At 46.0% G+C, this 144,179-nt stretch overlaps 3 protein-coding genes across 4 annotated transcripts in view; 1 reads left to right on the top strand and 2 right to left on the bottom strand.

Annotated features, from left to right (window-relative positions):
- Nucleotides 1-4,359, bottom strand: part of ASPG (asparaginase) — a 23,957-nt gene extending 19,598 nt beyond the window's left edge. The window contains exon 1 of one of the 2 annotated variants that reach the window (XM_082619781.1): nucleotides 4,247-4,359. In XM_082619781.1, the coding sequence (XP_082475907.1) occupies nucleotides 4,247-4,328 (82 nt within the window). In that variant the 5' untranslated portion in view covers nucleotides 4,329-4,359. Of the gene's footprint in view, nucleotides 1-25; nucleotides 3,188-4,246 lie in introns of those variants that run through there. The other variant, XM_082619782.1, reaches the window with a different exon arrangement.
- Nucleotides 4,360-33,987: 29,628 nt separating this feature from the next.
- On the bottom strand, nucleotides 33,988-143,963 carry TDRD9 (tudor domain containing 9; the record flags this gene model as incomplete). The annotated part of the gene is made up of 36 exons (XM_082619783.1): nucleotides 33,988-34,418; nucleotides 35,698-35,770; nucleotides 43,101-43,219; nucleotides 48,140-48,278; nucleotides 49,397-49,493; nucleotides 50,046-50,155; nucleotides 51,873-51,943; nucleotides 53,734-53,889; nucleotides 54,793-55,053; nucleotides 55,549-55,638; nucleotides 55,922-56,134; nucleotides 57,206-57,317; nucleotides 58,742-58,915; nucleotides 62,842-62,942; nucleotides 64,910-65,017; nucleotides 66,513-66,629; nucleotides 68,822-68,875; nucleotides 69,559-69,603; nucleotides 70,009-70,072; nucleotides 70,383-70,446; nucleotides 70,535-70,700; nucleotides 71,654-71,785; nucleotides 72,328-72,425; nucleotides 77,909-78,013; nucleotides 81,163-81,220; nucleotides 82,583-82,667; nucleotides 82,818-82,872; nucleotides 84,631-84,695; nucleotides 98,872-98,975; nucleotides 105,187-105,351; nucleotides 108,385-108,465; nucleotides 112,710-112,832; nucleotides 113,746-113,967; nucleotides 115,466-115,563; nucleotides 122,860-122,966; nucleotides 143,782-143,963. 36 exons carry the CDS (start codon nucleotides 143,961-143,963, stop codon nucleotides 34,317-34,319), a joined length of 4,116 nt encoding a protein of 1,371 aa, XP_082475909.1. The 3' UTR covers nucleotides 33,988-34,316.
- RD3L (RD3 like) lies at nucleotides 132,593-133,560 on the top strand (the record flags this gene model as incomplete). The annotated part of the gene is made up of 2 exons (XM_082619790.1): nucleotides 132,593-132,891; nucleotides 133,263-133,560. The coding sequence occupies 2 exons, from the start codon at nucleotides 132,593-132,595 to the stop codon at nucleotides 133,558-133,560; spliced, it is 597 nt and encodes a 198-aa protein (XP_082475916.1).
- Nucleotides 143,964-144,179: the final 216 nt, after the last annotated feature.

Here is a 144,179-nt window from a genome sequence, read left to right as displayed (position 1 = left end):
GCTCCCCGTTACCCTTTCTCCCTACCTGGACTGTGTGTGACACCTTCAGGGTCCAGCCCAGGCCCTCTGCCTGCAGCCTCCATGTCCAGAAACATGCATCTAAGGAGGCACTGGGCAGAAATGGTGTGTGTTCTAAGAAAACCCTGAGAAGTCACAAGTGTTTCCTGGAAACAAACAACTCCTCAGCAAAGGTTCCCAGAAGAATCTCTGCACTGGGGCCCTGGCTTTTTGTCCCACCCTGCTCCCTGCAAGCTCCGTGACCTTGGGCAAGTCGGCTAAACTTCTCTGGGCATATGCACCCCTCACTGAGGTTCTGTTGGGCGTCTCCCACGTGCCTGGCTACGTCGAACACCTGGACACAGAGGCGAGAACAGCAGGGTCCCCCCTCGAGAAGCACCCTTGGCTGAAACATGTAAGACCTTCAGGACCAGGGTCAGTGGTCACCCTGGGCGACGATATTGCTCCCAGCCTTCACCTTTTGCCCGGTGTATCAGTCTCCTGCTGCTGCTGCGTAATAAACTGCCCCAAGTAAATCCCAGGCCCAGCTCTTGCCAACCCCCAGTAAACACAGTTGTGTTGGCCCAAGGATGTTCGTGGTGCCGTCTCCCCAGCCATAGAAGGAGACCCAAGGGGGAGCACCTTGAACAGCCCTCCAACCCAGGAAGCGCCCTTTAGGGGCTCCATATGCTTTGCTGCAGGAGTGACGGGGCTCAGTAGACAGAGGGGACATCCGTATGTGACTGCCAGCCCAGCCACCCTCCCGAGATGCCTGAAGTGTGACCAGGGCACACACCTGCCTCCACAAAGGTCTGGACTCACCAGCCCTGACAGCAAGGAGGCCTGAATTCCAGACCCTGGGCGTTGAGGGAGGCTCAGAGCCGCCCACCCTTCTGCGTCAGGCCCCCAAAGGTGTCCCCTCCTGACCCCCAGGACCTGAAGTGCAAAGTCTTTGAGGCCGTGATTGAGTGAGGATCCTGGGGTGATGAGATGATGCTGGCTTAGGCAGGTGGGTGCTGAATGCCACCGCTTGCATCCTTGTAAGACAGAGGCGGAAGAGAGCTGACACCCAGAGAAAGCCGTGTAAGGACAGAGCAGAGACACGAACACACCGGCCTGCAGTGATGGGGCATCTCCCGAGAGAGGCTTCTGCTGCTCTAGGCCCCCGTTTGTGGTCACGGGTCAGGGCAGCCACAGGAAGCCCGCATGCCACTCTTCACTCCAGCTGCCCTTCCAGTGGGTGGCACTGGGGTGTGCATGTAAACCTGGGGATCCACCGACAGGGGAGGTGATGTGCACGGTCACCTCCACCCAGAGCGAGGCTGTTGCCAGTGGACAGTGGGACACTGGCTTCCGGGGACACCCCATGCCTCGGGGTGGCAGGAAGGCGCAGGGTCAGCGAGCCCCACACGGCCCAGACCCTGGTGTCCCCGCCTGGGGAGCCCGTGGGTGGACAGGCAACACCAGCTGAAGAGAAGGCTGAACTCTCCTTCTGTTCTATTCGCTCTGTGCAAAATTCTGCCGACACATCATTACACGAAGCAGCCAAAAGTGTGGGGAAAACAGCCTTGGGGAGGGTCAGGAAGTCAACGAACACAAAATATTTTTCTGGGATTGTTGTGATTTCCTTCGTCATTCTAAATAAACACCTGTCCCCCCAAGAAAAACAAAAATAAGGGGACTTCCCTGGCAATCCAGTGGTTAAGATGTCCACCGCAGGGGACATGGGTTCGAGCCCGGGTCAGAGAACTAAGATCCCACGTGCTGCGCGGTGCAGCCGAAAAAACTAACAACAACGAAACAAACAAACTAATAAATAAACATCTGCTTTCTCATCTAATTCTGATTTTGTAAATTGTAGTCTCTTTCTTAGCACGGGCCCCCAAGCTTCAGGCCCTACAAAAGCAGAAGCCGCCCTGCCCAGGCCTTGTCCCTGGGCCGTGCAGGCAGGGAGCTGAGTCACTGGCAGAGGCTCCACCAGACACACTCATCTGTAAGGGCCGTCCCAGGACAGCTCAGGCTCTAAAACAGTGAACTTGTGAGCGTGTGGCAACTTGCTCAGGAAGGGGGTCTAGGCCAAGGGCACAAGAAGCCACGGACATCACCCCTCCGGATGAGGCTTGGCTGCCAGGCCCTCCGGTGGCCTCCTGGGGTGTCCTGGCACCTTCAGCTGCCCGGCTCCGAGGCTCCACTCACCTTGCTCCCCCCGCCAGGAGCCAGGCCCACGAGGGACGCTCAGGGCATCAGGGCTCCTCAGCCGTGATGCTGCTCGGCCTTGGGCTTGGGGTTATGGGCTGATTTCGGATTCACGATGTCCCTTGACCAGCAACATCTTCCCCGAACTCCGAGGGGATGGGTGAGGGGCGTCCCTAGCTGCCACGGCCTCTGCCCTCCCCTCACCATCCTGACCTTTGGCAGCGCTCACGTGTGGGGCGCCGAGTGCCCTGCTGGCTACTGTTTACCAGCAGGCGCAGAAAGCCTCCCAACAGCGACAATCCAAACAGCTTTGCTGTGGCCGCCCCTCACGGCCCCGGAGCCCACATCAGCAGTGCCAGGCGAGTTAATCATTGATGCCCTCCGCCCTCCGGATCAGAATTCCCGGGCAGGAAGGGCCTGGAGTGTCTGCCTCCCCCCAGCCCCCAGCTGGGCTCAGAGAGGGCAGAGGCCAGCAGAGCACGGCGGCCCACAAGGCCCAGGCCTGGGTCCTCCATCCATCCGGCTCCGTCCCCAGCCTGGGGTGCTGTCCTGAGGTCTCTTGGATGACCCCTGCCTGTCTGGAAGGTGCTCCCACCACACCCCATCTTTCTAGAGTCGGTCTCCAGGCCACCTTCCAGACGTGGGAGTTTACATCCTCTCTGGAAAATGCAGCGCCTGGAAGAGTGAGCCTGAGGGGCCCCGGGGAGGTGGGGGGCTGTGAGGGGACACGACGCAGTGCAGGTGGGATCCAGGTCAGAGCCCACCTTGTCCCTGCAGCCTGGACGCCGGAGAACAATGAGTCGAGCTCCATGGAATCTCAGCAATCACAGTTGGCCAGGTGCCAAGCCTGGAGGGGCAGGGGTGGGCCAGGGCCCCAGACAGTCCAGGGATGCAGACAGGGCCGGCCACTCTCCTCTCTGCCCCAGTCCTGGGGCAGCACGGGGCAGACTCCCCAGCAGCCCGGGAGGAGCAACTGGGGGGAAGGGTGTGAGGGGGTGTGGAAACCATGCTCCCCATCCCTGAGCCCCTCCGGGACAGGGCTCTTTGGGGGTCTGAGTCCTGGGGCCCAGCACAGAGTGGGCCTCAAGAGACGTCTGCGAATTGGCAGCCGGCATCGGGGGGTGGCACGAACAGGTCCAGAGGACCCAGAAGCAGTTGTTGGAGCGAGAAAGTGCTCGTGGCATCTGGGTAGCTGCTTCAGTGGAAACGGTGGCCAGGAGGGGGGTGCTGGGGAAGTGGCCCCAGGATCAAGGGCAAAGGCGACCGTCTTGTTAGCACGGGGCAGCTCTGGCAAGTCCCCCACTATGGGGCTGGCAGACGATCCGAGTAGGGGGACACTCCAGGGCCAGGTGTGGGGCTGCCCCGGGTGTGAGGACAGCCCGGACAGGCACCTGGGGCCAGGGAGGGAGCCCGGGGGGGCCTGTGTGGAGGGCACAGACAGTGTCCGCTCTCCCGGGAGCGCTGGAACATTCTGCAGGTGTGTGCAGTCCTCTTCCCGCCCCTGCAGGGCCCCAGGCTCCCCAAACCCGGCCCCTGCCCGAAGGGGCTCTGCCCGGCCTGGGGGCACCCCTGCCCCAGGGGCCCGCAGAGCTCAGCGCCCGGCCCAGCAGTCACTGCCTCGCGGACCGACTCAGGCCAACGTCACAGGGGCAGAGAAACGAAACGCCCAACCTGCCCGGACTGCTCGGGCACGTGAACACTTCCCAAAGGTGTCTGGTGCCCGCTGCCCGGCCGAGCCCGGGCCGGGAACAGCGGGGAAGCTGGGGTCGCCTTGCAGCCGCTTGGTGGTCCCGAGTGAGGGGTCTCGGCAGATTCTGAACACCTGCCCACCGGCTTGTCTGTGCGGGGAAGGGCGCTCAGACAGACGCCACGGTGGTCGAGGCTCGGCCCCGGGTGGAGCCGGCGACAGCGCGGGGGAGAGGTTGTGCCCCCGGGCGGGCTGACCGCCCACCGGGAGCGGCGGGGTCACGTGCGCGGCACCGCGGGGCCTGGCGACCCCCGACAGGCCAGAGGGCGCGCGGACGACCCCCACCCCACCCCGGCGCCCACTCACCGCCGCGCTCGCTCCGCATGCCGATGGTGCCTCCGGTGTAGATGACCAGGAGCCGCCGCTCGGGCCCCGCCGCGCGCGCCATGCCCGTGAGCCAGGGGACCAGGGACTGACGGCAGGCGGCGGGGCGCGCAGAGGGCTGCCGGGGGGGAGGGGCGGAGCCTGCCGGGGGCGAGGCGGGGGAGGGCGGGACCTGCGGGGGGTGTGGAGGGACCTGCCTGGGGGCGGATACTCGCTGGAGGGTCGGGGCCTGTCCCGGGATGGGGGGAGGGGGAGGGGGCGGGGCGGGGCGGGGCGGGTCCGGTCCGGTCCCGGGTGGGGGGATAGGGGACAGGTCTCGAGCGATCCCAGGCGATCCGAGTTCAGTGCAGCGGGCCGGGGCGTTTTGAGTAGCTGTGGCTTGTGGCTCAAAGGCCAGGTGCCTCACGGACGGTGGTGCCAGAGGACCCCCAATGCGGAGCGGGGTCGTTCTCCCCTCCCAGGCAGTCCCCCCAGGCCCTGGCGCTCCAGCAGATCCAGCACTGTTGACCATGCCCTCGGTGTCCAGTGCCTGGGATGGCGGGGGCAGGCAGAGACCCCAGCCGGCCCACTCACACCGTCCAGAAGGGCCCGAGGCGACCCCCTCCAGGGCTAGACAGAGCCCACCACCTTCAGTCCCAGGAGAGCCTACGGAGGGAGGGGAAGGGGGATGCAGGGTACCGGAGGAACAAGCTGCAGCCTTCATCTCCGATGCACTGAGTCCGTGTTTCCCTCCCTCGGTGCCAGCACACCAAGGCCCTGTACCCTGACTGGCGGCGGTGGCGGGCTGGGGGGACGACAGGGACCACGACGTGGTTTGCTGGAAAACTGATTCCTCTCCAGAGAGAGCCCTTCCCGTACTTGATTTTGATTCCATGGAAGTGATGAAATAAAATTCCTATTTTCAGGCAAGACAAGAGTAAAAATAATTCTGGCCTTAAGGGGACAAAATCTTCCTAGGTAGGAGGAACTTGCTTTTCTCCTTTGCCTTTCGGATGTAAATGTTCTAGCTGGTCCTCTCTGGGAACTCTTATCCAGGCCGTCTTTTAAAAATGCAAATTTCAGGACGGTAACTCTTAACCTAAGAAAAAACAAGAGGGAGAGGAAGGATAGGTGATTTGGAACTTGACTTGTCAAGGACAGATACAAATGTCTTCTCCCTGTATATGAGTACAAAGGGTTTAGCCATCTAAACAGGTGACCTTGATTTGTTCCGTCTTCCAGAAACCCAATTTTGTAACTGATGAGATTTTTTGCGGGGGTAACTTTACCTTTTATTATTATTTTTTTTATTGCAGTTTAGTTGATGTAGATATTATATGTTATAGGTGTACCATATAGCGATTCACAATTTCTAAAAGTTATGCTCTATTTATAGTTATGTGAAACAAAATTCATATTTTATGGCAAGACAAGAAAAATTTGAACATAAAAACTCTTCTCTGCCCTTTGGCCTCCTCACTTCCCGCACCGTACACTGTGTGTCTGCATTAGGCCTCGACCAGACCTCCCCCTCCCCCATCGGCAGGAACACCTGCTCAACCGTGAAGAGGAACTTTCTGCGCATCCACAAGACAACTCCTTAATCGGTAACATTCCTTCTTGATCTTGTAAGGGGTCACATGACTCACCAGGATGACGCTTAGATCTGGATTATGTAAACTGTCAATAATACATCATTTGACGTACAGCCTTCTGTCTGAAAAAATTTATGTAACTGTGCCTTGACTTCTAATGGGCAGAACAGTTCTCAGAGCTTTCTGAGATGCTCTTCCTGGGTTAGAGTCCTCAAATTTGGCTCAAGTAAAATTTTCCATTTCTTTCTTAGATCGACTGATTGCTTTTTCATTGACAGTTATTATAAAATATTGGCTATATTCCCTGTGATGTATGTAACTGATGGATTTTGTACTATTGTACCTGATTCATGGCTGAAATTTTCGAATGGGAACTATGGGGTCTCTGTGTGTTGTATCTATGTATATGTGTGTGTTGTAGATGTGTGGTGTTGCCAAATTTAACTAGTAAAAGAGCTCTATTTAACTGGCTTAAAGGGAATTAAGCGGTTCTATAAACAAAGACCCAACGCAGCCAAAAATGATTTTTTTTAATTTAGTTCCTTTAAAAACAAAAATTTTATTCCCGTTGCAAAATTTGTCAGCAAGAAAAATAAAATGATTTGATGAAACTTTTTTTTTTTTTTTTTTCGGTACGCGGGCCTCTCACTGTTGTGGTCTCTCCCGTTGCAGAGCACAGGCTCCGGACACGCAGGCTCAGCGGCCATAGCTCATGGGCACAGCCGCTCCGCGGCATGTGGGATCTTCCCGGACCGGGGCATGAACCCGTGTCCCCTGCATCGGCAGGCGGACTCTCAACCACTGCACCGCCAGGGAAGCCCTATGATGAAACTTTTAAGTAAATTAAATGTAAATAAGAGTTTCTAGGTGAATTCTTTAGGAATAAGTATGTTTTAGGACTGTCTACTTAAAAATAGTTTCGCCAGATTTTTGGTAACTTGAAACTGCTAAATTAAGTTAAATGATGGGAATTCATTGAATATCCATATCATTTCCAAATAAGATACTGAAACATTCATTGCTAAACAAGTCTAAGTTTACCTACTCTTGTCTTTTTTCTTTTAATTTATTTATTTTATTTTGGGCTGCATTAAGTCTTCATTGCTGCATGCGGGCTTTCTCTAGTTGTGGCGAGCAGGGGCTACTCTTCATTGCGGTGGGTGGGCTTCTCACTGCAGTGGCTTCTCTTGTTGCGGAGCACGGGCTCTAGGCACACGGGCTTCAGTAGTTGTGGCTCATGGGCTCTAGAGCGCAGGCTCAGTAGTTGTGGCGCACGGGCTTAGTTGCTCCATAGCATGTGGGATCTTTCCAGACCAGGGTGCAAACCCATGTCCCCTGCATTGGCAGGTGGATTCTTTACACTTGTGCCACCAGGGAAGCCCTTACTTTTGTCTTCTTATTAGAGAAAAATTAAAGATGTTTTGTTCGTTGGACAGGTCTTGTATCCCACTGAGGAAAGAAATTAGTTTCTAGACTATGTTCTTAAATTTGCCAATCAGGAAATGCTGGTATGATAAATAGTTCATAATTAACTTCTTCTTGGTTTTCACTAAGGTTTTTTAAGGTTTTAAAACTAAGGTTAAAAATTGTAATTAAAATATATAATTAAAAATTAATAAGGAAAACACTACTGTATGCAAGGAAAAAGAAAGTAAAAGAAATGGAAATGTGTTTTTGTAAGTGAAAAGAAAGTAATTTTGTCCTAAAGCTGGTTATTTCTAAATAGTAAAGAAAATAAAGCACAAATTAATATGGATATAAAAAGTTGTAGAAGGTTTGCAGGGGGAAAAAAAAGGTCTTTAGAAGGGAATTCTAGGGACTTCCTCGGTGGTCCAGTGGCTCAGAATCCACCTTCCAATGCAGGGGATGCAGGTTCGATCCCTGGTCGGGGAAATAAGATCCCACATGCCGCAGAGCAACTAAGTCCGTGCGCTCTGGAGTCCCCGTGCCACGACTAGAGAGGAGCCTACGCACTACAACAAAAGATCCTGCATGCCACAATAAAGATCCTGTGTGCTGCAACTAAGACCAGATGCAGCCAAATAATTAATTAATTAATTAATCTTTTAAATAAAAAAATAAGGAATTCTACGGTGGTCAGGACTAAGATTTAGATTGAATTTGAGTAAATGAATTTTGTTATTAAAAATGAGCTGGTGGGAATTCCCTGGCAGTTCAGTGGTTAGGACTCGGCACTCTCACTGCTGGGGCCGCGGGTTCAATCCCCGGTTGGGGAACTAAGACCCCACAAGCTGTGCAGCGAGAAAAAGAAAAAAAAAAAGGCTGGCGCAAAAATGGAGTATGATTTTCTCTTTGTTAAGAGAACAAAGTTTTCTTAGAATATCAATCTGCTTTTGATAACAGATTGTAAGGTTCCTTTACCTTTTAATTAATCTATTGTAACTTTATGTATGTGCCTTTGAAATCTTTTGTTGTCACTTGGTTAAGTGAATAAGTATTGTTTCACAGAGACCTATGATCCTATTTGACCAAGGGTTTTTAAAGCCTTTTTGATATTTTTGACAAAGATCAAATTCTAACTGAAGTTTGTCTGACCTCTGACTTTGATGTTTCCCAAGGGCCCCCAGAACACCTCAAGAGAATTGTTTGCTCTTCTTATCAAAGAAGTGTATTAAACTAATTAGGCTTATTTGGTATGTTAAATTACAAGGGAAGCATCATCAAAAGAGTGATAAACCTTCTTAGGTTATATTGTATGGGTAAATTTTATTAAAATAGATAGTCTAGAAATTATACAGGGACGTCCCTGGTGGCGCAGGGGTTAAGAATCTGCCTGCCAATGCAGGGGACACAGGTTCGAGCCCTGGTCCAGGAAGATCCCACATGCCGCAGAGGAACTAAGCCCATGTGCCACAACTACTGAGCCTGTGCTCTAGAGCCCACGAGTCACAGTTACTGAAGCCCACACACCTAGACCCTGTGCTCCTAAACAAAGACAAGCCAACCCAATGAGAAGCCCGCACACCACAACGAAGAGTAGCCCCCACTAGCCACAACTAGAGAAAGCCCAAGTGCAGCAACGAAGACCCAACACAGCCAAAACATAAATAAATAATAACTAAATTTATTTTAAAAAAATAAATTAGGGCCTCCCTGGTGGCGCGGTGGTTGAGAGTCCGCCTGCCGATGCAGGGGATACGGGTTCGTGCCCCGGTCTGGGAGGATCCCATATGCCGCGGGGCGGCTGGGCCCGTGAGCCATGGCCGCTGGGCCTGCGCGTCTGGAGCCTGTGCTCCGCAACGGGAGAGACCACAGCGGTGAGAGGCCCGCGTACCGCAAAAAGAAAAAAAAAAAAAAAAGAAAAAAAAAGAAAAAAAAAAAATAAATTATATGGAACTCCTAAAAATTGGGTATATCCTGATAAAATGTTATCAATTATAATTCTAGTTAACATCTTAAAATGTTGTATGTCACAACAGTAACCAAGTTTGTCAATTGCATTGTAATCAGATCTTTAACCATGCCTTTTAAAGTCTTTTGTCATTTATAGATAGTTTTTGTTTTACTCAGATGCTTTTGCAAAAACGCTCCATCTTCAAGAAGATTCATATAAAGGACTTTTGGACAAGTACAGGTTTCTGATCACTTTCAGGTCATACTGCTGAGCTGGGTAAGAAATTAAAGAATTATTTAACCTGGTGACTTCATAAAGCTGTTAAAAGAAGATTAAGGATTAGTCACATAGACTGAGCAACCTGATGAGTATGGTTAAAATTTTTTGGGTTTTTGTCTGGAATATTACTGGTTTTTAATCTGTTTTCCAGATATCAGGAAACTCTTCCCCTTAAGCTACTTATGACTTAAATTTGGTAAATTATACCTTTGTAATTAGAACTGAAGCATTTATCTTTTCTCTCTACCTGATCCCTCCAGAAACTGGAAACTCTTAAGTTCCCAGCAGCCTTTGCAGGTGAACAAGGAAGGCCACCTCCTGACAGGTGCAAGAATCTCAAGATATTTGAGGGACCTCTAGAAGAAAGGAACCCACCCAAATCTATAGATATTACAGGCAGAATCTGATGACAAGACCTTGGCATGGCTTTCCTGGCCTTGAGAGGTCTTTTAAAAGTTCAATTTGAGATTCTTTATAAAAAGTTCCAGCACAGCCATATTGTAAGAACCCGTATGATCAATTACACTTATGGAAATAATCAGGCCAAGTTTATTGAAACCAGACTTATTTTGCAAATTAATTAGTCTTAATTTGGCTATATCATTGGTAGAAATGAGGGTAACTTTAGAGAGAAAAACATTACATTTCAGTGAACATTAAGTTCTAGTGTTGTTGTCTTTAAGGGTGTTTTTGTTTTTGTTTTGTATTTACTACCTAAGAATCACTTCCCAGATGGCTCCTTGTTGCTATGTTACATTACCGTAAAGTTTAACTGAATTATATTAAAAGGACATTCTAAGTTTGTTTCTGAATCTTATCACAATCATCTGTCTTTGGATGAAGATGGATGCCCCATGAACTTCGATCAGGAGATTATGCATACTGGAAAAGGCATCAGATAAAGGATTCTTTACAGCCAGGTTGGAAGGGACCTAACAGTCCTCCTCTCTTGAATGGACTGCAACTCCTGTTTCTGACACCCTACTTCAACTAAGACCAGCACTACCAGACCAGGATGAGAAGACAGCAAACATCTGAAGTAGACGCCTGACCCAAGATGGTATGCAAGACCAGGCTTGTATACCAATTACTTTGATAATTGTTCACACTTTTGCTTATGAACCAAATGTATTTCTCCCTTTGGCTCAAGGTCACCTATGGGTAGTTTTGGAGACAGTCCCTGCCAATCTGCTTGTAATGTGAGCACACTGGCTTTGATCAATTTTCCAATGGTATGACCCTTTGGTGGCAATATTTGTTCCTTCACTTGGAATAGAATATACCATTAACCACAGAGGCTTTAACAAAATTTACTCAGCAAACTTTGAATGGTAGTAATCAAGCCATTAGCTTGCTTGATTCAGAATTCTTCATGATGAGAAAATCAGTCCTGCAGAATCGTATGGCCCTAAATATTCTCTAACTGCTTTCCAAGGGGGAACTTGTGTTATGACACATACTGAATATTGGGTTTTTATACCTGATGAGTCTTCTAACATAATTTATCTTAAGATACATATGAAGAATCAAGTTTCAGCTCTGAAGAATCCTCTTCCCAGTTTAGGGGAGATACTAGGGAAATGGTATATGGTTTAGCAGGATCTTTCCTTAAACCTTTACTAATGACATTGTTACTGCTATTGTCAATTTTGATTACAGTTTGTATAACATAGAAAGTGATAGTTTCTTGGGACTTCCCTGGTGGTCCAGTAGCTAAGACTCAGGGCTCCCAATGCAAGGGGCCCGGGTTTCATCCCTGGTCAGGGAACTAGATCCTGCTTGCATGCCGCAACTGAGAATTTGCATGCTGCAACTAAGAAGTCTGCATGCCACAACTAAGACCCAGAGCAGGCTAAATAAATAAATAAATATTTTAAAAAAATAAAGTGATAGTTTCTTGCCTTTCGGTCTGTGTATCACCTACTTCTATTAAGATGATATCTAAACAACTTGAAACTATTGCTCACACCTATAGTTCTCTATAAATTAATGAACATGCACAATGCACATGCAAGGTAAAATTGGCATAAGTCCTATTGGACAAATTGGAATTCACCATTCGTCCTTGCCAAATATCTTACTAATGCAACCGCTAAAGGGAAAGAAAGAACTGGGTTTACTAAGAGCCAACATTGAGGGACATGATGGACTCAGGGCAGGTAAGCAGCCACCCTGATACTGAGGGACCAAATATTTGACCACCTAATGCTTTCTATCAGAAGATTAATGATCAAAAGGGGGAAATTGATGAAATAAAATTCATATTTTATGGCAAGTCAAGAAAAATTTAAACATAAAAATTTTCTCTGCCTGTTTGGGTTTCCTCCCTCCCCCATAGCGTGCATTGTGCATTTGCATTAACCAGACCTCCTTAGTAGACAACATTCCTTCTTACTCTTGTAAAGGTCGAAATGACCCACCACATTCTTAACTTCTTAGGAGATACGCCTCCTTCTTAACCCTGTAAGGGGTCACGATGACCCACTACTCACTTTGAACATGCAGATCTGAATTGTGTAAATTGTCAATATGTCCTTTGACATACAACCCTTTTTCTCAAAAAAACTTACATAAGTGTGCTTTGACCTCTAAGAGACAGAACAGTCCTCAGAGCTTTATGAAAGACTGTCTCCCAGGTTATAATCCTCAGGTTGGTTCAAATAAAATTTTCCATCTGTTTCTTAGGTTGACTGTTGATTTTTTTCATTGACAGAAGTTATTTTGATAACTGACAACAATGCAAAAGTAATTCTTGTCTACACACAAGCAAATGAACCTGTCCAGTGAGTGTTTGTGTTAATCTGCTCAGGCTGTCACAACAAAGTACCACAGACTGGGTGGTTTAAACAACAGAAGTTTATTTTCTCACAGCTCTGGAGGCTGGAAGTTCCAGGTCAAGCTGAGCAGGGTGGGTTTCTTCTGAGGCCTCTACTTGGTAAGTGGATGGCTCTCTGCACACACATCTCTTTGTCTCTTTGAGTAAACAAATTTCCTCTTCTTAAAAGAACACCAGTCTGATTGGATTAGGACCCACCCTAATGGCCACATTGCTTTTTAGTTTTAACCTAATCATCTCTTTCAAGGTCCTGTCTCCAGATACAGCCAGTCACATTCTGAGGTGCTGAGGAGTCAGGGCTTTGCCATGTTAATATAGGGGGAGACACAGTTCAGCCCCTCCACCCAGAAAGCCCAGTTTTGCATCTGTTTGCACATTCACATCACCGTTCCTGCTCTACATGTGTGTCTGTCATTGGACTTCTCCCCGGAGTGGGTCCTAACACCTGCCCGGGCCCCTGCCTGTGGGGTAAGTAGACTCTTTCATACGTGCTCCTCTGTCTATATGAGCCACAATTCACCTTGGGAAGCTGTTCCTTTACAACCCACTGGTTAACCATAAGTCCCAGGAAACCAAGTTTGTATGTCGGGCAGGGCTTTTCTGGTGATCCTAACAGTGGCTTCTCCTCCAGGGTGTGTGACTGAATGTCACTTGCAGACGCCGTCTCTAGGCAGCTCAGCTCCTCTGCCGGCCTTCTTCACTATTCTGCTTTGATTGTATTTTTGCTTATGGTTACCTACGTCTAAATGTTCTCTTACTTACCTGTTTATGTGACACGTGTGTAGGTGCCTGCTGTGTGCCAGGCGCTTCTCTGGGCCCTGGGGCCTCAGCCCCTGTCCTCCTGGAGCACACCGTCTGGGGGGAGGGGCAGCAGCAGACGACCCTCCCCCAGTGTCAGGCGATGACAAGCGTTGTGAGGAACAACAGGCAGCAGACTGATAGATGGTCCTGCTTCCAACAGGGCGGCAGGGACAGTCTCTCTGAGCGCTGATGTCTGAGCAGAGCCTGAGCAGAGAGCAGGCATGCCAGGCAGAAAGAGGCAGGTGCCAGGGCCCCAGACGGGCACAAGCCTGAGAGTCTGAACAATGCCCAGGAGGTCAGATGCTGGCTGAGGGGCTGTGGAGCCAGGTAAGGACCCTGGGTTTAACCCTAAATGTGACTGTCAGCCCCCAGAAGGCTGGCTGGTTCGACTTAAGCTCTGCTGTGTGGAGAGAGGCAGACAGGAGGGGTCATGAGAGCCGCTGAGGGCTGTGCGGTCAGGGTCCCGCAGAAGGGTGACAGTGGCTGGGGAGGAAGTGAGAGGTGGTCATCCCGGGAGCATGTTTTGAAGCTTGGGGTGTGAGGCAAAGACAAGACTCAGGGATGACTCGTGCTCGCTCTGGCAGCACATATATGAAAACTGAGACAATACAGAGAAGATTAGAGTGGCCTCTGCACAAAGATGACACGCAAATTCCCAAAGTGTTCCATATATTTGGGGGAATATAGCCAATATTTTGTAATAACTGTAAATGGAAAGTAACCTTTAAAATTGTATAAAAGGGACTTCCCTGGTGGTGCAATGGTTGGGAGTCCACCTGCCGATGCAGGGGACACGGGTTCGTGCCCTGGTCCGGGAAGATCCCACATGCCCTGGAGTGGCTGGGCCCGTGAGCCATGGCCGCTGAGCCTGCATGTCCAGAGCCTGTGCTCCGCAACGGGAGAGGCCACAGCAGTGAGAGGCCCGCGTACCGCAAAAAAAAAAAGAAAAATAAATAAATAATAAAGAAAGAAAAATCACTATAATTTTTTTTTAAAAAACACACCACTGGACTGTGGATTAATGCAAAAGTGGAAAACAGTGACCCATGGACCAAATCTGACCCATCACCTGGGCCAGTTCCAATAAAGTTTTTTTTTTTACTAAATTTATTTATTTATTTATTTATTTATTTATTTATATTTGGCTGCATTGGGTCTTTGTTGCTGCACGTGGGCTTTCTCTAGTTGTGGTGAGTGGGGACTACTCACTGCGGTGCTCGGGCTTCTCATTGCAATGGCTTCTCTTGTTGCGGAGCACGGGCTCTAGGCGCGTGGGCTTCAGTAGTTGTGGCTCACGGGCTCTGTAGTTGTGGCTCATGGGCTCTAGAGCACAGGCTCAGTAGTTGTGGCGCACGGGCTTAGTTGCTCCGCGGCACATAGGATCTTCCCGGACCAGGGCCCGAACCTGTGTCCCCTATGTTGGCAGGCGGATTCTCAACCCGTGCGCCACCAGGGGAGTCCCCCAATAAAGTTTTTTGGTTTTTTTTAACATTTTTATTGGAGTATAATTGCTTTATAATGGTGTGTTAGTTTCTGCTTTACAACAAAGTGAATCAGTTATACATATACATATATCCCCATCCCCAATAAAGTTTTATTGGAACACTAAAAATAAAAACAGGGACGACTCAGGTTTGGACCAGAGGAGATGTTCTTTCCCAAGTCCAGAAAGCCTGGGGCAGGAATTGGGGCCATACTGGGTGCCTTATGTTTGAGATGCCACCTGGAAAGCCCAGAGGAAACAACAGCTGTATGCTCTAGAGTCAAGAGCACAGGGATGACATTTAAAGTCATGGCAACAAGGTGTCTCGGAGTGGAAGCAAGGAGACCATGGCCCAGCCTGAGCTTCGCATTGCAGCTGTGAAGCCAGGAAAAGGGGAGAAGCCAGGCGAGTCAGGGGTGAAGGTGGGGTCCACATGCCAACACCAGGGCTTGTGTGTGGGGGGGTGGGGAGTGCCCAGACCCTGAGCAAGATGAAGGCCCTGGGCAACCTGACCCCCAGTCGTGGAGCAAAGGGGACGAACGACCCCTGGAGGGCTGCTTCAGTGCCCATCGTGCCCCTGCCGGAGGATCTGGCTCCTCCCACAGGGATTGGGCCCCCCGACTCTGTGGTTGGGGGGGATGACACATGCAGCCCTCTCCCTGGGGCAGGAGCTGTCCCCAATCCTCTCTCGCCCCCTGGGGGCAGGGAGCTGTCCCAGACCCTCTCCCTGGAGTGAAGAGCTCTTCCAGGATCCCCCAAGGCTCCTCCGCTGGTCAAGCCTTGCCAGTGGTGCCCAGACTGGGAGGTGGGTTTGGCGGACGTGGGCAGGGCCATCAGTTCTCATCAAGGTCACCCCAACCCCTGCCTTTATCTGTTTTACTTCTCAAGTTGTTCAGAGGAACTTGTTTCTTGACCCCCAGGGATCCTTCGTACCCTCTTTTCTCTCTCTTTTCCCATCCACACCCTTGCTAGAGCCATTCCCTGCACCCAGCGCAGGGGTGCTCGTGGTCAGAACCCCTCCCGGGGCATTTATAAAATATGAGGCCCAGCCCCAACCCAGACAGCGGGATCACGGTGGGGGAGGCGTGTCTGGGACTTGGAAGCTCCTGGCTGGTCCCAATGCACCCACAGCCCCATCTACTTGCTCCCTGCCCACCCGGCACTTGGAGCAGGGCTCTCAAAGCCAGCCCTGGTCTAGAGCCTCACCTGGAACTTGGAAATGCACACTTGCCAGATGGCCTGACTCAGAAACCCGGGGGTGGACCCTGACAATCTATGCTCCGATGCCCCCGCGGGGGTAAAATGACGCAAGCACAAGTTTGAGAACCACGGGCCTAGACCAGGGGCCGGCAAACCATGACTCAAGGGCCAAATGTGGCCCAGCTGTCCCCGCAAATGAAACGTTATGGGGACAGTCACGTCCACACACTTATGTGCGGTGTGGGGAGCGGCCGGCGGAGAACCGGTGGCCACGTGGTGGCTGGCCTTCCGGTGGCAGATGGGGAACCCCTCCACTCAGCCCACCCACTGGGGCAGGCTTTCGTCCCTGGCCATCGCCTCCGCCCTCACCGGTCTCGAGCAGCGGTCCGAGGGCCCGGCCTCTGCAGACAGACACGTGGGGACTCCATGGGGACAGAGCAGCCGCGGGTGCTGAAGGTACGGTGGGCGCCGGGGAGGCAGCCCCCCACCAGTCCTCTGGGAGAAGCGCGCCCCCTCTCGCCTGAGGCCCTGGCAGACACGGGGGGCCACAGGCTCCCTCAGCTTCTCCCCCTTTAACAAAGCCATCCGAGGGGCCAGGCCCTGCGGGACACCCTCACGAACACGATTCCTTCGGCCTGGGACGCCCCTGTGTGTCACGCGAGACCCCTGAGGCTCCGAGAGGCCCCATGGCCAGTGAGCAGGGCGGGCCTGTGGACAGCACGTGGGGGCAGCGGCAGGCACCGGCTCAAATGGCTGCAGTGGAGACTGAGGGCCATCAGGTGGGAATGACGACATAAGGTGAGTTTTAAGGCAAGAAAAGAAAAATTTAACATAAAACTTTCTCTGCCGTTGGCCCCCTTCAGCGCACCCTGTGCGTCTGTCTGCATCACACGCTAACTAGACACCCCCCGCCGCGAGACACAGGAATGCCCGCTCACCCAAAAGGCCGCTTCCCCTGGCGCCAGCAAGGTCACTCCTTAGGAGATAACATTCCTTTCGCAATCCCGTAAGAGGTCACGATGACCCACCACTCCCCTTGCTGGACTCTGTAAAGTGTCCACATGTTACCTTGACGTATAACCCTTTGTCTCAAAAACATATACAACTGTGCTTTGACCTCTAAGGGGAGGAACAGTCCTCAGAGCTTCTGAAAGACTGTCCCCCGCGTTAGAATCCTCAGGTTGGCTCGAATAAAATTTTCCATTTTTTCTTAGATTGACTATGGATTAACGTTTTTGTCAACAGGAGGCTCGAGAACAGAGCAGGGAGGAGAGCTGCACCTGGGACACGGGGGGAGGCGGTGGCAGGGGAGAGGCACCAAAGAAGCCCTCCCGATGGGGGATGGGAACCGGGGAGAAGAGTGGGGGGCATCCTCAGCTAAGCCCAAATGGCCCCCCGAGCTCCGAGCCCCAGCTCGGGCCTTCCTCCCGAATGCTGCGGCTCCACGCACCCACCGCCGACACGCTCCTGCCTGAGCCCGGTCACTGGGGGCAGCAGCTGTCCCCACCCCGGGCATGTGGCAGCAGGCGCCCTGGCGTGCCCGCCCGGGCCGCTGGTAACGGCACACCGGACTCGGGCCTTGCCTCTCACCGCCTCGGGGCACTCTGAGCTGTCACCGGGCAGGCCACTGCTCCGGGGACAATGGGCGGTGTGGAGGACGAGGGACGGGCTAGAAGGGACCCAGGGTGACCCGGGCACCAGGCTGAGCCTTTACTGAGCCGTGCAGAGGGTGGTGTCGGGCTGCACGGCAGGCCCCTGCAGGGATGCGGGGTGTCGCTTGCAGAGAGATGCGACTCTTCCTTTCACTTGAACACTTAGGGGCCTTTGTAGGGGGATTAATTGGCCTGATTTTGTGCTGTCATGCCGCAGGGGATGGGGAGGCCTTGGGGGAAGAAGCGGGGGAAGGGGGGGACAGCCGGTAGCAGTCAGAACACAGGCACGTCCATCCATTAAGGTTGCCGGCTGACGGTGCAGTTCAAGGCGCCCCAAAACAATGACAACGTAACTTCAAAGGTCACCCGTCACCATAACAAATACGTTAATAACAATAAAGTTTGTGATACTGAGAGAATTACCAAAACGTGACAAGGGAGCAAATGCTGCCGGGAAAACTGTGCCAACAGACGTGCCGACGCAAGGTCACCACAAAGCTTCAGTTTGTAAAAACACGGTATCTGCAAAGGGCAACAAAGCAGCATCGGCCTACAGTGTCTGCCCACCAGGAGCTGCACTGATGTGAGTGGTCCGTGATGAGGGCGCCCCCTCTGGCCTCCCGACCCCATTTTAGTGAGGTTTCCCTCCATTAATCTTCACACCCCTTTTGGACTAATCTGGTAATCTAGTAAGCACCATGTTTCCCTGAGTTCTGCGAGCCGCTTTAGCAAGTTAATTGAACCTGAGGAGGGGGTCACGGACACTCTGATCTACAGACGGTCAGTCAGAAGCCCAGGTGACAACTGAGCCTTGTGACTGGGGTCTGACGTGTGTGTGTGAGGTGGGGGGACCATCCTGCAGGGCTGATCCCTGGACGTGAGAGCTGACGGGACGTCCCAGGCACCTGCTGGGGCCCAGGGATTGCTTGCTGGAGGTGAAGGGGAAAACACCCCGCCTGGAAACTGGGACGAGGAGCCGAAAGGGACCAAGTGGATGACTTGCACGCGAAGACCGTGCCACACGTGTGACCAGAGGCTCTGGGAAGAGTAGGCTGCTGTTGCCCTCCCTCTCCCCGGAGGGTCCGGGCACCCTGCAGGAGCCCCACCCCTGCCCCCAGTCGAGGAGGTATGAGACGTGGCTGGGCCCTGGGGGAGGCTGACTGGGGGGGCTCTTGGGACGCAGCCCTGCAGGGGAGGGAGGTCCAGCCCCAGGGAGACCCTGGCCAGACCAGGGCCTCGAGGCCGGCCTGCACAGCTGTCTGGAGTCAGAGGGAAGGTGCTTTCAAGCCCTGTATGGATCGGTCACTGGACGCACACTTCCTCTGGAGGGAAGTGTGATTGGGGAAGCAGGGGAGGGCAGGGCTTCTTCAGCAAAACACGTCCCCAGAGAGAACTGACAGCCGAGGGGCCCTGCCAGCTGGAGGAGAACGTCTGTCACCTTGAGGGGGAGCCAGTGGAGCATCGCAGCATCCTCTGCAGCATCCAACAGGACGGGGAGGTCTGCTGCAGTAGACCCTCCAAGGGAAAAATATCCTCCGCCCCGATTTCACCTAACACAGGAGTGAATCTGACATGGGTCACAAGCCCAAATACAAATGCTAAAACTATAACATTTCTAGAAGAAAACACAGAAGAATTTCTCTGTGACAAAGATTTCTTAGGAAGCTCAAAGGAACTAACCATAAAATAAAAATTTTAAATTAATAAACATCCAAATCCCAAACTACTGTTCATCTCAAGACACTGTTAAAAAATGAATAGACCACATATAATAAATAACTCAGAACAGCTAAAAGACCTAAACGTAAGACCTAAAACTATAAAACTCCTAGAAGAAAACATGGGGGAAAGCTTCATGACACTGGACTTGGCAATAATGTCTTGGATGTGACACCAAAAGCACAGGCAACAAAAGACAGACAAATGGGACTAGATTAAACTTTAAAACTTTTGTGCATCAAAGGGCACAATAGAAAAAGTGAAAAGCAACCTACAGCATCAAAGAAAATATTTGCAAATCATGTACCTGATAAGGGGTTAATAGAATATATAAAGGATTCCTACAAATCAACAAAAATCAAATAACTCACTTTAAAAATGAACAAAGGGGCTTCCCTGGTGGCGCAGTGGTTGAGAGTCCGCCTGCCGATGCAGGGGACACAGGTTCGTGCCCCGGTCCGGGAAGATCCCACGTGCCGCAGAGCGGCTGGGCCCGTGAGCCATGGCCGCTGAGCCTGCGCGTCCGGAGTCTGTGCTCCGCAACGGGAGAGGCCACAACAGTGAGAGGCCCGCGTACGGCAAAAAAAATTTTTTTAATTAAAAATAAATTAAAAAAATAAAAATGACTTGGATTGGACAAAGGACAAAGGACTTGGATGGACATTTCTCTAGATTATATACAAATGACCAATAAGCACCTGAAAAGATGCTCAACGTGACTAATCATCAGAGAAATGCAAATAAAACCACAATGAGACGTCACCTTATACCCAATAGTGTGGCTGCTATAAAAACAACAACAGAAAACAACAGACAGTGGTGAGAAGGTAGAGAAATTGGAAGCTTCTTCCACTGCTGGCATGATTTTAAAATGCTGCAGGCACTATGGAAAACAGTGTGGAGGGTTCTCAAAAACTTAGAACTAGAACCATATGACCCATCAATCCCACTTCTGGGCATTCATCCAAAAGAATTAAAAGCAGTGTCTTGAGGACATCTTTGCACACCCATGCTCACAGCAGCACTATTCACAATAGCCAAGAGGTGCGAGCCACCCAAGCGTCCACGGATGGGTGAACGGAAAAGCCACACAGTGGACTATTACTCAGCCTTAAAAAGGAAGTAGCTTCTGGCTCAGGCTGCAGCACAGGTGAGTCTTGAGAACGTTACACTAAGTGGAATAAGCCGGTCACAACAAGACAGATGCTGCATAAACCTACTTACGTAAGACAGGAGAGTGGCGGGTGTCGGGAGTTGAAGCGGGGGTGGTGCTCTTCAGGGGGGACAGAGTTTCAGATCCACAAGATGAAAAAGTCCTGGAGACAGGTTTCACAGCAATGTAAATGTACTTAACATTCTGTAACGGTAATTGTTTTGTGTTTTTACTACAATAAAATGAATAGGCAAGGATAGACCAGGATAAAATTTTCTCAAAACATATCCCTGACACAGCACTTATATCCTGAATAAAGAACCCTACAACTCAGTAATAAAAACACCAACCCCCAAGACGAGGCATAAGACTTGAGCAAATACTTCATTGAGGAAGATACAGGTAAAATTTAAGGGCTTCCCTGGTGGCGCAGTGGTTGAGAGTCCACCTGCCGATGCAGGGGACGTGGGTTCGAGCCCCGGTCCGGGAAGATCCCACATGCCGCGGAGCGGCTGGGCCCGTGAGCCATGGCTGCTGGGCCTGCACGTCCAGATCCTGTGCTCCGCAACGGGAGAGGCCACAACAGTGAGAGGCCCGCGTATGGCAAAAAAAAAAAAAACATTTAATACAAAGAACAATTAATAAGAGGGGATTAACTACTTTAGTTTAGTGGGGTAGACAGAATTCTAAAGACTACAGGAAGAGAAGGCTCAAAGCAGCCACCACTTCAGAAAGTCTGGTCACTCCTTATAAAGTCAAACCACCTGCTCTAAGACCCAGTAATCCCACCACTCCTAGGTATTTGTCCAAGAGACATGAAAACATGTATCTATAAGGACTTGTTCACAGCAGCTTTATTCATAATAGGCCCAAAGTGAAAACAATCCACATGCCCATCAGTAGGAGAATGGATAAATAAACTGGTGTTTTCGTACAATGGATAATAAAAGAACAAATTATTGATTTATACAACAACGTGAATGAACCTCAAAAATATTATGTTGAGCAAAAAGCAGCCTGACCAAGAGTACATTCCGCTGTAGGATTCCACTTATACGAACTTCTGCAACAGTGAAAACTCCTCTACAGTGAAGGAGGTCAGGACGGTGCTTGCTGTGCATGTGGAAGCTTCAGTGCTGATGGAGACACTCTGTTCTCTTAGTAGAGGTGTGGCTGCGTGAATTCAGCAGCATTCGCTGAACTATGACTCAGATCCATACACTCCCTGTGTGTAAACTATGTCTCAATTTTTAGAAAAGGCAAAAATAACTGCTGATTTAGAGCTATATGAAAAAAGAAGAGAACATAATAAGACCGGGCAATATCTTTTTGTTTTATGCTCTCCCAAATCAAGTTATTTTGTAATAAGCCTAAGCAACCAATAATATACAAACAATAAAACTTATATAACGCTCCATATTGTTTATAAAAATGCTTCCACAAAGTTGGAAGAAGTTCTGCTTTCTGGTCATAATTTCCCATCAGTACTTCCAATTTTTTTTTTCATTTATGAGGCGGTCCCTGCCATTACCAGTTTGCAAGCTAACATTCAGAAAAGCTCCAAAAGCATTGCCTATGAAGACTGACAGCTGCTGAGGCAAAACCTGTAGTTCTAGGAGAGAGAGGCCAGAGGGCAGTGCTGCCTTTCTGATGTTTCTCGACTTGCGAGGAAAAAAACGTTCCCCCCACACTGGAATTGGTTTCCTGAAACCCAAGTATAAGTAGCTCATTATGAAATGTAATTTAAGCAAGGAAATATTATGTAAGAGATAACACGCCTCTCTCCAATTGCAGGTCTTCAAAAGCACAGTCTAATTTAAGATTCCTCTGAAGTCTTTGCCTATCATCTTTCAACATTATACTACTTCTCTGAGGTTATAAAGCCATTTTTCTCTTTTGCTTGAAAAAAAAATCTTTTCCAGTTAATGTTCTAAAACTATCGTTCCAATTCAAAAGCAAATCCAGGGAATAATCCAGAAAGCAGGGCACTATATCCTGCAGCACTTCCTCACGTGGTATTTAATTGCACTCTCTCAACCACTGTTCTCTAGTTTCTAGGGAGTCTTAACTTGCCGTCAGGGACTGGATCAGATCCATCTTTTGCATTCCTTAATGTACAGAGTAACTTCATGGTAGAGAGAGAAGATGCTTAGTAGAAGATGCTTTACTCACTTGGATTCTGGCAATTTGGATAATGTCTATGCTTCTAAAAGGAAGCCTGGACTTTTCAGAGTGGGAAGCAGGTGGTCAAGAGTTACTTTGAATTCAGCCAAGTCAGAATGTATAGCCTGGAAGCAAATATCCATGACTGCACTGAATCTAGATGATATCCATCTGCCTTGGTCTCTTCTTGCGATTTTTAATACTCCTCCTGTAACTGAGCACTTTGTTGATGGAACGTGTATTCTTTTACTTTTTAAGGTCTTTTTTTTAAGTATATATTGTGTCAAACAGGAACTGTGTTCAGCTGCTTGTAACACAGACCAAAAATAACAGAGTTTAAAAAGTTAATTTCCCTCTCACATAAAAGAAGTCTAAAGGTAGGCAGTCCAGGGCTAGTGGGATGGCTGTGGTTGACAGTAACCCAGATTCTGCCATTGTATGTGGGTGGTTTCCACTATCAAGGTCATCTCAAGGTTGAAGATGGCTGCTGAAGCACCAGCCATCAGGTCTGTGTTCCAGGAGAGCAGCAGGAAGACATCTAAAAGGGCCCATCCCATTCCAGATGACAGAGGTCATTAGCTAGAATGTATCCTTCCACATTTTTCTCTGTGCTCTTAGTCCCTTCCAGACAAGCATAAGCACAAATACACACACGTGTACATGTAACGTGGTTACTTATTTTTAGAATGAGATAATATGCATATTTCCACACCTCTCTGTTCCCACTCACCCTTCCTTGTGGAATCCCTTCAGGGAGCAGCTCTAAGTCCCAGCTCACTCTTCATACAGCTGCAACTATTCCCTAACGGCGGCGGCCGGATCTTTTTAAAAGAGCTGTATCATTTTAAAAGTTGCTGATGTGGAGGTGGAAGGGAAAAATATATATATTGCTGGTAAAATATGAAGTGTTTTAGCTTCTTTGGAAATCAATCTGGCAACATCTGTGAAAAGTGAAAACAGGCCTCTCCTTTAACTTTGATATGTCAGGACAGCTGTACAGTGTAAGGCAGAAGAGAAGTGGTGACATCAATGTCAGGGAATAGTTGCAGCTGTGTGACACAGCACTTTAAAAACCCTTGTCCACCAGTCTGTGGGTATACAGCTCGCTGGTTTCTATTTCCCTTACTCCTAAGGAATTTGAGCATCTTCATGTTTCTGGCCATTAAGATTTGCTCTTCTCTAGACCTTCTATTCACATAATTGTTTTTCTGTTTGATTGTTGCTCTTTCCTGACGGGTTTTTTTTTAAGGTTCTAGCATAGTACATATTAGCCCTTTGTCATCCACATCACAAATATTTTCCATTCTACCCATTGATTGGTTATGGTGTCTTTTGCCATACAACGTTTTTCAGCGTTCATCAAATATGTTTGTATCTCCTTGTATAGCTTCTGATTTTCCCATCTAGGTTAATAAGGGGCTCCCCATACCTCAAGCAGGATTCTATCCTTGAGCATTTATTCATCCAAATACAATTTTAAGATATTTTCATCCAAATCCAAAAAGATACCTCATTGAGATTCTTACTGGAATTGTACGATATTTGCATATTAATGACATCTTTCATGATGTAAAATCTTCCCAAGTATGCTTTTTCATCTGTTCAGATTTTGTTTCTGTCTTTCAATAATATGATCTCAGTTTTCTTCATGAGGGTATAGATCCTCCACCTTTATTCTGAAGCATATTTTTTCAGGATGTCCATGGAAGGCCTTCTAGGCTCTCATCGCCACGGAAGCTAATGACTTTTGTATCCCTAGCGTGCATCCAGAAGCCTTACCAAAGGGTCTTGTTGTTGCAGAGCTCACACAGCAGGCACGATACTGGACTCCTGGAAAGGCCTGCTCGCAGGGCTGGCCTTTGCCTGGCATCTGAGAGCTTAGATTTCAGGAGGGTTCCCGCCGTTCTCTAACTGATAAGGGTGACTCACTGAGCCTAAACCCTTTGCATAAACGCTGAGGTTTATGCAGAACTGGGAGACTGGCATCGCGGCGCGTGCGGGGCAGAGGGAGCCTAAGTGGCCAGCCTCCAAGACGACCGACCCCTGGGCACTGAGACTCCGAGGAGATTTCTGGTGGACAGCACTTCACACAGGCTGTCATAGCTCATTGCCGGACAAATTAACGGTGTGTGACGTCCCTGGGAGAGGACTCTCGGAAGTTTGCACCCGCTGTTTTCATGGACTTTGCCCACGTGCCTACTTCCTTTGCTGATTTTACTTCGTGTCCTTTTGCTGTCATAACTCTTAGCTGTGAGTCCTGCTAGTGAATCACCAAAACTGGAGGAGGTCTTAGGGACCCCAGCACACAGATTATGCATCATACCGGCAAAAAAGAGCTTTATCTATGTCTAATGTTGTATCAGTTATCCCATCTTTCTAGGTTTATTGCATTTGCTAGAACCTTCAAGTCGTTTTATTTTTTTTTAATTTTGAATAAATTTATTTATTTGTTTTTATTTTTGGCTGTGTTGGGTCTTTGTTGCTGCACGTGGGCTTTCTCTACTTGGGGCGAGCGGGGGCTTCTCTTGTTGCAGAGCACGGGCTGTAGGCCCACTGGCTTCAGTAGTTGTGGTGCACGGGCTTAGTTGCTCCGAAGCATGTGGGATCTGCCTGGACCAGGGCACGAACCCATGTCTCTTGCATTGGCAGGCGGATTCTTAACCACTGCGCCATCAAGGAAGCCCCTTCAAGTCGTTTTAAACAATAGGGACAGGACACATCCCCGTCCAGTTCCTAATTTTAACTGAATGGTCTGAATGCTTTGACACTGAAGAGAACACTTACTGTGGATTTTGGGCTTTCATTCCTTTTCAGGAGCACCAGCCTCCCAACGACTCGGTTTAGACCCCAGTCCCCACAGCTTGGTGACCGTGAGCAACTGCGCCCAGGACGAGCCGGGTGCGTGCTGAGCTCCTCCGTCCACAGGCATGCAAGGAACAGGTGCGCAGCGCGAGCGGGGACCACTCACTGCGTTTCTCCCGAAGTCCGTCGGTCCCTGATCACCGAGTGTGTTCTTTCACTCACACACAAACTGCAAAGTCTGTGGTGCCGTCGTCTCCTTGCCTCACCAGGGACAAACTCACATGATGACTTACAAAAACGGACCCTTGGGGCTTCCCTGGTGGCGCAGTGGTTGAGAGACCGCCTGCCGATGCAGGGGACGCGGGTTCGTGCCCTGGTCCGGGAGGATCCCACATGCCGCGGAGCGGCTGGGCCCGTGAGCCATGGCTGCTGAGCCTGCGCGTCCGGAGCCTGTGCTCCGCAACGGGAGAGGACACAACAGTGAGAGGCCCGCCTACCGCAAAAAAAAAAAAAAAAACCCAGAAACCAAAAAAATGGACACTTGAAAGAGGAAATCGGCCAATAAAGGTGAAAGTGCAGCAAAGATATGAAAAGCGCTGATAACACTGGCAGTGAAATTGGAGTGGACCTTAACGCCCCTAGAAGAGAGGCTGGGGGCTTCCCTGGTGGCGCCGTGGTTGAGAGTCCGCCTGCCGATGCAGGGTACACGGGTTCGTGCCCCGGGCCGGGAAGATCCCACATGCCACGGAGTGGCTGGGCCCGTGAGCCATGGCCGCTGAGCCTGCACATCCGGAGCCTGTGCTCTGCAACGGGAGAGGCCACAGCAGTGAGAGGCCTGTGTACCGCAAAAAAAAAAAAAAAAGAGAGAGAGAGAGGCTGCCGGGGACGCAGGCCCTGAGGCTGCTCTGGGGCTGGAGGTGCGCGGCCCGGGACCCGGGGCAACGGGGAGGAGGCCGCCGAGGGAGCGGGGCCGGCTCTCCGGCAAGAAGGCGGCGCTGGAGGCTCGTCCCGACCTAGGAAGGGCTGTGACAGTTCACCACGGCGAGAAGAGGTTCCGCGCCAAGGTACACGGTGAAAAGAGGGAAGCGCTGTTCAAACCACTGTTGTTTCACTTTAATTCTCAGTGTTTCTAATCTTTTAAATTACAGTGTACGACATGCACTAGATGGACTATTCTTTTCATCATTCTCTGTATTTGAAGTGGACGGTGTTCTACGGTTCTGACCAAGCATCTCACAGGACAGCTTCGCAGACTCAGTCTGCATTTTCGCCGCCCCGCCTGTTGTGCAAGCAAGAACTGCCTGCAGCTCTCTGCTGTTTCTACTTTACTTCATTTTTTTTCTTTTGACTTAGCAATGGATGCTAAATTTCATGAAATGCCTTTTCAGCATCCATTGAATAGAACCACACACTTTTCCTCCTGTATTTATGTGGGACTTGACTGATGGTTCTTGACATGAAACTGCTCTTACGTTCCTGGAATAGGCCCTGCTTTGTCAGTTATTTATTTTTTTAACATCACTGGATTCCGTTTGGTGATAATTTAGTTTTTTCTGTCTGTACTCCTAAGCGGGCTCTGTGTGTGGTGACATTAAAGTCACGCGCCAGCTTCTTCAGGTGAACTGAAGGTGGTTTGAGAGAGATTAGTCAGCATTTGGGTCATCTGTTCTCTGCAGGCTGCGAGCCAAGCTGATGCCAGACCCTTTTTTAGTGGTGGCATTTTACTCCATTTAGCCTGTTTTGCTCCCGTTCTTATTTTTTCTCTTAGTCAGACTTGTGAAGGGCTTATCTATTTTTATGAAACCAGCTTTTGGACTTATTTATCCTGATTAATTTCTATTTCCTGATTTTATGTCTTTACCATATTTCTCTTCCGAGCAATTAAAAAAATTTTTTTAATATTTTATTTATTTTGGCTGCGACAGGTCTTCATTGTGGCATGCAGGATCTTTAGTTGTGGCATGCGAACTCTTAGGTGCGGCATGTGGGATCTAGTTCCCCGATCAGGGATCAAACCTAGGCCCCCTGCACTGGGAGCACAGAGTCTTACCCACTGGACCACCAGGGAAGTCCCAGCAATTGCTTTTCTTTGTCTAATTTCTTAAGAATACTTAGTTCCTTTTTCTTTTAGCCTGAGAATTGTACACATTTCAGTATAGAGCACCTTTTCATTGCATTCTTGGCAGTTTGTAATTTTTCTTTTAATTTCTTCTTTTGATCCAAGAGTTATATATGGGCATCTTCTTTTTCTAATTTCCAAGCAGTTAAAATTTGGAAAGGAGGGGGACACTTTTTTATTATTTATGTCCAACTTTAATGGATTATAACCAAAAAAATGTGGCCTTTAAATTCTCTGATTTAAAAAAAAGTGTTTCTTTGTGGTCACGTACATGATCTATTTTTGTAAACATTTCACAAACCTAAGGGAAAGGATACTTTAAATGTGAGGGACGCTGGATTCTACATACATATTATATCAGCTTTATTGACTGTATGATTTAATTTCTGTATCCTAATTGGTCAATTAGAATGCTCAGGAGTGAACCCAGGTGTGCCAAGATCACCCATTAGCACTGTATTTGCATGAAATTCTCCCAGCATTTCCAGAAACTTTCTGTTCACACTATTCATCACTATGCTGCCTGGTGCACACGTGTTCCTAACGCACCATTCACTGTGCCTCTGACATTACATAACATTCCTCTTAATTCAACACACTTGACCTTAAACATCTCCTGGTCTGACGTTAACTGCACATTCTGCTTTTTGTTCTCATTTATCTGGTATCTTTGCCCTCGTCTTTATTTTCAGCTTTCACCACTTTAAGTGTGTTCTCTTAAAACACTTAAAGCTGTGTTAGCTGTGTAGTGTAGAGCTGGGTTTTATTTCTCAGCTCTATTTAGGCGCCTGTCCTTTGGTGGGAAAATTCAGTCCACGTAATAACTAACATACTGGATTCTGTTCCCTTCACCTTCATGTTTATTACTCATCACGAAGGGACCGCCTCTGACCACTCCCTCCCCAGTTTCCTGGTCTGCCCAGGTTGCAGCCACTGCATCTCTCCCCTTGCTTGTTTGGAAGTCCCCATTCAGGGCTCCCTCCCTTCCACGGCCCTTGTGACCACGGCCATCACGTGAAGACTAGTGTCCAAGTACTTCCCACGCCAAGATGTTTTCTTCCCCCATCTCCCCAATGCACTAACCATGGCCCAGGAGGCCTGTGGAACACTGACTTTTATGATCGGATCCCTCCTTCTAAAAGGAAGAATGGGCAGAAAAGGAGGAAAAACAGAAGCCACGGAGAGACTGGGTCAGGAAGTTACTGGATCAGAGATGCTGGTGGCCACCAAGATGGTGACACATGATAGAATTGCAGACGTTTTGGAAATTAAATTCTAAAAGAAAAAATAAAAGAGTTCAGTGACCACCTGTAAATTGCTCCATCCAAGACCCTTCCCTCCACCCAGATGCCTCTCCTGACCTCCAGACACCTCACGGCTTCTTATACATCTTTGCTCAACTACCCATGGGTGATTCAAGCTCAAGTCCATAGTCTTCCCCATTCCACCAAACCTGTTCTTTATTTTCCTGGCAAAAGATGTCACCACTGACCCAATTATCTAAATTAAAAACTAAAGGTCACCCCAGAAGACTGTTCATCACTCAGTTATACATCAAGCCTACCTCCTTCAGGGGTCTGAAAATCCATTCTTCTCTCTCTCCCCAGCTCCACTGTTGGCCTCGGTCCCGGCAGGTCCCCTCCTCCTGCCCGAGCAGCTGTTCTCCTGGTCTTTGGTCTCATCATTTTCTGCTCCTATTCATTCCATCTATTCATCCCCCTGAAGCCGGAATTGTCTAAAGTTCACACGTTATCATGCCACTGCTCTGCTTAACACCCCTCGCTGGCAGGCGCTGCCTTCGTTATAAAACCCCACACTCCACTGTCTGCTGGCATTCTCTCAGACAAAACCCCAACCTGAACCAGCCTACCTGTCAAGCAGAGTTTATTATTAGACTTCTGGACGGTGTCATGGACCCCAGGGGCAGGACTGAGGCCAGAACAAAGGACTCAAATGTCCTTCAAGCTCCCCTGCCCCTCCCATCCCTGCTTCTCTGGACATGATGGCTTCAGCCATCACTCAGGCAGCAGGCTGGCCTTCTCCCCACAGAAGAGAACTACAGAGCTTCAGGCCTTCTCGTTTCAGCCACTCCAGAGTGGCCTGACGCCCTGATCTCCAATTTAAAAACCTGACGGGCACAGTGGTCCAGTGAAGGCAGGTGCCCACTTCTGGATCAATACGGGGCCCGCCACACAGATGGCCTGGGAGGAGAAGCAATACTCAGAAGGGGGTGTCCAGTGTCAGTTCTCAGGACAGGGTCGGGGAGGTACTGCAGGGCAGACAGAACAACAGCTGCTCCCCACCCCTTCAGTCTCCCCTCGGGCTACTTTCCCTGCCTTCGATCCTATACTTGAGCCTTCCGGAACCTTCCAGAACCGCTCAGCCTCCCAGAACCGCTCAGTCTCCCAACCGTGCAGGCGTTCCAGCATCTTCACACAGCTGCCCCTCCGGGCCCCAACCGGCTTCCTCATCACTCTCCACCTGCCCTCAAAGCTCAGCAGAAATGCCGAGTTCGGGGAGCCTCCCCCCACGCCCACCTGCACTAGGCTAAGGCCCGCCCTCGACAAGAGCCCCCTGCGGCCCCGGCCGCCCCGTGACAACACAGACCGCGCTCCTCCTGAACGCTGTCTCCTCACTGAACCGTGAGCTCCTGCGGGCAGGAAGCCTCCTTCACTTCTATCTCTAGCGCCCTGTGCCTGGCGCCAGCAGGTATCCACCTGCTCAGAAAGCTGCCTCTTCCTAAAACTATTTACGTTGATAATCTCCTCCTGCACTTCTAAGTCAGAACTGCTGTGATTCACTAATCCACTTCACATTTAGCAAGTCACTCTTACATCTGAACACAGCACTTTGACATCTCCATGGGAATAAGCCCCATGACAGGAGGTGGCTTTGCCAGCTGCCTCGAGGCACATGCACTGGCCAGCGCCATCGGGTTTCCCTGCTGGAGAAGCCTGGACAGGCAGGAGCACCGTCTTGGTGTGTGCCCATGGCTTTCACCCCCGCCCGTGGTCCTCCTGCTCCTCTAAACACAGGGCCACCCCTCAGCCCCTCCCCTCCTGACAGTATGCCGATGCCTCCCTCCCTCCCCAGACTGTGGTGGGTTCTATTCAAACCGTATTTGAATACCAAGTAGGTGTCAGGTATTTCAGATTCAGAAATTAATACAGACTCTACCCTTAAGAGACATATAATGTGAAACCCCTCTCTTAGCATTTACTAAGGGGTGGGGTCACTTAACCCTAACCCCTCAAAAGGCAATCCAAAAATGCTTGTGGAATAAATGAACTACTTAATTCTGGTAGCATAAGCAGATGCTTGGACCACCCAGGAAACGGGATACTTAATTCTGTCCAGAGACTTACGGACAGCTTTGCAGTACAAGGGGCACCGCTGGGGGTGTACAGAGGCAGAGGAGGAATTCACCAGGGGCAAGCAGGGGCAGCAGTCAGTCCAAGCGGAAGGAACACTGTGTGCACAGACAGAATATCCAAGTACATGCAATGCTCAGGAAATGATGAGAAATAGCCCCGTGGCACTGGGACCCAGGCTGCAAGGTTGTGTGGTGACACGACAGCCAAAGGCACGTCCAGGCTGGACCAGAGGCATCTGAGCACTGAGGTGACGTGCATGCCACAGGGCAGAGGATGGGAGGAGGGGCGGCAACTAGACATCAGGCAGGAAGCTTCAGCTACAAGGCATTCGCCTGCCATTCTGACACCATTCTGACAAAGTGTTTGTGAATCTAAAACACATTAATTAGCATATCAACAATGAAAATTGTCACTGAAAAAAGTATTTTCTGGAATGAATTTCACTAAATCTGTATAATTCCCTGCGCAATTTTCTAAACAGAGAATGTTTGGGGAGGTGTGTTCTATCTACAGTTGTATTAGTCAGAGCTTCTGTCGCTGTGGGATTTCTTTGGAGCCATTTTTTCCCGTGTTAGATCTTATAAAGATGACGGTTGTGTCCATTTTTTAGCTTTCTGTGGCTGCTTTAACACACTGGGGGGCTTGACATGACAGAAGTGGATTCTCTACAGCTCTGGAGGCCAGGAGTCTGAGAGCAAGGGGCCATCAGGGCTCCACTCTTCCCACAGCTCTAGGGGAGATTTCCCCTGCCTCTTCCAGCCTCTGGTGGCTCTGGGTGGTCCCTGCCTCATGACCACATTGCTCCAATCTCCGCCTCCATCTTCACATGGCCTCTTCCCTCTGGGTCCTCTATGTGTCTTTTATAAGGATGCTGGTTATCTGCTTTAGGGCCTGCCTTAAATCCAGGGTGATCTTCTCATCTCAAGATCCTTAACTTACCTAATCAGATCCTTTCTCCAAGTAAGATCACATTTACAGAGAGTCCCAGGGGTTAAGATGTGGACACAGCTTTGAGGGGAAGTTCAGCCCCCTACACTGGTGTCCCGAGAATGTTCTTCCTCTCTGATTTTTCAAATCCAACCCTCTTCCCTCGTGTCCCTTCCCCTCTGGAACACACCCCAGTCCAGCCACCTGCTCTCAGCACCAGTGTCTCACCCTGTGCCCCACGCAGCAGCCAGGATGGTCTTTCTCAGAAACTCAGCTGAGGCATGATACTACTGCTCAAGCCCCTCTGTGAGCCCCGCCACCCCACTCAGAATACAAGCTGGACTCTGCCCCATGGTCCCAGACCTGGCTTCTGTCTAATGTCCCCTCCTAACCATCCTTGCCTCCAGCCTCCTGGCTGGCTCTCCAAATACACCAAGCATGTGCTCCTTCCACAGGGCCTGGGCACATTTTCCTCTGCCCAGAACACCTTTTTCCCCAATATCCCCAGATGGGATCTCTACTTGCTGTCCCCCCATCACAAAGGCTCTCCCTGACCGCTGTCTACAGGACAGTGTCACTGCCCTGCACCTGCCCCCGCCCTCTACTGCAGGGTCAGCAAACCACAACCATGGTCTGACACTTGTTTTTATGAATAAAGTTTTTCTGGAATGCAGCCTCACTCATTTGTTTAAGTATCACCTACGACAACTTCTGAACTACGCCTGCAGAGCTGACGGGCAGCACAGACACCACGTGGCCCGCAGAGCCTAGGACATTTACCACCGGGGCTTTTAGAGACAGCAGGCACCTCCTGCCCCATCCCTTCAGTTCCTTCAACTGACTTCACAGCTCTTCCCACTGCCTGCCTGGCTGCCCGTCCTGTGCCTATACACACTCTGAGGTCAGCTCCGTGAGGGTATCAGTGTCCGTAAGCACCTGCCCCGGTGCCTGGGGCACAGTATGTGCTCAATAAACACCCGCTGAAGGACTGTGCAAATGAAGAAACCACAGCCGCCTCAGAGGAGACCCCGGTGCTGGTGGGATGGGAAGACAGACTTTTCCTACCTTCCCTTTAAAACCTTTTCATTTCACATCATGGATATGCATTACTTACTAAGTAACTTGTTTTTTTTTTGTGGTACGCGGGCCTCTCACTGCCGCAGCCTCTCCCGCTGTGGAGCACAGGCTCCGGACGCGCAGGCCCAGCGGCCATGGCTCGCAGGCCCAGCGGCCATCGCTCACAGGCCCAGCCGCTCTGCGACACATGGAACCCTCCCGGACCGGGGCACAAACCCGTGTCCCCTGCATCGGCGGGCGGACTCTCAACCACTGCGCCACCAGGGAAGCCCGGCAGGTGAAATCTTAACCTTAAAGTTGAACAAAGGATGGTGTGTTGCTAGCTTGGTAGCACCACCCCCTGCGTAAGGTGGGAAGCGCGTTCCCCAGAAACCCCCCCACTGGAATGCTTCCGCTCTGAGCTGCCTCAGAAGCAGCTGAGCAAGACTGGGGCACAGGTGAAGTGGGGGCCATGTGCTCAGATGGTCATGTCGGGCGCAGTCACTGCTGCTGGCACACTCAGCATCCAGCGGGCTTCCTGGCTGCCGGCCCAGCACAGCACTTGGCCGGGCCCCCAGTTTACAGAGGCTCCCCTAGACGGGGTGGTTTTCGAGTTCTCTACTTGAGCTCCTGGTCATGACCCCACGTTGCTGACCAAATACGTGTGCCCTCACAAGCCTCAAACTGTCCGCCTGTAAGCAGCTGGCTCAGGTGGACCATTTCTCCGATCCGCCCACTGGCCCTTCCAGACCTTCACTCCAGCTTCTGTCGCGCTCATGTAAGAGCTAACTCAGATCTCATTTACTGCTGCATTTACAGTGGCTCTGCTTTTCTGGTGAAACCCTGTCTGACAAAAGTTGACTTTTAAAAAGAAGTCTATATTCCTTTATCAGTTTTAGAAATTTGGATTTTTTTCAGAATGAAATACCTTTTAATCTCCTCTAATAACTGTCAGAAACAAACTTAGTCTAATGCTTTGTTTTAACATAGATATACTAGTGACCAGGTAAGCTCTCTAATTTCCAAAACGTGGACTAAGATTTAACTTAAGTAGAAACCTAAAATATACAAAACGGAAGTAGTTTTACCAAAATTAGGTATTTTCCTTCATGGAAAAAAAATTAGAAAATGCCACATGGTTTTGAAAAAAACACACAGCTTTCCCCTTGTGGTAAACTGGGAGCCCTGGTTTCTCCTGTGCCCCATGTTTAAATCACTGTAACAAAATAGAACATACAAGTGTGTTCTGGAACCTTAATGAAAGATTAGCCACTTATATTTACCTTAGTAAATTGAAAGCAAAATACAGCTCTTTTTCCAAATGAAGTCTTCTTTCAGAATGATTTGTCCCAAAACGTTTATTAATACAGTGATCTTCTGTTTCTAGAAAAGACTAGACTTTTCCCAATCTTTCACTCTCCAGCCACCACCCGAAGGGGAAAGGAACCAGGACTGAGAAGGCCTTTCAGACAGGGTGGACAGAGGGAGGCAGCCTGCGGGTGGAGCCTTTAACAGGCCTCCGTGGCCCCCAGGAGGGCTGGGGACAGCCTGCGTCCCGTCTAGGAACTGAGGACAATCAGTTTGTGCAGCTGGTACAGAAAGGTGTTCTTCCCTCTGCTGCTCTCCCAGTCCGCCTGCTCCATCACCAGCGTCAGATCAACCTATCAGGGCAAAAGGACCAGTCAGGCTCTGCAATGGGACTTTTCTAGACATAAAGTAAAACAAATAAAATTATACACACACATACACATAGACACATAAGATGGCAGAAACTACTCTTTTAATTTTCCAAAAATATTTACAGAAAGCTTCTCTATTCTCACAACAATAAATACTATATATCTGCTATTTCATCTTTAAATTCATCCTAATAATATGGCAATCTTTACCCAGAAATCTCCCATACATTCCTTCCTATGTAATTTTGAACAGGAAACGTGAACAGAGGCATTAAAGCATGTAAGTTTTCTAAACCACATCAACCTCAGAATGAAATTCTGCTTTCAAATTAAGCCCTGCTATTAGCTTCAAACACCGCCATGGAGGCTGTAGGAGAGGTGGCTGGGGCACAGCTCTGTGCACATGACGGAGCTGGCTCCAGGGACTGGTCCTCAGGGCTCTAACGGGGGGAAACAGTCATGGAGCACATGGAGAGAAGGAACATTCTGCAGCAGAAGTAACTTCCAGACTCAGAGTGGGAAAACACCATCTCCAGGGGTGGTAGCCTACTTCCATTGCCAAAGGGATGAGGGACTAGTGGCCCAGCTGGTTTATTTATAAAGACATCCTTGGCTCTAGGATTAAAGCTTCAAATTCCTCCCTGAGCTCCTTTCCTGAAATCACATTTTACTCTAAATCTTACAGACAGGAAATGTCAAGGTGCCCAATAGGGGCCGTTTGCCCTACTTCACAACTGCTATGGACTGAACTGTGTCTTCCAAACCCCCAATGTGATGGTATTTGGAGATGAGGCCTTTGTGAGGTTATTCAGGTCAGATGAGGTCATGATGGTGGGGCTCCCATGACGGGATGAGGATGGGATTAATGCCCTTATAAGCAGAGACACCAGAGAGACACCACTCTCTCTGCCATGTGAGGGCACAGTGAGAGGGTGGATGTCTCCAAGCCACTCCAAAAACAACCACTGTACCCTAAAAGCTAATCCAGACATTCATACCTGTTTTATCCAAAATTAAAGGATAATTAGCCTGAGGTCTAGTTTTTCACCAAGACATTACATAGAGTATACTATCCAGAAACAGCCTGTGTGGCCTGTGACCCTGCCCCGTTAACCAAAGAACCACGCACTTTGCCACCAGGCTCCCCCTGCTCCCCGGGCATCCTCCACCAACCCTGCTGGAGCCCCTGAATCCATCAAGAGTTCTGTTCCCATCAATCCTGGTGGTAGGCTGCTCACATGGCCACCTATTTCTCACTCACCTGATTCCACTCATATGGCTTTTCATGCCACTTAGGAACAATCTTCTCTCTTGGTTTCAATGGACAGAACAAACTAAAATTTAAAAAAAGAGAGCTTAAGTCACCTTAATTATACATTAGTAATTGAAAACACTACTGTGATTTTTAAAACGAGATTTAAATCCTATGTACTTTCCCTCAGAATTGTAACTCCAATAAGTTTCTTAAAGGTCAAAATTTATGTAATTATGATCAGAGAATATTTTAACCCCCTATACATTCAAAAACAAAAAAAAAATGGAGCAACGTGGGTCTATAAGACTGACCCTTGTTTTCTGTGTTCCCCTAGTAACCAGTGGAGGCTGCTCCGTTACCACACATCGCCTGGGTTACTGAGTCAAGTTCTAGGAAACGTAAGAGGATCTTTTATACCATTTATTTTTAAGCAGCCATGACAAGTTGGAAATGTCATCAGCTTAAAAAGGCATAGATAGAGAATTCTAGCAATAAGAATGTAAAGAAGTCTGCAAATCTTCTTGCACCATCACCCCCAAACAACTATAAAACTAGACAAAATCGTCCAAAAAAACATGCCTGAAGACTCTGGATATTAATCAAAAGCAAATTCAGAAGCATTCATTCACAAAAAACTGCTGAACTCCAGGTAACAACAGTGGAGTCTGTGGAATTCATGCCTGGGTGGGGCTACTCCCACCCACCACTCACGCCAACCCCACCAGCTCAACCTGGCACTCTAGTGTTCCCAGGGTGAAAACAGGCATCTTCACTGCCAGACTGAATTTACTTGATTTGGAGCAGAGGGTAAAAACCCTCATGCCTGGCAGCACTGTCAGTAAAAATGGCAAACTCAGTAGGAAATAGATGGAGAAAGCCCACAGGTCTGGGAGCCTTCGGCCCTGGTCCTGCTTGGGGCCAGCAGCAGACCAGCTGACAATCCGGAAATGCAAGAGGGAGATCCTGAAAACGAGTGCCACAGAGGCTACTCGGGCTCACCACACATTCCCCAGCTGATGGAGAAGCTGCACACACACATGCAGCGGAGACCTGCGAAGGCCCCTGGCCTGCCACACAGCCCTGGCCGGCGGGAAGGTGGCGTGCACACACAGGAAAGCCCTGGCAAGAAATAAAAGCCAGATTTCAAAACTGCCGGAACTTTGGATGTGCTACCTGACCCACACAGACCCACCAGCAGAGGGCAGCAGCCTTAACGACAGGTACTGAAGCACAACGTCTCACTAATCATTGGCTGAGCACTAAGCAATGCAGACACAAGGGTGACCCCTAACAAGCCAGGCTGAAAAATAAAAAGGAGAATTAAAAAACAGGCATTAGTGGCCTCACAACATGGTGGGGAAACTGATTCTGCAGAATTCTTCAGGGAGTAATCAAAACCCTACATTAATACACTACATTATCTAAAATGCCCAATTTTCAGCAAAAATTATGAGATATTTTGTGAAGAAACAGGAATGTGTGACCCATACTCAGGAATAAAAAAAAAGAACAGCCAACAGAAGCTGACTGAGTCGACTCAGATGTGGTTTTAGCAAGTAAGACTTTAAAGAAGTCACTGCAAGTATATACAAAGAATTAAAGCAAACTATGTTTAAAGAAATAAAGGAAAATATGATGGTAATGACTCAAAGATAATCTCAATAAAAATTTAAAACTATACACAGAACCAAAGAGAAATTTTAGAGTTGAAAGGTACAATAACTAAAATGGAAAATTCCTTACATAGGAGACCAAAATCTGTAGGTGTGAGATGGACGAATAAAGAATCAGTAAACTTAAGGATAGATCAATAGAAGTTAACTAATCTGAACAACAGAGAGAAAAAGGACTGAAGAAAAATGACCAGAGCCTCAGAGACCAGTGAGACAACATCAATTGTATACAAAAACATGTAAAATGGGAGTCCCAAAGGAGAGGAGAGCAGGAATAGGGCAGAAAAATCATTTTTAAAAATTCAAAGATGCAAATAGGTTATAAGTAAAAGGATAGGAAAAGATATGCCATGCAAACAGTAACAAAACCAAGCCAGAGTAGCTATATTAATATCAGACAAAATTGACTTTAAAACAAGAAGTATTACTAGAATAAAAAGAGAGGGGCTTCCCTGGTGGCGCAGTGGTTGAGAGTCCACCTGCCAGTGCAGGGGACACGGGTTCGTGCCCCGGTCCGGGAAGATCCCACATGCTGTGGAGCGGCTGGGCCCATGAGCCATGGCCGCTGAGCCTGCGCGTCCGGAGCCTGTGCTCCGCAACAGGAGAGGCCACAACAGTGAGAGGCCCGCGTACCACAAAAAAAAAAAAGAGATTTCATAATGACAAAAGGGCTAATACGTCAGAAAGATACAAAAATTATAAACATAAACGTGTCTAACAGAGCCCCAAAAGACATAAAAGAAAAGCTGACAGACTTGAAAAAAGAAATAACTCAATAATTAGTTAGAAATTTTAATATCACAGTTTCAACATTCACAGAACTAGAGGGAAAACCAGCAAAGACAGTGAGTCCTAGAACACCAACTCAATCCACCCAACATCTACAAAACACCCCACCCAACAACAGACATGCATTCTTCTCAAGTGAACATGGACCATTTTCCAGGAAAGACTGTATATCAGGCCATAAGATAAGTCTCAATAAGTTTTAAAAGAAATTCTGAAAGACTGAAATCATTCAAAGTATGTATAATACCTACACAGAAATAAATTATATATCAACAACATTTTAAAAAGTTGAAAAATCCCAAAATACTTGAAAATTAAACAATATACTTCTAAATAACCCATCAAAGAAGAAATCACAAGGGAAACTAGAGAATATTTTAAAAAGAATAAAAATCAAAATACAACAAATCAAGAAGTATGGGATGCAGCAAAAACAGTAATGGAAAGAAATGTATAGCTTTAAATGTAACAGAAAAGAAGGTCTCAATACAATAATTAAGCTTCTAAGTTATGAAACTAGAAAAAGAGCATGCTAAACCCAAAGCAATCAGAAGTAAGGGAATAATCATTATGAGAGTGAACATCAATGAAACAGAAAAAAGATAAACACTAGGGGGAAAAAATCAACAAAACCAAAAGTTAGTTCTTTAAAGAGGTCAACAGAATTAATAAACTTTAGCTAAGCTAAACTGACTTAAGAAGAAAGAGAAAATCTGAATAGACCTATAACACAAGAAATCTAATTAGTAATTTAAAATCTCCCCACAAAGAGAAGTCCAAGCTCAAATGATTCATTACCAATTTCTATCAAATATTTAAAGAAATAATATCAATCTTACATAAACTCTTTCAGAAAATAGCAGGAAACACCTCCTAACTCATTCTATGAAGCCAGTACTACTCTGCTACCAAATCAGACAAAGATATCACAAGAAAACTACAATCAATAACCCTCATGAACACAGATGAAAAAGCTTTAGCAAAAACCTATTAAAAACCTTTAACTTGTTTGCTATAAAACAAGTTTATAGGGACTTCCCTCATGGCGCAGTGGTTAAGAATCTGCCTGCCAATGCAGGGGACACGGGTTTGAGCCCTGGTCCGGGAAGATCCCATATGCCGCAGAGCAACTAGGCCTGTGCGCCACAACTACTGAGCCTGCGAGCCACAGCTACTGAGCCTGCACGCCTAGAGCTCCGCAACAAGAGAAGCCACCGCAGTGAGAAGCCCGCGCACTGCAACCAAGAGTAGCCCCTGCCTGCTGCAACTAGAGAAAGCCCATGCACAACAATGAAGACTCAACACAGCCAAAAATAAAAATAAATTTAAAAAATAAATAAATAAAAATAAAACAAGTTTATAAAAAGAATTACACACTATGTGGAATTCATCCCAGGAATGCAGGCTAGTTTTAACAACCAAAAAGCAATTAATGTAATATACCATACAAATCAAATAAAAGAAAAAAAACCATGATTATCTCACAGACACGGAAAAGGCATTTGGCAAAATGTGACATCCTTTCCTGATGAAAGCTCTCAGCAAACTAGGAATAGAAAGGAACTCCTTCAACCTGATAAAGAACCTCTACAAAAACCCTGCAGCTAACCTGCAGCTAACATACTTAGTAGTGAAAAACGATGCTTTCTCCCCAAAACTGGGAACAAGGCAAAGATGTATGTTCGCACCACTTCTATTCAGCTCAATACAGAGGGTTCTAGCCAGTATAATAAAACAGGAAAAAGAAATTAAGAGCGTACAGATTGGAAAGGAAGAAGTAAAACTGTCTTTATTCATAGATATGATCCTGTATGTAGGAAATCCTAAAGAATCTACAAAAACTACTGGCACTAACAAACAGGTTTAACAAGGTCACAGGATAAAAGATCAATATATAAAAAACAATTGTTCATTTCTAGCAATGAACAATGCAAAAATAAAGAAAACAATTTAAACTCACAATAGCATCAAAAAGACTAAAATAGAAATAATTTAACAAAATTCTGCACACTTGAAAACCATAAAAAGTGTTAAGAGAAATTAAAGGATATCTAACAAATATTCCGGCTCGGTGCATTGGACAACTCAATACTGTTAAGATGGCAATTCTCCTCAAACTGATCTACAGATTCAATACAATCCCCATCACAACCCCTGCCAAGGTTTGTTGTAGAAATGACAAGCCGATCTTAAATTTTATATGGAAAGGAAAAGGATCTAAAATAGTAAAAAAAAAAAAAAAAAAAAAACAACTTTGAAAAAGAAGAACAAAATATGAGGACTAACACTACCCAATTTCAAGAATTACTATTAAAGAGAGACATAAATCAATAGAACAAAATAGGAAGTTCAAAAATAAACCTTTACATTTATGGCCAATTGATTTTTGACAGGTGCCAAGGCAATTCAGAGGGGGGTTCTTCAGCAAATGATGTTATAACAACTGGATGTTCATATGTGAAAAAATGAACTTAAGACTCTTACACGTCACACCATATACAACTATCATCTCAAAATGGATCAAAGACCTCAGTACCATAAGTAAATATAAGAATTAGAGGAAAACAGAGGAGAAAACTCTTCTGTGACCTTGGGTTTAGCAAAGGTTTTTCAGATATAACACCAAAAGCATAAACCATAAAAAAAATTTAAAAAAAGCTAAAGTGGACACCATCAAAATTAAAAACATGTATTCTTTAGGATATGCCATTAAGAAAATGAAAAGACAAGCTATGCGATGGGGAAAATATCTGCAAATTGCATACTCGGAAGAGACTTTTAGCTAGCATTTAGAAAGAATTTCTACAACTCAATAAGATGACAATCAAACCAATTAAAAAACAGGGAAGGGCTTCCCTGGTGGCGCAGTGGTTGGGAGTCCGCCTGCCGACGCGGGGGACGCGTGTTCGTGCCCCGGTCCGGGAGGATCCCACATGCCGCAGAGCGGATGGGCCCGTGGGCCATGGCTGCTGAGTCTGTGCGTCCGGAGCCTGTGCTCCACGGCGGGAGGGGCCACGGCAGTGAGGGGCCCGCGAAGCGCAAAAAAAAAAAAAAACAGAAAATATCTGAAGATACTTCACCAGAAAAGGTGTATGATTGGCTAATAAAGATATAAAAAGATCTTTTATATCATTAGTTATTAAGGAAATGCAAATTAAAACCATAATAAGATACTACCATAACTCCACTAGATTAAGTACAATAAAAAATACACTGACAATGCCAAGTGCAGGCAAGGATGTGAAGAGACTGGAACTGTCATATGTTGCTGGTGGGAATGTAATATGTGAGTCACTTTGGAAAACAGTTTGTCCACTTCTTAAAAAATTAACATAAACTTACTATACAACCTACCAATTCTACTCCTAGATATCTACCGAAAAGAGAAGAAAATATATGTTCACTCAAAGACTTTACATGACTTTCCAGAATAGCATTATTCATAACAGCCAAATACCGGCAACAATCCAAACATTTCATCAACTGGTGAATGGATAAAGGAAATGTGGCATGCACAAACAGTGGAGCATTATTCAGTTGTTAAAAAGAACAAACATGTTAAAACACGGATGAACCTCAAACATATTATGCTCAACGAAAGAAGCCAGATTAAAAAAAAATTATGCCATTTATATAAAATTTTCAGAGAAGGCAAACCTATGGAGACCAAGAGCAGCTCAGTGGTAGCCCGGAGTCGGGGTAGGAACAGGAGTTGCTGACAAACGTAAGAACTTGTGTTTCTAAAAACAGCTTTATTGAGGTACGTACCATGAACTAATTAGTTTTAAGTACACAATTTAACAATTTTAGTAAATTTATAGATCTGTGTGACTATCCCCACCACTGTTCTAAGGTATTTGTAAGCGAACTTTGGGGATGACAGACCTGTTGTAAAGCTGAGTTGTGGTGATGGTCAGCACAAGTCCGCAAACTTACTAAAACCACTGAACTGCTACCCAGAGCACAGCAAGTCGGGACACGGCCACCCTCGGCGGGGGTGGAGACAGAGATGGGGTGAGGAGAGGCAAAGGAGCACCAGGTGACTGGCCCTTCCTGACGAGGAGGCGTCCTGTGCTGTTGAGAGCAGCGCTGTGTAAGAACAGGGAGCATCTGCCGACTCGGTGACCTGCCGCGCCTTCCCATATGCATTTGGGGTGATTTCTTTTAGCTTTATGAGCACTTCTAATGTTTTGTAACATGGTTTCCCTCAGCTGCTGGTCACGTGGCACATTCACTGTGCGCAAACACACTGAGATGACCTGTGCACTGCATGTATGTTAAACTTCAACACAAAGTCCACGTAAAAATATTTTCAGCCTTTATCACCATGGCTAAGGCAGCTCTGTTTATCTAACACCTTTCTGAAAGGTGTCCACTGCTCCCTGTTCTCATGCAGGACTGGATGTGCTGGGAGCCTTCTGTTTGCTCCTCCCCCATGTCTGTCCTCCCTTCTCAGCCTCCTCTGAGCTGTCCAGGCTGACCTGGGCTTATGGGCTGCGCCAACGAGAGCCCCTGTCCTAGGGGTTTGGGTTGGGTTTGGCCAACGGGGAGCCCAGCAAGTGTTGGAGGGGGAGGGGGAGGCCAGGATGCTTATCCTGGGGGAAGCGCGACAGCGTGGCCCACTCCTGTTAAGTTGATGCTCTCCACACAGCCTCTCAGCCTCCACAGCCCAGGCCCCCTCCCTCCCTTTGCCTCTGAGGTGCCCACTGTGGTTTCCCTCCGACCTGCCTGTGCTATTTGAAAGGGTCTCTTTATCACATATTCTCAAGCCGCCCCTACTTGCTGCCTGGCTCCTGGCTGACGATCAGGACACAGGTGGCTGGTGCCTCCGTCTGGCACCTCTAGATGCCGCCCCGCGTCAGAGGATCAATCTATCACGTCTCATAAACAATTCGAGGCGTTCAAAATCTAGATAGCTAAGAAAGAAAGCTTGTCATCACAACTCACCCTAAAAGTTTCTGCCGAGCATTATCCTGCAACTGTGCGATTCTTTCTGGCCCAAGACACATCGATCCATGTGGTCCATCACACACCAGCTTGTTAATAGCGGCTCTGAGAATATTAACCTGTAAATAAATGGCAGCGTATTCATGTGGTTCTTCTGTAACTGAATTCCACTCCACATTTAAATACTTCATAAGCATTGAGATTTCATAATTTCATGATTATCATCAGTATGGTTTCTGGAAGAAGTTATCAAAACGACACAAATAACGCCAATAACCGCTATCAATAATTTAAGCCGCAGTAAAACAAGAAGAAGAGCAGCAAGGAGGGTTCAGACCTTTCAGTGCAGGCACACGTTTTAAACTTCTGTTCTAAAAGTCAGTAGTGTAACCCATGGGGTTACACTGTTCAAAAGCTACTTGTATCACATACACAGTAAGTCCTCTCTATCTGTGGATTCAACCAACCTTGGATCAAAACATTCAGGAAAAAAAAAACATCCATGAAGTTCCAAAAATCAAAACCTGAACTTGCCATACATTGGCAATTATTTACATAGGGTTTACATTGTATTAGGTATTATAAGTGATCCAGAGATCCTCTGAAGTATATGGGTGGTGTGCACAGGTTATATGCCAATACGACACCATTTTATATAAGAGACTTGAGCTTCTGCAGATTTTGGTACCTGAGGGGGGTCTTGGAACCAAACTCCCACAGATACCGAGGGAGGGCCATATGTTCCTCTCACTTTGTGTGTGTCTTTTCTTCCTTTTTTTTTTAGTATTTATTTATTTGGCTGCATCAGGTCTTAGTTGAGGCACGTGGGGTCTTTCGCTGCGGCACGGGCTTCTCTCTAGTTGTGGCACACGGGCTCCAGGGCACGTGGGCTCAGTAGTTGTGGTGCGCAGGCTCTAGAGCCCATGGGCTTAGTTGCCCCGTGGCATGTGGGATCTTAGTTCCCCGACCAGGGATTGAACCCACATCCCCTGCATTGGAAGGAGGATTCTTAACCACTGGACCACCAGGGAAGTCCCTTGTGTGCGTTTTTTCAATTGAGGTACAATTGGTACATGACAGTATGTTAGTTGCAGGGGTACAACAGAATAATTCGGCGCTTGTATACACTCTGCACAGTAAGTCCACTTACCATCAGTCACCATGTATCTGACGCATTCACCCTTTCCGCCCCTCAGTCCCTGCTGTCGCCCTGTTTGCAACGTTCCCACAGAAGCCTGAGGAGTGCCCCCACAGCAACAATGTGCCGTATTTTGTTTCAGCCTGTGCCATAGTGTTTAATGAACTTTCTGCTTTGAGTAATCTGAAATTTAGGAAGAGCAGCAAAGACAGAACAGACGTTCCGTGCACCCCTCCCCGACGTGAGCGCCTTCCACCCACAGTCCATCTGTCACTACTGAGAGGCTGACCTGGGCACGTCACTATTAACTAGAGTCCAGGCTCCATGTGGATTTGACCACCTTTTCCACTCACGTCCTCTTTCTATCCCTGGACCCAATCCAGGGCACCACACTGCACCTGTTGTCACGTCTCCCCGGTCTCCTTTGGTCCAGGGCAGTTTCTTAGCCTTTTCCTGTTTTTTGAGACCTTGACAGTTCTGATTTCTGGTCAGGTATTTTGTGAGATGCCCCCTAGTCTGGGCTTATGTGACGTCTTTCTCATGATTAGGTTGGGGTGGTGAGTTCTGGGGAGAACCCCACAGAGGTGGGGGCCCTTCTCATCCCATCCCGTAAGGATGTGTGTGCCATCGCCAAGACGGATCACTGGTGATGCTGGCCTTGGCCACTTAGCTGAGGCAGCGTCTGCCAGGCTCAGTGGAAGCCAGTCACTGAGTCTAGTCCACTCTCAAAGCAGGGAGGAGGGAACAGGGGAGGTTTAAGCTCCACTTCCTGGGTACTGTTGGGAATTCTCCTGAGTGGAAGATTTGCCTCCTCTTCCCCATTTGTTTATCCAATCACTTGTTTACACCCTTCGGACACTGTGAGTTATAACCCAACACACCGTGATTTATTTGGTTGCTCTGTTCCAACCTTGGCCACTGGCCTCCCACGTCCCTGTGACAGGCTGCATACTTTTGTTTCTTGAGTGCTTCTTTTCTTCCTGGCTCTACAAGAAGCTCCAGGCTCATCCTGTGTTTCCTCTGCCCATTTCTCCAAGGAGCCCTGGTTCCTTTTACTGGAAAATCCTATCAGAAACCGCAATCTGGGCCCTGGGTTTGTTCATGGCTACTGGGGTGTCATCGTTTTTTGCGCTGAGAGAGCTAGGTTATCGGTGCATGCGTACGAAATCATGTATACACACGTAACTTACTTGCATGCAGTAAGTTAAACATGAATTCCTACTGAACCATGTCTCTCAGTCACCCTGCCCCACAGGGTGTGTTCTGGCCTTCCTTTCTAAGTGCATCTCTAAGTCTAGTAATAAGAAACCTGGCTCCTGCGTCCGTTTACTCTGTTGCTCAACCCCAGTAACACGCAGTTTCAGAATTAACTTGCACTCCATGAGAAACAACTTTACCAAGTAGAAGACAGTAGCCTTACCATTTCCAGTCAAAAATGTTTTCCAAAGCTCCTTTTCCCCTCACCCCCTTCAATGCAATTATCCCCCAAATCCTAGTCGGTGTTGGGGTGTGGGTGTGTGTGTGTGTGTGTGTGTGTGTGTGTGTGTGTGGACTGCATATATCAGAGTTCCACTCTTTCACGGGGCATGGACTATGTTTTTTTTTTAATATTTATTTTTTTACTTATTTGGTTGCATCAGGTCTTAGCTGCAGCAGGTGGACTCCTTAGTTGCGGCAGGCGAACTCTTAGCTGCGCATGCACGTGGGATCTAGTTCCCTGACCAGGGATCTAACCCGGGCCCCCTGCACTGGGAGCGTGGAGTCTTAACCACTACACCAACAGGGAAGCCCCAGACTATAGGATTTTTTGTATTTTTTTTAACATCTTTATTGGAGTACAATTGCTTTACAATGTTGTGTTAGTTTCTGCTGTATAACAAAGTGAATCAGCTATATAGATACATACAACCCTATATCCCCCCCTCTTGCATCTCCCTCCCACCCTCCCTATCCCACCCCTCTAGGTGGTCACAAGTCCCCGAGCTGATCTCCCTGTGCTATGCGGCTGCTTCCCACTAGCTAGCTATTTTACATTTGGTGGTGAGACTACGGGTTTGGACAAGCACGCAGAGCCATGCATCTGCCCCCGCAGCGCACACGGGGCAGCTCCTTCACTCTCCAGTCCCTGTGGTACCCTTTGTGGTCCATCACTCCTCCGCCCCCAGGAGCCACGAATCTGTTTTCCATCCCTATAGTCTGGCCTTTTCCAGAATGTCATATGAATAGAATCATACCATCCGTAGCCCCCGAGTCCTGGCTTCTCTCACTTAATAACATGCATTTAAGACTCACTCACGTTGTTGCATGAATCAACTGCTCACTCCTTTCTATTGCTGAAGAGTACTCCATCGTACGGCTCTGCCACAGTTTGTCCATTCCCCTGATGAAGGACATCTTGACTGCTTCGTTTTTAGCTATTATGAATGCTGCAATCCGTATTCACAAACAGGTCTTATGTGGATGTAAGTTTTCAAATCTCTTTGATAAATACTTAGAAGTAGGACTCTGGGGTCTTATGGTCGGTGTATGTTTCACTTTGAAGAACCTTATCCTCCACAAAACACTAGCCCACTCTGAGCTCCCACCAGCAGCAAGTGTTCCCGTTGCTCCACACCCTTGCCAGCACTGGGTATTTTCAGTTTTTTGGATTTTAGCCATTCTAATAGGTCTGCAGAGGTATGTCACTGAGATCTTAACTTGCATTTTCCTAATGACATATGATGTTGAACACCTTTTCACTGGTTTATTGCCATCCATATTTAATTTAGTTGCTTATTTTATTGAGTTTAAGAGTTCATTACACATTATGAATGAAAGTCCTTCCTTAGATACATATTTGCAAATATTTCCTCCTCGTGTGTAGCTTGTCTTTTCATCCTCTTAACAGGGTCTTCTGCAGAGCAGGTTTTAATTTGATAAAGTCCAAATTATCCATTTTTTCTTTCACAGATTATGCTTCGTTGCATCTACAAACTCATTGCCAAACCCAAGGTCATATAGATTTTCTCCTGTATTTACTTCTAGCAGTTTTACAGCTTCACATTTCACGACTAGGTCTATGATCTAAGGAGTACTTTTAAGCCCCAAAGCCCCTTTACATGAGAGAGCAGTCAAGTTCAATCAACAAAGCCACATGCCCCCTGGAGAAAGGACCAGCGCCCCTCCCCCACCCCCTCCTGCGCAGCTATGCCAACCTCAGCGACTCCATGGAACTTCTCGCACTCTGGAGGAATGCTTCCAAACTAGCTGTCCTGGAAGACCAGCTTTGTTTCTCATTTTGTAAAATGCAAGAGAACTGAGTTACTACAACAATGAAATACAAAAACAAAAGCATATAAAACATAAGCCCAAATTTTTCATTATTAAATTCAAAAGCTATAAAATAACTTTGTCACCCAAGTCTCTAAATGGTCAGCCTTAACTTGTGCACTGATCTGGTCCCAGACCAGAATAGGTACTTCCACTGCAGAGTCGAGTTTGCACCCAAGGGTCAGCCCAGCAAGCCCCCCACCGTGTGTGTGGAGAGGACCGAGTGGGGCAGGACTTTCCTCAGCCCCCAACAGGAACTAGCAAGGATGTCCAGCTGGTCCTGACTTGGGGTGAGGCCTGGGGAGACATGCATGGCAGTCTTGCTGCCTGCTGTTCAGTTCTACTGCCCAGGAAGGCTTACTGTGCCAGGAGGTACCTAGTGAGAAATTCAGAGAGCACCACCTGTCAGGAAGCTACTTCGCACAGAAAAGTAAAACAGGCAGGTCGAGGGAGAGCGAGCACCTCCAGGACCAGAGGTGTGCGCCTGCATTTTAAGCACGGCATCAGACACAGCTCCTGCTGCTAAACGGCTGTACCAGCACACCGAGAGCGCGACGTAGCTCCCACGCTATGATGACCTCGGCAGCCTTACCTCTATGACATCCTCCACGCTGAACTGCACGTCAAAAGCGAGCTCCATGTCATGCTCCGGCAGGAGAGCGGCCCCTGTAGTTGGATTCCACCCCAAACCACAGAGGACTCCAGTATAGCATTTGCCATCTCGATCAACTCTAAATGAACAGTTTTCAGAAAAGTTATTATTTCAGAGTTGTTAAGCCACTGGGTTTTTTGTTTTTGTTTTTTTTGAATGGGCAGCCTGAGTTTATTTTATACATATAGATAGTATATATGTATTTATTTATTTATTGAAGTATAGTTGATTTACAATATTGTGTTAGTTTCAGGTGTACAGCACAGCAATTTGGATATATATATGCATGTATGTGTATATCTTCCTCTTCAGACTCTTTTCCCTTATAGGTTATTAGAAAATATTGAGGGGCTTCCCTGGTGGCGCAGTGGTTAAGAATCCGGCTGCCAATGTAGGGGACACGGGTTCGAGCCCTGGTCCAGGAAGATCCCACATGCTGTGGAGCAACTAAGCCCGTGCACCACAACTACTGAGCCTGTGCTCTAGAGCCCGCGAGTCACAACTACTGAGGCTACATGCCACAACTACTGAAGCCCACGTGCCTAGAGCCCGTGCTCCACAACGAGAAGCCACTGTAATGAGCAGCCCACGCACTGCAACGAAGAGTAGCCCCCACTCGCCACAACTAGAGAAAGCCCACGCACAGCAATGAAGACCCAATGCAGCCAAAAAAAAAAAGCGAGCCCTGCTCATTGACACACTTCTCTTTACTAAAGCCTCTAGGAGTTCCTGTCTGATCTTGGCACAAAAGAGCCACAGCTGCAGTCTTACCTCGTGGTACCAACGCGAGTGGGACGGGCACGGTTTCCCACTGACAACCGTTGCCAGGAGACTTGGTGTCACAGCCACAGCCCATTAACAACAGGACGTCTATCAGCGTGGTGCTGATGCTGGGCCTCAACTCCACCTCCACTTTGATCCCTTTTGCCCCACTTCGAGTCACGCTCCTGTGTGAGGCTGCATGTCCTTGTCAGCTCTCTGAGCTTCTTTCTAAACTGAGTCTCAGTGTAGCTCCGCAAATAACCATAAAGCCTCCCTCAGTCACACTGAAGCGGGGGAGGCGCGGCCAGCCTCCAGACCTGCCAAGGACACTTTTCCATCAGCGCTTTCTCTCCAAAAGGAGGGAGGGGCCCCGTTTCTCCCACTGGGTTCACATCTTACCAAAGCCTGGGGATAAGACAAGGGAGCAGGCCATACCTGAGCTCCATGACGGGTGCGAACAGCATGCTGAGGAGCGCAGGAAGGCCGGGGATGTGCGGCATCAGCGAGGTCTCCCTCAGCAGCATGGCGGACCCTGCAGACAGTCACGGCCAAGGGCAGCACTGGGCACATTGTCACGAGTGTGACACCTTCCCTCCCCACAACTCCTCCTGGTCCTCAGGCCTCCCTCCCTGTGTTGAGTCTGTCCCCACAGATGTGCCCCAGCAGAGAAGTGCTCCCTGGTGTCGGTCCCCACAGCACCCCAAGAGGAACCCCTTATCCTAAGGCTCAAGCTTTGACCCCATTTGGGGACCCGTCCTGTCTGGTTACTCTGGCCTTTCCTTTCTCCTCCTTAGGCTATCGGGTTTGTCCCTGGGCCAAGCTCTTGGATTTTCTCTCCTTCGTGGTCAAGCACAATGGAATGAATGGATGATCAAGGAATCGATCCATGCATCCCTGCACAGTGGGAAAGGTGATGATGCTCCAGTTCTTAAGCTCCCACCAGCCAATGCTCTCAGGAAATAGTCTAAAACATGGCACACAGGCATGAGGCTGTTCACTGATTATAAGACAAACTGTGCTGGGAACTGGAGTCAAGGGCAAGAAGAGAAGAGCAACACCGCAGGGACAGCAGGCCTTCACTCACCAGTGGCGTTAACCGAAAGGGAAGCTGCAACCAGCATGCTCTGGTGGAGGTCCTCGGGGCTGTCGCTGATGACGACAGAGTTGACGCTCTCCTTCTCAATCCAAACGCACCTGAAACGAGAGCTGTTGGGAGACGGCTGCCCCTCCACCCGCGAGGCACTGAGTGACGCCAAACCCGCAAGGAACACATTTCAAAGCCAGTCCAGCACGCCAACACAGGCCCAACCAGTGCAATACACCACGGCCCAGTCTGCACTGAGCCTCCTCGCGCTGGAGTCCTGGGGCTGGTCCTCCACCCGCTTCGCCCTTCCGCTCCTCGTGTGACCCCAGCCACTCCCTGGACCCACGTGCTGACCTTGCCCAAACCTCTACCTGCACCCCAGACCTCTGTCCCGTAGCCACCCACCCCCTCCCGCCTCTTAGCAGAGCCCAGCAGGGCGCCCTCCACTCCTGCTCCTCCCCCATCACCAACTCTAATCAAGCACCGGCCTGTTGGGTCCACACCGAAAGCTCTCACAAAGCTGCCCGCTTCTGCACCTCCCGTCGTGGACTCGGCACGGTCCACGGCGGTCCTGCTCTGGAGCACAGTGTGAGCAGCCTCAGAGGTCTGCGCTGACCCGAGCATCCTTCATGCTGGGGCTCTGCACAGTTTGAAGTGCTCACAGAGCAATTGGACACCTTGTGAAAATGCAGGTTCGAAAGGTCTGGGTGGGGCTGAGCCCTGCATCTCTAACAAGCTCTTGGGGACGCATTTGCTGCTGGCCCTGGAGGAGACTTTGAGAAGCCAGGGTCTACCCTGTAGCCAAAGTGACTATTTAAAGTGCACACAGGGCTTCCCTGGTGGCGCAGTGGTTGAGAATCTGCCTGCCAATGCAGGGGACACGGGTTTGAGCCCTGGTCTGGGAAGATCCCACATGCTGCGGAACAACTAAGCCCATGAGCCACAATTACTGAGCCTGCGCATCTGGAGCCTGTGCTCCACAACAAGAGAGGCTGTGACAGTGAGAGGCTCATGCACCGCGATGAAGAGTAGCCCCTGCTCGCTGCAACTAGAGAAAGCCCTCACACAGAAACGAAGACCCAACACACCCAAAAATAAATAAATAAATAAATTTATTAAAAAATTTTTTAAAAATTAAAAATAAAGTGCACACAGTGAGGCTTCCCACATGGCTCGTGAGGCTCTGCAGCCCCCACACTTTCCCTCCACTTTCTCAGAGGTGACCCAAGGCCCATATGCCTGCTGCTGGGACCCTCCCCACCCAGCCCTTGCCCTGCCTGCCCTGACAGCTGGATTTCTCCTGGTCTAACTCCTCTGCAGGCTTCAGGTTTCAGGTTTCCCTGGAAAATCTCGACGGCCTTCCAACTGTGGACAGGGGCCCCTCTTAGATGCCTTTGTAATGTTCCATGGCCCCTAACAAGACCCTCATCAACCTATCTTGAAATAAGTGGCTTTCTCTGTCCTACCCTCTGCCCACTGGACCCATAATCTGGGGGAGGACACCGACTGTGTAGGTTCACTACTGTTCTCCCCAACTGCTCCCAGGACACAGGGGGCACTCACAGACCTGCTGAATGTATAACAATTACAGTAAGAACAGAAAAAACGAAGGCTTTGATGAAAGATACTCTAACAAGTCTTATACAGAATGGCTTTCACATAAGAGAGAACGGGAACCGCAGATTTGGAGCTAGTGGAGAAGCTGGAAGGAGTCAGAAAAAGTATCACATTCCTACAGGTTAGGTATAAAAAAGGTTAGTTTCTGATGAGCTCTGTAAAAAGAGGACGAGAGAAAAAAACTTCATGGGAAACTTAAGTTAATCATACCTGAACTTGGATACTCTGGTCAGACTATGACACTTCAGTTCATAAGGGTTAAAAGGCCCATGAAGTATTGCCTGTACACATAAAATATACAAGATGTTACCAGTAAGTAAAATGTCACTTCACATACATTTTAAAAATCCAAAAGCCAGATCATAGTTTAAAAAAAGAAAAAAGCTACACCTTCATCAGTCATAACATCTTCGAGGTTTAATGGGAGAAAAATGCCTTAAAGGAGGTATTTTTCTGGGATGCAACTGATTTCTTCCATGGTTTCGCTAACCTTCCTCTCTCTCTATATATAAATACATACACATACTTTGGTCAAAAAAGGAAACACTGCCAAATACTTCAGTGAAAGTATTCTTTTCATGGCAGCAGACTATTCCAGTTAAATAAGCAGGTCTATGACCACACAGCCAAAGCCTGGGGCAGTCTAAGAGTGAGTCCCTGTCGGCCCTCCTCCAAACGGGCCGAGCGACTAGAGGCCCTCCACGGGACGAAGCTAAGCCTGGATGCTGGTTCTCAAAAGCCCACACACCATGCTTCCCCTCGTTCTGATAGACAAGCACTGGTCGCTGTGACTGAAAAATGTTGCCTGCCGTCCGAATGCCTGGTTTTTGTTGCAAAATTCCTATACATCCTGGCTTCTCCTTCACCTCTTCGGAGCAGTCCCTCAGAGCTACCTGAGAGGCTGCCTCCCGGGCTTCAAGTCCTCAGAAAGTTTGCTGAATAAAACATAATCCTCAGCTTTCAGGCTGTGCATTTTTTTCACTCAACATCACCTTTGGAAAGGTTAGTTTTAAAAGAGAACTAGGGGCTTCCCTGGTGGCGCATTGGTTGAGAGTCCACCTGCCGATGCAGGGGACACGGGTTCGTGCCCCGGTGCGGGAGGATCCCACGTGCCGCAGAGCGGCTGGGCCCGTGAGCCATGGCCGCTGAGCCTGCGCATCCGGAGCCTGTGCTCTGCAACGGGAGAGGCCGCAGCGGTGAGAGGCCCGCGTACCGCAAACAAACAAACAAACAAACAAACAAAAAAACGGAATAAGTGTAGTATATAATCATTTCATCACAACTATTTAAAAAATAATAATAATAAAATAAAATAAATAAAATAAAAAAGAACTAGTCATGGGACTTCCCTGGTGGTCCACTGGCTAAGACTCTGCGCTCCCAATGCAGGGGGCCCAGGTTTGAGCCTGGTCAGGGAACTAGATCCCACATGCTGTAACTAAGACCCGGAACAGCTAGCTAGCTAAATAATTAATAAATAAATAAATACATAAATAAAATTTTTTTTGGAAGAAAAGAAGAACTAGTCAAAGCACTGCTCTATACTAAACCTTGGGTTTTGGTCTTATTAATATAGGCTCCATTGTGAGAAAAGTAACAGTTAAAAACCAGTAAAGAAGAACTTCCCTGGTGGCACAGTGATTAAGACTTCACCTGCCAATGCAGGGGACACAGGTTCGAGCCCTGGTCCGGGAAGACCCCACATGCCGCGGAGCAGCTAAGCCCGTGCACCACAACTACTGAGCCTGCGCTCTAGAGCCCGCGAGCCACAGCTACTGAAGCCCACGCACAACTACTGAAGCCCACGTGCCTAGAGCCTGTGCTCCTCAACGAGAGAAGCCACAGCAATGAGAAGCCCGCGCACCGCAACGAAGAGCAGCCCCCGCTCGCCGCAACTAGACATAGCCCGCGTGCAGCAACGAAAACCCAACACAGCCAAAAATAAATAATTAATTTAAAAAAAAACAGTAAAGAAAAAAACCATCATGACTACTAGCTACAATTCAGCTTATAAATGTAGAATGATTTTTTAAAATTTTAACTGTATTTTAAAATAACTCCTATAAATTACCTTGCAGTTTGGGTTACCCAGTTTATTGGAAGAAAAGCTCTCTAACAAAATCTGCATCAGATACTTTTCGTCGTCTTTCAAGGGGGATGGCACGGACATGTCTGTCGCATATTCTGCTGATTTGGAAAAGAGATCCTTGAGAACTTCATGGCTTTGCTGAACCAAATAAGAAAAGTTCATTTTGCTAAAAGGAAAACCAGTATTAAAAGCACTTTACTCCAAGCTAATCAAAGTATTTCATAGGCATGACCTTATTCTTAGGTGATCTTTAGATTATTAAGGTGTCAAAAGATAATTTTCTCAAGTACATTTTAAAATTCAAACAAAAGAAATAAAACAGAATGCATTAAAGGCTCAATTCATTAGCCTTTACTACCTTTCAGCCATCAGAGAACTGAAAAGAGTGAGAAAAAGAATTTTTTGTATACAAAATGTCAGTTTCATATTGGGAATATTACCAGGATCCCTGGAAGTGTTTTCCCACATGGAAACACAACCAGCTCTACAGTGACGTTTTCCTGCTTGTTTGTCCCTTGCCCAACTCAGCACCTCATCCCCAGCAGAAATTACAGAAGGAAAAACAAACCACCTTCAACATGAGCCTCAATGGGCATCTCAAACCTTCAGATCAAGAAAAATAGCTTCACAACTGATTTTGAAAGAAACAGTTGAAAGATATTTTGAAATGTTCAAAATACTTGAAACTAATATTTTATATAATTACTTTCCTTAGGGAGATAAATCTTGGAATCCATTTTTTTAAAAATCCCCAGAGAACATTTTCACATCTAATCTTCATTCCAGGAAAAAAAAAAAAACCAGCTCCATAATCAGAAACCAACAAGAACAGCACTTGACCACCGTAATTTGGTCTCAAAGAAACTAGAAGACATTTACGAGGGCACCACAGACCTTACCACACTGAACGCTGTCCAGCTCTTCACCCCCCAATATCCTGAGAGAGGAAAAGGGCCCCCCTTCTCTCTCACTCCCCCGCCCTCTGCACACACACACTCAGACACACACACACGCTCCTAAAAGGAGGACGGAAGCACACACCTTGGACTCATAGGGCTCCTCGGCCAGCTCGGCATAGCCCTCCTTGACGAGGACGTCTTGCACGTTGACGGCGTCGTGCAGCGTTGAGGAGAGGTAGGCGTCCACATGTAGGACGCCGTGCACCACGGAGAAGACCTTCACGAGGAGGGCACGGCCACTGACCAGCAAGGAGAAGCGCCGGCTGGCCCCGCTGCTCCAATGCTCGCCACCTACCAGACACCTCGCGGATGGGCGCATCTTGCAAATCTTAAACTCCAAAGCCTACGGGACAGAAGCGCACAGCTGAGCCAGTTTATAAATGTGCGAGACACTCATCCCAAATACCAGTGAACAGTGACCCTGGTGCAGGGATCCTCACCAGTGATCTCCTACCAATCCTACTGAAAACAGTTTCAGGGTAAGTGAGGATTTCATAGGTAGAAAACCTTGGTTTTCCTTTTCGACAACAAAACAAGTTTAGAATAACTTTTAGAAGTGCATGTGGGAAAGCATGAGAAATGACTGCTGAATTAAAACTTCTTTGTTCGCTAAGCGTGAAACCCTCCATGTATTTTCACTTGCTCCAAAATCAGTACTAGCAAAAGTGTGTACAGCAAATGTCTTTCCGGGAAGAGCAGACACCAAATTCAGAGAGCACGACAGGACGGGCGCCGGCCCCCTGGGCCTCGGCCCTGTGCATGAGCTGCGGGGCGGCCACATGACCCCAGAGCCCTCCTAGCTGTACGCTCCCACAGCACAGGAGCGACTCGACCTTACCTGAAAGGGAAGTTCAAGAAACTGACAGGGAATCTCCATTAAGACGTCCAGAGCTACGTGCGCTCTGTTTCCATAGTCTACAAAGAACACCTAGAGGATGAGGAATGTGCCTCAGTTAGTAGGGCCCAGGCAAACACTGTGTGCCACCAACCATGGCCACGTGACCATCCATCCCAGCTCTGTCATCACAGGATTCCTAGGGACTGGGGCTTAAATCCTCACATCACTGAGGGAAGTAACTTTTCTACCAGACCACTTCTCTAACTTTAATTATTTTATATTTAATTTCCACTTGAAATTAGAAAAGACTTTCTATCAACTGCTATAAGTCTGTTTCATTTCCCTTTCAGTGACTTGTTACAGAAAAACATACCTCAGCAGAATTTCCAGAAACATAAAGGATTTGTGCTCTAAAGTAGCTTTCTTTATCAAAATCAGCAAAAGGAGCCAGACAGACCAAGTCTGGATGTGGGTGAACGGGCAAGGGCACCAACTTCAGACGGCTGATTTCAGCAGAAAGCTTTTTCAGAATCTCTGAGCTTTTTTCATCAATCCTGTATCCCCAAAAGTGCCCCACTTCAACCACCTAAAAAGGAGGAGGAAGAGCAGAGATGAACTCTAGAAAGGATTTCTGTCAAGAGGCACAGACACTCAAACTGCAGCCCTGGCATACCACCCTACTGCATGTCACAAGCCAGATTCCCCGGTCCCTAAGTATTCTACGGGGGAGGGGGTGGCCGGGTTGAGTGAGGTGAGGAACGGTGTCTGGAGGCACAAGACTTGCGGGCACGCAAGCACTGTAGGCTCTGGGGTGCACGTGAGAACAGGGCTGTTCCATCCCCGACCAGAACCCAGGGCCCCCAGGTGCCCTCTGGGTGGCGAGGGCCGGGCGCGAGGTGAATGCACAGCCCCCTGGAAGAGCAGTGGGGGGACGGGAGAGTGGATGTCCTCGCCTGCTGCCGCTGCAAGACGGCCAGGGCCACACTGCTGGAGCTCTGCGGCCTCCTGGCGTCCAGGTTTCTATGGGAAGTCTCCCAGTGAAGGGTAACTACGGGTTTACCAGGACGCCCGATGCACTTCAACTGAAACTTCATTTTGCAGAAGTAAAGACTATGCCCCAGTGAATCATGGTGCCAGCGCTAGTTTCGTGGATGTACGTTGAATGACACAAGCAAATAGCACTACTGCCGGTGAACCGTTTTACATATATCCTGTCGCCAAAACCGACTGTAAAATGCACTAACGTTTTAAAAATTAAAGTCTGACTCTAGAATGAATGTTTGTGTTATAGCCACATTTCAGTTCAGCAAGTGAGAGTAATTCAAGCTCACCTAGATTTGCTACAGGTAACCCTTAAACAAGGCAGGTTTGCTCTGCGAGGGTCCGCTTACCCGGATACTTTTCAACAGTAAAGACTACAGGACTGCATGGTCCGTGGTTGGTCGAATCTGAGGATGCAGCGGGACCACGGATACGGAGGGCCGACAGTGAGTTACCCATGGATTAGCCCCACATTGTTCAAGGTCCAGTGTAGATGACCAAGGTACACAGGCTGTGGGTGAGTGTCTCTATACATCCACTATCTCATGTATACGACACGACAATTCTAGATTAAGAAGACAGAAAAGCTCTAATGATTGGATCACACCATTCTTACCTCTGTAACATCAATTGTTAAGAGGAGATCTGTAATCATCTGGGATCTGTCTAACGTGTTAAATGAGACTTGCACACGATCAACTGTCTGCTTCTGGAAGTCCACATTCACCCTATTTAACACAATTTATTTTAAAAGGCAATAGAAGTATTACCAAGAAAACATGTTTACATATATGAAGTTACTGCTTGAACTATTCCACTGTTTCTATAAGAAAAGAACATTTAATAAAATACCTAAAGCCAGAGATGATGAAGTCGATCTTATCTGAAATGTGAGTTTCTGATGGCTTCCTGAGCTGCCCTGGGGGAGGGTGTGTACCCCAGTAGTTACATACTACCCTTCAGGAATATATTCTAAAGGTCAAGACTGTTACGGAATATCTACTTTTAAGGATATAAATTCTAAATCTAGGACCTGCAATGTTTCCTAACTTGTGGTTTCAGAGGTGAGTGACTCTGACTTTTAGAAAACTACAAGAATCCAAAGCCTATTTAAGGTTGTTAGGAAACACATACATGATTGTCTAATAAACCTAAGAATTATCATTCATCCAGTGAAGCAATAATATAATAAATGCTAAAATTCCAGGAGATGAAATATAAATTGATACAAAGTTTCCTTTCCTAATAATTTTATTCTTAAATGAAGAGGAAGAATTATAAGAGATCTGATCCACCTCTCTTCCCAATTTTCCAACCCATTTATTAAATAAGAGTGACTCAGGCTAAGTTACCCAGCAGGACAGGCCTACTCCACGTTATTACAGACTGAACCCACTCAACTCCCAAACTCGCAGAATCAAACCATCCCACACTGGATGAAACTCGATAGAACATACTTCCCTACCTCATCAATTCCTCAAATCCCTGTCAAATTCCTCATGGGGTTAAAAAGATTACAAATAAGAAAAGATGCAAGAGAATTCCTATATACAGCACTGTGTGAATATGACTGAAAGGCAAAGTAATCTGTCAGAAACACTGAAGGGCGATTTAATTTGGTCCAAGAGAAGCCAGCCTGCGAACTGCACGGCAGCTGCCTGGGGGCCGAGCAGACCCGTGCAGGCAGCCCGGCCCCCGGACCCTGCTCAACAGGGACAGGTGGCCTGTGCTGGCAAGCGGCGGGCTGCTCCCAACTGCGCCTGCATCTTGTCCCACTGCTGGTTCTGCTAAGGGCAAGGGAGACTCTCCTCTGCTTAGGAAGAGAAAGGCAGTTACTGTAAGGAGGAAGAAAGGAAACTCACATTAGGGTCAATCCCTTCGATTTAAACTGAAAATGACACAAATGGTCCTACCCAATCCTCCAAACAGCCTTGTACAATAGGTATCATAGCTATTAAACAGATGAAAACACTGAGGTTCAGAGAGGTCAAGCAATGTGCCCAAGCACACACAGCTGGGAGATGATGAAACCAGGCTGCCATGCCAGTGCTTTTAGTGTGAACTTCAGCAAGGTTAAACAGTTGTTTAAAATTAATATTGAGAATGTGAAAGCAGGTGGACAGAGTTGTGCCCGCCTCCCTTCTGAAGATACCTTGTATTCCTGAGCTTGGAAACAGCCCCTCCTTGCACCTTCCCTTCAATCTCCTCTGCAGAATGAACATTGAGTTCAAGGGAAACTTTCAGCTGAGACATCTTAGTGGCCATATACACGGCAGGAAGAGTTTTAAACCTCTCTGTTGGATTGCGTGAAAACTCCACAAAGGCTCTGTTCCACAAATGTAAATAAAAAAATAAGTTTACGAGGCATGTTAATTTCTCTCAAGTTTAGATAGAGATTTTCAGTAACACCTCTCTTCAAAATACCAGCAACTCTTCCTTCTATAATTAATCAAGAAGACGTATTTAAGGGAAAATTATGCACTTAAGAGAAATAAAAGTTACAATGACATACCACTAAATTAAAACCAAGTATCATCCTTATGTATTACTCAGTATAATGCAGAATAAAGATTAAGTTCAAAAGGAATTTTCGGCTAAGAAATCTTAATTCTCATCATTAGAACAAAGTGACAGATTCGGGTTTTTGTTTTCTTCTATTTTATTGTAAAGTAAAAATCAGACAGAGAGAAGCACACAACTGAGTAGTTCAGTGATCTTTCTGATCTCCCTCCGAAAAACCATTCAGTTTATCACCCAGTAATGTTGAGGCACGCCCCACCTTACAACCCACCCACATCACAGTGTCCTATTATCACATCCCTCCTTCTGGGGGAATAAGAATCAAACATGCAGTAAGGGGACTTCCCTGGTGGCGCAGTGGTTAAGAATCTGCCTGCCAATGCAGGGGACACGGGTTCGAGCCCTGGTCCGGGAAGATTCCACATGCCGCGGAGCAACTAAGCCCATGCACCACAACTACTGAGCCTGCGCTCTAGGGCTCGTGTGCCACAACTACTGAGCCTGTGTGCCACAACTACTGAAACCCGCACACCTAGAGCCCGTGCTCCGCAACAGGAGAGGCCACGGCAATGGGAAGCCCACGCACCACAATGAAGAGTAGCCCGCGCTCACTGCAACTAGAGAAAGCCTGCGTGCAGCAACGAAGACCCAACACAGCCAAAAAATAATTAATTTAAAAAAAAAACATGCAGTAAGGGTGCCTGCCAGACACTTCCTGGTAAAAAGGAAAAAATCTTCAGGTTTACATTTGTTTGTATATGTATGTCAAAATCTCCCGGAGCAAAACATCATACTCGGAAAAATAGACTTATGACTGCTTCAACTACTGTCATGGAAATGTGTGATTTTGGGTGACCTGGAAGGACCCTGAGCTGATGAAGAGCGGCCTGTCGCGTCCCAACCCGTCCCGTCCTCTGGCCTCTCTGCAGCCTCCTGTCTCCACTGCACTGTCCCCCCGCCCTCGGCTCCCTTACAACCCTCCTCCACCGACCCTGCGTGAGCTCACAAGTGAGCACGTGCAGTCTCCTCCTGTCCTCAGCTCCCTTTATTCACTTCCATTTCTGCCATCTTTCTCTAGAAGGAGCCTAAGTCTCTCCTTAGAAATAATTTCTTTCAAATACTCTAGAGCACATTTCCAAGACTCTCGTCTTCCCTGAGTATTTTCAACTCAACACGTGGAGAGAGCCAAACCCGTGATATTCCCCGCGCCCCACTCAGCCCCCAGCCCTGCCTTCCTGTCCACTCCCCCAGGCTGAAGTCCTGGCCCTCGCTGGCTCCTCTCTCGTCTTGGTCCTCCACAGGCCATCAACAGCCGAAGCGAAGAGCTCTTCCCTCCCATCCGCTGCCTCCTTTTCATGTCAAAAGTCACCTCGGCTTGGACGACTGCCAAGCTTATGCTGGATGGCTTCTTCTCCTCCTCACCACTCCCCAATTAAGTTCTACAAAACACAGTTCTCGTCAGAACACCCAGGGCTCTCTAAATACCCACTACTGACGTTCATACTCGTCAGCTGGCTACAAATACCATACTAAAGGCAGCACCTGATGCCCACTCTTCAGACTCAATCTGACACAAAACCAGCTCCCGGCAAGAGGGCTCTGGCTGTGCCTGGCACACACCCTACGCTTTCCCAAACCACAGCTCCGCTCACACTGGGCTCCTGCCCCACCTGCCAGGGCTGCCTCCCCTCCAGGCCCCTCCAACTCCTCCAGAGGAAGGCCCAGGTGAATGTCACTGCTCCTACTCTGAGCCTCAGATACGATACCTTCTTCCAACCCCCCAGGCCTCTCCTAGGACACTTCACGATGGGCAAACATCTGTGGAACTGATTTTACTCTCCATGCACACCACTAATTTGAAAATGTCTTACAGGAGGAAACTGTGCGCCCATGTACGACGTGTGCTCCAGTGCCCTTGGTCCTGCACAGAGCAGGTCCTGCTGGATCCCAAGGGGGAGGACAGTCTTGACTCAGTAACTATTTTATGTCATTCTCTGCCTTTAATATTTGATGCACAGAACTGGTATAACCAGAAGAACACTGTTACATCCCCAAGTAATTGGTATGACATTGGTATTATGACTAAACACCAGAAATCTGAGGAATCGAGTAAAATATAATTAGAATACCTACAGAGATAACCCTGACAGAAAGAAGAAGAAATGAACACCAAATGCAATCCAGCAGTAAGGATTAAGGAAAGAGCCCGCTGCAAGCTTAGTGAGAGCCCAGACGGCACCATCCAAATCAGTCCAAAGAGCACCCACGCACATAGAACTGGAGTCTCAGTAAGGCAAGTGGACTTTCCGTATTCAAGAAAGATGGTTTAGCTACACGAATCCAACTTTAAGTAAGTCATTTTGTATGTGATTAAGAATTTGACTGCTAATTTATATTAGAATATTTAAGAAAACTTGAGACACTAAGTTTAATTAAATCTGTAATGGTTGTTAGAAGCACCTAGAAAGACTTTACTTATTAGGGTTATATATTTGCCATGTGAGGCATTTACATGCTTACAAAGAAAATCAATATATTAATCACAGGAATGGAACCTAAAATGTGTGAGGCAATTAATCCAAAATTTAAGCAGAATGAATAGGCTCAACTTGAGTTATTGGACATTAATCAAAGAAAAACTAAAAGTATTTCTTATCTACTAGATTTACAAAGCTTTGTAAATTAAATAAAATGTGTAGGACGGGCCTCCCTGGTGGCGCAGTGGTTGAGAGTCCGCCTGCCGATGCAGGGGATACGGGTTCGTGTCCCGGTCTGGGAGGATCCCATATGCCGCGGAGCGGCTGGGCCCGTGAGCCATGGCCGCTGGGCCTGCGCGTCCGGAGCCTGTGCTCCGCAACGGGAGAGGCCACAACAGTGAGAGGCCCGCATACCGCAAAAAGAAAGAAAAAAAAAAAAAAAATGTGTAGGACACGAGAAAATTTTTTCCAATTTTTTTTTTTTTTTTTTTTTTTTTTTTTTTTTTTTGCGGTACGCAGGCCTCTCAGTGTTGTGGCCTCTCCCGTTGTGGAGCACAGGCTCCGGACGCGCAGGCCCAGCGGCCATGGCTCACGGGCCCAGCTGCTCCGCGGCATGTGGGATCCTCCCGGATCGGGGCACGAACCCGTGTCCCCTGCATCGGCAGGCGGACTCTCAATCACTGCACCACCAGGGAAGCTCCCAATTTTAAAAATTAAAAATCAATTTAAAAACCGTAATAGCCTTTTCTGTGCATAAGCATTCTCTCTTGGAAATGAAAACTCAAAGTGACACTCCAAAACACACCACTTATTCCTTATCTGCAATTAAAATAGGCCAAATGTAACTGAGTTTTGCAATATCTGTCTTCCAAAAATATTTAGGACATGTAAGTTCTAAATAACTATAAGCAGATAAACTCTCCTGCAGGCATCTCTGGCGGCCGGCGACTTACTGTGAAATCTCGGACGGCCACGCCCGAGTGCAGGGCACTCCCAGAGCGCCAGCCCTGGACCTCATCGCGCTACTGAACCTTCTCGGCACCAGACATCCTTTAGGAGGAACGTGGTTGAAAGAGAAGATAAATTGCTCCTGACAACAAGATAAACCACAGCTGTGCTTTAAGAGCTGTGTCCTCAGCAGCCCGTCTGACGACCCATTTCCACATGCCCCGAAGTTGAAGGAATCAGCCCCTGTAAACATAAAATCTCGTGGTTCTTTCATAATTGCGGTGGATTACAAAAATACACTACTTACTTTGCACCATCAAACACGATGGATCTGACTTGGCCGCACTGTCTAAAGAGAGACTGCAGTTGTTTATAGTAGAGAAATCCATAGGGAGGAACGTGCTTCAGCTGTAAAACACCACACTGCATTAACAGGAGCAAACACAGAGCTCACGGTCATAATGTTCACAAAAACAGAGCACGCTGTCTTTAAGCACAAGACGTAGACCCGACAGCAGGGTATTTAAGGACTAATGACTTCTAAATTATAAGTTTTAATAATACATGTTAAACAGAGGCTAATTCTTCCCCTGTTAAAAGAGTCCAAAAGTCTGATACAGAAAAGTTAAGACTTATTTTTCATTTTTACCTTAAAATAACCAAGCTGACTAAATACATCTTTTTAAAACATAGTATTTCTATATAGGCAACAGCAGGAACTTAAACGTTAAAGGGAAATGCACCACTTGGTGGAGGAGGGGGTGCGTCCTCGCCCCGCAGGCTGCACTAACAGGAAAGGAGCTGCAGCAACCCCTCCCTCTCCGAGCGCTTTCTCCCTCCCATCAGGGCAATCTGTGTTCCGAGCTCCGGCGCGAAACTGGGAGTCCCCTGCCCTGTGACCTGCTTATCTCAGGGCCCAGCACAGCTCCATGAGAGGCAGTGGGTGGCTGAAAAGCAAGGGCTGGGGACTCAGGTCTGAGCTCAAGTCCTGGCTTGTCAGGGTTCTGCAGGCAAAAAGTTATGGAGCCACCCTAGGACCCAACAGCCACATCACTAATTAAGGGGGACAATAAGTCCTCGACTCAGAGAAGAATGAGTAACAAGCACTCGACAAAGGCCCTCTCAGATGATAAGCGCTACGGAAACACCAGCCACACTTAGTTTTTGTAACACATACAGCAGGTAACTTTTTGGCCCCCAGAGTGCAAGGTGAACAGGCTGCCTGGTGGCTGAAGGAGGCAAGCACAGCCCACGTCTGAGGAAGTGTGCTGTGGGGTCCCTCCCCTGGTGCACAGGGCAGGAGGGAGCACCACCAAGGCGTGAGAGGAAGCCAACCAGAAGGGCTTGGTCCACCATGACGGTCTCAGTACGAACAGAGGCCCAGCCACACTTCCTCGAGAGCAATAAGGAGCCAATGACCGCCCCTTCAGGTAAAACCCGCCCCCAGGTACAAACTGCATCTCAGCTGCCTCTGGTCCCCAGTGTGAGCACCAGCTCCGCTCCAGCGCTCTGCAGAGACCCTCTCCCTCGTGAACTCTTCCTTCTTCAGTAACAGTGTGATGGAAACAAGAGGAGTAAGAGCTGGCAATGACGGCGTGTTTACTTTAGGCCAGGAACTCTGCAAGCGCTCTCTACCCCCTTTTTATTAGACACAGGCCGGTCATGGAACCCAGGGTCCGCTAAAAGCCCGATTCCCAAATGCTTTATTCCAGTTGCCTACCCTGAAGTGATCCTGTGCTCAGGTTTAAACAAAGGGTCCACAAATGTTGATCTGATAGTCAGTGCCTGGGACTGACCATCAGATGTGCCCAAAGCTCATGTTAAACACTAATTTCCAGGCCACACTTTCTACTTCAGATTCTGTGCCACAGGGCCTCAAATCTGAATTTCAAAATAAACAAACACTCTATAGGTGATTCTATGAAGCATGAATGGGGATCAGAGTTTAAATCACAGTACAAAGGTGCCAACCAAATAACTCTTTACTTTGTGTAAAATGAAGTTGTCAATTAACTAAATGTTCTTAAATTTATGGAGAAGCATCTTAAATCCTTCAAAATGGGACATCAGCAGTCAAGGTTAGCCATGAATACCTAACTCTGCAAGGCTTTCTTTTTTTTTTTTTTACGGCTTTCTTTTTTAAGGCTAGGTCTGCAAAACAGGAAGCGAGACTGAGGAACTAGTGGATGCATGTGAAAAAGTCAGACAAACCATGAAATTCACTTTAGGGGAAAAAAATCCACTTAGTACTTATAAAAAAATAGAGGCAAGTGGGGAAATAAAATGTTCCGTGTTCGCCACATTGGAATGAAGCTCATCTGAAAACTGAGCACCCGGCCTCCACCCGAGAGAAGGCTGCCAATCTCTCCACCTACCACAATGGTTGTCTTTGGGTCTTTGCCCGCCAGCTCCCTCACTGCCATCTCTTCGTCGGGGTGCCCAAAAGTAAAGTAATTTGGATAAAAAGCACCTGCCAATACAACCTGGAAGAGAAACTTATTTTCATGAAGTAACAGCATTATTTTATCATTTTATCTCACCAATATACTAATCTCATCCCAGAATATCATCTACAATATAAAAGATGAGCTTAATGTTTAAAAAAAAAAAAAAAAAACACTGGACCTTTAAACCAATCAAGCAGAAAGTCACAATTCTGGTTACTTCCCCAAAACCAAAACACTTTCTACATGGTCTTTCCTCCAAGGAGCCTGAGTACTTCTCAGAATGAGGTTTAGAAAACAGTGGTGAGTTGAACAAGGATACAAATGATTGAACACACAGAGCCCCGGGGGTTAGCCAACTTTTTCTACATTTTCCCTGACTTACTTACTTCTGTGGGTCAAGCCCTTTCCCAAATGTTTAGATAAAATTACAATTAAGACACTTAGATTTAGAGCAGCAGGCTTGCATCCAATATTCACTTCTAAAAGCATGCTACGAAGAGTCCCTTCTTCAATAAAAATATACCATATGAAACATAAACCCATGGAAGACTCTCTCCTAAACTTCAAGTAATTTTACATCCAGAGAAACAGTCCATTTCCCAGCATCCCCCAGTTTACAGGATCCACCTAGAACCCAATTCTGTATGCATCAGCCAACACACTGACACATACAAGAAGTACTCCTCCTCTGAGTCCCTACATCAGAAGCACTGGCCAACTTTCTAGGACACACTTCCCTCTACACAATGCCTAGAAGGTTCCATCCAACAAGCTAATTTGATCATGGCCTCCAAAGTTAAAATAATTTTTCAGTGCAAGGGAAGAGCCACATAATAATATTAAGAGCATTTTTACTTTCTTAAAAGCCAAAACAAAAGGATCTCTCCAGAAGCAGTAATAATATTTAGCAGTCTTTAGAAACACTACTCCAGAGATTAGAAATGGGTCTGGATCATCAACTCAATGACATGGAAAACCTAAACTAGGTAAGACCAGAGTTTTCCCTGGTGCCCAAACACAGTACGAACACCATGGACCTAAAATCTCCTGTGAGGCATGATTTGTATCAGAAAGTGGAACTAGGGCTTCCCTGCTGGCGCAGTGGTTAAGAATCCGCCTGCCAGTGCAGGGGACACCGGTTCGAGCCCTGGTCCGGGAAGATCCCACATGCCGCGAAGCAACTAAGCCCGTGCGCCACAACTACTGAGCCTGCGCTCTAGAGTCCACGTGCCTAGAGCCCGTGCTCCACAACAAGAGGAGCCACTGCAATGAGAAGCCCGCGCACTGCAACGAAGAGTAGCCCCCGCTCGCCGCAACTAGAGAAAGCCGTGCACAGCAACGAAGACCCAACGCAGCCAAAAATAAATTAATTAAATAAATTTTTTTAAAAAGCCGTCAGATTTCTAATTAATAACTGTAAGCTTTCCAAATCATTAAAAAAAAAAAAAGGAGGAAATAAGCACTTGTCAAAACCACAAGACCTAATAAGCAGAAAGAACCAGGAAGAGACATCCAGGAAACTCCAGAGTACCTGCAGGATGAATCGTTGCTTATATGTATACTCTTGGTCCATGACAGGCCGCCGGGAATCAACATACATGTTGAACTGTGAGATTCTAGTCTTCAATTCTTCATATAATTCAGCCACCTAAGAAAAACACATTGGGAGATGATGTCTCCAAGTGATTATATTATTCAGAATAGCGAAGGCACTAGAAAAGTAGTACATAATGGGGAAAGCATTAGTATGTCTATGGGATGAAACACTGCAGCTATTAAGAACCATATTATTAGGACTTCCCTGGTGGCACGGTGGTTAAGAATCCGCCTGCCAGTGCAGGGGACACGGGTTCGAGCCCTGGTCTGGGAAGATCCCACATGCTGTGGAGCAAATAAGCCCGTGTGCCACAACTACTGAGCCTGCAAGCAGCAACTACTGAGCCCACGCACCACATCTACTGAAGCCCACATGCTCTAGAGCCCGTGCTCCGCAACAAGAGAAGCCACCGCAATGAGAGGCCCGTGCACTGCAACGAAGACCCAATGCAGCCAAAAAATAAATGAAAAAATTTAAAAACTCATTTAAAGAACCATCTTATTAAAGATTAATTAATAAAGAATGGAAAGGATGCTCAATACAATATTAACAGAAAATACCAGGATACAAAGCTGTATATGCTTTATGATCCCAGTTTATAAGCAGACACGCGCACACACAGGAAACCACTGCAAATGCACAAACACAGTCATCTACAGGTGTCAGAGGAACAGGAGAGCATGATCACAGCCTTTGTTTTAAGTCCTTTAAACACTTCCGAAACCTCTGCCATAAACGTATACTTCTTTTGTGATTCAAAACAAGCAAAGAGGGGACTTCCCTGGTGGCGCAGTGATTAAGAATCTCCCTGCCATCTCAGGAGACGTGGGTTCGAGCCCTGGTCCGGGAAGATCCCACATGCCACGGAGCAACTAAGCCCGTGCGCCACATCTACTGAGCCTGCGCTCTAGAGCCCGCGTGCCACAACTACTGAGCCCGCGCACCTAGAGCCTGAGCTCCGCAACAAGAGAAGCCACCTCAATGAAGAGTAGCCCCCGCTCACCGCAACTAGAGGAAGCCCGCACACAGCAACAAAGACCCAATGCAGACAAAAATAAATAAATAAAAAATAATTTTATTTTAAAAAAAATCTTCTGTAAGGCTGTAGTATTGATACATACAACTTCTCTAATTACAAATCAACTAAAAATTATGCAAGTCACTTTCTCTGATCAAAATGCAATAAAAAACAAAAATATTAACAAAAAAACAAGATACCTAAAAATATTTCTACCTGGAAACTCAAATATTCTTCTAAAAACTCTGAATCAAGGAGGAAACGAACACTAAAATAAGTTACAGACAGGGATAACAGTGAGATCCCTACATGTCACAAATCAATGAGATGTGCCCCAAACTGTACTCATAAGAAAATTCACAGCTTTAAATACCTTTAATTAGAAAGATTGAAAGTATTAATAAATTAAATTCTCATCTCAGTAAGCCTAAAAACGTAAACCAATAGACACAGAAAAACTAAATTAATGGAAAAAATTAAAAATCAATCCTTTGAAATCCTCCACCTTTCCCCTTCCCTCAAAACACCTGCACAGTAAAACTAACAAATCAAACCAAGAGTAAGTTCTCTGAAAATAAAAATAAAACAGATTGTCTTGCAAACTGTGCAATAAAGGATTAAGTCAGCAGGCCCGGTTGTCCACACCCTGGACATTCCAAAGAAAGGTTTGGCTCCTGGCAGCTCACCTCCAGGCCCTTGGAATATCCTGCCTTGTAAGAGTGACTTTGTTTACCTGAGGCCTTGGACACAACAAACAGTTCATGGTAGCAATGTGACTTCTGTATGGTGGGGACATACAGTATCAGTAACCTCTGGAGAGGTTAAAAACTAAGGAAGTTAAGGTCAGCCAAGGGCACCCCACCCTTATGTAACCAACCCTCAATAAAACCTTGGACGCCAAGGCTCGGGACAGCCTCCCTGGCTTGCAGTACTTCACGCGGGATGTCACACATCGTGCTGCCCAGAAGACTGCACCGGGAGAGGACGGCTGCAAGCCGGCACCTGGTCTCTCCTGGCTCCTCCCACCCGCCTCTTACCTTTGCTGACCTTAATCTGTGTCCTTCAGCTGCAGTCAACTGTAACCGTGAATGGAACACATAAGTTCTACCAAAGCTGGAAACGAGGATGTACTTCTTGGATACTCTCTGCTACCCTGGGTATTGCTGGTACTTGATAAACATTTGATAAGTCATCTTTACTTGCATTCAAAGAATTTATAACTTACCTCTCTAATTCTCTTGATTTGAATGTAATTTAACCGTCCCCAGTCAAGTTCATCCTTTAAATACATAAAAGGATAATATTCAATATTAATGTAACAAATGAGAGCTAATTTGGCTACTGTAATACATATATCTCAGCTAAAAGTATATACCAAAAAGAATATATACCAACAAGAAAAATAATATGGCTGACTCTGTAAAAGGTGCCTTTCACGAGTAACTCATGTAGTTATTTTAAGGATACATCTAGGCATGGCAAATTTAAACACACAGACCTATCAACAATCTTTTGAACCTAGTCAATTTAGAAGGAGAAGAACAACATGCAACCACGCCCACCCAAAAAAATGAAGGCTAACAGGTTGGTTTTTTCAAGCCCATTTTCTAAAACTTTGCTGAAAACAGCAGAAGGAAAAGCTTTGGGTTTCTTAGTTTTGAGCCAACATGCCGAGGCACGTCCCACAGGTATTTAGTACTGGCAGCTAAGAGGCTCCTGACACAGGAAGGGTCACTACTACCCAGGGGTGGGCGACAGGCAGCGCGGCTGCCTCTGGGAAGTGACTACAGCTGAAGGTGGGCCCAGGAGCTGCCCTGGCCTGCGGACCCTAAGGACCGTCCACAGTGACCTCCGCTCAGGCTGAACACTGCCAGTTCACACAGAGCGCTGAGGCTGAGCTAGAGAAGGCTCAGGAAGCTTCCACGACACGGGCAGCCATCCACAAAGAAACAGCTCACCGACCTTCGGATGCCGCAGCTCTCCTCTTTGTCTGCAAGTCTGCCAAGCCTAAAAACAAACGATCCAGAGTTTCAAAATAAAAAAATTTGGTTAGTGAATAGAGTAAGTCCAATTTCAACAAATTTTGACCACAGAACATTTACAAATTTAATTTTTCCAATCTACTTCATAGAATTGGACTCCCACCCTCATCTACTTCTCCCAACACAATTTTTTTTTTTTGTCTGTGCCGCGAGGCTTACAGTATCTCAGCTCCCCGACCAGGGATGGCACCTGCGCCCCCTGCAGTGGAAGCGTGCAGTCCTAACCACTGGACTGCCAGGGAAGTCCCCATCTCCCAACACACTTTGCTTACTAATGGACATCGGCAACCCTCACGGTGCTTCTGGTGGAGACGGCATGTGCTGACAAGCGGTGGCAGCCGCCTTCACAGCTCACGCTGGGAAAACTTACCCTGAACGCTTCAACAAGCGCAGCACAGTCACTCTTACTGTTGCCACAGAAATCCACTTTGCTCCTATAAACAGACGACAAACAGTGTCACTTGACACCATTAAAACACAGTGACTTTTTTTTTTTTTTTTTTTTTTTTTTTTTTTGTGGTACACGGGCCTCCCACTGTTGTGGCCTCTCCCGTCGCGGAGCACAGGCTCCGGACGCGCAGGTTCAGCGGCCATGGCTCAGGGGCCCAGCCGCTCCACGGCATGTGGGATCCTCCCAGACCGGGGCACGAACCCATGTCCCCTGCATCGGCAGGCGGGCTCTCAACCACTGAGCCACCAGGGAAGCCCCAGCACAGTGACTTTTAAAAATATGAAGTTAAATACCTATATCCATCAAGATGCTGCCTAAAAGGCATCACAAAAAAATTCTTCAAAGAAAGAGATGCCGCTAACAGGAGAAAAAACAAAGAGAAGATAAGACTGTTGGAGTAGTCTTACATTACCCTCCATTACCGCTTCTCGGCTCCCACACTCACCTATAATAAGACACTCATCTAGACATCCAAACACATGTCCGAGGACTATGAGTTTACCAAGTTGCTGATTAACAGGAAGGTGGGCTAAAACTCTTCCTAAGAAGGTCAATTCACCATCATGGGGGTTTTCATCTCCTCTCTGCCTACTCACCGCAAGTGCTCCAACCTTTATAAAATAAATTAGTGCAGTTAGCAAGCACTGATTTATTCACACTCTTTTCTTCCTTCAGGCAGGGAGTTTAAAACAGGAAACGACCGAATTTTGGTGAATAAGGTTCTAAAAGATACCTAAGTCAACTTATGAAAGATTGATACTAAAGTTTTTTAACTCGTTTTTTGATACTCAGAACACATTTTATTATTTTTTAATGCTGGGAGGTGACACCCCAGCTACGCCACAAAGGTCTACTTAAGTCCCAGATTTAACGAACATGGCATGCACAGCACCAAACCAAACCTCCAGCCACCACGTCGCGTGGTCACTCGGCCAAAACGTACAGACTGTGCCCAGAAAACGACATCCTCAACTGGACTAAATGTGTTTTACGGGCGCCCAAGCAGGTACCCAAGGTACCAGAGGCAGCCCCAGCTTTGAGGGCCCGAGGCAGGATGTCCACAGCCCCAAGAGGTGGAGGCGCCCAGGCCGGGGCGCTGGGCACTGCAAGCAGCGAGAGCGGAGCGTGGGTCGGAGGAGAGTCAGAGAATCACGGGAGCAGGGCAGGGCTACGGCAACAGGAAGAGGAGAGGCTGGCATGAGGGTGAAGGGCAGAAGTGGAGGGGCAGTGGGCAGGAGGCTCACAGAGCCAGGGCAGGAGAGCGGAGCTCTACGGCTGCCACCTCCCATCCGGCGCTCCTCAGCCCCGCCCACAAACAGCAATCCCCCCCGCCGGGGGCGGGGTGAGAGAGTAGGAGCTTCGGCTTCAGACCACTAACAAAGCTGGTCTGAACAACATATATAAAATCTGGAGTCAAAAATCAGTCACGACATGCTTTTCCAAGCAAATGCTGATTATTTACAACTGTCAAAATACCTTAAAGATATCCACAGTATGAAACTTCTAAAATTCACCCAAAAAATCTTAGCTTCTCCTAACACGAACAAGTATCAGATGGTCCCACCTCCTTTAGCAGAAGGATGGTGCGTTCAATGTCACTCAGGCTAGGTGGAGAAAGGGCTGTTGCCAGCAGAGCCCTCGGTTCACCCATATCAAGTAATTTCACTTTCAATATTGTGCTTCCTAATGGACAACGCTGAAAAGAACAAAACTGAAATTTAGAAACAGTAAAAATAAGTAAATCAATTAACCTATTCACATGACTAGTACTTTAGAGAGAGAAGGAGAGAAAAAGAAGAAAGGAAAACAGAGAAAGAGGGGTGGGAGAAGGAGAGAGAGAAACGGGAGATGAAGAGATGGGGGAAGAGAAGGAGAGGGAGAGAAAGAAGGGAAGATGGAAAAGGGAAAGGGTGAGAAAGAAAGGAGAGGAAGCGGGGAGAGAAAGGAGAGAGAGGCAGGAGAGGAAAGACAGAAGCCAGGTCCACAGCACGAACTATAAAAGCACACAGCAACAGCGTCTGTGGACAGTCCTCCTACAGGGCCAGAAACGTGACATGGGCGTGAAGTCCCTCACTGGTGCTTAGTGAATAGAAGCCAGTTCTGTGATTAAAGATGAGTTTGATCAGAAGTGATTTTTCTGGAATCAAAATCATACGACACTCAAAATTATATTAAACTATTTAGCAAAACTGTCTACAAAAAACAAACTATGTCATAAAGATGACCAAAGTTTATTACCAACATCTCAGGAATGACATGGTCGGGGATGGAGTTGTCCCAGAAATCCTTGTATATGAGTCTGTAACAGTATCCTTTAGATACTCGTCCAGCACGGCCTGCAAAGGAGAAACATTCAATCTCTGGCATTAATTACTTTAACACTAGCATAAAGATATATTTAAGAATAACCATTAAATATTAAGAAAAACTTCCGTTATCTTCTACCAAACCAGGTCAGTTTGGTAAAAACTTCAGAATAAGCGTTAGAAGTGATCTTCTATATACAGATTAAGTACTGACTCCTACTCAGTGATGTATAGTGGAAAATCCAATGCATATTTCTAAAGAGAACCACCTTGGCCCCAAAATACAATGGCAATCAAAACATTTTAAATACCACACATCTCCTGCAAATGCATAGTTCATACTGGTAAAAATACAGAGGTCACCAAACGAAAGTCATCAAGCTGGCGAGAGAAGCCCCAGTGAAATGGCTGGTTGCTACCCATCCCAACACCTCTGCAAAGGCGTCCTTCAAGACAATGGCTTCATATGAAATGAGTGACCACATGCAAACAGCTCAAAACCAGGCCTGGACCATGGAGACCATCCCATAAACGACTGTTCTCTTGTGATGGTATTGCCTGTGCAGTGGAAACTCCTTTATTCCCAAACATAATAAAATCTGAGAGAGAGGAGACAGGTGGGGAGGGGGGATCCTTCACCAATACTCAGCTTTTAAAACATGGGGCAGCCCAGGGAGGAGCTTTCCTTCCCCGCCTGTGGAGCCTGGACCCCTGTCCCCTTCTGCCCCCACCAGCTGTCCTGCCACAGGAGACGGAGGGCAGAGTCCAGACTGCTGCCTCCGCCACCGTCGACCCACCGTATCGTCAAATGACAGGACTGTCTAGATGGAAAATCCCAAGGTAATGACAAATCCAAAATCAACTCCTAGAACTAGTCGGTGAAATCAGCAAGTCACAGGGCACAATACCAACACACAAAAATCAATCACATGTCTATACACTAGAAACGAGCATGTGAAAACCGGAATTAAAAACGCCATCATTGGGCCTCCCTGGTGGCGCAGTGGTTGAGAGTCCGCCTGCCGATGCAGGGGATACGGGTTCGTGCCCCGGTCTGGGAGGATCCCATATGCCGCGGAGCGGCTGGGCCCGTGAGCCATGGCCGCTGGGCCTGCGCATCCGGAGCCTGTGCTCCGCAACGGGAGAGGCCACAACAGTGAGAGGCCCGCATATGGCAAAAAGAAAAAAAAAAAAAAAAAAAAAAAAAAAACGCCATCACAATCATTATACTCCCTCCAAATGAAAATGAATACTTAGGTGTAAATCTAGCAAAACATATACAGGGATCTGTAGGCTGAAAATAACACAATGCTGATTAAACAAATCAAAGACGACCTAAATAAAGGGAGACACAGTATGTTCAGGGATACGCAGCTTCATCACAGCAAATATATCAATTCTCCACAAACTGATGTACAGGTTAACACAATTCCTAGCAAAATCACAGGAGGCTTTTTTGTGTGTGAATATAGACAAGATTATTCTAAAGTCTATATGGAAAGGCAAAGTAGAACAGCTAAAACAATTCTGAAAATGAAGAATAAAGTGGGAGTAATCCATCTGTTTCATGATAAGTCTTACTATATAGAGATAAAGACAGTGTGGTATTGGTGGAGAGGAAAACACACAGATGATAGAACGTAATGAAGAATCAGAAATAGACCCAGACAAGTACACCCAAGCGATGTTTCACAAAGGTACAGAAGCCTTCAATGGGAGGAGAACAGTGGTGCAGGAACAATTGGGCATCCATAAGCAAACCTCACACCATCTACAAAAGTTAATTCAAATGGATCACAGATACAAATGCAAAACATATCTATGAAATGTCTAGAAGAAAACACAGGAGAAAAATCTTTGCAACCTAGGGCTAGGTGAAGAGTTTTACACATGACACCAGAGGCATGATCCATAAAATGAGAAACTGATAAGTTAGACCACACCAAAATTTAAAACTTTTTCTCTATGAAATATCCTGTTAAGAGGATTAAAAGACAAAATATAGACTGGGTGAAATATTTGGAAACCACCTATCTAATAAAGGACTATATCTAGTATATATAATATAAAGAACTCCCAAAACTCAACAATAAAAATACAAACAATCCAGTTAGAAAATGGGCCAAAGACTTGAACAGACATTTCACTGAAGAGATACAGAAGACAAATAAGCATAAGAAAAGATATTTAACCTCATTAGCATTAAGGAAATGCAAATTAGAATTGCAATGAGATATTATTATGTACCTTTTAGAATGGCTAACATAAAAAATAGTGGTACACCAAATGCTGGCAAGGACGTGAAAAAAACAGATCTCACACATTGCTGGTACAACTGTAAAATGGTACAGCCACCATGGAGATAGTTTGGGGCAGTTTCTTATAAAAGTAAACATATACTTACCATACCACCCAGTAATTGCACTGCTGGGCTTTTATCCCAGAGAAATGCAATTTTATGTCCGCACAAAACCTTGTACATCAATATTCACAGTGGCTTTATTTGTAATTGCCAAGAACTAGAAACAGCTCAAATGTCCCTCAACAGGTGAATGGTACTGTTGACCTTAAAAATAAAATAGTAATTGGGACTTCCCTGGTGGTCCAGTGGTTAAGACTCCAAACTCCCAATGCAGGGGGCCTGGGTTCGATCCCTGGTCAGGGAACTAGATCCTGAATGCCACAACTAAAAGATCCCAAGTGCCGCAACTAAAAGATGCTGAGTACTGCAACTAAGACCTGGCGCAGCCAAATAAATAAATATTCAAAATAAATAAAAACAGTAATTTTACCAGCAAAATGGGTTTATTCAGAAATAGCAGAGAATTGCAATTTGGGACAAGCAAGCTATGGCAAAAACCATAGGCAAGTCCCATATAAGGAAGAGGAACATTATTTTATAGAGAAAAAGGAGGAAGCTGGGAGGGGTTGTTTGGAACATAAGTCCACTGGAGAAAAGCGAGAGTTCAGGGTGGGGATGGTTTCTCATTGGCCGAGTTGCTGGGGCAGACGCTTTCCTGTGGGAGATGCAAGGCACAGTTTTTCCTGTTGGGGCCTATAACTGATGCTTCTTTCCTGTCGCTGGTTCTTGTTGGCATCTTCCTGTAATTGAGCTCCAGCGGTACTTCAGGTGGTACTGCACAAGAGCGCCCCCTTCTGACCTCCCCCTCCATTTTAGAGAGGCTTCCCTTTACTCATTTTCAAAATACAATGAAATATGATTCAGCAATAAAAAGGAAACTTTTGACACATGCAGCAACTTGGATGGAGCTTAAGGACGCTACAGTGAGTGAAGAAAGCCAGTCTTGAAAGGTTACATGCGGTACGATTCCACCTCAATACTGTCCTTGAAAGGCCGCAGCTACGGCTATGAAGAAGGGGTTCGAGGTCGGCACAGAGTGGCAGGGGACAGTGTGACTAGAGGTGCAGCACCAGGCAGCTCCTTCAAGGCAGCTGGAACAGTTCCGTGTCCTGACCGTGGCAGTGGCTACACACGGGATCAACTGGAGAGAAGCCTGCATGGTGTGAACCTGGGCAACTGACTAGGGTCCGCGGTCCAGCCCTGTGCTGACATCAGCTGCCTGGGCTGACGCTGCACCGAGGTAGGAGGTGTCACCAAGAACAAGCTGAGATGCTGGGGCTAGGGTTCAAGGGACTCTATGTACTATTTTTGCAACTTCCTGTATGGGAAAAATTTTCTAATCATAGAAATTTTGAACATACAAAAAGACAAAGGATACAATTCCAATATCTCAAGACTGACCCAAAGATAATCACTTTAAAGATTTTTGTATATCTATTGGGTTGGCTTTTTTCCATTACACCTTATGGCAAAAACCAAATGAAATTTTTGGCTAACAATATTTCTAGTCACTTCTTCTAAGCATAGTTTTATGTTCTGGGTTTTTTTTGGTGGGGGGGGTTTGAGATGATTATAACAATACATAAGGTTTTTCAAAGGTGATGAGAAGCTCTCTATGACCGTATTTCAGTGACTCCTTAATCATTCTTTTTTTAAAATTAATTAATTAATTAAATTTTTTTTTTGCTGTGTTGGGCCTTCATTGCTGCGCGTGGGCTTTAGTTGCGGTGAGCGGGGGCTACTCTTCCTTGCGGTGTGCAGGCTTCTCATTGCAGTGGCTTCTCTTGTTGCGGAATATGGGCTCTAGGCGTGCAGGCTTCAGTAGTTGTGGCTCACGGGCTCTAGAGCGCAGGCTCAGTAGTTGTGGCGCATGAGTTTAGTTGCTCCGCGGCCTGTGGGATCAGGGCTCGAACCCACGTCCCTTGCGCTGGCAGGCGGATTCTTAACCACTGCACCACCAGGTAAGTCCCTTAATCATTCTCTCTTAATCCCTCTCCAGGCAAGTCATTTCAAGAGAGGTAACACGACAACATGGTTAAAGTTGCGGGCTGTAGCCGTACGTCTGGGTCCTAGTCTCGGTCCCAGCACTTCCCAGGGTAACCCGAGCAGGCTACTCCTTCTGTGTGTCGGCTGCATCACTGAGAAGTCGGGGTGTTAACAGCACGCTACCTCACTGGGGGAATGAGGGGTAAATGTGTAAGTACACGGAAAACACTTAGACTCGTGCCTGGCCTGTGGCAAGCATTCAATAAATATGGCCTCTATTGTGGTTTTTTGGGGTTTTTTTCGGTTTTTTTTTTTTTTTTGCGGTATGCGAGCCTCTCACTGTTGTGGCCTCTCCCGTTGCGGAGCACAGGCTCCAGACGTGCAGGCCCAGCGGCCATGGCTCACGGGCCTAGCCGCTCCGCGGCATGTGGGATCTTCCCGGACCAGGGCACAAACCCGTGTCCCCTGCATCAGCAGGTGGACTCTCAACCACTGCGCCACCAGGGAAGCCCCTATTCTGTTTTTTGATGTGGTAGCTTTATGACCCAACCCAACAGGTATTCTTGGAGCAGCCCTTCAGCTGTCCTCCCTGAAGGCTCTCTCATAAAGCACAAGCTGCGTCTCAGTCCATGGCGAGAAGGCTGTGCCCTGGGGCCACTCCCCGCAGGCAACTGCACGGCCACTGTGGCCAAAGCCCCGCCCACCCCCACCCCCCCGACACCCTGGCCCCGACAAAGGACTCCACACCCTCATCTCCCCAGCAATACACCATGTGCACTCGCAGAAAAGGCTGACCCCTCCGTGGAGCCAGCTCAGCTCAGGAAAAAATCATCCCAGAAGGATCAAAACTTGGAGAGAAGTCGGAGAAAGGACTAGCAGCAATTAACAAGTGACCCGCACGGCTTCTGTAACTAGTCACTGTGAAAGGTGACAGGACGCTCATCCAGTATGTGCAAAGGCTCTTACCTACTTCAATGGACACGAGGAGGATCGTGGATTTGAACAGAGAGCCTGACAGTATGAAATGCTTTTGCTTAGAACTTAAAACCAGTTCCAATAAAGGAAATCTCTGAATAAGACTAAACGTACAAAAAGCAAAAAGTTCAAGAAGACACCCGAATGCGCCACCAACTCCTATTATTGTGCTGGAACACAAATGCCTTACCTTTTCTCTGATCACAACTGGTTTTAGAGGCCCAACTCAATCGCAGGCTCTGGTAATTCGTATCTTCATCACAAACCAGAGTTCTAGTCAAACAAAAATCTATAACTGTCATTTAAAAAAGGGAATGTAAATACCAGGCTAGCAAGAAATAATTGTGTAACAATCACAATGTATAGCGACAAGACAATTTATGAAACACACAGCCTTTAGAATTAGTGTACACACAGAAGCCTCTGGAAATGCACCGGCCATTCCCGACTGCCTAGGACGGGGAGGCTGGGGTCACATTCTTTCTTCTAAGTCCTGGGAGTCTGGGCAGAAAGAACATATGCCCCGTAAGAGCCCACACGTCATAATACAAGCCTACGCGGGCTGCAGCGACAGGCCGGCCTCACGGGGCTGCACAGAAGCACAGCTGAAGTGGGGGACTGCCAGGTCCCAATCCCATGTGTGCGCAGGCGGGGGGGACAGCCGCTCAGCATCTCTGTGCTGCAGTGTCCTCACCCGTAAAACCCAGGGACAGGAGCCCCTGCAGCTCTCCCCAGGACAGGCGCTCCCGGCCCCTGGGAGGGGAGCAGGCAGCTGGGGGGGCGGTGCTGGCTCCTGTGCCCGCCCGCCTGGGCCTTGGCCTGCTCCTCAGCGCTGCGTCCCTCCTCAGGAACCTCCTGCTCACTGACTGCGACACCACCACGACCAGCACCCCGCCTTGCTGGCTCCCCAGGGCTCTTGAACACTCCTCCCGCCACAGCGTTTGGGGATCTCCATTCCCATAAAGACCGTGCTGGCAGCGCCGAGGCCCTCGGTTTCGAGACCCCGTCTCCCACCTGTCTCAGCATGTCCTTCCCACCGCCCTACCTGACCCCCCAATCTCAATCGCAAGCATCTTTCCCTGGCACCACCACCCCCACCCCGTCCTGTAACCCTACCCCAGCAGTCCTTAAACCCTACAAACGGACCTGCCACCTGCGCACGTCAGGGCTGCTGCTAACTGTCCCCGCCCTGTCGCCTAATGACCTTCCTTCCCTCCTGACCGAGCCACGGGCTCCCAGCCCCCACTGTGACCGCTCCACACATCTGCCTTGACCCCTGGCCTCCCATCACCCTGCTCTGCTCAGCTGACTCGACCCCAGGCCTGCTGATCACAGCTCTCCAGCTACACTGCGCAGCCCAAGTGGCGGGAGAGGGAAGAAGAGAAACAAAACGGGCTGCAGGCTGACGGCGCCCTTTAAGCTCCCGGTCGCCAGCGGCCCTCGGGACTCAGGCTGCCCCGTCCATCCAGCCTCCTCACACCTCCGGCACTTCCTGTCCTGCTCGCTTTCAGCTGAGGCCCGGCCTCCGGCTCACGGGGAACGCAGAGGCCCTCAGAGGACCCTGCGCCCCCTCGGCAGCACCCCGCCGCCCACATCGGCCTCCTCCCCAGGATGGGGGCCAAGCCGCCCACCAGGTGCCTCGCCCCTCCCCCACGCCGGCTCCCACGCGTCCTCTGCGCCTCTGGGCCCCGCGCCGCCTGGCACACACGTTCTCCTGGGCCCGCCAGCGCTCCGGCCGCTGCCCCGGCTCTCCGCCCGCCCGCCCGCCCGTCACAGAAACTGCCTCAGGAGCGCCGTCTGGCTTCACGACAACCAATGCGTCGGCGCCGACCCTCCGCGACCCCTCCAAGCCGGCCGCGCCTCCACGGGCTCCCCGCCTTGAACCGCCCGCTCGTGCTCCCTGGGCGGCGCGGAGCCCTGGCCCCAGACCTCCTCCAGGCCGCCCCCGGGACATCCGCCGGCGTCTCAACAACCCCGGCCAGTCTCCGCCGACTCCCGGGGGTGGGGCGCACGGCGGGGAGTCACCACGAGCCGCGAAAGCGCTGCACCTGACCCCTCAGCAAGTCAAATTCCCGCAGGCTCCGCAAGGAACGGCCGTCGCCGCCTCTGCCCCGCCCCGGGCTCCCCTCCTAAGGCGCCCGACTCCCTCCCGCCCTCTCCTCGGCCTCGTCTCCGTCTCCCCCCCACCACGCCCCCCACAGGCTGTCGAGCGGACCTGACGCGCCGTCGTTCCTCCCTCACAAGTCGCTGACGTCCCCGGCTCCCTCGGGAAAAGCTGGAGTCTCCGATGCCCTGGCGGCCTCCGCTGGTGCCCTGGTGCCCGGGACCCCCCTGACCTCGCCCCGTCCAGCTCGCCCGGCCTCCCGGCTGTCCCGCGCTCTTCCTTCAGGGACTTGGCGCCTCCCGTCCCTTCTACAGAAACGCCCTTCCCGCAGATGCCCCCCACTGGCCGCTGCCCCCTCCTCCACCTCTTCCTCTGGACATGCCGCAGTCTACCTGGTGGCACGTGGGTGGTTGTCTAACTGATGGCCTGCGTGTCAACACCCGCCCCCCCATGTGTCAGGAGAAGGGAGCCTCGCCTGTTTGTGCACTGTCCCCGCAGCACCTGGACGGCCGCTGGCACAGACGGAGCGCTGCCGTGGCGCCGGCTGACCTGTCCCAGCCACACTGGCCACCTTGCTGCTCCTCGCAGCTGCTCCCCACGCTGTCCCGCCTCTTCCCACGCTCACTCCTCACCCAAGTCACGCCTTCCTCAGCTGTCACGTCCTCACAGAGGTGTTCCCACATCGCCCCGTCTAAAAGGTCATTTACCCAATTAACTGTAACCCCTTTCTCTGACTTATTTCCCTACATAACATCTACCTCGACCTGAAATTGCACCTATTGTTTCCCCTGCTAACTGCCTGGCTCTCCCCGCGAAGACAACACGCCTCCCTCGCCCCGTAGGCCTACCTGCCTGCCACCGGGAACGGCGCCCGGAAAGCGTTAGGCTCCCGAACGTGAATTAACGCAACCTCCCAACGTCATCAAGGACACACACGTGGGAGACCAGACTATGAGCGGCCTCACCCCGAGCTGACGTGGTGTCTTTCTCAACGACCTGCAGCAACGGGGCGGACTCGGGCCCCTCCCTCCAGTCACTGTGTCCAGCGGGGGCAGCCCCAAAGCTCTCCTTCTGCCCACGGCGCCCCGAGGACGCCCCCGATCGCTTCCTGTGTGTGTGAGTAGCCGCGCCGCAGAGGGTGCCCGGCTGAACGGACACGTGAGCTCAGAGGAGGGCGGGGGAGAGAGAAGTCCAGGAGGAACTTCGGAACCCACTCTCCTACATTCTCTCCTCCAGAACAGGGCAAGAGACAGGGAAGAGACGGGGAAGAACAACTCCTGAGGGACACACAGGCTACAAATACTATGGTTTACGTTGTGAGGAAAACAGCAGGATCTCACCGTATTTGACGTCTGGAACCGTGACAGAACTCTCCGCAATGTTGGTGGACAGAATGATCTATCAAACATCAAAAGAAGAATCTGACATGCTCACTATATACAGGAAATCATTAGGTACTGGGCTCAAATGCTGAAATTAGCCATCTTTTCTATTTTATACAGAAGTCACAGTTAGTCAAGGGTCCTGGGGGCGGGGGACGAGGAGGAGGAGTCAGTACAGTGTGGGCTCAGCAGCCAAACCTGCTCTGAACCCCAGCGTAGGACCCTGGACTACTTAACCTCAGTTTTCTCATCTATAAAATGGAGATAACAATAATATCTTCCCTATTACTTGAGTTAATAAACGTGAAATGCTTAGAACTGCTCCAGGCGTGAACCAAGTGCTCAATAAATATTGGCTATTACCTGTAGTACCAGCATCCGATCACTGGACACCTACTTCGTGTCAGGCACTGCAGCACCTACCACAATGTAAGGACCGACGTATATTATTATGACTCTAACCTTCCCAACAGCTCTGCAAGGTAAATACCATCGACTCTACTTTCCAACAGTAAAATTAAGTCAGAGAAGTGACGTGCTCAGAGGACACGCCTACAGGGGACAGAGACCCGTGTCACCTGTCCAACTCCCCGTGCATGCTCTTAACCCCTACACCTCAAGGTTAAGATACAGCCTTTTCCTGGTGGAATCATTCCAGGGGTCCCGTGGAAGCCCCTGATGTACAGAAAACCAGGCCCACGCAACACAGAAGGTTCATAAAAGCAGCAGGCAAGAAACAGGGCAAAGACAGCTCTCCCTGACCTCAGATATGATAGCTTCAGGGGGTCTTGGAATTACCCAGGGGCACAGAGCACAACCAGGCTAAAGTTCCCAGGAAGGCCTGCAGTACGTAAGAGCCCTGAGTTGCCATGCAAGGTTTAGGCGGCCCCTAGAGATGCAGAACCTTCTCACTGGAATCAAGGGGGCTGGGCTGCATGTCTGGGGTCCCTGATGATCTCAAGCAGCACTAGAAGGGTTGTGATAAGACAATCCCATCATTCACACATAAAAAAGAAAATTAAAGAAATACTCTTAAACCAGGACTAAGAATGTGGGTTCTAACCAAAATCCCCAGAGCAGTGCCAGGGACAAGAGAACAGTCCCACAGTTTGAGAACTGCTGGGGGTAAGAGGCACTGAAATCCACTAGAAACAATGTCCTGAGGCTGAGGAAATAAAAAACCTTAGCAAACTGATTTATAAAATAAAGACAAAATGAAATAACATACTTGGCTCATCAGGCAAGTGCTTGTTTAAGTGACTAACCACCAGCTACAGAACATATCACACAAACAGCTGGAATGTCAGCACTTCTCATTAGCAGAGTCTCTAAGGAAAATGTACCTAAGTGCTCAGAACTGGTCTCCCAGCTGTCCTACCTTTCTGTATCCAGGCACTGGACTTGAAAACACGTTATTCTGTTCTTCCAAACTCACACTTGAATGGAGTGGATAGACCAGTAACCTAAGAAAGAAGTAAATGAAATAAAATATCCATAAAGAGTAGATATATATGAAAATGAATAACTACTCATTGAGATCATTAAAATTATTTAAGGTAGAAACAATACAATGCTTTACAAGTAAAAATACAACAGTATCATTTTAAACACACCTTTTATGAACCATGTTTGTGAGAAGTTCGTGCATATAGTTTATTTCACCCAGACCTAGGGAAGAAAAAAAGTGGAGGGGGAAAAAAAGATTTGTATTTATTTCTAAAAAACAACCTTTAACTTAAGACGACACCTTTTATAAATACGGCTTCGACCAATTCATTTTACCTGACTTGTATCCTCTTCACCTAAATATATCAGAATTACAAGTGAAAAATGCCTAATGACACTGACTACCAGTAACTCAAAAATATGAGAAAAACCATATTCTTTCTATGTTTTCCTTTCCACAGTAATGACTGCCTGTGAGTGCTGGCCATATGAGATGAGTAATTTCACATTCCTCTCTTCCCCCCACTGCTTTTCCAAATGTCCTACTTTGATTATGCAAAATTTTACAACCAAAAAATAATATTTAAAAAGTCTTGGTCACAGAGATGTTTTAAACTTTTTTCATAAGGTTCATATTTGTAAATAAAGCATGACTGCAGATATAATTAGTTAAGATGAGGTCACAGTGGAGAAAAATAGGCCTTTATTCCAAAAGGACTGGTGTCCTCGTAAGAAGACACCCGCACAGAAAACGCCATGTAACAATCAAGGCAGAGATAGAAGTACTGCAGCCACAAGCCCAGGAGGGCCAAAGACTGACAGCCAAGAGAAGCTGGGAAGAGTCAAGGAAGGATTCTGCCCAGAGCCTCAGAGGGAGCAGGGTCCCGCTGACACCTTGATTTTGAACTTCTAGTCTCCAGCAGAGTGAAAAAATAAATTTCTCTTGTTCTAAGCCTTCCGGTTTATAGCACTTTGTTACAGCAGCCCTAAAAAAACTAACACAGAACCATTCCCAAAAGATCAATTAATGAAATAAATGTATTGTCAAATGAACTCACATAAACACATAAAAGAAAAACAACAAACTAAACTGTGAAATATCATTTATACATATTTTATTCAGGCAATGTTTAGCAGTTAGAAAGCATTTATTTCACATCAGGTGTTCTTAAGACAGTACTGCCCTGACTCTACTTTGGTCATTTCTTCCCTGATACAATATTATGCACACAGAAATCACTGACAAATATTTATTGGGACAAATGCAACTCCATACCACTGCCAGCTAATACTTGTTTTCTGGATATAAAACTAATCCGTATCAACCTAAGCAAAACATGATCAAAGTTTTAAACTCTCATGTTGCATTCCAAAGTAAAATGTTACTCTTATTCATGCTTTTTGTTCTCCACCACAATTAGCACAAATACTCATATGTTCTACATATTACCTTCCAACAACAAAAAATACATGAATTATTGTCATAAGGTTTCATCAAGCTAAACCACTTGATCAAAAAATCAAAATCATCATTTTGAAAAAGTACAATTTAACAAAAATTAATCTTTAAGTATCTTAAGAGATTATTTTGTCAAATACTGAAGAAAAAGGAACTCAAGGGCTACCTTGATGATTTTCATGGTATTACAATAATGATATTATTATTAAGTAAACTTTAAATACAGATTGATGACAATTACTTCACATTTATAACCATATATATGAAATAGCAAATTTAACATAGCCAATTTTTTCTGAAGGGGGCCAGACTGCCCTCAAAAAGTTAAACTGTTCATTATCTACGTTTTTAGCAACACAAAAGTTATAGTAAGAAGTCAAACCGAAAATCACAATTATTCGCATTCCCAGAGTCTAAAAAGAATAAACCCGCACAACAAATATCATTTTTCACAATATGTGCGAGACACAAACTAGTCTCCATCCAGCGCAGATTCTAGATCACGAAAGAATGACACTCACCTGGCAAAAACACCAACACACTGCTCCGCTCTGACACAAATGGGGTGACCGACCAGGTCTTGGTCCTGTTAAAATGTGAAGTGCACAAATATTAATCAAGGCTAAGTAGCCATTGTTTTTCCAGAATCCTCATATTATGGCTCCTGACCCTAAAAGGTTCTTACGTCTAGATCATCGAGTATAATATTCCTTCTTTTACATAAGAAAACACAGAGGACCCAGGACGTGAGACACTGTCCAAAGCCCCAGGATCACCCAAGGGACCCCAAGCCTCTTGACTACTTTCTCCCATAAAAACTCACTATCTAGAAAAGTCTTCTTTGAAATTCAGTTACTGTAATCCAGAACCTCAAAATACAAAACATTTAGAAAAACTACTACAAACAAAACTTAAACTCTAAGGAATCCAAACTATCATTAGAAAGCACTTTTATAGACCAAGATCTCAAACTGTCCTCTCGCCTCCCTGCTGCTATCAACATATTTATGTTGTGTGAAGTCAGAACTTTTGTTCCTCCACAAACCCTTGAGCCCCTCCCCTGTGCCAGGCCCTCCTCCATGCAGGCAGGCACAGCAGAAAGACAGACAAGGTCCCCACTCTTTGGAGCTTACATTCTAGCTAGAGAGACAGACAAGAAACAAGGAAATCAGCCCCTTCAGTTCAGCAGTAAGACCGTGACAAGAACAAACAGGGGACAAAGAGCCACAGAGCTGCACCCCCTCCTCTTTCTTTGCAGTTACTGTTCCCAGGCACAGCATGGATTGTTGTTTCTTGACTGTTCCAAGAAAAAAATAAAGATTAGAGTGGAAATCAATGAAATAGAAAAAGAAAAACAACAGAAAAACAAAAACCTAGCTCTTTGAAAAGATCAACAAATTGACAAATCTACCTAGTTTGACCAAAAGAAAAAGAGAGAGTCCATATACTACAATCAGAAATGAAAGAGAAGACATTGCTACTAGTCCTAAAAAGACACAAACTACTGAAACTGACCCAAGAAAAAAACAGACAATCTGAATAGATCTATAACAAACAAGATTGAATTAGTAATTTTAAAACTACCCATAAAGAAAGCCCAGACCCCAATGGCTTCACAGCTGAATTCCAAAAAACAGTCAAAGAAGTAATACCAATTCTTCACAAACTCTTCCAAAAAACAGAACATTTCCCAACTCATTTTATGAGGCCAGTATTACCCTGATACCAAAACCAGACAGACATAAGAAAACTACAGACCAATACCTTAAGAATATGAATGTAAAAATCCTCAACAAAATACTAAGTTAAACCAAATCCAGCAACATATAGAAAGAAGTATACACCATGACCAAGTGTATCTGAGGGATGCAAAGTTGATTTAACATCTAAAAAATCAATAAAGACAAAAATCACATAATTATCTCAATAGACAAAAATCATCTAACAAAATCTAACACGCTTTCATTTAAAAAACACTCAGCAGGACTTCCCTGGTGGCACACTGGTTAAGAATCCGCCTGCCAATGCAGGGGACACGGGTTTGAGCCCTGGTCCAGGAAGACCCCACATGCTGCGGAGGAACTAAGCCCGTGCTCCACAGCTACTGAGCCTGCACTCTAGAGCCCGCGAGCCACAACTACTGAAGCCTGTGGGCCCAGAGCCCATGCTCCACAACAAGAAAAGCTAACACAGTGAGAAGCCCGCGCACTGCAACGAAGAATAGCCCCCACTCGCTGCAACTAGAGAAAGCCCATGCACAGCAACAAAGACCCAATGCAGCCAAAATAAATAAATAAATAAATAAAGTAATTAATTAATTTAAAAAAAGAACACTCAACAAACTAGAAATAGAAGTGAACTTTCTCAACCTGATGAAGGTCATCTACAAAAAGCCCTCAGCAAACATGATAACCTAACAGTGAAAGATGGATGTTTTCCCCCTATGATCAGTAATAAGACAAGGGCATCCACATTGGACACTTCTTTTCAACAATGTACTGGAGGTTCTAGCCAGGGCAGTTAGGCAAGAAAAAGAAATACAAGGCATCCAGATTGGAAAAGAAGAAATAAAACTATCTTTATTCAATAGATGACATGATCTTACATACAGAAACCCTAAGGAATCCTCCTAGAACTAATAAATGAGTTCAACAAAGTTGCAGAATATAAGATCAATAAACAAAAATCAATTGTTGGGGACCTTCAAGATGGCAGAGGAGTAAGACATGCAGATCACCTTCCTTCCACATCAAAAATATATCTACACGTGGAACAACTCCTACAGAACACCTACTGAACCCTGGCAGAAGACCCCAGACTTCCCAAAAGGCAAGAAACTCCCCATGTACCTGGGTAGGGCAAAAGAAAAAACAGAGACAGAAGAAAGAAGAGGGCCGGGACCTGCACCTCTAGGAGGGAGCCGTGAAGGAGGAAAAGTTTCCACACACTAGGAAGACGCTTCACTGGCGGAGCCGGGGCGTGGCAGGGGGAAGCTTCGGAGCCACGGAGGAGAGCGCAGCAACAGGGTGCAGAGGGCAAAGCGGAGAGGTCCCTGCACAGAGGATCCGTGCCAACCAGCACTCAGCAGCCCGAGAGGCTTGTCTGCTCACCCGCCCAGGGGCCGGTGGGGGCTGGGAGATGAGGCTCAAGCTTCGGAGGTCAGATCCCAGGGAGAGGACTGGGGTTGGCTGCATGAAGACAGCCTGAGAGGGCTAGTGCATCACAGCTAGCCAGGAGGGAGTCTGCGAAAAAGTCTGGACCTGCCTAAGAGGCAAGAGACCACTGTTTCGGGGTGCGCAAGAGAGGGGATTCCTTCCCTGTCTACCCACAGAAGGCAGGGCACTGCCTAAGCAAGCTCCAGAGATAGGTGTGAGCCGCGGCTACCAGCTCGGACCCCAGAAACAGGCATGAAACGCTAACGCTGCTGCTGCCGCCACCCAAAAACCTGTGTAAAAGCGCAGGTCACTATCCACCCCCCAGCCCCCACCCCCCGGGAGTCTATGCAGCCCGTCACTGCCAGGGTCCCGTGATCCAGGGACAACTTCCCCGGGAGAACACACGGCGCGCCTCAGGCTGTTGCAACATCACAGCGGCCTCTGCCACTGCAGGCTCGCCCCACATTACAATTATGAGTACCTTACCCCTCACTTCCCCCTGGCCTGAGTGAGCAATAGTCCCCTAATCAGCCGCTGCTTTAACCACCTCCTGTCTGGGTGGGAACAGATGCCTGAGGGCGACCTACACGCAGAGGCGGGGCCAAATCCAAAGCTGAGCCCCGGGAGCCGTGCGAACAAAGAAGAGAACGGGGAATCTCTCCCAGCAGCCTCAGGAGCAGTGGATTAAATCTCCACAATCAACTTGATGTACCCTGCATCTGTGGAATACCTGAATAGACAACGAATCGTCCCAAAACTGAGAGAGTGGACTTGGGAGAAACTGTAGACTTGGGGTTTGCTGTCTGTGACTGATTTGTTTCTGATTTTTATGTTGATCTTAGTTTAGTTTTTAGCACTTGTTATCATTGGTGGGTTTGTTTACTGGTTTGGTTGCTCTCTTTTTTCTTTTTTTAATTATTATTTTTTTATTTTAATAATTTAAAAATTTTTTTTCTTTCCTTTTTTCTCCCTTTTCGTCTGAGCCATGTGGCTGACAGGGTCTTGGTACTCTGGCCTGATGTCAAGCCTGAGCCTCTGAGGTGGGAGAGCCGAGTTCAGGACACTGGTCCACCAGAGATCTCCCAGCCCCAGGTACTATCAATTGGTGAGGGCTCTCCCAGAGATCTCCATCTCAACACTAAGACCCAGCTCCACCCAATGGCCAGCAAGCTCCAGTACTGGACACCCCATGCCAAACAACTAGCAAGACAGGAATACAACCGCACCCATTAGCAGAGAGGCTGCCTAAAATCATACTAAGTTCACAGACCCACCCCCCAAAACACCACCGGATGCAGCCCTGCCCATGAGGAAGACAAGATCCAGCCCAACCCACCAGAACACAGGCACCAGTCCCCTCCACCAGGAAGCCTACACAAGCCACTGAAGCAACCTCACCCACTGGGGTCAGACACCAAAAACAATGGGAACTACGAACCTGCAGCCTGAGAAAAAGAGACCCCAAACACAGTAAGTTAAACAAAATGAGAAGACGGAGAACTATGCAGCAGATGAAGGAGCAAGGTAAAAACCCACCTGACCTAACAAATGAAGAGGAAATAGACAGTCCACCTGAAAAAGAATTCAGAGTAATGATAGTAAAGATGATCCAAAATCTTGAAAACAGGATGGAGAAAATACAAGAAACGTCTAGCAAGGACATAGAAGAACTAAAGAGCAAACAATGATGAACAACAAAGTAAGTGAAATTAAAAATTCTCTAGAAGGAATCAATAGCAGAATAACTGAGGCAGAAGAACGGGTAAGTGACCTGGAAGATAAAACAGTGGAAATAACTACTGCAGAGCAGAATAAAGAAAAAAGAATGAAAAGAACTGAGGACAGTCTCAGAGACCTCTGGGACAACATTAAATGCACCAACATTCAAGTTACAGGGGTCCCAGAAGAAGAAGACAAAAAGAAAGGGTCTATGAAAATGTTTGAAGAGATTATAGTTGAAAACTTCCCTAACATAGGAAAGGGAATAGTCAATCAAGTCCAGGAAGCACAGAGTCCCATACAGGATAAATCCAAGGAGAAACACACCAAGACACATATTAATCAAACTATCAAAAATTAAATACAAAGAAAAAATATTAAAAGCAGCAAGGGAAAAGCAACAAATAACATACAAGGGAATCCCCATAAAGTTAACAGCTGATCTTTCAGCAGAAACTCTGCAAGCCAGAAGGGACTGGCAGGACATATTTAAAGTGATGAAGGAGAAAAACCTACAACCAAGATTACTGTACACAGCAAGGATCTCATTCAGATTCGATGGAGAAATTAAAACCTTTACAGATAAGCAAAAGTTAAGAAAATTCAGCACCACCAAACCAGCTTTACAACAAATGCTAAAGGAACTTCTCTAGGCAGGAAACACAAGAGAAGGAAAAGACCTAAAACAACAAACCCAAAACAATTAAGAAAATGGTAATAGGAACATACATATCGATAATTATCTTAAATGTAAATGGATTAAATGCTCCAACCAAAAGACACAGACTGGCTGAATAGATACAAAAACAAGACCCGTATATAGGCTGTCTACAAGAGACCCACTTCAGACCCAGGGACACATACAGACTGAAAGTGAGGGGGTGGAAAAAGATATTCCATGCAAATGGAAATCAAAAGAAAGCTGGAGTAGCATCGTGTCAGACAAAATAGACTTCAAAATAAAGACTATTACAAGAGACAAAGAAGGACACTACATAATGATCAATGGATCAATCCAAGAAGATATAACAATTGTAAATATTTATGCACCCAACATAGGAGCATCTCAAAACATAAGGCAAATGCTAAGAGCCATAAAAGGGGAAATCAACAGTAACACTGTAACAGTATGGGACTTTAACACCCCTCTTTCACCAATGGACAGATCATCCAAAATGAAAATGAATAAGGAAACACAAGCTTTAAATGACACATTAGACAAGATGGACTTAATTGATATTTATAGGACATTCCATCCCAAAACAACAGAATACACTTTCTTCTCAAGTGCTCATCGAACATTCTCCAGGATAGATCATATCTTGGGTCACAAATCAAGCCTTGGTAAATTTAAGAAAATGGAAATCATATCAACTATCTTTTCCGACCACAATGCTATGAGACCAGATATCAATTACAGGAAAAAACTATAAAAAATACAAACACATGGAGGCTGAACAATACATTACTAAATTAGCAAGAGATCACTGAAGAAATCAAAGAGGAAATTTAAGAATACCTAGAAACAAATGACAATGAAACCACGACAACCCAAAACTCATGGGACGCAGCAAAAGCAGTTCTAAAAGGGAAGTTTACAGCAATACAATCCGACCTCAAGAATCAAGAAACATCTCAAATAAACAACCCAACCTTACACCTAAAGCAATTAGACAAACAAGAACAAAAAAACCCCAAAGTTAGCAGAAGGAAAGAAATCATAAAGATCAGCTCAGAAATAAATGAGAAAGAAATGAAGGAAACAATAGCAAAGATCAATAAAACTAAAAGCTGGTTCTTTGAGAAGATAAACAAAATTGATTAACCATTAGCCAGACTCATGAAGAAAAAAAAAGAGAACACTCAAATCAACAGAATTAGAAATGAAAAAGGAGAAGTGACACTGCAGAAATACAAAGGATCATGATGAGAGATTACTACAAGCATCTATATGCCAATAAAATGGACAACCTAGAAGAAATGGACAAATTCTTAGAAAAGCACAAACTTCTGAGACTGAACCAGGAAGAAATAGAAAATATAAACAGACCAATCACAAGCACTGAAATTGAAACTGTGATTAAAAATCTTCCAACAAACAAAAGCACAGGACCAGATGGCTTCACAGGTGAATTCTATCAAACATTTAGAGAAGAGCTAACACCCATCCTTCTCAAACTCTTCCAAAATATAGCAAAGGGAGGAACACTCCCAAACTCATTCTATGAGGCCACCATCATCCTGATACCAAAACCAAAGATGTCATTAAAAAAGGAAACTACAGGACAATATCACTGATGAACATAGATGCAAAACTCCTCAACAAAATACTAGCAAACAGAATCCAACAGCACATTAAAAGGATCATACACCATGATCAAGCAGTGTTTATCCCAGGAATGCAAGGATTCCTCAATATATGCAAATCCATCAATGTGATACACCATATTAACAAACTGAAGGAGAAAAACCATATGATAATCTCAACAGATGCAGAAAAAGCTTTTGATAAAATTCAACACCCATTTATGATAAAAACTCTCCAGAAACTAGGCATACAGGGAACCTACCTCAACATAATACAGGCCATATATGACAAACCCACAGCCAACATCGTTCTCAATGGTGAAAAACTGAAACCATTTCCTCTAAGATTAGAACAAGACAGGGTGGCCCACTCCCACCACTATTCTTCAAAACAGTTTTGGAAGTTGTAGCCATGGCAGTCACAGAAGAAAAAAGAAATAAAAGGAATCCAAATCAGAAAAGAAGAGGTAAAACTGTCACTGTTTGCAGATGACATGATACTATACATAGAGAATCCTAAAGATGCTACCAGAAAACTACTAGAGCTAATCAATGAATTTGGTAAAGTAGCAGGATACAAAATTAATGCACAGAAATCTCTGGCATTCCTATACACTAATGATGAAAAATCTGAAAGTGAAATCAAGAAAACACTCCCATTTACCACTGCAACAAAAAGAATAAAATATCTAGGAATAAACCTACCGAAGGAGACAAAAGACCTGTATGCAGAAAATTATAAGACACTGATGAAAGAAATTAAAGATGATACAAATAGATGGAGAGATATACCATGTTCTTGGATTGGAAGAATCAACATTGTGAAAATGACTCTACTACCCAAGGCAATCTACAGATTCAATGCAATCCCTATCAAACTACCACTGGCATTTTTCACAGAACTAGAACAAAAAATTTCACAATTTGTATGGAAACACAAAAGACCCCGAATAGCCAAAGCAATCTTGAGAACGAAAAATGGAGCTGGAGGAATCAGGCTCCCTGACTTCAGACTATACTACAAAGCTACAGTAATCAAGACAGTATGGTACTGGCACAAAAACAGAAAGACAGATCAATGGAACAGGATAGAAAGTCCAGAGATAAACCCACGCACATATGGTCACCTTGTCTTTGATAAAGGAGGCAGGAATGTACAGTGGAGAAAGGACAGCCTCTTCAATAAGTGGTGCTGGGAAAACTGGACAGGGACATGTAGAAGTATGAGATTAGATAACTCCCTAACACCATACACAAAAATAAGCTCAAAATGGATTAAAGACCTAAATGTAAGGCCAGAAACTATAAACTCTTAGAGGAAAACATAGGCAGAACACTCTATGACATAAATCACAGCAAGATCCTTTTTGACCCACCTCCTAGAGAAATGGAAATAAAAACAAAAATAAACAAATGGGACCTAATGAAACTTCAAAGCTTTTGCACAGCAAAGGAAACCATAAACAAGACCAAAAGACAACCCTCAGAATGGGAGAAAATATTTGCAAATGAAGCAACTGACAAAGGATTAATCTCCAAAATTTATAAGCAGCTCATGCAGCTCAATAAGAAAAAAAAACAACCCAATCCAAAAATGGTCAGAAGACCTAAATAGGCATTTCTCCAAAGAAGATATACAGATTGCCAACAAACACATGAAAGAATGCTCAACATCATTAATCATTAGAGAAATGCAAATCAAAACTACAATGAGGTATCACCTCACACCAGTCAGAATGGCCAGCATCAAAAAATCTAGAAACAATAAATGCTGGAGAGGGTGTGGAGAAAAGGGAAACCTCTTGCACTGCTGGTGGGAATGTGAATTGGTACAGCCACCATGGAGAACAGTATGGAGGTTCCTTAAAAAACTACAAATAGAACTACCATATGACCCAGCAATCCCACTACTGGGCATATACCCTGAGAAAACCGTAATTCAAAGAGTCATGTACCAAAATGTTCATTGCAGCTCTGTTTACAATAGCCCAGAAATGGAAACAACCTAAGTGTCCATCATCGGATGAATGGATAAAGAAGATGTGGCACATATATACAGTGGAATATTACTCAGCCACAAAAAGAAACGAAAGTGAGCTATTTGTAATGAGGTGGATAGACCTAGAGTCTGTCATACAGAGCGAAGTAAGTCAGAAAGAGAAAGACAAATACCATATGCTAACACATATATATGGAATTTAAGAAAAAAAATGTCATGAAGAACCTAGGGGTAAGACAGGAATAAAGACACAGACCTACTTGAGAATGGACTTGAGGATATGGGGAGGGGGAAGGGTAAGCTGTGACAAAGTGAGAGAGTGGCATGGACATATATACACTACCAAACGTAAGGTAGATAGATAGTGGGAAGCAGCTGCATAGCACAGGGAGATCAGTTCGGTGCTTTGTGACTGCCTGGAGGGGTGGATAGGGAGGGTGGGAGGGAGGGAGATGCAAGAGGGAAGAGATATGGGAACATATGTATATGTATAACTGATTCACTTTGTTATAAAGCAGAAACTAACACACCATTGTAAAGCAATTATACTCCAATAAAGATGTAAAAAAAAAAAAAGGAAGAAAAGCACTAAAAATGTAATCAAGCAGGACCCTATGGGGCCTTCCCAGGACAGAAACCACCCCTCCCATACACCATGTCCTCCACCTGCCTCTTATTTGTAGAAAAACTTTAGCCCCCTAGGCCTTCTGAGAGTTCCAAAGAGCAAATTTAATCAGAGAAGTGAGAAAATGCAGAAACAAAGGAAAACAGTCAAGCAAGACAAAATAATAATAGTTTAGCCATTAAACAAAGTCAAGGACCTTTATTTAGTTCCTCCTGAAGGGTGAGACATACTGCTCTGAGCCACGTCCTTTGAGCTGTTTTGCAGATACTGAAACCCCCACCAGGTGGAAGAAGTTAACTGCATGCTGCCCACAAGCACGGAGACCACAGACGAGTGGGAACCAGAAGGCTGAGGATGCTGACTCCCGACTAGCTCTCCACCAACCAATCAGAAGAGCGTCCACGAGCTGATCACGCTCCCCACAACCCCTTCCCCCACTCTGTCTTTAAAAACCTTTCCCTGAAAGCCTCTGGGGAGTTAGGCTCTTTTGAGCATTAGCCGCCTGGCCTCCTTGCTTGGCGCCTGCAATAAGCCCTGCACTTTCCTTCAGCGTAACCAGTGTCAGTAGGTTGGCTTTACTGCACGTGGGCAAGCGGACCCAAGTTTGGTTCAGTAGCAAACATATAAAAGAAAAGCTAAGAAAAGAACAATATTAAATTTGAGTTGAAATATCATTTCATGTATGACAGTTAAAAAAATTACCAAAAACAAAAAAACAAAAAATAGGCAGAAAGAGACATTTCCAAATAGACATTTTTCCAAAGAAGACATACAGATGGGCAACAGGCACATGAAAAAATGTTCAACATTGCTAATTATTAGAGAAATGCAAGTCAAAACTACAATGAGGTACCACCTCACACCGGTCAGAATGGCAATCATTAAAAAGTCTACAAATAACAAATGCTGGAGAGGGTGTGGAGAAAAGGGAACCCTCCTACACTGTTAATGGGAATGTAAGTTGATGCAGCCACTATAGAGAACAGGATGGAGGTTCCTTCAATAACTAAAAATAGAATTACCATATGATAGAGCAATCCCACTCCTGGGCATATATCTGAACAAAACTATAATTCAGAAAGATACATGAGGGGCTTCCCTGGTGGCGCAGTGGCTGGGAGTCCGCCTGCCGATGCAGGGGACACGGGTTCGTGCCCCGGTCCGGGAAGATCCCACGTGCCGCGGAGCAGCTGGGCCCGTGAGCCATGGCCACTGAGCCTGCGCGTCCGGAGCCTGTGCTCCGCAACAGGAGAGGCCACAGCACTGAGAGGCCCGCATAATGCAAAAAAAAAAAAAAAAAAGATACATGCATCCCTATATTCATAGCAGCACTATTCAAATAGCCAAGACATGGAAACAACCTAAATGTCCACTGACAGATGAATGGATAAAGAAGATGTGGTACATATATACAATGAGATATTACTCCAGTGGAATATAACCTATAATGGGGAAGCATCTGAAAAAGAATATAAATTAATATATATATATATATACACGAATCACTTTGCTGTACACCTGGAACTAACACAACATTGTAAATCAACTATACTTCAATAAAATAAATAAATAATACATTTCCAGCTACAGCCACTGAAAAGACTTAGAAGCAATGACAGACACCCCCGTAGCAATGAGCACACTTAGAATCCAAATCCTATTTTCTAAAAACATTCCTCACTACAAGAATCAGTTCCTTGGAGAAATGATTCTTGGTCTAGTGCAGGGAAAGAACAAGATGAATGGCGTGGAACACCTTGTGCCAGAAAGCAAATAAATGCCCCAAAGCTAAGGAAGTCATGTCAAATAATACAGGAGCCAACTTACCAAAGCCTCCCACTGGCCAAATTTTGGACAACTGATTGTTAAAAAAATAAAACTGATTATAATTAACTTTGACACTTTAAATAAATAAAATCCGTAAGTCTCACAAGAATGAGAAGACAAATCACAGACCAAGAGGAAACATTTGCAAAACACATATATGATAAAAGACCTGTTATCCTAAATATATATATAATGCTCTTAGAACTCAACAATAAGAATATGAACAGTCCAAGTAAAAAATGGGCAAAAGCCCTGAAAAAACACATCACCAAATAAGACACACAGATGTCAAATAAACCTATGAAAAGATGCTCCACAACATACGTCATCAGGGAAATGCAAATTAAAACACGGTACCGTTGCATACCTATTAGAGCTGTCAGCGTGCTGGCGAGGATGTGGAGCAACAGGAACTCTTGTTCATCGCTGGTGGGGATGCAAAACGGTGCAGCCACTTTGGAGCACCATTTCACAGTTTCTTACAAAACTACACATACTCTTACCATATGATCTAACAAACGCACTCATTGGTATTTACTCAAATGAAATGAAAACTTACATCCACACAAAAACCTGCACTTGGATGTTTATAGTGGATTTATTCACAATTGCCAAAACTTGAAACCAAGATGTCCTTCAGTAGGTGAACAGGTAAACAGACTGTGGTGCATCCAGATGATGAAATATGACTCAGCACTAAAAAGCCCTGAAAAGACATGGAGGAACTTTAACTGCTTATTTCTAAGTGAAAGAAGCCAATCTGAAAGCTGCAGTATGTACGATTCCAACTCTACGACATTCTGGAAAAGGCAAAACCGTGGAGACAGTAAAAGGTCAGTGATTGCCAGAGGTTATGGAGGACGAAGGGATGAACAGGTCAAGCACAGAGGATTTCTAGGAATCTTCAGGGTTAAGAGTGAACCCTGAACTATAGTCTCTGAGTGATAATGATGTGTCAATTGTAACCAATGTGCTACTCTGGCAGGAGACTTGATAGGCGGGGAGGCTGTGCATCTGCAGGAGAGGGGGTTTACAGGAACTATTTGTACTTTCTGCTCAGTTTTGCCTTGAACCTAAAACTGCTCTAAAAAATAAAATCTATTTAAAAGGGAAAAAAAATCCACGAGTCCACTGTGACATGAAGAGAGAGAGAGATAAGGAGAAAAGAGGCAGGGTAATAAAAGGAAAAGTCTTCTTTATAGAACAATCTCAGAGAATAATAAGGACAAGTGATAAAATCAGAACTTCACTAATGTACCAATGGCTCAGGCGAGAGCATCAGTGGATACTACTGGCTGAAAGGTTGCTGGGCAGCACCCAAGCCACCACCATTCAGACTCCCTGAGTCCACTGAGCCTCAAGCAAGATCAATGAAAAGACCGCCACACCTATTCACAGCAGTCAAACCACAGGACAAAGACAAGGAAGGAGGCTGAAAGCTAACCAGGCAAAGGCAGATTTACCTACAAGGAACAGCTGAACCAAAAGGTAACCTCTCACCATAATAAGAGAAGCCAGAATATTATGGGAAAATATCATAAAATATTGAAAGACAATTAAAAATGAGTGCATTTAATATAGGTAAATTATACCTCAATAAAGTTACTTAATTAGAAAAAGTAAAAAAAGGAAAGTCTAAAATGAAACAATGATGAATAAAATGATATATATCTGAGCAAAGCTAAACACACTGATCATATTAAAAAAAACAAAAAAACTGTGGGAGCTTGAAAACAGAGCTGCACGTAACTTGGATTTTCCAACTCACGTGTCAAGCACTACCCAAGCCCCCGACACGTGGAGGTCCTGGCACAGCCCAGACACCGGCACTGGAGAGACGGGGGAGGCAGAATCCGAACACACAGAAGTGAAATGTCTGGCAGGAAAACTATTCTGAAGGCACAGAATACAGCCACCTCACTGTAAGGTACTGTTCACCAGGAGTGTAAGACAATGAATACCTTGACACTTTCTGTATGTTTATGTTACACAACTAACAACTGAAAGAAGAGAAATACCATGTCTGTGTGTGTCTAGGGCCTATAAGAGAACAGCTTTCCCAGCAACCCAGTGCTGGTTACTATGAGGAGGTGGAATCTATATTCTGTTTGTTTTCCCAATATATAAATGGTATTTATGAGCTGTAGCAAAATGAGCACAGTAAAAAGTCTTAATATGGTATAATATTTAGAAAATTAAAGACTCTAACTACCACTTGTAACCTAAAATTGTCCTTAAGGGAAAATAAATATGTTCTAGGTTTCAAAGAGCCAGCTAAATGAAAAAACGTCTGGATTATAATGGGAGACTGCTTAGAATCGGGAATATATCTTTACAGTAAATGGAAACAAAGGCAAAGAAAGGCTTTCAACAGTTTCTCCTAATGTGGTCCTTTAAGTTTTACCTTATGACTGTGAGTGAGTTGACTGACATGACTTCCTTTTTTTTTTTTTTTAAAGATTTTTATTAGCTTTTGGTTTTATCTTTCTACTTTTTAATTTATTTATTTATTTATTTTTGCCTGTGTTGGGTCTTCGTTGCTGCGCGTGGGCTTTCTCTAGTTGCAGTGAGCAGGGGCTACTCTTCGTTGCGGTGCGCAGGCTTCTCATTGCGGTGGCTTCTCTTGCTGCGGAGCATGGGCTCTAGGCACCCGGACTTCAGTAGTTGTGGCACATGGGCTCAGTAGTTGTGGCTTGCAGGCTTTAGAGCACAGGCTCAGTAGTTGTGGCACACAGCCTTAGTTGCTCCACGCCATGTGAGATCTTCCTGGACCAGGGCTCGAACCCATGTCCCCTGCATTGGCAGGCAGATTCCCAACCACCACACCACCAGGGAAGCCCTGACATGACTTCTGCGAGTCTGGAAAAACTATTCTATCTTCAGGCTGCAGTTTCTAGCTTTAAACACAGTCAGTCCTATACTGTTCTTAGCATGATTTTAACTACTTTAAAATAGAAGTTTCCAGTAAAAAAATTTGCAAGATACTAACATTATTTTAAAATATATACAGTGACTACTGAAACAGTATCTACAGTTACTATTATAAAAACAGTAAAAAGCTTCAAAACGAATAAAGATTTCTTAATTCTCAGATACATTCAAGTACACTGCCAAGTGGAGCATCTCTTACCCACTCTCCTTCATGTCCAAGCCATCAAACATCTGAATGAGGGAGACAGCGACTTCATAGATGTCCTTGGTTATCACTGGCTCCTCCAAGAGGTGAGGAGAAAGCTAGAAAGAGGAAGAGGAGAAGCCAAAACAGGATCACCAAGGAAACTCTGGGGTCGGATGGGTGACCCGCGAGTTTACCACCATAACAAATACCCCGAATAAACATGGCATCGTTTGCAGCCAGTATCTGGTGCCTGCTAAGCACCAAGCCCTTCTCAAGGCCCCGACACCCACGGCACACATGTCGCGGGAGCAACGGAGGAGTCAGGGTCCACACGTACAGAAGTGAGACCTCTGGTGGGAAATCTATTCCGAGAACAAAGGAAAAGTTGCTCCCAATGCCGGTGGAGCCAGGAAGAGCTTCTGGTTAGAGCCAGAGCTCATGCCCTCGACCTCAGAGAGCCTGAGGACTGCAACAGCATCAGGTGGAAAGTAGCCCTAAAAATCACAAGTACCAGGAAAAGGCAACAGCCCATCTGTATCTGCCAATTTACAGTAATAATATAACCATGTCATATTACAGCTACCAAGCTTTTTGAGGGGGTTCCTAGACTACTTTTAATTGTGTATTCAAACAAAGCCACATGGAGCCCAGTTCCTTTAAACTTGCCCTTCAGGTGCTTCTCTGGAACACTGGGGTTCAGCCACATCCACAGACTCCCTGGTGAGGTCAGAATTACCAGTCTGATCTGCGAGTGTTCATAGGACCAAGGCCATCACTGCGTATCTCTCCAGAATATCCAGCATTAGGTTATGTCATTGTTGCCATAAAATCTACTTTATAGCCATACTGAGTTTTTTCACCAAGAATAAGACAGCTTTTTTGTTTATTTAATAATTTTACTTATCAAGTACTGTATGAAAAACACAACATTTGATTTTGTGAAGAACAGATTAGAAGACTTCAGGAGAAACTCCTTTTCCAATTTTTACTTAAATTAAGTCAGCTAGTATTCAAATAATCCATGTTTCATTAAAATTAAAATTCTACTAATATAAGTATGACAAATTGACTCTTATTTAATCAATAATTTTGAATAAGCATTCTTGACGTTCAACCTTTAAATAATTTTCTACTTTACCCAAACAATCACCAGTATTTACCATAACACAACCAGACAAAAAAGAAATAGAAGAAAAGGTATACTTTTCACAAACTCCAACAGTAGATCCAAACCCATCTAGAATTGTTTTCCTACAAACAATCTGTAGGAAAAGCATGACATCAGTTCACAAGTGATTTCACTGAGTTCTAGAATCCAAGCCTAGAGAATATTTTTTGAACTCCCTGCTAAGATACCAAACATAGCCCTGCTTTCTCCAAGCCAGCCTTGACACAGGTGACAAAGGACATACACTAGTCACAGCCCACCCATCCACTTGCTGAACCCATCCCCTTCTGTTTGCAGAGAGGAAACCAGGAGGAGGCACGACAGACAAGCCTCCACACTCCCGGAGAGCACGGCGTGGGCAGGCAGTGGAGTGAAGTGCACCGCAGAGGGCGTGCTCAGGCAGGAGCAGGACTGTGGAGGGAAGAGCTGCTATGCTGCTATTCACACAGGCGGGCCCGGGTGGCTCCAGTCAGCCCACCCACCGGAGCCCAGTGTTCAGCGACCATGACGTTTCTGTTCCAAGCTGAGGCCCTGGAGCCCTGCCTGTCTGCCTCCATCCCAGTCGGCCTCGCCCAGGCCAACCAGCCTGTCCGGGAAGCAACCCATCCCACAGCATCCTCCCAAATCCCCTTCAAATGGATTACAGCAAAACCAAGCAGAATTATAGAACAGTGATGCTCTAGGGTGGTGGAGCGTGCTCCAAAAAGAACCCACGAGGAGGCCTGGGGAGCGGGCCATGCTCTGCTGCTGGACCAGGCTGCAGATCACGGGTGGCCACAATTTATCCCAGTGCGCGATTACATTTTATGTCCTTTCCTATGGGCCGGTTTTGTGAGGGTTTTTTGGCAATTAAAAAAAATGTTGAAAATGAAGCATGAAAAGGGCTCTTCAAAGGACACTGAAAGTAACAGCCAGACTTGGTAACAGAAAGACCAGGAGGGCATCATGGGACCCAAGGGAAGGGTGAGTTTCAAGAAAATCAAAGTGGCCAACAGTGTCAAATATTAGAGACAGCTCAGGGGGTGTAGGGCCGACTGCTCTGGACTTCACGAGGCGGTTACTAGTGACACTGGGGGGTGCAGTCTTGGCTGAGAGGCGGCAGTGAGTCGGGGGAGGGTAGAGAAGTGGGCACTGGGAGTTCAAAGTCTAGCAAAAGCTATGAGAAACAGCGCACCTAACGTGGGTGTCTTTTAAGATGAAAGAGACTCAGTGCTGTTTAACTGTGGACAAGATGCTAGGAAAGACACGGAGAGGAGGGCAGTGAAACAGACGAGGTCTCTAAGAGGTGGGAAGGGATGAGAAAACCACAGGGTGGAGAGGCCGCTGCTCTGGAGGAGGAGGACCTTCTCCCTCGCAACACGAGACAGCGTGCTGAGTAACCACATGACGGCACGACTAATCACGGTAATAAAACTGTGATTTTAACAAAGGCCCTCTGACTCCAAAAATTATAATAGAATCTACATAAAGCACCTTTTCTATAAGGCTTAAAATTAATACAGAGTTAAATCTTGAGTATCGGTTCATTGAAACCCTAAGTGACACCGATCAGGACATACGGTAAACAGCGCTGGGGCCAGGTGTCCTCTAGCAGGTGAACACGATGCACCCATCTGCTGCCAGGGCCCACACGGGCTCAGGGCACGTGCCCAGGCCAGACCCCACTCCTCAGCACATCCACAAGGAATCAAACACAAAATACACATCAACAGAAGTCAATCAGACATTGGCCAGGTGAAAAGACTAGTAAAGCATTATTACTCTCATATTCCAAAATGGGTCAGACAAGGCACAATGGTTAAATGTTATAAATATGGGCCCTCTCCCGTGACAGACAATAAACAAACAAACTAACCTAATATATATATATACATATACATGGAAAAAGAAAAGGAGGGCAGAGTAGCATTACAAGGGAGAAGCCTGGTAAACACCACCGGGGCCAGGAGACCAAGGCCATGTCACCAGCGATGAGCCGTGCTGCTGGTCATGATGTGATGGAACAACACTTCACCCCGGTGGTCTTCCTCCTCCAAACTCATAGCCCCGGTCTAATCATGAGAAAAACACCAGAAAAATTCCAGTAGTGGGGCATCCTACAAAATACCTGGCCGGTTCTCCTAAAAATCGTCAAGGTCATCAAAAATAAGAGAAGTCTGAGAAACTGTCACAGCCCAGGGGAACCTAAGGAGACATGACAGCTAAACACAATGTGGGATCCTAGAGCAGAAAAAGAACATTAGGGAAAACCAGTGAAATCCAAACAAACTCAAGTTCAGCTAATAGTAATGTACCAGTGTTAGTTTCTTAGTTCTGACAGGTTTGGGTTTTTTTTGAAGTGCTACAAAGTAAATGTTAACTGTAGACTCTAGGTGATGGACACATGGGTGTTCACTACAAAATTTCTTTCAACTTTTCTGTTTTGAAATACTGTCATTTTAAAAGCTGGGAGAGGACCTCCCTGGTGGCACAGTGGTTAAGAATCCGCCTGCCAATGCAGGGGACACGGGTTTGAGCACTGGTCTGGGAAGATCCCACATGCCACGGGGCAACTAAGCCCGTGCACCACAACTACTGAACCTGCGCTCTAGAGCCCACGAGCCACAACTACTGAGCCTGTGTGCCACAACTACCGAAGCCCACGTGCCTAGAGCCCGTGCTCTGCAACAAGAGAAGCCCGCGCACCACAACGGAGAGTAGCCCCGCTCGCCGCAGCTAAAGCCCACGTGCAGCAACAAAGACCCAATGTAGCCAAAAATAAATAAACTAATTAATTTTTTTAAAAAAATTAAAAGCTGGGAGAAAAAAAAAGAAGTGCTACATTCTAATGGCCATCACTGGCCTCCCTCTGACATAATTAGATTTGACAAAATACATCTTCTAATGAGGTGAACCCTAGTCAGCCAACTCATTGTAGTAGAGACTGTTTACTTTAACGTTACAGATTTCTTTTTTTTTTTGGCCGAGCTGCGCGGCACGCGGGATCTTAGTTCCCCAACCAGGGATCAAACCCATGTCCCCTACATTGGGAGCCCAGAGTCTTAACCACTGGACCGCCAGGGAAGTCCCTACAGATGTTTTTAATAAAAGTCAAACTCTTATACAGAGCAATTCGGCAACGTCCATCAAAATTCCAAACGCACACATCCTCTGACCCACTTCCAGGAAGGCACAGCCTACACAGGGGTACTCCAAAGAGGTGTTTTACTCCCATCCCAGGGATGTCCAGAAACATTTTTGGTTGTCACAGGGGGGTGGGGATGGGAAGGAGCCCTACTTGCATCTGGTGGGTCAAGGCCAGCAGAGCTATTAAATATCAAGCATCCTACAATGCACAGGACAGCCCCCGCCATACAGAATTACCTGGCCCAAAATATCAACTGTGCTGAGGCTAAGAAACCCTGGCCTACGAGATATACCTTCACATGCACATAGCACTGTTTTTGTTTGTTTGTTTGTTTTTAAATTAATTTATTTATTTACTTATTTTTGGCTGTGTTGGGTCTTTGTTTCTGTGCAAGGGCTTTCTCTAGTTGTGGCAAGTGGGGGCCACTCTTCATCGCAATGCACGGGCCTCTCACTGTCGTGGCCTCTCTTGTGGCGGAGCACAGGCTCCAGACGCACAGGCTCAGTAGTTGTGGCTCACGGGCCCAGTCGCTCTGCGGCATGTGGGATCTTCCCAGACCAGGGCTCGAACCTGTGTCCCCTGCATTAGCAGGCAGACTCCCAACCACTGCGCCACCAGGGAAGCCCTAGCACTGTTTTTAATAAGAAAAGATAAGAAACACTGGAGATTAGTTAAATAAAGAATAATCTTTACTACATGCACCCCAACGTTCATAGCAGCACTATTCACAATAGCCAAAGCATAGAAGCAACCTAAATGTCCATCGACAGATGAATGGATAAAGATACGGTACATATATACAATGGAATAATACTCAGCCATAGAAAAGAATGAAATAATGCCATTTGCAGCAACATGGATGAACCTAGAGATTATCATACTAAGTGAAGTAAGTCAGACAGAGAAAGACAAGTATCATATTATGATATCACTTATATGTGGAATCTAAAAAATGATACAAATGAACTTATATACAAACCAGAAACAGACTCACAGACTTAGAAAACAAAGTTATGCTTACAGGGGGTGGGGGGTGGATAAATTAGGAGTATGGGATTAGCAGATACCAACGACTACATATAAAATACATAAACAGTTAAGGTCCTACTGTATAGCACAGGGAACTATATTCAATACCCTGTAATAAACCATAATGGAAAAGAATATGAAAAAGAATATATACACACACACAATATATATAACCAAATCACTTTGCTGTACACCAGAAACTAACACAACATTGTAAATCAACCATACTTCAATTTAAAAAAGAGAATAATCTTTATATTTATATTCACATAAAAGAATGTTATGTAGCTCTAAAAAGGGAATGAAGAAACTATATGACATGTAAAAAATGTGAAAAGGTAAGTGAAAAAAAAAACAAGATGCACATAGAATGCTATCACTCTGTAAAAAGGAGAAACAATACATCCATATTTGCTCGGAAATATGGAAAGATCCAGAGAAATTAATGACAATAATTTAGTGGGGGAACTGGGCAGACAAAGGACAGGAGCAGGAAGGAGATATTTTATACCTGCATACACTCTTGCATCTTCAAATCCTATAAATGTATTAGCCACGTGAAAACGACTGTAAATCAACTGCAACTTTTCATAAGAATATATTATCACACACTGTTCCCACAATGCAATCTTCCTTCAGTTTAGAGCAATACAACTTACATTAGAAAATTTAACAGAAATAAAATTACCTTCTACCCTCAGCTGAATCTACAATTCTGTAGCTGACCAAAAGCTGACATTTTATTCTTCAACATCAATAAAGTATAAAACCAGTTTGAATAATTTTCACCGGGATATACAATGTGAGTGCTCATGATGCTCACAGTTTATGACAACAAACCCCGGAGTTTCCTTCCTCTTATTCTTCTCCAGTCCCATCCCACACCATCTCTCTGCTCCAATTTTAAGCTCCAAAAGAGCCTTGCAATCGTAGCTAATAAATGCAGGTTTGATCAAATACAAAAGTACATTCACTGTAAAAGAAACAATGCATTCCAACATACACTGCTATGATGAATGTGCTCCAAATCATTAAGATAATACTCCTCAACTGCATAGGGCTTTCCTTCCACTTCAAAAATATAAGCAGGGTTCATCTTGTTCTGAACAGGAACAGCAAAGTAATCTGCAAACTCTTTACAGCTGATGGTGGCTGACATCAGAACTACCTACAGAGCAAGAGAAACCATTAAAACAGACAAAATGATGATGATGATAATAACTGAAATGAAATACTTTTACAATTCCAGGCTTGTCTTCTGTTTTAATAATTTTCAAAACTTTAACTGAATACTTCGATTTGATCTCCAGTGTAATTCAAATTATTACAGTTTAAAGAATGCTCAGAGATGCCAACTTTTAAATTTCTCTTCAATTGCTTTATCAAGTGAGAAACTACATTTCTCCAATAAAGCTAAATTACAACCATTAACCTAAAAGGACACTTTGCATCAGAAAGCTAACTTAAGGGCTTCCCTGGTGGTGCAGTGGTTAAGAATCTGCCTGCCAATGCAGGGGACACGGGTTCAAGCCCTGGTCCGGGAAGATCCCACATGTCGTGGAGCAACTAAGCCCATGTGCCACAACTACTGAGCCTGCACTCTAGAGCCCGCGAGCCACAGCTACTGAGGCCGCGTGCCACAACTCCTGAAGCCTGCACGCCTAGAGCCCATGCTCCACAGCAAGAGAAGCCACTGCAATGAGAAGCCCGCGCACCGCAATGAAGAGTAGCCCCCGTATGCTACAACTAGAAAAAGCCCACGCGCAGCAACAAAGACCCAACACAGACAAAAATAAATAAATAAAATAAATAAATTTTTTTTAAAAAGCTCTTTAAATAAAAAAGCACGAAAGAGGAAGAAGACAAGGGGCCCATAAAACCTTGACTCTAAGCCGAGAAACTGGAGAAGCCCCAGGACGGCCGCTGTGCAGCAGCCCAGGGGAACCAGTCCAGACCAAGTGGGACAGCCGGGGCTCAGGGACTCACTACAGGTTTCCGTTTTGCCAAAAAGCAAATATGGGAGGACATCCTTCAGACACTCAGCCGTGAATGCCAGAGGCAGCATCTACAGCCCGTCAGCTGTGCCCTGGAGACGGTGGCAGCACTGCAAAGGGTCTGAGCCCCCCACCCGTCTCCAAAACGCCAAGCAGGAGGTGAGCACAGCTATCTGCTGACCACTGACTACCTACGACACTTCTGAAGTGTAAACCTTAGCAGAAAAGTAAACACTTTACACAGGTGTTATTAATACACTTCCTGGGTAAACAGAATGTCTGTATTTTCCCAGCTTATGTTAGATACAAAAGGTCAAAGTCCTGCTGACCAGAACTCACTGAGACAAGATGCTTGTGGTTAGAAGGCAGGCTCTGAGAAACCACTTGGGGTGTAAGAGTGGCCCCCAAGGGGCACACCCATCACAGCAGATGCTCTCTACACCGCCTTCCAAGGCACAGTGAGGCCAGGGAACTGCAGGGCTTTTGTTCCCCTGCGGCAGCAGGCGACCAGAAGGTCCGACCTGGACTCTGCTCGAAGCCACAAGGTTCCGTGCGCCACCAACGTCCCTGTCGTGTGCCCTCCCCCAGGCAGCCCTCAGCCTCTCCTCCAGACAGACCATTCAACAGCCTGCCCAAGACACCTGCTTGTCCAGGGTGGCCAGGGCTGAGTCTGGTCAGCCAGCGGGGACAGCAGGGTAGCCAGGGACCTCTAACGGTTTGGGTAGGGAGCGGAAGGGGGGACTGGAAGGCCCATCTGCCCGTGCTCCTGCATCTAAGTCTCTGACAGCCACTCTCTGTCTAAAAAGTAATAAAAGAGGAATTTTGGGGCTTCCCTTGTGGCGCAGTGGTTAAGAATCCGCCTGCCAATGCAGGGGACACAGGCTCGAGCCCTGGTCCAGGAAGATCCCACATGCCATGAAACAATTAAACCCATGCGCCACAACTACTGAGCCTGCACTCTAGAGCCTGCAAGCCACAACTAGTGAGCCCGTGAGCCACAACTACTGAAGCCCATGCACCTAGAGCCCGTGTTCCACAACAAGAGAAGCCACAGCAACGAGAAGCCCGCGCACCACAACGAAGGACAGCCCCCGCTCACCACAACTAGAGAAAGCCCACGTGCAGCAACGAAGACCCAATGCAGCCAAAAATAAATAAATTTACTAAAAAAAAAAAAAAAGAAAGGTCCAGATTCTGGGGACTTCCTTGGCAGTCCAGTGGTTAAGACTCCACGCTTCCTATGCAGGGGGCATGCATTCAATCCCTAGTCAGGGAACTGAGATCCCACATGCCCCACAGCACAGCCAAAAAACAAAAAAAAGAAAAAGAAAGGTCTGGACTTGTTGAACAACCTTCAATGTCATCTTTAAGATTCAGAAAAAGGAATGAAATAGCCAAATTCTCTCCTTCCTTTTACAGTCATCTCAAGCAATAAGACAACTTATTGCAAATTCCGGGTTCCATTTAGTCAGCACCCCCCAGGTGAGGCTGTGAGCCTCCTAAGGTTGATGCCCCACCTTGGGGCAGGGTGGGAACGTCTCCCTGAACGGACAGAGGGATGAAACACTTGAAGACAAAATCTGTTGTGATTTAGAGGCATCTGCTTTCCAATAACAGCAAGTCCTTCCACAGTTCCTTCATATAATGAATGACATGCACCCAATCACTGCTGCTTCTGAAAGACTCCTACTTAGCATGGCTGTGTTGCCCTATGTCTAAACTGCATAATAATTATAAACCTTTTGCTATTTTGGCCTAGTTCACTGCTTTGTCTTTTTTGTTCCAATAGAATGTAAGCAATGTTTACCACTGCCACGGACTTTCAGTTAGCTCCTAACTCAAGGCTCCTATAATAACAGTGCATATAACTATTCTCAAACTTCAATGTGACTCAGTGCTACTTTTAAAAGATATAGTCATATACCTTCAGATTATGGTACCTATTCAACCAAAAGCAGTGCTCTAATACCCAGCATTTCATTAGAGTCAACTATTATCAGATCATTTTCTGCAGCCTGTAGAATATTCTACAATTTAAGTACTCCATGGTCTGATCATAGGAGAACGCCCTTTAGCCAGCTTCCTAGCAAGATCTGGAGGACTACACAAGACGATGAACAACTAGTTTCTACTAAAATAAAGAGAAACAAAACTAGATAATAAATCTTAACCCTAAATGTTTCAGTTACTCATGAAATGAACTTTACCTTCACAAAACGTGAATTTGTTCTTAGAAGTTTGCGGACGACCAACAACAGGAAATCCATTTCTTCAGTTCGCTCGTGTACCTGCAAAATAGAAAGGGGGCACCCCCAACGTGGGAAGGCACATGTCACCGCTGAGTGACCGGAGCGAAAGGGGTTCAACAGTGCGCCTAGGGGCCTGGGGACTAAGTCTCTGCGCTAAACGCTGCTCCTCAGGAGACTATCACTCCTGGTTAAGAGGAAGCAAAGAACGGCGGCCCACAAACCAGAGAGCACACGAGGGGCGTGTGTGTCACTGTCCCCCCAGCCCCCGTGCTTCTCTGCAGGGCCGCACAGGGATCTGGACAGAGGAATGTTTAGCGCTCTCGGCCCTGCCCACCGTGACAACACAAAGCATCCCACCACCGAGAAGCAGCAGACCAGCCTCCCTCTGCCGCTCCCGGCCCACAGCACCCCTCTGCATGGGCGTATTTAACTACTTCAGCAAGGGAGTGCAGGGCGGTGGCTATGCCTGCGCAGCAGTGCCCCCTGCCTGGCAGGCTGGAGCTCACAGGGTGGGCTCCGGAAGAGCCGGCTCAGTCAGGAACAGGTAGCGCAGGGCTGGGTGAGGAGCTGAGGGCAACAGGAAGCCCCGAAGTAGCACCCGGGGAAATGGGGCTGCGGGGTCCCCCGGGGGCCTGCTGCTCAGACAGCGCCCTCCAGGCCGAGTCCCCGAGGGCCTGCCCCAAACCAGCCAACACCCAGGGCTAAGTCACGTGTGGCCGTTTCTCTACACTTAGTCGGGCTCCCCAAGGCACAAGGGGACAGCAGATTCTACTCTGGGACATTCCTCTGCCCAAGTGGAGAGATTAGCTACTGAGTCTGAAAGAGGGCGCTCCCTTCTCCTCCAGGCAAAAGGCTCCATTGTTTATTCTCTAGCCGGCTCCTTCCCGGCCGCACTTCCCACTGAAGCAGGTATGGACAAAAGTAGTACAGAGAAAAGAAAAAAAAACACAGCAGCTGAAAAGCACTTAACATTCCTGCCTAACGGCTGGAAACCCTAACAGACACCTTATTAATCTAACTCTCATTTCGTTCTCTCACCAAACCCCAGAGCACTTCCTCAACACAAACATCCTGCCTCGCGTACTTAACAAAGAAAAATAAAGGCTGTGCTCAGGCAAGAGCCCCAAAGTGACTTCTCCTTAGTGCTGAGACGCCCCTGGCCTCCACACCACCACTACAGCCTCCAGAGCTCTGACTTCACACAAGCCGGCTTCTCCCAGTTGCTGGAGGCCGGGCGGCCTCCCCCTCCTGCCCTGAGGACCCCACTCACCCCTATATCCCAGGAGGCCCACAGTCCTCTCCCGGCCCCAGGCCCTTCTCCGTTGCCCATAATTACACATATCTCAGTAGATAAGTGTCTCCCCAGCAGAGTGGCTGAGAGCAGAAACTACAACTCCTGTATCTTTATAACCTCAGCACCTAATGAGGCAGGTACTCAAAAAATGTTTACTAAACAAATGATTCACCTGAAGCTAGTTTATTCTTTTTCAAGAGCTAAGAAGTTAAGGACATGATCATTCCATTTTCAACTGCCTGGCCACCTTCAACTTCTTAGATTTCTTTTGGAATTCAAATCATCCTGCACAATAGGAACAATATTCTTTGTAAAACTGAAACTTCAGGTCTATCCAACCCACTAATTCCTTAAGCAAATAGTTATTAGAACACCTACGAGGAGCTGGGGACACGGTGGTAGAGTAGGAAGCTGCTCGTGTAACCAAGTGACGAGACACTCCCCTGCAGGACAAGCTCGTGCACAGTGTAGCTGACTTGTGTTCAGCTACCATCACACAGCTTCAGGAAAGAATGCACCCAGTAACGCAGTGTGCATGGGCATGTCCACGTCACTCAGGCGTGTGTGTGCAAAGATACCTCCTAACACTGTCAGAAAGTTGCTGCATCTACAGAAATAAATGGAGGCATGAGAAGCAGAGCTCTGGAGTGAACTACCCCACAACACCACGCTATCTGGAGGCCTCAGTAAAACGCTCAACAACAAACAGTAACTACTGTGGACTGTATAATACCACCTTTGAGCATACTGCCTAAGTCTGAATTTCATCACTACCAAAAGACACTCAAAACTGCCAAAAGTCATAAAGAAAAATTATGAACCATACTGTACATCACACTGTATTGCAAAGAATAACAACGTATTTTCCACCTTTTACTCTCCCAAACAACCAACAGTAATTTAAAACCAAGTAAATGTACACAAGCTAGTAAATGCACCCACTCAGCTTTACCTGCAGTATCGATGGGAGAAATTTTCACATATTGAGGTATGGGGAAGTCATTCTGGCTTATACTTGACATGCTTGGACTTTATGCTAATTAGAACAGCCTTGTTTTGTGGCCTGTCACACAGGCATTGTGCATCTGCTTTAACCATTAAAGAAGAGAATGCACTTAAACATAAAAATGGAGTAACTATGGTTCAGGCAACCAAAATGGAGCCGGGTGGCCCTTGTGGATGTGGTTTCAGACACGTTCCTCCATCACTTGGAACCTGAATTTTCTGAACTGATACAGACTCAAGGACACCTCCAGACATTCTCAAAACAGTATCTGCAGGTTTCCCTGGTGGCACAGTGGTTGAGAATCTGCCTGCCAATGCAGGGGACACAGGTTCGAGCCCTGGTCTGGGAAGATCCCACATGCCACGGAGCAACTAGGCCCGTGAGCCACAACTACTGAGCCTGCGCGTCTGGAGCCTGTGCTCCACAACAAGAGAGACCGCAATAGTGAGAGGCCCGCGCACCGCGATGAAGAGTGGCCCCCACTTGCCACAACTGGAGAAAGCCCTCGCACAGAAATGAAGACCCAACACAGCCATAAATAAATAAATAAATAATTTCAAAAAAAAAAAAAACAGTATCTGCCAGCAGCTGCCAACTGCAACCTTATGGTCTCAAGGTCTCTGCTTATAACTATGCAACCATTCCAGACCCCGACCAATCCCTGCTTAACTAGCACCCTTACTTCTCTCCAGCTCCAGTCCTAATTCTCAGCAAACAACTTGTACTTTTCAGTTTTTGCCTTTATAAGCCCCCCATTTTGTAGTCCAGCAGAACACAATTCAAGTGCTTCTTTAATCAGTGTGTCCCAGGCTATAGTCCTCAGTTTGGCTCAAATAACACTCTTTTCTATTCCTATTATAGATTGTTTACTGATTATTTCCATCGACAGGATATTTCGGTATTATACTGATCACACAACATATCAAGAGAATGGAGAGACCTTTCCCTAAAGGGCTGCTCAGAGGCTTTCATTCCAGCCTCTATCAGGTACTCCAGCCCCACCTCACAGTCTCCCACAAATCCTATTGATTTGCTGATGTTTCTAACGCCACAAGAAATAAGTAAAGCTTCTCAAGGCATAATTACTGATGAGGTTTAAAACTCAAGAGTTTGGGGTAGAGGCATTTCCAAAGCTCCTGGGAAAACTGTTTGAACACAGCATCTCCCCACCTCAAAAGACTCTATAAACAAAATCGGGAATTCCCTGGCGGTCCAGTGGTTAGGACTCGGCGCTTTCACTGCAGAGGGTGCAGGTTCAGTCCCTGGTCAGGGAACTAAGATCCCACAAGCCGCGTGGCGCGGCCTAAACAGAACAGAATAGAATCAAATCAAAATCAATTAAATATTCCATCCTTACTGAAAAAAGTCGAGAAAGCTAAGACTGGCACAAAGACAGGGTTCACAATACTTTATTAGAGATTTTTTTAGAAAAGTGAATAGATCAATATCATCTATTTACTTTATTCATTTTCTTAAAAGATATTATTGTCATTGTTTTACTAGATGGAAAGTATCTGCAAGGCACTAAAAATACCTACAGACAATTAAAGTTCTTTTAATTGTCTGATGCGGCTAACACTCTAAACCAGGGTCAGCAGGCTTTCCCTGTAAAAGGCCAGAGGGCAAATACTTCCAGCTTCACGGAACATATGGTCTTGTCCCAACTATTCATCTCTTCTGTAGAACACCAGCAATCATAAACAAAGAGCAAAACTGTGTGCCAATAACACTTTACTTACAAAAACAGGGGACAATTTGGGCCTGAGGGCTGTAGTCTGCCAACCCCTGCTCTAAACAAGGATTCATAGTCCTCCACCTCCCCACCCACATTTTGGAAGTAAGAGCAAAGGATAAAAACAGAAAATCAACATTCTAAGTAGAATAAGCAGACATAGGCCCAAAGTACTGTTTGACACTTTACAGGTAACGTGCACTGTGTTCTCTTATCACATAGGCACATGAACGTAAGAGCAGAACACTGACCTCATCGATGAAGACATGCGTGAACTCCATCAGACTCTTGACACTAACTATTTTCTGAAGCAGCACGCCGGTCGTCATGTAAATTAACCTGGTGTCTTCTGTCGCTATTTTCTCCAACCCTACCTACAATTGGGGAAGGAAAAAAGAAAGGAGAAAATTTTCAGTTTAAATGGTTCACATTTAACTACCAAAAAATGCTATGTTCATTTCCTAATGAAGGTAAGAAAGGGAAAAAAAATTATTGTGTATCACAAAAAATATAGGGTCTAAATTAAAACTGAAATTCTCAAGTTGATTTTTCTTCTTCTTCTTCTTCTTTGGTGATGGGTGGAGAGATTGGCCTATCTAGTCGTACTTCCCATATCATTTTTATGTTAAAATGATTGTGTATGAAGACATCTTCAACATAAAGATATAATTAAAAGATAAAATTATATAAAAGCTGTTCTCAAGTCTGAGCATTCTCACTTCTTTTCTATTCAACTGAGAAAGAAACTAAAGTTATCAATATTTTCAAGAACTTCAGAGATTCACTGTTTTTTAAATTATGCCAGGGGCTCCCCTGGTGGCGCAGTGGTTGGGAGTCCACCTGCCGATGCAGGGGACGCGGGTTCGTGCCGCGGTCCAGGAAGATCCCACATGCCGCGGAGCGGCTGGGCCCGGGAGCCATGGCTGCTGAGCCTGCGCGTCCGGAGTCTGTGCTCCGCAACGGGAGAGGCCACAGCAGTGAGAGGCCCACGTACCACCAAAAAAAAAAAAAAAAATTATGCCATAATTCTGCTCTATAAGCAACTGATTTCATTTTCTTTTCCAGCAGAAAATAATCACACCTTATCATCAACTTATATAAAATAAAAAATTAACAAAGAGGACTTCCCTGGCAGTCTAGTGGTTAAGACTCTGTGCTTGCAACACAGGGGGCATGGGTTCAATCCCTGGTCAAGGAACTAAGATCCCACATGCCATGTGGCATGGCCAAAAAATAAATTAAAAAAGAAAAATTAACAGAAAGAGATGGCTCCCTCTCTCATCTCACCTGATAGCCCACCAAACCACCCAAAGTCCAGGCGCGCTCTTTACTGATCCACCTGGCGATGCTGCTGGCCCCGATCTTCCGTGGCTGGGTGACCACAATGTTGCAGTAGGTAGAGCGTTGGATGTAATGATCCAAGATATACTGCGGGAGCTGAGTACTTTTACCACAACCGGTGGCACCGTGTATAATTACCACAGAATTACTTTCTATCAAAGAAATGACCTAGAATTAAAAAAAAAAAAAAAACCTTCAAAATTGTCACAAATTTAACAATGATGTAACAAAGTATTACCGGGGGCTTCCCTGGTGGCGCAGTGGTTGAGAGTCCACCTGCTGATGCAGGGGACACGGGTTCGTGCCCCGGTCCGGGAGGATCCCACATGCCGCGGAGCGGCTGGGCCCGTGAGCCATGGCCGCTGGGCCTGCGCGTCCGGAGCCTGTGCTCTGCAACGGGAGAGGCCACAACAGTGAGAGGCCCGCGTACCGCAAAGAAAAAAAAATAAATAAAGTATTACCTATGAACCAAAAGCTTTATCTCAGGAAGACTTTCAGAATTTATATTCTTTTCATCCTTAAAAATTAAATTATTACCTAACCACCTAAACATCACAAATGAGAGAAAGAAGGTTACTAATGGTTGCTGAATTTGAAACCAATTTGAACACTGTGAACAATAACTAATTGCCACAGAAATTCAGGCCAAGTTCACTGATCTCTATGTCTCAATTTCTTCGTCTATAAATATGAAAACACCAAAATGAATTTCTATAGCTCTTGCTAAGTCTAAATTTCTATTATTTTAAAATTTTGTAATGAACCTCCATGTAATTCTACTGAGAAACATGAAAACACAGCTGTTATTACACTCAAGTGGCTTTAAATTCTCATTTGAAACTCTTCAGACACACTTTAAAACAATGAACTTCTCGTGCTCCACGTACAGACTGCATGGAGTGGCCCGAGAATGCCAGCCCAATCGCTCCCCACCGCTCCCCGCCTCCACCCTAGATATGTGTAAGCTCTTATCACTCTAGCAACTGCCCAGGTCAGGGAATACAAATTAATTTGAATACTGGCCTCTTAAAAATTAATAAAGTATATCTACTCTACAAAAGCTGCATGATTCGATCTAAAGCAAAATAAAAATTAAATTTAGAATATTTACAGTTTAGTCCTATCTATAACCACTTCTTCCACTAGTATAGTTAATTAAGGTTTCAATACGCTTACTTTTACCCATGTTTAATAACATGTAACTAATTAAAAGTGTAATCATCCGGCTGCTATACTGCCCAACATTGTTCTTAAAATTATGTATCAATGACTGCTCAATCACCAGGCAAACAAACCAGGCAGAGTGTAAAGAAAACCCAGTGGAATGCTAGAGAAGACTGTGGCTGAGGGTATTATTTGCTTTCTAAAAAGTCTGGGCAGCGGGTATTGCAAGCAGCAGCTCTCCTGGGGCCCAGCAGGTGTTTACTCACACTCATTTCAGAGCAGGGAAGACTAGGTGAATAATTATATATGAGGAGATGAGCTCAGGGGAAGGCTGAACAAATGAAGGAGAGTCAAAAGGAAGGCCATCAACACGCTTGTTACACAAAACCACCTCCCCAGGGTGCCTGCCCAGCACCCCATCCCTTTCAGACCAGAAACCAAGTGCTGGGTCGCCGGCATTTAGTCGAACAACAAAATTACATTATGACAAAAATAATTTTACCTCTTCCTTACATCGATTTATAGGCAAATCAGGATATTTGTAAGTTGTCTCTGGGATGCACATCACACTGCTTGATTTAGCTAAAGGTGGCCTTGGACCTGGATTCAGACAAAACAAATACAATGCTATTTCTTATATGAAAAAAGACAAGGTAAACCACCTACTGTTTGATCTATATATACAGCAAGCTGTATACACACACAAATACATATTCTACAGGCTAACACTGTGAGCAGGGTAATTAGAAAATGCCCTTAGCACCCACTGCGAATGACTTACACAAGATGAGCACCATCTTACCCTCCATCACAGCAATCACTGTTGTAGGCTCAGCACTACCTCCTAAGATAGAAGAGCTGCAGAGGACAGGACACATCACTCGAAAACGGCACAAAAATGATTCGCTTAAAGAACAAACTTTTATTGGAAATTTCACACCAATTTGTTAAGTGTTCATTCCTTGCTACTAAATCGGTAGTAGACAACCAAACACCATAAGGATACCTTAGGAACAAGCACCCTGGAAGGGACAACTTTACTCTGACAAAGACACACCCTGGGGGGCTTCCCTGGTGGTGCAGTGGTTGATAGTCCGCCCGCCAATGCAGGGGACGCGGGTTCGAGCCCTGGTCCGGGAAGATCCTACATGCCGTGGAGCAACTAAGCCCGTGCGCCACAACTACTGAGCCCACGCACCTACAGCCCGTGTTCCACAATGAGAAAAGCCACCACAATGAGAAGCCCGTGCACTGCAACGAAGAGTAGCCCCCGCTCGCTGCAACTAGAGAAGGCCCGTAAGCAGCAACGAAGACCCAACACAGCCAAAAATAAATAAATTAAATAAAATAAATATACTATTAAAAAAAAAAGAAAGACACACCCTGGGGAGCTCTGCCCAGCCCTGCTATTGAACGTCCTCCTGTAAATACACGCACTATACTCCGGGGATGCCACAAATTCTTGATAAATCATCAAAATTCAGAGGATACAGACTTCTATTGGGAAGTAAGTTTTACTTCCAAAGTAAATAAACTTTGAAAGCTTCCCTGTCTCCCCCAGACGCAGCACTGAGCTGGCTCCCTCCCCAGGTCTCCCCTCAATGCCCCCCTCCCTGTTCCTCCCAGCCCTTTGCTTCTCTGTCCCAGCCTCTCCCTCTGTTCTGCCATCACCCTTCCCACTTGACACACGTGTCCACGCTTTGCTTTTGCTCTCCTACATTTTCCCCTACACATACTCTCAGTTTCAAAATGGGTCTAACTATACAATTAAAATATGGGTATTTTCCTACAGTTGAATCAAGACGTGCAGTACTTGTTCTGAATTTCAAGAACAGAGGAGCCAGTTCCGTTCTCTCTCAAAGCGAAAACAGCTTCTTTGTGGAAACAGAGTTCCTTCTAGGGCATCGCGGCACTGACTTCGGGGGAAAGTTCTCTAAGTCCTGCCCTCAACAGCTTTCTAACCTTCTAGTCACCTCACTACTGACCGCCAAACTCCAAAGGGTGCATTTCTGTCCACTCTCACATCTCACTCTCCTTCCGTTGCTCGGCTTAGCTTTTAAGAAACACAATCACTGACGCTGTCCTGTGTTCCCACTGGTATACTTGCGCTCAATCTCACCCCTTCCAGAAGCACTCTCAGCTAAAAAGCGCTTTAATTTAACCACACTACCTTCAAAACATGTAGCAAAACTCAATGTGTGAACAGTTTCTAACTTACAAATGGTTCCAAGATTTTATTAAATTATGTAGAATTCTAAATGATGGCTGGGTACCCAGGCCAGTCTACAAATGCAAGAACTGAGATGATATATGCATAAATCGGGAAAAAATAGAGACCTTCCCATCCTTGGTGTTGGTAGGCTTATCAATCAATAATAGGCCTTTTTAACACAAAGGGAAGGGATGAGACTCCATGCGGCCCAACAAACGAGGAGAGACAGAGGGAGGAGCTCCTGAGCTGCGACACCGCTGGGAGCTGCAGTGACAGGGAGTGGGACACAGGGTGAGAGGGACGAGGCCTGCGTGGGGAAGAGAGGGAACACAGACTCTTTAGACAGACAGAAAGGTCACAGCTGTGTGTTTCGCTCAGAACCTGCAGCTGTGGCTCACGGTGCTGCTAAACGAGCCATCACTCTGGCAACACTGATGTGACTTCCATTCCTGGATTACATGCATTTTGAAGGTTGCTGCTTAAAGACAGAAATGCTACAAGAAAAAAATTGCAGAAGTCCTAACTGTATTGTCTAAACCACAGCCCTCTCTCTGTTTAACAGGAAACACAGGCTGACATTTTCAGGTCACTGGCTGCAGCCGACCGAGCGCAAATCAAGTGCAGCCTCCACATCCACCGCCAGAGGGAAGACCAGAAGCAAAAGACATGTTCATGGCTGTGCAGCTCTTTCACCTGTGCAGCAGCAACCAAATCAAAGGAGGGGGCCAGAAAAATATTACAGATAAGTTCTCAAAGAAAACGGGTAATTTAACGCAAATCAACAAACCACATACAGCAAAGTGTAATCCAAAAGTGATATGAGAAATACCTCAACCTTAAATTTTATTTTCCTGTAATCGCTTTATCCGACGTTATTAACATTAAAATATCTCACATGAACTGGAAAAAACTGGAAACCATGAAAATTGCTAGTTTCTTAAATATAAAATCTAACCAAAAAATTCAGCAGTCAGGGTTCCAAACAGTATATAATGGATTTTAACTGGAGAACATAATAACGTTTCTTATCATAAAATCTAGACACTGTACACTATAGAAAATAAGTTTAATTACTACATTGCTGATTTAAGCATACAATTAAATCTTCAAAATAATTACATATCACTTTCTCCAAGTATGGGTTGGTATTCCAAATACAAAATTAAACTTAATTTGAATATTTCCCTTTTCAGTTATTAGAAACTCCAGACAGGCCATTCTCTTAAATTCAAAAGAAAAGCTATCAAACGGATGGAAACAACCACCAAAAATATCACCAAATTAAAAGGGAGGTAGCACTGTGGCATTTAATCACAACTAAGGACACCATCCCAGGACAAATTCAAAACTGCTATATGAAAACAACAGAAACCCTGCAAGAGTCCACAGCCTGGAACCAAGGTCAAGCTGTCCAGAAATGCTATTAAATCTCAATTTTAAAAAAAAGATTTACTTTAAACTATATAAAATGATCCTAATGTAATTCACAGAAATTCACTGAATGTGTGTTCTTGGATTTCTACTTAGATAATAATTTTTTAAAACAGTTATATAGATGAAATAACACCTGTATCATGCCAAAAGCAAAGGTATTTTTTAATTATTTTTTTTTAATTTATTATTTTTATTTTTTTATTTTTTTATTTTCGCTGTGTTGGGTCTTTGTTGCAGTACATGGGCTTCTCACTGCGGTGGCTTCTCTTGTTGCAGAGCACGGGCTCTAGGTGCACGGGCTTCAGTAGTTGTGACATGCGGGCTCAGTAGTTGTGGCTTGTGGGCTCCAGAGCGCAGGCTCGGTAGTTGTGGCTCATGGGCTTAGTTGCTCCACGGCATGTGGGATCTTCCCAGACCAGGGCTCGAATCCATGTCCCCTGCTGGCAGGCGGATTCTTAACCACTGCGCCACCAGGGAAGTCCCAGCAAAGGTATTTTGAATCAAAGTATTTTAAACTGGATGTAACAAAATTTTCACGTTGAAACCTCGAGGCTGGACTGGAATTAGAGGTAGCAGTGCGATCTCACAGTTTTAATGTAAGTAGACAGAATAGGGATAGAAATAGCTGTGTACACACACACACACACACACACACACACGAAAACCTCATCTCTTCCCCACAGGCACCGCCGCACTTCAAAGTGTGGAGCAGCACCTCCTGCTTCCTGCGGCCCCTCTCCTCCCTCACATCCCCATCCATGCCTCACGTGGTCCTGTCCGGCCATCCCACGAACAGCTCCCCACTCCATGCCGTCACCCCAGTCGTCAGTCACCATCCAGTCTCACCTGGACTTCTCCTCGTGTCCATGCTGGTCCCCACCAGTCCAGTCTCTCCAATATGACCAGAGTGGTCTTCTCAAAACACTGATCTCATCCCTTGATGTTCCCCCACCCACACACACTCATGCCAAGGTAAACCTAGAACCTTCAACAGCTTCCCCTTGCTCTGAGTATTAAAACTAAAATTCTTGGGCCTCCCTGGTGGCGCAGTGGTTGAGAGTCCGCCTGCCGATGCAGGGGATACGGGTTCGTGCCCCGGTCTGGGAGGATCCCATATGCCGCGGAGCGGCTGGGCCCGTGAGCCATGGCCGCTGAGCCTGTGCGTCCGGAGCCTGTGCTCCGCAACGGGAGAGGCCACAACAGTGAGAGGCCCGCGTACAGCAAAAAAAAAAAAAAAAAAAAAAAAACTAAAATTCTTGAGCTTCCCTGGTGGCGCAGCGGTTGAGAGTCCGCCTGCTGATACAGGGGACATGGGTTCGTGCCCCGGTCCGGGAAGATCCCACGTGCTGCGGAGCGGCTGGGCCCGTGAGCCAGGGCCACTGAGCCTGCACGTCCGGAGCCTGTGCTCCGCAGCGGGAGAGGCCACAACAGTGAGAGGCCCGCGTACTGCAAAAAAAAAAAAAACCCTAAAATTCTTAGTCACGGCCCCAGGCCCTGTCCCCAGTTGTGCCTGTATCTCATCCAACACAACCGCACTCATCTTCTACTGCTCCTGTGACACATGATCCCAACCTCAGTACCTTGAAACAACACACATTTACAGCATTCTCTTACAGCTCTGAACGTCAGAGGTCCAAAAGCAGTCTGGGCTAAGATCCAGAGGTCTGCACAGCTGGTTCCTTCTGGAGATTCTGTGGGGAAGAACCCGTTCCCCACCTCTTCAGCTTCAAGAAGCCGCCTGCACTCCCTGGCTCACTGTCTCCTCCTTGTATCACTCCGGCTTCTGTCCTCACATCTATGACTGACTCTGCTAAGAGCCCTGCGATTACACCAGACCCACCCACAGTCCCTCCACCTCAAGCTCCTCAACTTAATCTGTAAAGTTCTTTTTACCACGTGACGTAGCACAGTCACCACATGTTCTGAAGAGGAGGGTGGGGCTCTCTGTGGAGGGCTATCATTCAGTCTCCAACTGACCCTGCCCACCCACACCCCAGGCCTTCTCCTATTACAGGCCCTCTGCACACATTTTCCCCTCCCCCTGACCCCCAAACTGTCTAGGTAACTTCTATAACTTCTATTCATCCTTCAGCTCCAAGCTCAGTTGTTACTTTCCTGATACCCCAGCTCAAGTCAGAAACCCTTGTCCTAAGTCCCCAGAGAGTTTATCTTTCAGAGCATTTACCTCCAAAAGCATGTATTTGTGTAACTGCATGATTAAATGATCATCTCTGTAAGAGGAGGGACCAGGTCTTTTTAACTTATATTCTCATTGCTTCACACCATCCCTGGCACACACCTTCATAAACACTGGTCGTTGAGTGAATCCTCAAGTGCAGTCAAAGCTATATGACTGCCTAGTGAAAAGCTCCAAATATATTAAGATGCCATGGACAGAGAAAGCAAATAGCAGTTTCAAATATGAATCCAAATCAAAAGTTACAAGAGCAGACACTTGCACTTGCAGGCACTCATTTGTCATCTAGCCACCTCCACACAGCGGCAATCCCTAGGGCACGCTCCAGGACCTGCAGGGGTGTGCTCGGGGTCTGTATATGTGAGTGCAACACGAAGGATCACATCATCAAGAGTCATCTGAAAACTAACACACTTCCCCAAAAGGAAATATTGAACGACAGATGTCTTTCCACAATAACACATAATAGCTATTTCAGGCTCCTATCAAAGTCCACACACTCCCCTACACAGATAAAAATCACCAGGCCTCTGTTCACTGACATTTAAGAGACTTCTAAGGCTTCCCATAAATAAGCAACGATGCAATAAATGTTCTTACACGTACTACGTTGTACTTTTCTTAGAATAAGTAAATATTGAATCAAAGGACACACTATCACTTTGAACTATCACTTTTGGTAATAATGTACTGGGTTGTTCACACAAATATTCCTCCTGAGGACAACTAAAGATGCTAGATGAAATATACAAACATCATCTTTAAAAAACCGAAAGCCTGGCAAGAGAGAGAGGAAACATCAGGCCAAAGTCTGTAATAAGGCAAGGACACAGAGAGGAAGACAAAGAACTCAAAGCTGCTTCTGCCTTAGGAGAAAGATGAACAATGAGAAATTAATCTGCATATAGTAGAGTGACCAAAAAAATGAAAAATACAAAACTGCATGAGAGAGTGGAGCATAGATAATGGCTCAGAATTTTCCAGAATTGATGAAAGATACCAATATTTTATACTGTCAAGAAGCCCAAATAAAGACCAAGAAGAATAAGGATTAGTATACTTTTACGTATGGACTATATTTCATAATTTTCAAAAAGGCTGGAAAATATTACTCTAACCCCAACTTCTGTCCCTAAGTCCGAGCATAAGTACGCAGAGTAGAAAGAAAGGAGGCAGAACTTCCTGACTGAACTGGTAGGAAGTTTGTGACGGATAACCTTTTATAAAGCAAAAAAATCAAAAACTTACTTCTGTCATATGAATACGTCTATGTCTATGTCATATGTCTAATGCTAATAAGACAATCAGCTCACTAAAAGAAAGTGCATACTCACAGAAAGTAACTAGCTTAACCTAAACTCTGAACAGTTGTATCCTTGTATCTCGTCCTTGGGAGGAGGAGAGGTTAAGAAGGACCTTTACCTTTTATTGTATACATTTATGTACTATTTAAAATCTTGTTTTAATATGATTATTATTTTAAAAACTGTAATAACTTTAATAATAATTTTATAATAATATATTATATTATTATTAAAATTGTAATAACAATTTTAAGTAATTCTAATTAATAGTAAGGTCAGGGACCATTATTAGTCTTCCAAAGGACAGACTATTTAGACACTATACTTGAGATAAAAACATGAGCAACTCACAACACATCACACACTCACAATTTATAATCTATCATATACTCATCCCCCCAAAATCCTGAATTAACAAGCAATACGGATTCTTTATTGATCAAAATACACTTCTTAAAGACTTTTAAGAAGTTAATGTTTTAGGGCTTCCCTGGTGGCACAGTGGTTGAGAGTCCGCCTGCCGATGCAGGGGACGCGGGTTCGTGCCCCGTTCCGGGAGGATCCCACATGCCCCGGAGCGGCTGGGCCCGTGAGCCATGGCCGCTGAGCCTGCGCGTCCGGAGCCTGTGCTCCGCAATGGGAGAGGCCACAACAGTGAGAGGCCCGCCTACCGCAAAAAAAAAGTTAATGTTTTAACATGTGAACAACTCACGTATCATATTTTATGATATTTAAAGATACTTGTTTACCTGGACCACTGGTTGAATGATCACTGCCATACATATCAAACTCTTGTGCTTCAAGTTTTCTGTATTTGTTAATATACTCCGTCTCTGAGCTCTTTTGGCTCAGTGGCCTGCAAAGAACATTAAAAGTTAGTATACTGTTTACAGAAAGCCAAGAAATTCCCACATGCTAGGAGAATTCTTGAATAGTTACTTTTACATTAAGTCCTATAAGAAAAACTGCAAATCGTCAATAAACAAATGAAAATACACTCAAATTCACTGTCAGCCACCAAACAGATGCCAATGAAAACCAGGAGAAACCTTTTCCGCCCTTTGCATTGGCAGGAAGCACAGCTGTGCTTAGGTTGCGAGGAGAGGGAGGCAGGCGGGTACAAGTGGTTGCTCTGCAGAGCGCCATGACCAGTCCTGTCAACCTCAGAAGACATCCCCTGCCAGCTGACACTCCTTTCCTCAGCATCTTCCCCAAGGGCAGTACTCTCAGCACCTGTACACAAGGAAGCACGTGCAAAGACACGTATGGGAGCTGTAGGGGTTCAGAACGAGCCTCCCCAAAATGTGTCACCTGTTGCATGAGGATTATTTTGAACTAAAGGCAGTCAAGACGCTACAGGTTCAGGAGAGCACAGAAGCAAAACGTCCTCTGACATAAATTGTAGCAATGTGTTTTCTTAGGTCGGTCTCCCAAGGCAATAGAAATAAAAGCAAAAATAAACAAAGGGACCTAATCAAACGTACAACCTTTTGCACAGCAAAGGAAACCATAAAAGAAAAAAAGACAACCTACAGAGTGGGAGAAAATATTTGCAAGTGATGCGACAGACAAGGGCTTAATTTCCAAACTCTACAAATGGCTCACACAGCTCAGTATCAAAAAAAAAAAACAACCCAATCAAAAAATGGGCAGAAGACCTGAGTAGACATTTCTCCACAGAAGACATCCAGGTGGCCAAGAGGCACATGAAAAGATGCTCAACATTGCTAATTATTAGAGAAATGCAAATCAAAAGTACAATGAAGTATCACCTCACACTAGTCAGAATGGCCATCATAAAAAAATCTACAGATAATAAATGCTGGAGAGGGTGTGGAGAAAAGAGAACCTTCCTACACTGTTGGTGGGAACGTAAAGTGCCTGTTTTCCAAAACACAGCCACTATGGAGAACAGTATGCAGGTTCTTTAAAAAACTAAAAATAGAGCTACCATATGATCCAGCAATCCCACTGCTGGGCATATATCTGGAAAAGATGAAAACCCTAATTTGAAAAGATACATGCACCCCAATGTTCATTGCAGCACTATTTACAATAGCCAAGACATGGAAGCAACCTAGATGTCCATCAAAAGATGAATGGATAAAGAAGACATGGTACATATATACAATGGAATACTACTCAGCCATAAAAATAATGAAATAATGCCATTTGCAGCAACATGGATGGACCTAGAGATTATCATACTAAGTGAAGTCAGAAAGAGAAAGACAAATACCATATGATACCACTTACATGTGGAATCTAAAATATGATACAAAATGTTTTTTAAAAAAAGATGTTTCTTAAGGTGATAGAATTGTTACATCCAGGTAGTGTTATTTCATCAAAAGAATGTTCACCACATATGCTGCATTTCATAAATTCTGTAAAATCTCAGGTATAGGAGATATTTATAAGAATTTTGGCTGTACATGTCACAACATACGGTTATTTAATTAAGAGTATGATGTCCACACTTTGGCGCACGTAAGACACTATGCAAAGTTAAATGTGTAACAGACGTTTTTAAGAGTGGTAGAATTTATTGTCTCTAGGTATTGCTTTCTCAGTTAAAGGATCTGTGCTGCAATTCATATACTTTTTAAAGATGCACATATAAAAGATGTTTCTAAGAGTCCTACGTGTATATGTAAATAAGTACAGAAGTTCTTGCACTAAAAATGGGATTCACACACTGTGGTGCATGTAATAAAACATGTATAGTCACCTCAGTAAAAGATATTTCAAAGTGAAATAGAATTTTGTTATATCTAGGTAATGTTTTTCCAGTGAAAGTATGTGTTAACCTCACGTGCTGCTTTTAATATACTCTGTAGAGGCCAGAAAAAAATAAAATAAAATTTTAAATAAAATTAAATTAAAATAAGATACAAATGAATTTACTTATGAAACAGAAACAGACTCACAGACATAGAGAACAAACTTGTGGTTGCCAAGGGGGAGGGGGCTGGGGGAGGGAAGGATTGGGAGTTTGGGGTTAGCAGATGCATACTATTTTACATAGAATGGATAAACAACAATGTCCTACTGTACAGCACAGGGAACTATATTCAATATCCTGTAGTAAACCATAATGGAAAAGAGAGAGAGAGAGAGAGAGAGAGAGAGAGAGAGAGAGAGTGTGTGTGTGTGTGTGTGTAGAGCTCCATCTATACAGCAAGGCCAACATCTAATTACCAAACATCTGCTCTCCTTCTTATCATCCTATAAATGACCCTCCTGGGGAATTCCCTGGCGATCCAGTGGTTAGGACTCTGCACTTTCACTGCGGAGAGCCCAGGTTAAATCCCTGACTCGGAAGATCCTGCAAGCCATGCGATGGGGCCAAAAAAAAAAAAGACCCTCCTGTCCTTGGAAGCCCCAGGCCCCTCTCCCACTCCTTAGCTCAGGATGTCATATATACCTCCTTTTACCTTTCTGTCTTTGAACCTCTCCAGCATGTGGGGTCTCTGACCCTCTCAGGTATGTGGGGTTCCTGATCATGTGAAGTTAAATTTTATTTTCTCCTGTTAATCTGTCTCATGTCAATTTGATTTTTAGACCAGCCAGAAGAACCTAGAAGAAGAAAGTTTTCTTCCTCCCCAACAAAGCATTCATTCATTCAGCAAATGCTTACTGAACACGTAGCACGTGTGAGGCGCTGTCTCAGACACAGAGATACAGCAGTGGACAACACCACGTCCTCGCCCTCACAAAACCAGCATTCCACTGAAGGGCGCAGAACAAACGTGCAAGACGCTCATCGGGGATACGAAGGGAAAATACAACAGGGCCAGGGTATAAAGGACCCTCCAAGGAGAGAGGATACCTTTTCCTGATACTTGCAGTGGTTAAAACCTGGAAACAATGAACGACAGAGGGACAAGCTAAACTATGGCACACTCTTACTTAAGAGGTATCATTTTTAACGAATGTTATGGCTATGTTCATGCGAATAGATAAAAATGTCCAAAACATTAAGTGGAAAGAAAGGCAACTGCTATGATATGCAAAACATGCTATCAATTCCGTCTCTGTTATCAATGTCTAATTTAAATGCACTTCTATCAGTATGATGCCAATGCTTGAAATTTGAGTTCTACCTTAATAAAGCGCTATCTGCATTAAAACCTACTTCTGCCTGATATTTATAGTCATATCAGCATACTTTTGGTTACTGATAACCTGATATTTACTCATTAAGTCACTCAACAAATTAATAATTAAGGGCCAACTCCATGCCAGGCACTGTCCTAAGTACCTAAAGCAGTGAGCAGACCGCCCTCATGGAGCTTACAGTCCAGCTGGGGGACGAGAAATAAAGTAAAGCATGGAGTATGTCAGACAGTAACAAAATAGAGAAAAATAAGGCAGGAGAAGAGACAGGGCGAGGAGGGTTGCATGTTGATAAGGTGACACACAGGCAAAGATCAGAAGAAAGAGAAGGACTGGGCAGCTCTGTAAGGGAAACATGCACAGGAAAGCAGGAGCCCTGAGGCAAAAGGCCAGGGAGGATGGGAGACCCATGTGGCTCCAGCAGAGAAAGCCCAGAAGAGGTCTGGGCGAGGGTGGGTAGAGGTACGGGGAAGAGGCAGGGATTGGGGGAGCGGGTACCAGAGGACTGGCAGGGGCTAATTTTAAAGATTTTGGCTTTTGCTTTGCGTGAGATGGGTGTCAAGCATAGACAGAGCAATAAAAAGATCTGACTCCTATTTTACCAGGATGGCTCTGACTGGGTGAAGTAGGGTGGGCTGATGGGGGCTCAGACACAACAGAAGCAGGGAGACCACCTAACAGACCGGCGTAAAAACCAAGGCCAGAGGTGACATGGTTCGGACTAGAGCGGCAGCAGTGAAAGTGCTGCCCACAGAACATGCTGACACATTAGACCTGGGGTCTGAAAAAAACCAAGGAGTCAAGAATGATTCCAAGGTTCCAGTTTCCAGTAAGATCGCAGAAGCACGCTGCACCCCGTACCTCCCACAGAACGAAGCTGTAACCCCTGGGCAGAACGCCTGAGCAGCTGTTGGAGGACTCTAACAAGTAAACGGGAAGAAGGCCAGAATTCAGAGCACCAAACCAGCGGCACAAGCTCTTCATTTTTTAACTCTGGTGGCCCCTGACCTGAACTCCTAAGCTACAAAACGCACGTGGCACTGGCACAGGACCCCAGGACCAGCTCTAGCTGTGCCCTGGGGGGCAGGAAAGGGGACTCCAAATACTCAAAACGGGGGCAGTGCACACCTTACATTTTTCCTTTCTCCATTCTCTCACAAGCCAGGGGCGGCGGGAGCATCAAACTCCGAGGGAGGGAAACTCCCTCTACAAGAGGGCGGGGCAAACTCTCACTGCCTTTTTTCTTTCTCTGCCCTCCCACTGCTTGGCCTGGGAGGCAGACATCACTGCAGGAAGTGCCCGGCAGAGCAGGGCAACAAAGCCCCTGTCTTCTGGCCAGAGGACCAGAAAAGGGAGGCCCTGGGCTGGGAAAGCACCAGGGAAACTGCAGACACCTGAGACCCTTTAGGAACTGCTGGGCGCACCCCTGGGCTGGCAGGCGTGCCCTGACCCCAAACAGCCCATCACAGACTTTGAGAACTGAGCTACAGGACGGCCACTAGATGACACAGTGCAAAACAGATCCAGACAGCCCTGCAAAGGCTCTGAAACCAGAGGGACCTTGAATCCACTGCCCATAGGAAGCTGGCTAGAACTTGCAGCCTGAACACAGCTGGTCAGCTGCATTCCCCACAGGATTTAAACAAGACCCAGAGTCCCATAACATAATATAATATTCAAAATACCCAGGATACGCCACACAGTTACTGGGCGTACGAGGAATCAGGAAAATCTCCTGGGTGGAACAATGACTATTTACTTTGAATAATGATTATCCAATTTGGGGACCCCTACACCTCAAACCAATCTCAAATCAATTTCAAACCAACTCAACACCCAGGGGTATTTATTTTTTTAAGCCTAAAAAGCTGATCTTCTTCTGTATGTTGTAACTTTGAAGTAAAGAAGGGCTTAAACAAGAACACAAAAAAGGAAAAGTCAAAAAAGGAAAATATCAACAAACTGAACTAAACTATAATAGAAAATTTATGAACAATGTCTATAAAGGTTAAAGAGCAAGAACAGTGGTCTCTCTAGAGTGAACATTTGCAGCACAGAACGCAGACGTACACTAAGAATTCTCTTAAGTCGGTAAGCTATGGACAACCCAACAGAATATGATTTTTAACATGAAAAAGTACATCTTAGTGTGTTTTAATTAGAGTATTTTAAAGAGGGAATAATACTGGGAAAAGGAATTTAACATCACAGTTTCTCAAATATTAACTGCATCTTTAATAGCCAAAAAAAAAAGAACCAACCAATAATTCAGAACTTTGAATTCAGTAGCAAAGGAATTAAAAACAGAAAGATATTAGTCCCCTCACAATGAAAAATCTTCCTTTAATTGCAATCAAATGCTGCTGAGAACTGTATAAGGCCCCCTGACCATAAATATATACAAGTTGTATATAAACAACCTGGCTCCTTAGCCTGCCCTTCGAGATTCCAAAATTTTGTCTTTTTAGACTTAAGTACTTCCTTACACATCTTAAACTTTTACACACACACACACATTATGAATATGATCCTATCTCACTTCAAGTCATAAAATCTTTTGCTGTTCAGCTAAGAAGATAAAGACTAGAAAACCATGATAAAGACCAAAAAGAAATTAACCTAACTGCTTCATAGTTTAAGCTTTATGTCTTCCACACAAAATAGCCTAATGAGGCTGCAATTCATTAGAAGTAATTCATTTATTCAACTTACTAAAATGTGTGACGAATAAAATCCAACATTAATCTGGTTATGCTCCCAACAGACAGGAAGGATTAATGCAAAGGTACTTCCTTACCTTGATCTACAAATATTTCTGTTCTCTATCTACATGGTAGTAGGGGAATTACTGTAATCAGAGAATGACACTTGGGCTCTATTTCAATCTAACAATCTCAGGAGACAGGACAGAAAAAATAAAATGTATAATACAAGTAGCACACACTAAGTACTAGGAAAACTGGCTCACGGGAGGAAGATCAAAGGAAAATGCACTGAATGTGAGCCGAGGTGTAAGAAAAGTTCTGTGAAAGTCAGACTTGAATCTCAATAGCCAGCTAGGCGCTAATAGGTCAAGGTGAGGAGGGAGCTGGCCGCATGAAGCGCTTTGTGTGGCTTCCTCGCTGGTCTTTAAACCTCTGCTCAAAGGACAGCCCCTACCCAGAAAGGCCTTCCCTGACCTCCACAGTGAACTGGGGAGTCCTCGAGTGTATCATGACCACTGCACTGAGTGATTTGGGTCCTTGGGTTCATCTTTCCACTAGAAGATGGGCTCCATGAGGGCAGAGAATAGGTCTGTCTGGTCCACTGCTGCATCCCCAGTCCCTAACCTGCATCTAGGACATGGCACAGTCAAAACTATCTGCTGAGCTAATGAGAGCTGCAAATAAGTGGAGGACAGACAGAACCTAGTCGTAAAGGACTATTAGTTTAACAGTAAAGAGAAATAAAACCAGAGTTGAAAGGAACAGGGCGTGGGGGCCAAGGGAAAAATGTTTTTCCCTCAGACAGAAGAAAAACTTAGTTGATATCGAAACTGAGCCCTGAAAAAAAGAGTTACACTATAGGGACTTCCCTGGTGGCACAGTAGTTTAAAATCCGCCTGCCAGTGCAGGGGACACGGGTTCGATCCTTGGTCTGGGAAGATCTCACATGCCGTGTAGCAACTAAGCCCGTGCGCCACAACTACTGAGCCCATGTGCCACAACTACTGAGCCTGCACTCTAGAGCCCATGAGCCACAACTACTGAGCCCGTGCACCACAACTACGGAGCCCGCACACTGCAACTGCTGAAGCCCACGCGCCCTAGAGCCTGCGTGCCGCAACTATTGAAGCCCGCAAGTCTAGAGCCCATGCTCCACAACAAGAGAAGTCACCACACCCGCGCACCGCAATGAAGAGTAGCCCCCGCTCGCTGCAACTAGAGAAAACCCGCACGCGGCAACGAAGACCCAACGCAGCCAAAAATAAATAAATAAGAGAATTACAGTATAGGTACATGGAAAAGAAAAACGAGCATCTCAGAAGAGAGAGTCAGTGTGACCAAAGCTGAAGTGCCGCAGGGAGCATGGCCTGCGTGGGGCAGTGGCAGTCAGGCTTGGCTGACACGACAGACAGACTCAGGTAGAGCAAGAAAGCAAGCCGGAGAAGAAGGGACAGGCAAGGGCTTCCCTGGTGGCGCAGTGGTTGAGAGTCCACCTGCCGATGCGGGGGACACGGGTTCGTGCCCCGGTCCGGGAAGATCCCACATGCTGCGGAGCGGCTGGGCCCGTGAGCCATGGCCGCTGAGCCTGCGCGTCCGGAGCCTGTGCTCCGCAACGGGAGAGGCCACAACAGTGAGAGGCCCGCGTACCACAGAAAAAAAAAAAAAGGGACAGGCAAGACTAAAGAGGGCCTGGAACAGAAAGTCGGTTTATGCTCCACATCCAATACATTTTTGATATTTTTGTTACCATTTCAGAGGCAAAAAATTTAAAAATTAAAGCAATGACAACGAGGTTATTCAAAGGGAGAAGCAGCATGACTCATCATAACTATAGTAGAAAATCAGATAGGACAGTTCTGTCATGATAAACTTTACTCCCTTCCCTTTCACAGTACTATACACAATGTAATATGAAAACCTTCCAGTTACAGATAATGAATCCTGACATCTGGGTTTTTCTAACATATAAGTAACAGGAGCTGGAGGATGACCACACACATCACTCTTTATCATGCATGACATGCAGGTCTGATGTAAACAAGGTCTATGCTTCACAGTTCATTTGAAGGAAAAAGCAACAGAAGAAACAAATATTATAAAAGGAAAAGCCACTACACAGCCATTTAACACAGAACTAGAGAGTAACGAACCTGTCCATGCTTAAACCAAAGACACAAACCTCTCTGGAACAGAAAATTAGCACAATAAAGACCAATTACACATCGGTACTCGCCCAAACTGTGAGTATAAGTTTCACTTTCAGCTCCAAAAGAAAACACGAAAATGATTTTCTATAATGAACTGTAAGATTTTGTTGTGTACTTGATATGTTCTCATGTCTCTATTTTTTTTCTGACCTTAATCTATTATTGCCTTATCACCATGTTTTTAGAGATTATAAAGTATATTTTAAAGTTATCTACTTAAGTGTATATAATGTCCTCTAGCATTACAACTTGTTTAAATATACAAATTTAAATACTATTTAGAAAGAAAAACAAAATGTGTACAGAATATAACATTTACTAAATATTTCACACGACTGATATCAGCATTCTCTGCCTACTTTGCTCAATTGTAACGAGGTTTCTCAGAATGTATATTGTGCAAATAGTCAAGTCTGATCTATTTTTCCTGCTTTCATTAGAGGGGACAGTGACCTGGCTTCTAAATGGCTTGAAAGTTAAGCTGAAGAATAAAAGCAACATGGTTATTTTTAGAGCTCTACAGGCATAAAAATACAGCACTAAACTGTGACCTGCAGCTATGCACAGCAAAGCATCACATCATGCGACAGTCTTCACTTTAGCTGGCAGCGCATCTGTGGTGCTTCAGACGACCTTTCTTCATTTCTTTATCAAAGATATGTCTAAATGCATTTAGGACCAGAATGTGTAGCTGCCGGCATCTTTTTCAAATACACTGAGCTACATTCAAAAGGCAAACCATTATATAATTTGTAAAGATTAAATAGTAAGTTATTTTTGTCATTTCTTCAAGCTTACTTACAAGGTGAATTAATGAGCATTCTCTCCAAATGAAGACATCACAACCTCATTCCTAACATAGAAGGTTAGTTATTTCAAATACAGTTTCAGTGGGTAAAGGAGAAGAATCATTCTTTCAACAGGGGACACATCCAGGAGAAGGAGATACGCCTGAGTGAAGCACAGCTTCATCACCAATTCAAGTAAACTCTCTGGCAACATCACCACGTCGGATCCATCAACTTCACAGGTAATCACGTCGGATCCATCAACTTCACAGGTAATCTTTAAACCTTTTCTGTACAAAACATAAGTCAAAAGTATGTTTGCAGATAGCACTTTCCTATATGTTAATATTTTAAAGCCTCCTAAGAACTTTTAATAGCAAGTGTTAGTGGTATTTTCAGAAAATGTTCAGTCTGTAGATTATCTGACTGCATTTCATTTCTCCTTAGCTACATAAAAGTATTTTCAAAGCCTGGTTTTTGGCACTGACCTAGTTAGAAATTAAGACTTTAATCCATTCTAATCTTATTTTGACCTGTATATCTAACCAGTGAAAAATTCATGCACTTTTCTGGCAAAGTTACTGTAAAGAAACAAATATTTGCTCATCAGAACCATAGTATTTTATGCAAATAAACAAGTGAGAATATTTCCATAGGCTAAAAATGCCACTTTTTGGCTGGATGAAATGGCCAAAATACAATTCCTACAAATCCACACACTACCCTGACTCAGAAGTAGTGACAAAGACTCTGCTTCGGGAATTAAAATGGCATCTAAAGGAACGAGAGAGATTAATACAAGAGATCGAAAATGAGCAAAAAGTGAAAAAAACAGGTGTGGATTACAACTGGCTGAGAAACTATCAGAATCCCCACGCAACCATCCCAGCTACTGAACAAAGACAACTTGAAGTTCTTTGCTCACAGGTTCAACCTTGTCAAACTGGAGCTATTCTCAGCAGGTAAAAATACTACGTTCTCTTCCTGTGATATTTGCTGTCAAGTCTAAGCTCCTCATATCTTTAGACTGGAAATCGTATTATATCATATAAATTTTTTAATCATGTGTATCAACTACCCAGCAACCAAAATCCCTAAGGATGGGCCAGATTAAAAAAAACAAAAACACTGTTGATATCTCACTGGCTAGGAAATGTTTTAAAGTCTCTTTTGAAATTTCTTTACTAGAAGTATAATTTTAAAGCAATGTGCAGTTTACTCAAAAGGTGGGTAACTACTATATGGTTACATTATCTAAGCTGAATTTTGGAGACAAAGGGATACGACAAAAGAGATTTTCTGAATTGAATACTGATAACTGCTTTGCCTCTAGATTTCGAGAAGTTCTGGCAGAAAATGATGTACTGCCGTGGGAAATTGTCTACATCTTCAAGCAAGTTCTGAAGGATTTCTTAAGTAGTACTGACAAAGGCAGTCAGCAAGAGGGCCTGGAAGAGTCACAGAGCGCAGCCTGTCCTGTTCGCTCCGTGATCCCAGGAGAAAGCTCCAAGAGTCCAGACAAGGATGAAATACCCACTATTTCAAGTTATGTAGACAAAAACACAAAGAACAGGTTCCCAACATTCTCACATAGGATATGGAACCTACCATATTATTACCCATCAAGTTAAATTACTTGTAAACAGAGGAGTTTTTGACAGTCTTAGTATCAGAACCCTTAATATTAAGAAAAAGAGAAAGTGATGTGACTTAATGCTACTCTTTGTTGCAAGATCATAAGTTAAAATTCCTGTGGATGTAGCCTATGTTTTAAATAGTGTTCCTTTTTTAACCACTCTAAAAATGCAATGTTTTCATTGAACAGTATGCTTTTAACTAAAATGTTTCCTAAATATTTTCAAAAAATGTTTGAAGTATTTTCTTATACCTCAAACACATCCCAACAGGAACTAAGGTATTTTATTTTGAAATCTGAAATTTGTATGAAAGTAACAAGTATGAAATTCGATAAATTAACCTTGACATTAACCTTGCTTTTATTCTAAAAAGAACTATGTATAGAATAAAATAAATGATTGATGTGAATCTTATCTTTACAATATAACACTGAATCAGTCATTCTCTGCGGGGGAGGGGGAAGACGGCAGTGAGGGAAAAAAATAATGTGCAGTTTGAAAACAAAGCAGTGCTTCAGCCTAACACTGAGATTCGTTTTTAATCTCAACCAGCATTAAGGGAAAGTATTAAAAAAACAGCTCTATATTACATGAGCAAAAAAGAAATGGACTAGTTTAACAACATTAGTAACAGCTACTCAAAGAAAAAGTCAATGCCAATCTATAATTTAAACCAATATTATGTTCATTTAAAATAGCAAAATATTTAATATATAAAATTCAACCTCTCAGAATTTCATTAAAGTAGGGAACTATTCATTAGTCAGACTTATGTCTATGATTAAGTGCTAGAACCTATATCATTCTTAAAAGTAAATCCAAGGAACCTAATGTCCATAACTTTATATTTGGAGATTTATTCGAGTGAGTTTTTTTCCATTAAAAAGAAAAAAAGAAAAAAAAAAGTGGGCTTCCTTGGTGGTGCAGTGGTTGAGAGTCCACCTGCCGATGCGGGGAACAGAGGTTCATGCCCCGGTCTGGGAGGATCCCACATGCCGCGGAGCGGCTGGGCCCGTGAACCATGGCCCCTGAGCCTGCGCGTCCGGAGCCTGTGCTCCGCAACGGGAGAGTCCACAGCAGTGAGAGGCCCGCGTACCGAAAAAAAAAAAAAAAAAAAAAAAAAAAAACTCAAGGTAGGAGCTAAATACACACGCCAAAGAAAATACACGCTCTGCCTATGCGTTTTTCCCTACTCTTGGCTAACTTCAACACCATTCTGAATTGGCCTCAGTTTGGTCTTAAATCCCAACAATGTCATAAATGGTGTCAACCTACCCAGGGTTTAATAAGACAAGGTAAATGGAAACAAACCCAAAGTGAATTTAAAATAAAGACACCTCTCACTCCTGTTCCCTTTTTGTTCATTTTTCAGGACATAACTATCTATGGCTTCTTCAATCACTGTAAGAATCTGTAGAGTGAAAACTATCTGTGGGAGAGAGAAATGTTCCCCAAAGGGCACAACTGCTCATTGTGCAGTGAACATATGAAGCAGCAAACAAGAAATTTTAATTAATTTCTACTGGGGTATAGTTGATTTAAAAGGTTGTGTCAGTTTCTGCTGTACAGCAAAGTGAATCAGTTATACATACACATATGTCCACTCTTTTTTAGATTCTTTTCCCATATACATCATTACAGAGTATTGAGTAGAGTTCCCTGAGCTGTACAGTAGGTCCTCATAGAATTTCTGTTTTAAACAGAACTTCAGTTTGTCTATGAAATCCAGTACTAGAGCCAGGAGCCTCACCACATATATCAGGAGATATACACCATGAAGAGGCCCAAAACATTTTCCTCCCTCCAAGGCACATCACACAGCCACTGAACAAAAGTAATGACTGAGCCCATGACACTTTCAAGAAAGGGCCATCCTCCCTGTTCAGACAGGAAGAAAATAATTTTTTAAAAATAACTCCTATCAAAAAGCTTACAGTGGGGGCTTCCCTGGTGGCGCAGTGGTTGGGAGTCCGCCTGCCGATGCAGGGGACACAGGTTCGTGCCCCGGTCCGGGAAGATCCCACATGCCGCGGAGCGGCTGGGCCCGTGAGCCATGGCCGCTGAGCCTGCGTGTCCGGAGCCTGTGCTCCGCCAATGGGAGAGGCCACAGCAGTGAGAGGCCCGCGTACAGCAAAAAAAAAAAAAAAAAAAAGCTTACAGTGACTGAAGAAGCTGTAGACGTTAGGTCATCCCACTAGTCCAGGATGAAGACAAACCCCACACCACTCTAAGTCACCCACGATGCAGTGAGTCAACTGTACAACCAGACTTTTACAGGGACTGGAAAAATACAAAAGGGACTTTGGTATTCTGAGTTTCTACCTCTCACATTTGTTTTTGGCAATAACCTAATAACCATGTTTCCTATGTCAGTATTGGTGTATATAACTGAAATCTATAGTTGTTTCTAAAAAATTGACAAATCAGGTAGAAATTATAACACAAATAACTTCCTGAATGTTAACAGATCCACACTTTTATACACTGGGCTACTTATAGTACCTAAAATCGGCAAAAGAATGAGCATTAAAGCTATAAAGGGGGTGCAGATGGGGGAGAGGACTACTAGGAAAGCTTCAGGTATGTTTTACAAAGATAAAGTACTGGCACAGCAGCTAAAAGTTTTAGGTAGGGAATAGCAAGGAATAAATGCACTAACCCACGTAAAAGGATTCTGATAACCTGACATATAGCAAGCTCTGAAAAGGTGGCATTATTAACCAGCCGAATCCATTTAATAACATGAAAGTCATTCTGCTACATGCCAGGCACTGTGCTAAGCACTGTATGTATGTACATCTCATTTAATCCTAAACTTGAAAGTAGGTGATGTTATTCCCATCTGACAGATGAGAAAACAGCCTCACACCTGTTCGACGCCTTTGCCCAATATCACAAGAGATACTGAATGGCAGGGCTAGGATTCACATCAGCCTGGCAGGCCCCTATACCACCTCCAGCCCCAACTTACGTCTGAGCTCCAAATGCATACAGGCAATTGCCTACTTGACACCTCCTCTTGGAGACCTACAGGCAACTCAAATCAACATGCTCAAAACCAAATCACAGAGGTTTGTTTCCTAAAAGGATAAATAAAATTCAAGAAAGGAACAGGAATCAAAACAACACACTTTACACAAACTAAAAGCATAACTCTTCGAACACCTCAACTAGGGTTTTCCAGCCATTTCTCAGGAAACGACAACCCTACCTATCCATCCAATCCTACAAGCCAGAAATCTCAGAATCATTCTGGCCCCCTCACAATGGTGAAGGACCCAAAAACACATCACAAACCAACAAGACTTGGGGCAAGTGATAAGTGCTTTAGAGGAGGAGGAAAAGTTGACAAAGACTAGAGAGACTGCCAGAGAAGGTGGGGGAGGACTTGTGTAGCTATGGAGGTCCCAGGAGACTTCCTGAAGGAGCAGTGCCCCGAATGATGGAAGGAGCCTGTCACGGGAAGAGACAGGGCAGGAATGGCAGAGGGCAGGCAGTCCAGGCAGAGGACACACAGGTGCGGAAGCCCCAGTGTGGAAAGGAGCGTGGTGTCTTCGAGACACAGAAAAATGCCCATGTGTCCAGAGTGCAGTGAAAGACAGCAGGAGGTGAGTCAGGTGCCAGATGGAGGAACACTCGGTAAGCCACGATCAGAGTCCACACCTTGTTCTAACAGCCATTACCCCACAGAAAGTCACACATGTGCTCCTCAAACCTTACGTGTGAATGTTTACTCAAGGATTCCTTCATTCAACAAATATCAACTGGGCATCTGCCTCACGCCAGGTATTCTTCTAGGTGCTAGAATAAATTATTGTGGGCAAAGATAGGAAGCCAGGAGACCAAAAATAGAAGGCTTTTGTAATAATCCAGGCAAGAGATGATGGTGGTTTATTTAGACCAGGGTGGTGATAGTATACACAGTGAGACACTCTTATTCTAGAAATACTTTACGGTACAGTTGCCAGGATATGCTGATTTTTATTGGACTGATTGTATACATACATACATACACACACACACACACACACACACACACACTCATGCACGCACACCCCTACCTTAGGGAAATCAGCTCTGCTCAGAGGAATAACTCAGATTTCAGGATTCATTCAAGGTAGGAGCAAATGAGGAAGCAACTCTCATCATTTCTAGAATAAGGACCCAGCACATTGTAAGCAATCAATAATTGGGACCTACGAAGGCAGTTCATTCATCCAAACAGACATCTGAGTCCCTACTATACGCCAGGTACTGTGCTAAGAGGTGGAGATTCAATGAACCCTCAAGTTCTTATGTGGGGAAAACAACACATAAAATAATTCCTTGGGACTTCCCTGGTGGCACAGCAGTTAAGAATCCGCCTGCCAGTGCAGGGGACACAGGTTCAAGCCCTGGTCCAGGAAGATCACACATGCTGTGGAGCAACTAAGCCTGTGTGCCACAACTACTGAGCCCGTGCGCCACAACTACTGAAGCCTGTGCGCCTAGAGCCCGTGCTCTGCAACAAGAGAAGCCACCGCAATGAGAAGCCCGCACACCGCAATGAAGAGCAGCCCCTGCTCGCCGCAACTAGAGGAAGCCCGCACGCAGCAACGAAGACCCAACGCAGCCAAAAAATTAAAAATATAAATAAATAAATTAAATAAACAATTCCTTAAAAGTACGAAGAGATGCACATACAGGGCGCTGAGCAAGCAGTTGTTTAAAACAGGCTCTCACTCGCTTGGGTTTCCTCGGACCCTGCCAGTGGTTCCTTCTCAGTCTCCTTTGCACAGTTTTTCTCACCAACCTCTAAACATTCAGGTGCTCCAGGCTTGGGTCCTTAGACCTACCCTCTCTCTGCACTCACCCACCAGGCTTCATCACCCAGAGCCTGGGTGGTCTCGTCTCATTGGCCTCAAAGCCTTAAACTCCCAAACATCTAGCTCCATAACCAGACTTCTTTCCTTGATTCATGCACTTACTGTTATCTAACAGGATTTTCAGAGTTAACATGCTCAAAATCAAACACCTCGTATTCTCCCAAAACCAGTTCTTCCTGCGGTCTGGCCTTTCTCAGGGGATGGCAACACCTTCCAAATGCTCAGCTGGAAACCTTGGTGTCACCCATGACTGCTTCCCGTTCCTATTCTACACCTGATCCAGCTACAAAGTTCCCGCCTCTTTTAATATACCCTGAATTCCACCATCGCTTACCACCTCCACTGCTACTGTCCTGGTCTAAACCACCGTCCTCTCTCTTGCTTGGATGATGTATTAGTGAGGGTTCTCCAAAGAAACAGAACCAACAGGACGTCTGTATATATAGAGATTAGTTTTAAGGTATTAGCTTACACAACTGTAGAGGTGCAAGTCCAAAATCTGCTGGAGACCCCGGTCAGTTGCAGTCTGAGTCTAAAGGGAGTTTGCTGGCAGAATTCCTTCTTGCTCAGGGGAGATCAGTCTTTGTTCTATTCAGGCCATCAACTGATTGCATGAGGCTCACCCACATTATGGAGGTTAACCTGCTTTACTCAAAATCCGCCTATTTAAATGTTAATTCTATCCAAAAAATATCTTCACTGAAAGACCCAGAGTAATGTTTGACCAAATATCTGGGCACCATGGTGCAACCACGTTTACACATAAAGTTGATACCTGACCTCCCTGTTTCTGCCCTGGGCCCCCTTCATTCATTCCACTGGCAGTGACCCTGTTAGAGTGGAGACTACACGCCGCAGCTATGCCCAAAACCTCCCAGCGCCCTCCAGTGGGCTCCCCGATGTCAAAGATGAAGCAGCAAGCTGCTCTGTGAGACTGAACAAGGAATTGTGACCTGGCACCTTGCTGCCTCTCTGACTCCATCGCCTCCTCCCTCTCAATCCCTCCACCCCAGCTGCACGTGGTAGATACAGAATAGACACTCAAATAGTTTTTCAATTAACAGGAAAATTACCTAAGAGACTCGATCTGTTCAACAGACAAAGGTTTTTAAAAAACATGGGCTTTTGTGGGTGAAAAGAAAACAGAACTCCTTGGAGGGTAACACAAGCAAAGACTACCATCTACGGAAGGCCTAAATACTGAAAGACAAGGCAAAAAGGAAAAAGTCACACGCTTTGGAGTCAAATACACCCACTGTACAACATAACAGATACACAGGCTGGTATGTTTCTCAGCTTACCTGATCCTTGACTTCCTCAGCTATAAGATGGGACTTGCCTCGTCTGTCAGAAGGAGTGAGATTGCTTGTACTGCCTGCGTCACCTGACACAATGCCCAATGCAGTAGGCATTCAACTCATAGTAAGACATTTCAAGAAGGAAACGTGAAATTAACAAAAAAGTAAACTGGGTGAGAGCATCATCAGATGCTTTTGAAAAGCGATTTGAAAGCTTTCTGTAGTGGAGTTTCTCTGGGACAAAGTACATTTTAAGGTACTGGAGAGTCAAAGACGTCAAAGCGAGAATTAAGCAAGACCGTCATGAGCGCAGGAGTTTGTGTGAGTTAGGAAGACAGAGGGAAGTCCACACACAAAGCAACACTGGGCAGAAGGGCAATGGGAGTGCAGCGAGGCTCCCAGCCACAGTCTGAGGGCCATGCCCTGCATTCCAAAGGAAAGCTGGCACAGACAGCCCTGGAGGAAAACACAACGGCCTAACACAGCCACTAAGTTTCTCTTTTTCATATGCCAAGGTGAAGAAACAGGAATGTAAAAATAAAAGCAAGCATATCCCAGGACTTCACTGGTGGCGCAGTGATTAAGAATCCGCCTTCCAATGCAGGGGACACGGGTTCAACCCCTGGTCGGGAAACTAAGATCCCACATGCCGCACAGGGCAACTAAACCCGCGCACCACAACTAGAGAGAAGCCCGCAACGAAGACCCAGCACAGACGAAAAAAAAAAGAAAGAAAGAAAAAGAAAAAAGGGAAAGCATACCCCACAATCAGCACAAAGGAGCAAAAATACAATAACATGTGGAAAACAAGACAGGAGGAAATCCATAGTATCACTGAATATATCATTTGCAAACCATTCAACTACCCCTACTCACTTTACCACCCTTCCCAACTCCTGGTCCTTGCTAACTTCTCACCACAGGAACTCAAGCAGGTCTTTCTTTCAGAAAGAAACTCACACTATGACTCTGTACTCACCACACACACACAGGTCCATCTCACAGAGCAATTCTTATTTGAACTACCATGATACAGTCTGGTATTTTCTATTGCCTTTTTTTTTTTTTTTTATGCTGATGGTCACAACTCATATGACTCATTAAGCTGATTTAACAGCACCCACAGACTGGACTCCGGGGACTCAATGCAAGCTAATCTTCCCACCTGAGTGACCGTCCCTCTCAAATACCTTTTCACTATGCGATACCCTATACCAATAAAGCCTGCCTTCCCCTACATCGAATGTTTTCTCGCCAACATCAAAACTCTCCTTCAGGGCTTCCCTGGTGGCACAGTGGTTAAGAATCCGCCTGCCAATGCAGGGGACACAGGTTCGAGCCCTGGTCCAGGAAGATCCCACATGCCGCAGAGCAACTAAGCCTGTGCGCCACAACTACTGAACCTGTGCTCTAGAGCCCGCGAGCCACAACTACTGAGCCCACGCACCACAACTACTGAAGCCCGTGCGCCTAGAGCCCGTGCTCCACAACGAGAAGCCACCGCGATGAGAAGCCTGCACGCTGCAGTGAAGAGTAGCCCCCGCTCGCTGCAGCTAGAGCAGCCCACATGTAGCAATGAAGACCCAACGCAGCCAAAAACAAATAAATAACATAAATAAATTTATTTAAAAATAAAAACTCCCCTTCACCGGGAAGACATCATTCAACAAGCCTCTGAGCAGCCGCTGTGTGCCAGGCGCTGGAGCTGCGACAGCTTCATGGTCAGCTCATCGAAGTCTGAACCCCAGCTCTGCCACTGTATTAGTTTCCTGCCGCTACCACAAGTCACCGCAAGTTCAGCAGATTAAAACAACACAAATTTATTATCTCTCAGTTTCTGTAAATCACAAGTCCAGGTGGACCCAACTGGGTCCTCTGTCTAGGGTCCCACAAGGCCAAAATCAAGGTGTTGGCAGGGCTGCATTCCCTAAGCTGGAGGCTCATTCAGGTCGTTGGCCAAATTCAGTTCCTTGAAGTTGGAGAACTGAGGTCCCCATTTCCTTGCTGGCGGCCAGCCAGGATCCAGTCTTTGCTCTTAGCTGCCCACATTCCTTCTCAGGCTTTCCATGTGGCCCCTCTAACAATGACCAGTCAAGTCCCTCTCATGTTTCAAATCCCTGACTCTACCCAGAAAAGGTCTCTGCTTTTAAGAGCTCATTTGATTAGATAATCCAGGTCATCTCCCTATTTTAGGATCTGGAACCTTAATGACATCTGCAAAATCCCTTTTGCCACGTTACATAAAATGCTCACAGGTTCCAGTGGATATCTTTTGGGGGTGGGGGAGGAAGTCATTCTCCCTACCTTGACCATTTATTCCTGGAAACCAGGCAAGTCACTTTACCACCCAAGTGTGTTTCCTCATCTATAAAATCAAGGTAATACCAGCAACCTCAAGGGGTTGTTTTGAGGATTAAATAATATAGCTATATTTAACTGAGTGCCTACTATTTGCTAGAGACTCTGGCATTAGATGAGCATTAAGGGTCCAGGAAGTTAAAAGGACATTTAAATCCATGCTTGTTGTTTCTGACAAGGTCAATAATAGCTTACTTCAGTACCACAGTGAGTTATTTAAAAGCAATACTGTTCTGCCCATTAAGTCTACGGAGCAAGCAGGGGAGTGGGGGCAGGGGGCGGATCTAAGGGATCATTCGCCAGAGTAATTAAAGGAAACAAAGTGTGTGAAAACGTGAACAAAACAGCCACTCTAAAGCTGTACAAGAGTCTCTCTGTCCCCTCCCTGCCTCCAAGAAACAAATTTACCAACGATCCCAAGTTGCACTTGACTTTACAAAGGCTCGAAACAACCCATGAGACCTTGACTCAGACTCTTGAGTCCATCCACTAGATCAAATGGGGGTGAAGGCTGGGGGCAATGCACAATGGTAACTTAAAAAAATTAAAATCAAAACCACCCTCTCAACTGTAAAGGGTGTTGAACTTGGGGGGAAGAGGCCAAGCAGTGATGCAGATACCCCAAGCAGGGGATACTTCCACACTGACCTTCTTTAAAGAGGGAGCAGGTGTTTCTACTCACCAGGTCTAGGTCTCCTAGAAATAGAGGCAGCCTCTTGCCTTATTTCCACTAAAATCATGTGAACAGATTAACTGACAGCACCCACGTCAAGGAGTAATGGGAGGAGGAGGAGCCCTAATCAAACTGAACAAAGATCCAGCATCAGTGCTCCTTGGTATTTACCCAAATGCGCCGAAACTTCTGAGCCCACAAAAACCTGCACAAGAATGTTTACAGCGGCTTTATTCATAACTGCCAGAACTTGGAAGCCACCGAGATATTCTTCAGTGGTGATCGGGCCGTGGTGCATCCAAACAATGGAATATTATTCAGCACTAAAAAGAAATGAGCTACCAAGTCCTAAAAAGACATGGAGGAACCTTAACTGCATATTCCTAAGTGAAAGAAACCAATCTGAAAAGGCTACATGCCGGACGCTTTCTAACTAGAAGGCATTCTGAAAAACGCAAAGCTCCAGAGACAATAAAAAGGTGGCTGGGGGAGGCGGGGGAGAGCGGGATGAAGAGGCACAACACAGAGCATTTTGAGGACAGTGAAAGGACTCTGTACGATGCTCACGGTGGATACATACCGTTATACTTTGTCCAAACCCACATTCTGTACACCACCAAGAATGAACCCTCGGCTTATCGACGGATTTAGTTAATAATAATAAACATACCACAGTAAAGCTAGATACTGACAGTGAGGGAAACTCTTCGGGGAGCAGGAGGTACATGGGGCTCTACTTTCTGTTCAGTTTCTCCATAAACTTAAATTGCTCTAAAAAGTAAATAAATAAAGCCTACCAATAAGAAGTTTTTAAACTGAACCAAACTCTGGAGCGGCTCCACTTCTGGTAGGGAGAAGTTAACCTGGCCCAGGCCACGGGGTGGGGCTTGCTTGGTGGCCAGACATCTCACCAGAGCGGCCGAGGCCAGCGACATGGTCATGCGGGGTCAGGGCGGCCTAGGTCCTCGTGGCCCAGGCCCGCACCTGCGCCCGCCCCCGTCTCTCCCCGCCAGACTCTTACCTCTCGAGCAGCACAGGCCTGGCCTGGGCCGGGGCCTCATGGCCCACGTCCCTGCGCTGCACCTCGTCCCGGGCCGCCTCGGCCGGGAGGGCGGGCGGCGAGCCCAGCAGCTCCACATTGGTCACCGTCTTGCCGATGGTGAACCAGTCATTGATCTGGTCGAGGGTGAGCTTGCATAGCATGCTCACAGGCCGGCGTCCGAGTCTCTTCAACCGCCGGTCAGAGTGGCGGGAACACGGCGCAGCACGACGCAGCGCCCGCACGACGCAGCGTCGGCAGGCCCGCGGCCCCGCCCCGCCGCAAGCCCTCCAATCAGAGCGCCCCACGCGCGCTACGCGCCCCACGCGCCACCCTGACCTTGTGCCGCCGGCCCCGCCCCGCCCCGCTGCGCCGTGTGA

Source organism: Mesoplodon mirus, assembly GCF_964341445.2.
Source record: "Mesoplodon mirus genome assembly, chromosome: 4".
In the NCBI taxonomy this organism is placed as follows: Eukaryota; Metazoa; Chordata; class Mammalia; order Artiodactyla; family Ziphiidae; genus Mesoplodon; species Mesoplodon mirus.
This window is presented reverse-complemented; position numbering and strand designations above follow the sequence as displayed.